This window comes from Excalfactoria chinensis, chromosome 2, assembly GCF_039878825.1.
Source record: "Excalfactoria chinensis isolate bCotChi1 chromosome 2, bCotChi1.hap2, whole genome shotgun sequence".
NCBI lineage: Eukaryota > Metazoa > Chordata > Aves > Galliformes > Phasianidae > Excalfactoria > Excalfactoria chinensis.
The window spans coordinates 40,800,862-40,941,399 of record NC_092826.1 but is presented as its reverse complement, the minus strand read 5'-3'; the positions used below and the strand labels follow the sequence as shown (position 1 = coordinate 40,941,399).

Here is a 140,538-nt window from a genome sequence, read left to right as displayed (position 1 = left end):
AGCTATGTCTCCAGTCAGCTATGAATCAATACCCCTCCGGTCACTGAAGCCCTCTCCGGTTCTCTACTCTGAATATGTTTTTCACACAACAGCCTTCTTCAAATGAGGGCAACACTGCAGCTGCCTAGAGCAGTGAGGTTTAGATGACTGCATAGGCTGATGGTATTATCAGAGATGTTACATTAGCTCAGTCTTTACCTTGTGTTGTCTGTCAGGCCAACCAATTTAAATTAAAAGAACTTCCAGATATTTTGTGCTTTTTTTACTATTATTTTTTATTTATTTATTTATAAGCAGTATAAAAGGCAGAATTCTAACTAATTTCTTAAGGAAGCTCCCAATGCCTAAGGTAATCGTTGCTATCAGTAGGATACGATAACACTTTCCTCGTATTCCTATCCACAAGGGGACAGTGTTTCCATCTGTTACCACTGACTACAGCAATTTAAAAGTTAGCTCCTTGAACAGCTACCATTCGATGAATGAAATTTCATTTGTTTTAAGGCAATTTCATGATTGCAAAAAATTCCCCATCTTTCTAAACTAGATGAAGTTGCTGAATTCATAGAACTAATCCTAAATAAAGTTAGCTTAAGGAAGCTGATTACTTGAAAACAATGAGTGGGTGGCTACAAGAAAATCAGTTCAGAACACGAAATAAAGTTACCATGAATTACACTGAGATACTCTTGGAAAAAGGTGTCCTTGCCTCTCGTTTATCCTTTTGTTTTTCTTTAATCAGCTGCTTGCATTTCTTTGTCTCTCTTTCCAGCAATGTGATGAATAGTAATATTTTAATGGGAGATCTTTTCATTTCAACGCAGAAAAAATGACTAGAATTATTAGAAATTAGTTTTATAAATAGATTATTATGATATTGTCTTTGTTTTCGTTGGGTACTTGTGAATGGTTAGTATTACTTTTCTACAAACATACAATACTTACATGTTTCTCATATGAAACGAACAGTTTAGGAATCTCTTAGTTTACTCTTACAGTAACAGCAGGTTTTCTGGCATTTTTTCTCAGAATGCTTACACAAGTTTTGGGATTCAGCTCCTATTAGACAGAATGTGCACTAATTGCAGAATCACCGAATAGCAGACTGCTTGAAGTTGGAAGGGGCCTTTGGAGAACAGGCCCGAACCCTGCTCAGCAGCATCCCCTACAGCACAGTACTGAGGATTGTGTGCAGGGAGCTTTTGAATATCCCCAGGGAAAAAGAATCTGTAGCCTCTGGGCAACCTGTGCAGTGCTCTATCATGCAGATAGAAATGCAGCCTTATGTTCAGAGGGAGCCTTCTGTGTTCTGATTTGTTCCCATTTCCTCTCATCCTAATGCTAGGAAACACTGAAAAAAGTCTGGAGCCTTCCTCTTGCCACCTGCCATTCGGATCCTTATGGACATTGATCAGAAAGCTCTCTGTTATAAAATAAACCAAACAGTGAAAGAGACCAAAATAACTACAAACCAAGCCTCAGGAAACAGCAGCTTTCAAGTAAAGGACTGATTTTGAAACACGATGAGTACATCACAGATGCCACAGACCACCTTAATGAAATAAATCTTACCAAATATTGAAAAGAGGTTGAATGTAATTCCATTTGAAATTGCTTTGGTGAAATATTAGAATACTGATTAAATTAAAACTGTTAGTAGCATCTTCATCTACGTTTTTCTGAGCTAAAGGGTGTAAGCCAGGAATGGTAATGAGCAGAAAGAGTAAGGCTTAATATGGGTTTTAAATCCTCAGTTATAAGTCACCGCACTTGCCAGAATTATTCACTGAATAGATTCTGTTAAGTGACAAAAGTTAAACTCTTTGGTTTCATTAGTGTGAAGATAAAATTACTTCTGAGTGGACAAAAGTGAGGCAAATCATTCACGTTAGGCAAAACAGGGTTCACTAATCCCTAAATGAATTTCTAGGCCAACCATAAAGTATTTTCGTTATTTAAGAGACAGGATTCAGTGTTAAACTGGAGTGTAATTGGAGTGTAATTTTAAAGATTTTAGCAGAGAACAGTGCATCTCTCTGAACTGGAATAATTCAAGTGTGAGATTGCAGGTGAAAACTCTTTGTTGAAGAAGTGATTTCAATAAGATACGTATTCTTTTCAGTTGTTCATGACCCATTTTGGAGTTGTTCGGGCTTTTAACTTTTGGTACCTCGTGGTTCAAAGTTGTGCTTCTTGCCCAGTGATAAGGAGGTCAGATATTAGCAGAACAAAATAAGATGTTGTAAGCCTTACACTAGGGGTTCTGACTGCTTCAAAAACTTAGAACTGAAACCAAATAATGTTGCACTCAAGTCTGTCTCAGTCATTGCTCTTGGGCCAGCAAAGGTTACTAGCTACAAGTTGCTACCAGCAGCTTCAAGAACACCTCTCTTCAACAAAAGCATTATAGTTTCTGTGATGGAAAAGTTAGTCTTTCTTCTGCACCTCCTCTTGTGTTGTATGATTTTTATTTCTGAATCTGGAGCAGCAGAAGGAATAGCTATCTTAGGGGAGTATCATATCTGCCATCTGCATAAGTAATAAAATCCTGATTATACCTGAAGTTCACACAGAAAAAAATCACAACATTATGGCAGGGGCGCAAATGTTATTTTCTTCATTAGCTTGGACCTACATCATCTCTAATACTGAAGTATCAGAAACAGAAGCTTTTGGGTGGCTCTGGTATCTCAGTGATGGACAGCTGTCAGTCATTCACTGTCAGCCTTGGTTACTGAGCAGCCTAAGAAGTATGAACTTCAAATGCTCACTCTTATTCCAGAGTCAGTTGGACTTCCCTGAACTCTACACTGTGCTTTTAGGGGGCCATTGGCTAGTTAGTTAGCTACGTAAAAAATTTCAAAATCATTATTTAGTGTTTCGTTTCTAAATTAATTTTAGGAATCTAAAAGGTTATCCAGCTGCACATAGGCTAAATGGAAACTGCTGGATCCTCAGAAATTCTGAAATTCATTTTGTTGCCTACATACAGCTTTAGAAAATTACGTATTAGAAGCTGATTCTCTAGAAAATGTATTTACCCTCTGTATATTTTATGGAAATAGCTGTAGCATATTTTCATCAGATAGAAGCATTTGAAGTGTTCTATATATGAGTTACCAATAATTGCCTGTGTGACGGTGCTTCCTTGAGCAGCAGGATCAGTGTCTTGGGGCAGCCAGCTGCCCATAATCAGGATCAGCTCTTCCAGCAGCCACTGCACAGCCCCAGTGAGCGCCTCCAATTACACTCTTGGGATTTTCCATGTCATACCACACAACAAAGTCTTTCAGGTGTACCTCTTGTTTATATTTGAATTTCATTTGCCACTGGGACTATAATCAGAGAAGGTACACAGAAATGCAAAGAGTGCAGTCTAGGGTGCCTTCCTATTCAAGGTACTCTGTAGGAAAAGGAAATTAGTTCTGATATGTCCTTGCCAAAACTAGGTTTTCATCTCCACGTGTTTTCTAAAAAAGAAAATATTTATCCCAATCTTTTGGAGTGTTGAAATTGGACTGAGTGTCTTTAATTTTGCAGTTTCACTCTTTGCTTTTTTTTCTCTTAAATACATACTTTACCCATTTGTGAGATGCAAGTTAGCCACTTCTGCTTCTCTGAGTTTCTAAGGAAGTTGGATTGCCCCTCCCAAGGCCTGCAGTCTCTTCTCTTTATTTAATAATATTTATTGTAATAACAACAGAATTCATTTGGAACAGACCTTAAAAACTAGGCTTGTATTAGTTTTGTGAAAGAAAACATCTTTTCTGATGGCAATACTAAAATGATTATTTGATGCAGAGCTTTTTTTGTGCATTTCCATGATAATCCTCAACTTGAAAATGGTCAATAAAGGAACTTACACAAGAGAAAACTAAAATATAATTATTAAATGAATACTTATAAGACTGTACATTACCACTTTTAAGGCTGTACTCTAGATACTTAAAACCATTGCACTTTACAACTTCCTGAAGGGAGGTTGTGATGAGGAGGGTCTTGGCCTCTTCTTCTGCCAGGCAACAAATAGGATCTGAGGAAATGGCCACAAGTTGTATCAGATGAGATTTAGATTGGACATAAGAAGGAACTTTTTCTCTCAGAAAGTGGTCAGGCACCGGAATAGCTGCCCAGGGAGGTGGTGGAGTTGCCATCCCTGACAGTGGTCAAGAAGCGTCTGGATAGGGAGCTAGGAGATATGGTTTAGTGCTTTTCTGTAGGTATGGTAAAGGGAGGATGGTTGGACTAGATGATCTTGTAGGTCCTTTCCAGCCTTGTGATTCTATGATTCTATAAACTTCAGGTTGCCCCAGTTAGGTTTCATGGACATTTAAAAACAGAAAAGTTATTTAAAGTGTTGTGTGAGTGTTCCATAGCCATGTGAAACTCTAGGATTTGGACAACTACAGCAGAATTGAATTTGAGTTTGTGCTGACGTGTGCATGTATCATGCAAGATCATTTAGGGCTAAAATAGCTCTTTATCTTGGTTCTCACATTGCAAGTTGCATCACATATTTACTTCCTATGTCTTCTTAAGCAAAGATATCTTGATGAAACAGCATCACTACCTCTCTTCCTGTCCTCAGGTTTTCTTTAGCCAAAAGTCTTGTGTCTGACTTCCAGGTAGAAAGTTGTTAATCATGTCATGGAGAGTAGGAGAGGGACATGAAGTAGATGTGTGTATTCTGATTTTTCTTAGCACCTCTAATGTCAGGAGCAATGTCGACTGAAGACGATGATTAATTTCTAATTCAGGGGGATGAGGAATAGAAAATTACAATGTATCTAAGGGCAAAGGACTGAACTCATCCTTTCAGGGGCCTGTAGGCAGTTTCCTGGGAATAATTTATCTACAGTGCTTTCAGAAGATCAAAATGGTTCTATGTGGTTTAGACAAGTCACATAACCAAAGGCTAAGCGGCTATGAGAAACAGCTTTGAAACAAAGCTTTCACATACTGTTAAAAGTATCACTTTTTATCTCATGGGAAAAAAGTAGGGGGAAAATAATGCAGGCAGTCTGCATGTAGACAAGCCTGAGAACACAGCATCCATCTGTGCCACCTGTAGTGGAAACACCTGTATTTCTGTTCAGGTTCACCAAGCGAGCTGCTTTGGCAAGTGAATCTGCGCAGACTCTCATCTAACCCGTCAATGTTACCTAACCTTCAGTTTCTGTCACTTGGATTTTGGCAGGAGTGAAACCAAAGTCACCAGCTTGCTGTATGTAGCACATGTGCACTGCAGTGGCTGGTCTTGCCAGCTGCCATGTTTGGTGGTCCCCTTCCTCAGCAGCATGTGCTCTGCCCAGGTCCCCTCTCAATAGGCAGCTACTGGTGAGATACCCAGCTGAGGTGGGGAAGCCATGGTCAGGATGAGCCAGCTTCTACACCAAGGCTGCATTCAAGAACAAACAGGTCCTTGTCCTTTCAGTGTGATGCTTGAGATGGATGATTATCACGCCAGCCTCAAGGTTACTGTTTTGCAGTGGCAGGCCACAGCTTTGTAGTCAGTTGTGGAGCAATGTTTTTCTAACAGTGATGCCTGTATCTGCTGGAGATGCCTTTTAGTCCTCTGGCCCTCATGTAACAAGCATGTCAACAGGTGGCAACTGCCTCAAGAAGGTCATCTTATCAGGTCTGAGAGCATACAGCTGCCCACAGACTTTACCCAGAGTGCAACGTGAGCATGTTAGAAATGATACTGTAAAGGAGCCATCACATTAGGTCTGCACCACGCTAAGGTGAAATGGACATGTTCCTCTGACTGTCAGAGCAGCCGCACCCATCTTCAGTCCTTGACAGACATGGAGAGGGAAGGAGGAAAGTGGGGATTGAACAGGGTGCATTCAAAGCTGGCATTTTCTGGGCTTCTTTTTCAAAGGCTTGTGTGACTTGAAGTCACCTTCTCAAATTGTTATAGTGGTCTTGATCAGTGCAGGCTGTCTGAATGGCTGTCTGGAGCATGGAGTAGTTTTCATTTTAGTTTGAGGTGACTGTTCTCTGATTTAATATGGGCTGCTGTTTTTACGCCTGTGTTCACTGGTCGGACTGTATTTTCCTATATATCAAAAGCACACATTTGTGGTTAGACCTTTTTAAAGCACCATATAAATCTATTTAAGTGAATAAATAAATAAACACTGCCAAGATGGATTAAAAGTGAAAGATTGTACTGATGGTATTTGAAGTAAAAATGTTTTGGAAGTACCACTATCCAATCATCTGTGAAAATGCCATATAGGCACATGCACACACAGTACTCCCATGCTTTTTTTTCTTCAGATAAATGTCAAGAATGCAGAAGTCTGCTTTCACATAAGCATATGACATGTTCTTCAAATCCACTGTGTGCTTGGCAGGTACCAGAGCATCTTCCATTAATCCTTAAGAAATAAAATAGCAGTTAATTTAGCGTTCTAAAAAGAGCAATGTTAGGTTCTTCCTAGAAAAGGTTTCTGTTGGAATAAGGCTAAATTGGTAGCAGCTAAATCTGTTGAAGACAATATAATTTATGTCGCTATGTATCGTGTTAACGACTCTAAAACAATGTGCGCATTATATTTTTTTCATTTGCAATTTAGGATTCTCAGCATAAGAGATGCAAAGACAAGGATAGCCCGTGTTTTCCATGAGAGATTCGTGAAAACTGAAAAATAAGGTCTTTTAATAGTTCATGATAACTGTTTTTCTTGGTTTAAGCGTAGGTTTTAAAAAATGGTGCTCATTGTTTTGCTTGTAGTTCTTTCACGCATGGACAATCATGCTGATGATGCATTTACTTCAAGTGAATTTTCCAATTGAAAAAGTGCTCTCGAGCAGTTTAAGTACTATGAATCACCAAAAACTCATCTAAGTCCCATAAAAGCACTGGCTGGCAAAAACCAGCCTTGGAAAGAAGACATATTGGGATTGTTCTGCATGATTCAGCTAAACAGAAATGCATTTTGTCATCACAGAGGAATCTGAAGAATTTGGCTGTTCTGTAAAAATGAAATTATAATCTGATAGAAGGATAGAAATTAACTCTTCTGAAACCGACAGGTTATATCCCTCAGTCATTCCTCGCTAGCGTGAAGCAGAGGTCCTAGGTGTGAGGGCTTTTTCCGCCTTTGAGATACAGGATTTGTGTGGAACATATTTAATTCCTCACATCTTTCGTTTTTGTTCTGGTATTGTCTCTGTTCTTTCCTAGTTAGGTTTGGCTATTTAAGATTCTCTTTTTCTCTGTGATCACCGCCCACAGCATTTGGACAACTGGTATTTCTGAGACGGTGCCTTTTTATTGAGAACAAATGCAATCTCTTTACTTCATGTATGATCATATTTCCACTGAAACAACTCTAAGTCACAAGTATTTTCCAGGGAGTCATTATTGATTATAAAGTCATTATTCAGCTCCTAGGTAATTTTTATTTAAAGCTACCTGTAGAAGCAGATAGAACAAATTACTAAGCTTCTCAAAACTGTAAAATATCTATTGATAATTTCTAAATGTTAATCTATTGTCTTAGATTTATTTTTTTTTAAATTTATTTACAAAATGACATAAAGATTCAGGTTAAAAAAAAAAAAAAGTAGATATGCTGAGAATTAAAAAAAAAATAAAAATGGGTGTAGCTTTCTGTATGTCAGATAACAATGTATTGCTTGCAGTGATCAGTGCAAGTGCAGGGGTCTCCTTGTGTTTGGAACTCTGTCATGGTTACAGGCCATAGGACCTGATTCATACGCAGGTTGCTGAGCCCCTGTGGTGCTCCAGTAAGGGCTGAGAAAGTCAGTGTGGTGACTCTTTTCTTCTCGCTGTTCTTTATGCAGCTGTAGGTTTGCTAGTGCCAGTGCCTAGGATAGGGGATTGCCTCCATTTTGCCCTGGTGAAAGACAATAATGTTGCTTACATGCATCCATGTCAAAAATTTTCGTTCTGATTCTGTTCCCCAGACAATTGGGATACCTTGTCAAGTTGTCAAATGGGAGCTAGTGGGACATGCATGATAATGCTGACAAAGTTAAGAGCAAAACTACAGCAGTAGTTAGTGAAGGGTTAGTGAAGGGGATTGAGCTGCCATTACCTAATTTTGAGGACTGTGCATGATCCTTGATGTTCTTCAGGTCATGAAATACAACCCCACAGAAAGGCAACTCTCAGTCATGATATGGTGGTATCGCTGTCGGGACTGGGAGAGGGTTCTCCTGGTGTGGACAGGACCACAAGCAGTCAGAAAGCCTCCGGTAACCACCATCAGCTCCACTCCTGTTGCGGTAGGCAGGGCACACTGCAGGAGCTGTGTGACGCAGTGTTCTGAGGAGTTTGATCCATGGCATGCTGTCAGATGCAGAACAGGAGGTGGGTAGGCAAACAACTGGAGGCAAGGAGCTGGATCTCACCACTGTGTTAAGCCCAGACTCGCAAAAAAGGGCCAAACCCCAGCTGGGTTGGGGCAGACCTCTTCCACAAAAAGATTTTCAAGACAGTATTTGTTTTAGATGGCTTTTTGATGATTGTTCAAGTAGCCAGGAAAGGACTAGAGGAAACTTTGGAACTGAACAATATGGCAATTTGGCTGGGCAGTTCTAGTATCCAGACTCTCAGAATCTCCCAGATTTCTTCAGTTCCAAAGTCTCAAACTCTGGGAGTCTGGTTACCTTTCCTTTGCCTTTCCTTGGGAATCTGGAGCAAGAGCTTCTGAAATATCCATTGGGAGCAGGTGGAAGATACCTGAGAAAATGAATGTGTTCATCCCAGGGCATATTTTTTGGTAACATCATTGATTCACAGGCTGGTTAGCCTTACTTTGGGTATCAACATTCTCATACTGTTCTTTGAAATAAAGTGACTTCATGAAAGTGAAATGTAATTAAGGATCTCACATCCATTGATGAGCTAATTGAACAGTAACTGTAGAACAAGCAGGAAAAAATGTACAGTCTTTATGCTTCTACAGCTTTTCAAGAAACAGTTGATATTTTCCCCTTCTCCTCTTAAAAAAAATAATGTAAAAATAAATCTTTGGGGAAGGTGTGGAGGGGAAGAAAACTATATGAACTCGAACATTTAGTACCCATTGAAGAGACAGGCATAACGGGGATGCATTTGTGTCACAAAGGTATGAAATGATCAATGCTCAGTTCTAACTCAGCTTCATCATCTTGAAGACATGCCTCTCATAAGTAGAAGCTCTGTTTTAAATCAAGAACGTTTGCTTTGATTTACAGTCAAAACAAATCAAAATACCATCCAGGTCTACACACACCCATGCAAAAAAAAAGTGGAAGAGTGATTTGGCACATCAATTGAAATATTGAGCAAACGACTGAGCACTATTTGGAGAGAAGGCAAAATAAACAAATAAATAAATAAATGTTGACAACGATCCATGTGGATTGTTCTGCAAAACAGATTCCTACAGCGGATCGCACAGATTGTGCAACTGCGTGACATGCTCACTTCCCTTTCCAACATAAAGCATATAACCAGGTTTACATTTCTAAAATATTTCCGCTTTCAGTTTACCTGGACGTTTTTAATATTGCCACAGAATATTCTGTCAGTATTAAACTGATGCTTTCAGGGGGAAAACCATTCAACTTTTCATGCCTTTGGTGATTAGGAATTTCAGAGTCGCTACTTAAAGCAGAATGGCCAAGGAGGCTTATGTTGTGCTGCCCAGTTGCGTGTTTCCTCTCTTTGCTGCTCTATACAACTCTGCTCATGCTGTTTTCACAGCTGCTTCATCTGTCATCTTTCACACCCTTCCTGGAGCACCTACCCTGCTTATTTCTCCAACAGTGTTCTGCAAAAGGCTGGATGTTTGCACTGTGCTGAGTGCACGACTTTTCTTAAATTAAATCAAGATCTCTGATGTGCCTCAAAGATGACTTTGAAATGTTGAGTTTGTGGCTCTTTGGGTTGAGAAATGGAAGTACCCCAGACTACTGCTGGTTGTGACTAACCAAAGCAGTGCTGACAAGCTGATGGTGGAGACAGCGTTTGTGGAGACTGAGGCAACTGCACTGCTTATCCACAGTATTTTCTCTGAAATAAGAACAGTTAGCACTAACTATTGGAGGGAGACCTTCAGAGCTCTTGTGGAGCTATTGATCATTCTCATTTCAAAGCAGTTTAAAAGAGTGCTGAGGAGATGTTGACCAAATCTCACCTTCATAATGAGCTGGGGATGAAAACAAGTATGGAAATGTGTGACAGATAAGTTACATGGGATAAGCCTGGAAAATGATAAATATAATACTTATCTTTGGAAAGCGGGGAAAGGAAGAGACTTATAGAACAAATAATCAAACTAGCTGCAAGGACAAATTGGATTTGTCAAGTATAAATTGTATTAAACCAGCCTAATTTCCTTCTATGACAGGATAACAGGACTTGGGGATTAGGGAAGAAGGAATAGAGTCCATAAATCACAGCGCTGGGAAGTCTTTTGTCATGGCTACTTACTGAATCCCCTTGAGTAAATAAGGGAAATATAGTCCAGATAAGGGAGTTCAAAACCATTCTGAAAAACAGCGGGAGTGTTTGATAGTGGTTCCTTACCAAACTGGAGCCTGTTTTGGGGGATAATGACCCAGAGGTCTGTCACAAACCTGGAAATATTTAGTGTTGAATATTTGTGCAGAATAGATTTCAACAACCACATTGCTGATGAAATAAAGAACACTTGTGAAATTTGCAGAAGACCACAAGCTGAGGGAATTCCAGAACTTTGAAAATCAGAATTAGGACCCAGACTATTCTGGTTTCTCAGAGAAGGAGATGAGAACAAAATACTCTTCAGGGTCATAAGGAAAAACTCCACACTTATCAAGGAAAATCTGCACTCCAGAACCCACAAAACTGGGAGACATTGATAAAACACAAAAGCTATGGAGAAGATCTTGAAGTTAAGGATACGGGTTACAGCAAAAAGGTAAACATTGGACCAGACTGCATATAAAAAAGAACTCTTTGTCTGACATACATGTGATGTTTTCTCCCTCTGCTCAGTGCAGATGTGGTGTCAGGTGGAGAACAGTGGCTGGTTTTGAACACTTTGAGCCCATGAAGGTGAAGTGAGCTGGGTCCAGCCTTTTTCTTGTTCCCTGTCTTGACTCTATGGCATGATTAAAGGAACTTGGTTTGTTCTGTCTAAAGAAGAGAGGAACTGAAGCAAGAACATAAACCATCTTTAAAAGCATAACTGCTAAAGAGGGCAGGAAAAAACCTAAAAAGGGGACAAAAATAAACAGTCAACAAGCAGTAAGTAGTTTATGTGCATTAAGGGAGATTATCGTATTAATGTATTAGGAAATGTCTGAAAGCAACAGCTATGAGATAGTATTATAGGTCATTTGTTGTAGGTGTTAGGAAGATACTGACTTCTTCATTGTTGGGGTTAGGATCTGGTTGGAAAAGATTACTCATGAGCCAATGAGTGTATTGATGGCTTTTCCAAATCCCTTCCTGTTTATAATAGCTCTATGTCACCGAGCACAGCAAAACAGCCCAGTCCTGCTCCCCGCTCCTTACTCCTGAAAAGTCAGGGTGGAGAGGGTGAGGTAGCTAGACCCAGAGTGTATTGGGTTAAGGACCCTTCCCAGAAGCATCACCTCTGTCCTCTGTAAGAAGAGGGAGTAACAGAACCTTGGCTCCAATCCACCTCTGTCCTTCTCTTTCCCTTTCCTTTTCCTGAGGCAGTATTAGAAATGTGCTTGTATTTTGCTCACTGTTGAGAAGCCTGTGCCATCCTTACAGAAATGAGAGGTACTGTTCCTAGTAAACCCTCTGTGATTATCTCAGCAGTACAAATTCAGCAATTCTTTGGCTAAAGTCACCTTTGTCTAGGGAATACAGACATCTCAAGAGAGAATTTGAGGATGTATAATGAAGTCCTTGTGATCATCTGTTATAAGCCAACTGGATTGTGAATTGAAGATAATTGGATGCACTGATATAATGAGTTGAAAGCCCATATGACAATTAATAATTCTATCTAAATAAAGTCCTAATTCAATATTTTTGGTAATGTTATAGTAAATGTAATAGAAGAGAATAATATTTTCCTTCTCAGCTTTTCACAGAGTACTTAAGCTAGCCCTGCAAACTCATAGCTATGTGCTCAACCTGACTTCTGCCAGGCTGTTTGCAAGTATGTGAGCTTAGGTGGGTGGACAGGCATGGAGTTACCGTCAGGTTTCAGTTTAGCAAGACAAACACATCCTTGTGTTCTGTAGTGTTCCAACAGTCATATAACTGTATAGTCCCTCTGCACACCCCACTTTGATCAGAGATGCAAATCCTCACACATACAGTAAGCATGCTTGAAGGCTGGTACCACTGAGCAGTCATCCTAGCACCTCTCATCGCTAAATAAAGTGAAGGCTTTTCAACAGAGTTATTTCCTGTCTTCTACAGCCACAAACATGGTTCATGTTTGTAATGCAATCATATGGTACTCCTTGTGCCAGGGTATTGCAGCAAGGGACTGAAAAACTGCTGAAGCCTCATGGTTCTACTGTGTCCCTGGTAGAATCACAAAACAAAAAAGAGTTGAAAGCCTGGACTGATTTTAGGTTTCTGAGGGACTTACGTGGAAATTAAAGATTTTAGGTCTTTACTAATATTTTGGATAATATTTCTAACATCAAAACTCTTTGAGAAAGACTGATTTGTTATGGATCTATAAGAGGAATGAGCTTTACAGCCACATGTTAAAGATGAAGTGGAGATATCATCTATCAATCCATTTCCTTTGAGAAACTACTTGGCCTCCACTGAGTCATTTGCTGCTGTCCTATCACTAATAATTAAATATAAATAACATAGATGATTCTCTCATGCAAAAAGTACCCCAAATGCATGTTAAGGCTTCCCAGTATTCAGTTCCCATCTTCTGTCTTTTTCTGTGCTGTATAAATAAATTCTGCTCCACTAAAATATGAGATTGAACACATATAGGTCATATATACTGATGTTTGTAGATACTGCTAAGCAGTGTTATACAGAGGCAAGGCAGTTCCAGTTTCTCAGTTTATACTAACAAAGGGCCGGGAGGGGGACTGAATTAGGACAGCTGACTTAAACTGCCCAAAGGGATGTTCCGTGCCATATACTATCATGCAAGGAGAGTTTTGAAGGGGGTGGGAGTTCACATGGCTCTCTTCTGCTCAATGGGGACTAGCTGGCATCAGTCAGGGGTTGGTGAGCAATTGCTTACACAACACTTGTTACATAAGCTTATATACATATTTTATATATACATATATATACACAGTTATAACTATTTTCCTTTTCTCTATCCTAGTAAATAGTTTTATCCCATGAGATCATAGAATGGCTTAGGCTGGAGGGGACCTTAAAGATCATCTAGTTCCAACTCCCCTGCCATGGGCAATGTTGCCAGTCGGTAGATCAGGCTGTCCAGGATCCCATCCAACCTGGCCTTGAATGTCTTCAGAGGTGGGGCATCCACAACCTCTCTGGGCAACGTGTTCCAGTGCCTAAGCATCCTCTGAGTCAGGAGTTTCTTCCTAACATCTAACCTAAATCTCCTCTCTTTTAATTTAAAGCCATTCACCCTAGTCCTGTCACTATCAGACCATGTAAAAAAATGATCCCCATCCTGCAGTACCTCCCCTTGGGTACTGGAAGGCTGCAATGATGTCTCCCTGGAGCCTTCTCTTCTCTAAGCTGAACAAGCCCAACTCCCTCAGCTTATCTTAATAGCAGAGGTGCTCCAGCCCTCTGATCATCTCTGTGGCCCTCCCCTGGACCCACTCCAACAACTCCACATCCCTCCTGTACTAGGATCTGCAGGCTTGGATGCAGTACTCCAGATGGAGTTTCACAAGGGCAGAGTAGTGGACAATCTTGTCTCACTCCCTGCTGGTCACCCCTCTTTTGATACAGACCAGGATACTGTTGGACTTCCAGGCTGCAGGCGCACACTGCTGTGTGTTCTCCAGAACCCCAAGTCTTCTCTACCAGGCTGCTCTCAGTGAGTTCTTCTCCCACTGTGTACACATATCTGGGACTACCCTGACTGAAGTGCAACACCTCGTTAAACCTCATTAGATTCTCATGTGCCCACTTTTTGGGCATGTCCAAGGTCCCTCTGGATGGCATTATTCCCTTCTATTGTGTCATCTCACCACTCAACTTGATGTCTTAGCAAACTTGCTGAGGATACACTAAGTCCCACCATCTGTGTTGTTGATAGAGATGTTGAAGAGCACCAGTCCCAATCTGGTCTTGAACACCTCCAGCAACAGAGCATCTTCAGCCTCTCTGGGCAGACTGCTGAAGCACCTCAACAGTTTCTCTGAAAAGATCTTCCCTCTGACATCCAACCTAAACTTTCCCTCCTTGAGCTTAAAACCATTCCCCACTGTCCTATCAATGTCTACCGATACAAAAAGTTGATTCCCCTCCAATTCAGAGATAAGGATATGGTGGGGAACCATGTCAGAGGCCTTGTACAAGCCCAGGTAGATGACAGTGATTGCCTTTTCTTTGTCCACCAGTGTCAGCACTCCATCATAGAGGGCCATCAGAATGGTCAGGCACAACATTCCCTTGTAAAGCCATGCTGACTATCAGGTCACCTGCTCAACCCTCATGTGCCTTAACAATTGATTGTCAGTCAATTGTAGAAGGCCACCAGATCGGTCAGGCATGATCTGCCCTTGGCAAAGCTGTGCTGGCTGTCTTTGAACACCTCTTCATCTTGCATGTGCCTTAACACATCTTCCAGAACGATCTGCTCCACAGTCTTCCTTGGCACAGAGTTGAGGCTCACCAGCCTTTAGTTCTCCATGTCTTCATTTCTCCCTTTCTTGAATGTGGGAATTAGGTTTCTCCTTTTCAGTCCTCAGGGACTTCAGCTGACAGACATGATTTTTCAAATATGACGGAGAGTAGCTTGGCAACCACATCAGCCAGTTCCTTCAGAACCCAGGAACGCTTGCCATCTGGCCCCATTGACACATTCAAACTCATGAGATTGTCTCAAACTTCCACTCAAACTGTTCCAGTCATACAGTGGGAAGGATTTTCCCCTGCTTCAGAGACACAAGATGTGTGATGAAGACCAAGGAAAAACGACCTCATTAAGAATCTCAGCCTTCTCCATGTCTGGGCAGGCCAGGTGTCACTTTTTATTTATCAGAGGGAGTACATTCTCCTTTGCCCGCCTCTCCTGCACAGTGTATCTAAAGAAACCCTTCTTGTTGCTTTTCACATTTCTGGTCAAATTCAGTTCCATCTGCACCTTGATTTCACTGATCCCATCCCTGCACATCCCAACAGTATCTCTATATTCTTCCCAGGCCACCCGTTCCTGCTTCTACTGCTTATGCTTTTCCTTTTTATTGCCCACTCTGGCCAGAAGAAGCGCATCAGGTCCTGCATGAAGCAGACTTTATTTCCACAAAATACAGTCTACGTGTCCCTTTTTTGACCTCTTTTCTAAATTTAGTCAGACTTGAACTTGTGCTAAATGCAGAAGTGGGAAAATTTTCAGTGCTGAGTCAAATTTGTAATGAGGAAAATAACAGAAGCCATAAGAGGAAGAGTCCTCAATATGGTTCCTTTTGTGGTAAGACCCCTTACAGTAAGGACAGGGGGTAAACTGTAAAGAGGACGTGGCACTGCTGTTCTGTGGTGAGACTGTATGGGGACTGCAGCTGGTGCATACAGAACTATTTTATTCTGGAGCTGCTTCCACCCCTGTTATTTGTTCCCTGTGCGCTGTTCTGGGTCACAGCACAAAAGCATCAGTTTGTACAGCAAGCTGGTGTCAGAGGAGCCAAGCATTCCCCAAGATGGTGACGGTGCTCAGAAGGCTGTACCTCTTGGGGCTGCTTTTTTAGAGCGAAAAGTGTCAGTCTGTGCCCACAGCAAGGACTTTGCCTTGCACCAGAGCTGTTGTCTGAGCCCTCCTATTACAGGACGCCAAAGCAATATTGCCCTCCGCTGGTCCTGAAACTAGTTTAGCTGCTAATGTGAAATCATTGCCATTCTCACCAGAGACACTTTGGAAACCAGACTGGAGCTCTTGAGCCGTGCAGGTGCTGCTGTCTCTGCTAGGAGCTCACACTGCCCAGCAGCACCTGCGGCAGGGCCATGGCAAGGGAGTGAGCTGAGACCCAGATATGTGCTGCAGAAACCTGTGCTCTGCAAGAGGCTCTTGGTTAGTGAATTTATTGCTCAGCTTCTGCTCAGAGCAGGACGAAGCCTTGCTCAGTGTGAGCTCCATCATTTTCCAACTAGGTGATCCTTGAGGTCCGTTCCCATCCAAGATATTCTGAATCTATGAACAAAGGCCTCCCTAATTAATGTGGTGTCTCAGGAAAAACCTGCAGATCTCCTTAACATTTCAAGTCACTAAAGCCTGCATCGTTATGTACATCCATGTTTTTATGTATTGTATCTGTGCTGGTAAGGAGGAGGTGGGGTACTTAGGAAACCTCAGGAGCTCACCCCTCTGGCACTGGCTCCAAGGCACTGATCAGGGCCAGCATCAGCCCATCCTTTTGGCTCTGTGCAATTCCTGAGTAATACAAAGCAGAATGTATCCAAATATGAGCATCCAACAGTTTCATACTTAGATCAAGGAAGGTTAAATATTTCCCATGTGGTACCTGAACCTTTCTCTTGCCTGCTGGTGGTGCTGGGGATATGTGCTAGTTAGGCACTCTTGGGGTACTGCAATGCAGCGACAAAATGTCCTGGCATTTAGGTGGTCATAATTAGGCTTTCTGAGAACAGCCCTTGAAGATAAATAATAGAAATTCACACCAATCTTGCTCCTGCGGGTTTGTTTTTTTTCAGCCTATTTGGAGGCAGGCTTAATGTGAGAGTGGGAAATTAGGTGCGTAAATCTCCTTGAGTGCTTTGAGCAATTGCCAATTGCCTTCAGGAGCTCTGGAAGTTGCTACCGTGGCTTCCTTTGCTCAGTCTTTTAACTTGCTGTTCTCAGCATCACTTCTGGGAATGAAACCATTGCTGGCACGCAGTGTGGCTTCCTCAAGAGCCTCTCATCTAAAGACACTCCCATCTTAGCATCATGGAATCACAGAATCATTAAGGTTGGAAAAGGTCATCTAGTCCAATCGCCACCCCATCACCACCATGTCCTCTCACTTCCATCCTAGCATGAATGCTTCTGAGAGTGGAATATCAGTGGGAAGTAAGTTCAGGACGACAGCAGCTGGTTTGAAATGCAAAAGTTTTTAATAGCAATACTCTTACTGGAAATCACCCTGCATAAGAATAACTTCTTTGATTTCCACCATCGTTTTTTTCATTCAATGAAATTTGAAGAGATGCATGAGAGCAGCTTGGGTTCCAGAGAGCTTTCTTGCAGAGTTAAAGACTTGATTTTAGAATAATTTCCAGTAAGTCACCGGAAAAGATTATGGGCTATGAGGTTTTGCAGGGTATTGAGAATTATATCATCCTTTCCAACGTTATCTGCAAATCCTGCGTTGGTGCGATAAATAACCCCATGGTTAACAAAAGACAGGGAGCAACAACTGTCCTTGCAAAGTAGGAGAGATCTGTTTTCCAGACTGTGAGGTGGTGAGAGCTACAGTTGTTGTTCTAATGCTGTTAATGGGCGACAGTATGCTAATTAGTCAGATTAACTAAGCGGGTGAGTCATGCACTAACCCTTCTTGAAAGAAAGTGCCCATTTTGAGATGCTAAATGAGAACATAAATGCAATCAGGCATACAATTCTTGAAAGATAAGAGGAGTGCAGACCTGCTTGTTAATGTAGCCGGTAAAATTAATTCTATTCTGAAGCGGGGTGCACTTTTTCTCACTCAGGGTTCATTTTAATAGAAAGGGTATGAAACCTTCAGATACGTACAGTGCATTTCACTCTGGTCTAAGTATCTTGGATGACCTAGCATTACAAGGTATGTCTGATATTCTTTGCTGGGTTTGCACCTTTGGAGAGAATTCATTTTTGCTTTTGTTTTGTTTTGCTTCATTTTAATTAGAGGCATTCAAATGTTACAAATGAAGACAAAACTACAATATTTTGGGGAGAAAAAAAATACCCCAAACAAACCACAAAATAAAAACCCACCACCCACAAAGCCTTTCATCTATAATTGAAGAAAAAATCTTAGAAATGTTTATTGCAAATGCTCAACAACTTACACTGCATGAGTGCCATCTCCTATGTTTGAAAAGATAGCACTGATGCGTGAAGGGACCACAGATGTGGTGCTGCCATGGGACAAGGTGCCCTACTATGGAGGAGGTTGGTGCTCCTCCATAGAAGTGAGATACAGCCATAACTGGTGGCTACCTGCTATGTGTGTGTTAGCCTACTGTAGTGTCTCTTCATCACTCAGAGAACCAAAGAATCACAGAATGGTGAGCTCAGAAGATGGCCATCAGGCCCAGCCCCTGCTCAGTCAGGGACACTTAGTGCCTAGGTCTGCATCCAGGTTGATCTGAAGATCTCCAAGAAAGAGAACACATAACCCCTGAGTAACCTGTTACAGTGAAGCGGGATGCTGTAAGCTTCCTCTTTGCAGTGCCCTATCCTCACTATTACAGTGAGAAGTGGCCAAAATCTCTATCAACCCCATAGGTAGCTCAGAGCCAGGCTGTGTACCAGCTCCCACTACAGCTACAGGTACAGGGACAAAATTCTTTGTCTTATCTGGAGTCCATTTTGTCCAGATGGCCTGCTCAAGCAACCCCAGACAGAGCACAGTGCTCTGACAAGAACCTGGTTCCATCCTCTCTGCTCCTCCCTTCAGGTATTTAGGGGCATGGATGGTATCCCCTTGAGCCTCCTCATCTCCAGGCTGAGCAGTCCAGCTCTCAGACTCTCTGCACAGAAGAAGTACTCCAGCCCTTTTAGCATCTTAGTGGCTCCCTAGACTGTTTCCAGTGTGACCAGGTCACTCTTGCATTGGAAAGCCCAGCCCTGGACCCAGCATTTTAGCTGTGGCCTCCTCAGATCTGAACAGAGAGACAGGATCTGTGATCACATCTCCAGACGCGCTGTCAGCACTTGGACTCATGCAGCCCAAGACACCGTTTGCCTTAGCTTCCAGTGCTCATTGCTGGCTCAGTTCAACTCAGTGTCCAGTAGGACTCCTAGATCATTTCCAGCTGAGTAGCCCCTGTATGTCACAGTGCCTGGGGTTGTTCCTCCCCAGGTGCAGAAATTTGCCCTTCCCCTCACTGAAGCCTTTGTGGGTTCCTGTCTGAAACTATTTTCAAAGATGAAGCACAGGAAGGGTAAAATTTCATCAAAAATCTCTGGCAAACATCTTCAGAACTCCCTCAGAACTGCAGGCACCGCCACCAAACCCGGCTGATGTATTAGTATCACAAAAACACTCACCCATCTCACTAGTTTTATGTTGTGTCACTCCGTTTTAATAAAAAAATATTTAAAAATAAAATAAGTTTTCTTAATCACGTACATTAACTATATTGTGTATTTTATATGAGGCCTAAGGCAATTCCCCTTCATTCAGTGCGGCCCAGGAAAGCCAGAAGGTTGGATGCTCAACCTTCTGTTAGTGATGCTTTGGTCCTGTATTAAACATGGTGTCCAGACTGAAATCCATGCCAGCTTTCCGAGTGTCTGACATGGAGACAGGAGGCAGCACCTGCATGCAAAAGGCTCCAAGGGAATGATACCTGTGAGATGTATGTGGCCATCAGGACTCTGAGAAGAAAATACAGGCTCCATCATAGCTCCCATGGGTACTGAATTCACCAGCCTGGTTTCATATGTCTCACACTCTGATATCACTGAACTGATAATTTTTCTTAAAGATTTCCTTCACCTCCGGTCTGATTCCAAGGCAGCTCCTGGGCAGTAGGATTGCAGAAATATTTCTCCATCAGTTTTCCTTCCCTGCTAACCCAAAAGATTTCCAGTGCCATTGCAGTGGCTGCTGTTTCCACCCTAAAGGTGGCTGCACTTAGGTGACTGGTGAAGTGATCCCCGTATATATTTGCAATTCTCTGAAGTGCCTCGAGGCTTGCAAAAGGCACTATATAAATCAATTAATAACAATATCAGAGGTCAGTCAGCCAATAAGAATACAATTTAGCTTAATGAGAGATAAATAAGACAGACAGAGTGAGAGGGGAAGGGAACCGCAATGCTCTTTGCTCTGTGCCAGGCTCTGAATATGCCAGTTCCTCGCTTTATCACAGTGATCATCAGAAACACCAAAGATAATTGTGTCATTGCCATTTCTTAGTCCAGTCTAACACCTATTACTGGTTTTGATGTCTTACTCAGCGCTGTACCAGTTTGATTTTAGGAAGAGTGTACATTATTTTCATGAAAACAAATATGAGCATGAGGAAGCATTTTTCCCTTGCGTGCAATTCCTACTAAAGAATTTACATTCTTCTAATTTACTGGTTTACTGCACCACTTAGTGCACTCCTGAGATGTGCAGAATGTCCTCGCCGTTAAGAATGTGCAGATGAAATTTACCCTTTTTGCACTGAATCACTCACTCACTCTTCCCTTGGAAGTCACCATGCTCTTTCCTCCCTCTAAATCTCCTTAAACCATTCTAATGAAAGAAGAGATGGTTCTGCTCAGTCACAAAATGGATCCCAAGCGCTGAGTAGCGATTTATATGGACTTTAGGACTGCTTGGTATATTTGCGATGCCCTTGTTTTAAGCAGGCGGATGGAACGACATAGCAGGCGGCTGGGATGACATAGCTTTACGTTTGATTCTTCCTATTGGATGGGATTACAGATGTAGAAATGAAAATCATCCATTGTAGCCCCAAACAGGAGGCTGGGCTGCTGCCTTCAACAGCAGTATTTGATAGTTCGCCAGAAGATGCAGAAGCCATGGGGAGATATTCCTTAATGGAGGAAAGGAGGGGATGGAGGAGTCCTGTGTGAAAAGAAGCAGAGGTGTTTACTGCTTGCGCCCCACACGAGCTGCAGTGCCTCTTGTTGTGTCTGTGTCCACAAAGACATGGTGGGATGCACTGGGTGATGCTGGAGGTGGCAGCTCCTGCCCAGCCCCTGCATGGGCCCTTCTTGGGGTCCCCCAGGGTCTTGATGGAGCATCCTTGTGAGTGCAGGAACTGAAGAAAGTTCCAAGGCTTGGCTGTACAGAATAAGCCATTAGCAGCAGAGCATGAAACATGTGTCTGAAGCAGAGTAAAGCAGTAGGAAGCACTTCCAGCAAGCGAACTCATAGCTGTACTTGGGTTAAAATTTGACACAGTTTAGTGTAGCACCATTATGTGCAAAAGCTGCTCACCTGGCTGCTCTCCAACACCTCTGCCCGTCACTGCATCTGCACACTGGGTCTGGAAGTCGCCTACATCCTGTGCTTGTAAGGTTCTTGTTCAGACTGGCTGAAGGATGTGAATGGGGTGGAAGAGATGTTCTTAAATCTCTCTGGCAAAAGCCGAGGACAAATGGAGCTGACCGTGCATATCGGCACATCCAAGGTTGCATCCCCAAAAATGCCACTTACATTTTTGTGTCTTTCTTGTGTGCCTCAGAATAATTGCCAGTGCAAATCTGGGGCTGTCTGTTTCACACTTCCTTAATCCACATGCAGCAGCTCGGATCTGGACATGAAAGCATTGCTTCTGCAAGAGGGGTTGTTCTTTGTTCTCTCCTCTATCTCCCCCCAGAAACCCCATTCCTGAAAAGCCTAACAAAAGATGAACTCAGGCTGTGATGTAAACAGCCAGACAGAGAACAGAATGGCCTCTTTTATCAAACTTAACATCCCAAAGCTCTACTGATTTCATTGTCATTATGGTAGTGATTAATTTGACCCATAGTGCTGCCACCCACTGTTAAAGCCTTCGCTGCATCCCTGTTGACAGCTCTCATGACAGAGATTACGGTCTGCCACTGCCTCGTCCACAATTAGTACTTGTCAAAATGAGATTTGCCTATGGTAGCCCACTGCCCATGAGAAACCCATTCAAAATTATAACACACTTTGGAAAATAGAGGACAGGTCACCCTCTAATTGGAACCGATGAGTAGAGGATGAAGACTTTCTCATCTATCGAGTGTTGCTTCAGATCTAAAAAACGATTCTCCAAGTCCTCTCTGTCAGTACCTGCCCTGTGGCCCAGGGAACACTGAGGTGAGCTGCAAACTGCAGGCAGTGAAGGAGGGAAGAGAGTGGGAAGCCACGCAGTGCTGAGCTGCCTGGTGTTTAAGGTTCACAGCCACTGGGGTGTATGAGTCCAAGGCTTCCCCTGTAATATGGGATGGACCAAACATGGAGTCTGATGTGCCATTCGCTACGATCCTTTACTTCTATTTCCCACAGTAAGAGGAATGGGAAGTGCAGGTGCACCCTGAAAGCAGAGACTAGGTAACCACATCTAGTATTGCTAAGGAGTGTGATAACACTCTGTTCACACTCTGAACTATAGTGCCAGCGCATGGCATTTGCCAACATGAAACATGCAATAAGGCAGAAAGTATCTGGTCTTGCTATTGCCAGATCAAGAGGTGGCAATGTTAAGGGAGGAAGAGAGAAGGGGAAACAGGCCTGGGGAAATGAAGTGTTGGCAGGGGCCGTGCTAGGAGCGTTATTTGCACCATGGCAGTATTATCAACCAATCAATCAATCATGGAATGGCCTGGGCTGAAAAGGACCTCAAAGATTATACAGTTTCAACCCCCCCACTGTGGACAGTATTGCCAACCATTAGACCAGGCTGCCCATTATACACTTCACAGGATGAATTTGGGATGGGCACAGACACAGTAAGCACTATTAGAACAAACAACCACACTGGAATCAACTGAGGCTCATCTCTGATCACATACCTCACAGGGCAAAGGGAAGAGCTGGTGTTTTCATGATCAGAAGGACAAATTCACATAGCTACAAGATTTATTCTCACTTGAGACCCATTCTGAAAACAGAAAGAAGGAATGGTAGCTTTGTTCTAGCCAAAACAGAGCACAGCTGGAAAATCTTCTGTCCTTTTCATTTGGGGTACTGACAGTGCTCGGATAGTGGGCATGGTGGGAATGGGCTGATGGTTGGACTATGTGATCTCAGTGGTCTCTTCCAACCTTAATGACTCAGTGATTCTGTAACTTACCTGCAATGAGCTGATGAATCTTTGTGCAGCCTGTAAGTAAAAACCGTTCACTACAGCTTACCATGCTGGACTCTAAACCCTAATCCTGCACAAACAGATGATGGCTTTCACCCTCCAAATGCTGTTAAGAAGAGTATGTTCCATCCTGAGAAGTGCCAGAATATCAGTTCAATCAGTTCCCGACCAGGGCAAGTTGCAGGCAGGCTCATAGGTGAAGGGAAGACCCCACTGCAGAGCTTCAACCTATTGCAGCTCTAGGCTGCAGTTCTGTTGGTCTGACAGAAATTTCCTGATCTTCTCTACACCGGCAGAGAAGGAAGTTGGAAAGGAGTTGGGACAGACAGATTCCTCACCCACTGGAAACTGAAGAAAAAGCAGCTTTGAAGGTTGCGCCATTTCTGCAAGTTTTAGATGACGTGGGCTTGAATTTCTGAATTTTCCAGTTTTCAAGACTGGAATACAGAATGCAAAGAAACAGAGAGTGAGTGCCAGGCAAGAGACTGAGATACAAAGGCAGCTTCAGAAACCCGATTCCTCCAGTGTGTTTTTCTGTAAGGCGTTTAGGAGCGCCACGAGGAACCATTTGTTAGAGAGGAAACCGGAAGGATTTTGGAGGTGCTTTGCAAAGCACAACTTTTGAAAGCACGAATCGCAGTGAATGCCTTTAGAAAACACTGCAGTGATTAAAGAATCTTCCAATTGGAAGAAGAGGTTTTTAGATGGAGCCCTGATACCACTTTAAATGAATCCGACTGATTTTCTACCCGTGTGTGCAGATGCTGAAGGAAAAGAAATATCTGGGAAATGCTGCATTTTTCAATCTCCTTCCCTTGTTTTTAGCTTCTAAATAGATTCCCTCTCTCATCTGTTCACTTGTAAGGACAACTAAATTCAGCTGCAACGTGTCACAAAATCAAATGCTACTTGACCAAGGCTCTGAGCAGAGTGACCACACTCTGTGGGGCAAGAAACTGGGGGAAAATAACTCCAGCTCTGCCTTCCTTTGCCAGCTAAACCCACAGCCGTCATTTGGATGCTAATTGGAGTCATTGTAGAACCGTGTTAGATGCTCATCCAACACTGTGGCAGGTAACACAGTACCTGTGTTCTTCAAGAAAAGGATCAATGACACAAAGGTAGTTTTCTGCTGCAGGGAGAAAACAGACAATTAGAAAATCACTATTTGTATTTAATTTCTGTTTACACTGGTTGACCACATCTCTTGTAAGCACAGATTTCTCTCCAGCTTCAGAAATACGCAAATATAGCAGCACCACAAGTCTCCTCTCGTTTTTTTTTTTACTTTGCAATTCAGGAACGCTTTATTAATCAACGCAAGATGCATTCATTGAACTGGATTAATCCTGCATAAGTAATTCTGAAATTTCCTGCTGAAGTTATTTTTCATTTCTGGGAACAAATCATTTATTTGGATTTTCATATATCAGGATCACAGAGATTTGCCACAGTCAGATTTTAATTTTAGTTACATATGAGCTGACTTATATATTAGGGCACAGAGTTTTGCATGAGAGCATCTTCTAAAATCTGTAATTGGTGTGGAACACTGACATGCACAGAATACATCTGACAAGGTCCAGAGAGCCAGGTTCAGTTTTGCTGATCAACATCTATGCTACAGATTAACTGAATCTTTTATGGCATTACAAACCCACCAGAATTCATTAGTGTACTTTTCCTTCCCGCTCTGACCTCCAGCACTGCTGTCACTCCATCCCTGCTCTGAACACCAGAGACCGAAGCTCTGATGTCTTCCTGCTGCTGCATTAACAACAGAATTGAGAATGCGTATCTTTAAGTGCCCCCGGGCATTACCACCTTGCAGTCACCTCCTTGTGATTTCTGCCTCCTTTGTCTTTATCTGGAAAGCTCCATGTAAATAGGAAGCTGACACCTGGTCTGTTCCTTATCAACAAAGCAACTATGGTACTTTACTGGTGACCGATTACAACCTCAGGAAGTGCACATACAGAGGTTTGGTATGGATTTTTCTCATAAACTGGCTCCCAAATGCAGTTAAGCTTACTTAATCACTGTACAAAAAGCAGGAAGGAGGATAAACATGACAATAAACAATGGCAGCTTTAGGGAGAAGGGTGCACTGCACCTTTGAAGACTGCTATCAGCAGTGCAAAGCTATTTCTAAATCTCTGCCCTCCCTGAGGGTAGGCATACGGGTGGCAGGTCAGCAGCTCTCTGGCCATCTCACACTGCTTGGGTCATGGATGGGGCTCAAGGCCAGGGATGAGGAGATGTCTCCATTCACTGGTTTGTGGGTTATCTAAGCTCAGCTCCACTGAAGTGCTTAGGCAAGAGTGTTGTCCTGAGGGGCAAGATCAGTGCTTGGCAGGAAGGGCAGCAGGGCAAGAGGAGAACAAAGGAGCAGTCTCAGTATTGAACTCCCAGAGAACCTGCTCATCTATGAACCAGCAATAGAAAAGATGTTCCCCTTGGCCCAGTTAGGGCCGGAACCTGAGACACATCTGCTCTGTTTGTGCCTTGCTGCCAGTGGGAGTTCTCCTCCATCGTCACAGAGGCCAACTTCAGCTCGATGCTCATCTCAGCCCACACACCACAGAAATGCAGGGCACTCGCACATTGTAAACCTGAGCACTGCGGCACCCAAATATTCTCCTGACCGAACCTTCTGTTCTATCGAACACAGTCCATTTCATCCAGTAAGAGGATGAGAGGTGATGGCCTTAAGTTGCACCTGGGTTGGATATTAGGAGAAAATTCTCCTCAGAAAGAGTGGTGAGGCAGTGCGACAGGCTGCCCAGGAAGGAGGTGGAGTTACCATCCCTAGAGATGTTCAAGAAACATACAGCTGTGGCACTGAGAGATCTGGTCAGTGGGCATGGTGGGGATGGGCTGACAGCTGGACTAGGGGATCTTAGAGGTCTTTTCCAACCTTAATAAGACTCTGTGATTCTAAATCCTCCATTACACCCTCAGCCTTGCCCCAGCACAGATCTCACTTGCTCCAAAGCAAGGGGTCAGATCTGCTTTGCGTCTGCTCAGCATTCAGGCCAAGCACTGCGCTCGGGGGAAGGTGCTGCTTCACTGCGTTGTCACTGCACGATTTACAAGCACTGAGCAATGGCACTTGGAGACAACGGGGCTGTTAGGTATGGCCACAAAATAAAGGAAGTTTACACATCTACATGATAGAAAAGTTCCAAAGAATTTAATGTAGTTATTATTTATACATACACTTTATAAGTAGGAATATGGCAGACAGTTGAATTAGTACATAAAGTTTTATTTAAAGTTTTCCCCCTACGAGCAAGCTTCATTTACACAGTCTAATACTGTACAAAATTTACATCCTTTTTGTGACTTATTCAGTTAGCACTTTCCTTGGTCATGCCTTCCTGAAAGATAGAAAGATTTACATAGAGTCCTCTTCAATCCTTAAATTATCTTGGTTAAAAAAACAACAAAGAACCACTTAAAAGGACAACAAATATCCTTTAAGATGGTGCATTTCAGTAGAGACAAGTGACAGTGTTTAGTGGCAGACCTTATCCTGATCTTAAACGTCCTTCTAAGTTTCCTCGTTCAGTACCTCGACAGTTTCCTTCTAATATATATTTATATTTATATACTTTCGACAGGAAAAAAACAAAAGTCATGATTGCACCGAATATATTTTACAAGGGATCCCTTGGATCTGAACAATATAAATAAATACAAAACCAACTAAGATTGCACGATATAGTAGAAATGGACTGAGATTTCAGGATATACACTCCACCTTTACGAGTTCCTTAGTGATGCTCAGTGGAAAATTCCCCAGCGACACATTCAGATATGAGCATCTTCGGGTAATTGTTTTGTTTAAACGTGTTTGTGTTTGTTTGTTTTTTTTTCCAGGCGTGCAGCTACTCCATCAATTGGTTTATTGCATCTGGATGCTTATCAGTCTTTACCGCATTACTCCGGTTTTACAACTGCGTAATTCTGCTGCAAGTACAGGAGTTGTACTGCAGTAAAACTGAACTGATGCCAGCAAGGAACAGTCCCACTGTATTCGCTCTCCATTATTTATATTGCTCTCAAGCTTCAGTATGTGGTGTAATTTCTGAATGCATTCGTCCTCTTTCTATTTTGCAAAGCAAATAATGAATTCCTCCTCACGTCTATTGTTTCTGCAGTAGAAACCAACCTCCAGCAGTCGTCTGCTCCTTGCCTAGTGCATTAGCATTACAACCTATCATGAAAGATATGCACAAGCTTGAAAACGCGGGATGTGAGATTGCTTTGCCTCTTATTTGGTGCAGCCAGTTAAAACTAAACAAATTAAAGGCCAGATTCTTATCTGACGCGGGCCAGAAGCACATCAAAGCACGCCGGCTTCAATGGAGCAATATCACTTTATATCAGTGAGGAAGATGGTCTTGAGAGTAATGGATGCAGCATCAGTAAACCACAATGGAAGAATTCTGCATATATTTTGCTGAGGTGCAGATGATTATGTTAAATACCAGACTTCAGATTTCGTCACTGCTTCCGCGATGCCAGGACCGAAAGACATAAGCTTAAAACACGGACGGTCTGATTTGTGCAAGCAACTGAGAGTTCATAAAGCAAGTCTGAAATAAAGCACTCTGAACTTGCTTTGCACTGTGTAAATAATTACACGAGCTGTAAGGCAGTGGAAAGTCCAGCCTCAAGTTACTTTGGATCAGTAATACAAATCTTTCTGACTACATTTGAAGACCAGTCACATGGGAGGATTTCAACTACTCAGCAGTCCCCCTCTGAAATTGTGTGCAATCATTTAATAGTCCAGAGTAATACATTTACAGTTAAATGCAGTCTTCTTGTCTTTGGAAGCAACTAGCACGTACGCTCCTAACAGGTGGGTGAGAAAAAGTAAGGAAGGGTTCTGGTGCTTCATTACTTGGTTATAGAAATAACTTACTGTTTGAACCCGGAATTTAAGGCGTAGGACCGAATTTCTGCTATATTAACGTGAAAGTAAGTCATTCCATGTGATTTCAGTGAAACAACTCTGACTTTACACAGGTGTGTCAAGGAGAATTTGACCCTAATCCCCAAACTGGCTACTGAAAGAAGTGCTCTGTAAAGCATGGGTTTCAGTGTAGTCTTGCTTCCCGCTGCACTTAAACGTGGGGACTTTGAAGGCAGAGTGTATTTGATGAAAAGCCGTGCAAAAACTGAATGACATTTCTTTACCTTTTATAATCTTCTGATCCTCTGTTGCTTGCAGAGCATTTGAAGTAGCTGTAGGTTAGGATTACAGGAGGAGACAATTCTGCAATGCAGAGTGAGCTTTTCACTATCTGAATTCTGAAGCATTCATGAAAACAACATCCTCATGACTTCAACACAGATCACATGCAGGTAGGTACAATGCACAATACTGATCTTGTCTCTTCAGGCTGTGTCTGAACATTTAGCCTTCATACTTTTACAGTTAGATTTGACGTGAGGAATCTTTCTGCAGCAGGAAAAAGTTAAAATCAGTCTGAAATGGCAGTCTGTCAGCATGTAATGTTTGGTGTGTTTTAGCTACTTGCTTCATAAGACACTGGCTTCTATCTGAGATGGGACAACGCTTTCTTTCTGTTCTCTTTTAGTTTGCTCCTAAAGCGTAAGTATGGAATAAAGGGTCAATTACAGTAGATTTGTTTAACAGGAATCCTGTTCTAAGAAAATATTTACGTCACCCGTCATTATTTTCCCAAATGCAATCAGTGTCCGTGTCAGTGCAGCTCCACTATCACTTGTTGTATGGTACACAGGCCGGCAATATGACAGTTGAACAGGCAGGACCTGCGAGTGGCTCAGCTACATCTCCTTCTAGCTCTGTCCAAGTCCCCTTCTCAGGACTATAGCAAATAGTAGAAGATTTGTAGGCTCCCTGTAATGAAACAAAAGGTTGTATTAAAAGTGGCCCGGGTGAACTCCAAGTTACCCTTGAGCATTAAAGATGAAAAGCTACTTCTTTTTTCCAAAGTGACTCGCTGTTTTGGGCCTTAACTTCAGAGCCATTAGGAAGGTTTGGTTTTCCTATTGGCAGAGCATCCGGCTTCTGAAAGCCAGGCTCCTTTACAATGCGCCTTATAGGCAGAGCATTATAATCCCACTAAACACTTCCACCAAACACTTCCTTAATAGTGAATACAATCTGATAATAACTCATTGTAATAGAAAAGCACGAAGGTAAAAAAGCACTACACGTTCTCCACAAGTTGAAAACCAAAATTTGTCTCTGCAGTTACCTTCCCTTCATAGGATTACAGAATGTCTTGGCTGCAAGGGACCTAAAACATCATCTAGTCCCAAACCCCTTCTGCAGGTAGGGCTGCCAACCCCTAGTCAGGAACTAGACCAGGCTATCCAGGCCCCATCCAACCTCGCCTTCAACAACTCCAGGGATGGGGAATCCACAGCTTCTCTAGGCAACCTGTTCTTCACCCCTTTTTTCCTCTATGTCCCGTCTGAGTAATATACACTCTGGGTGCAAGAGCTCAGTGGGAATGAAAGGATCACTGCAGAAAGCAGGTACGCACCATGCTCCAGCTGTATCCTCCTACAAGGTAAATACTGTCATCAAGGACTGCACAGCCAGGACCGCTGCGGCCCTCCAGAATAGGAGTCTGGAGGATATTCCACTGGTCACCTTTAGGGTCATAGCATTCCACAAGCATTACATCGAGGTGGGAGAAACCTAGCATTGAGAAAGAAGAACACGCATTGTGGCATACTATTTTATAATATTTTCTTTTACTGCTAAATTTATTAACTTATAGTTGCATAGTTGCAATTGCATTATTACAACATCACTATTAAATTTTCTTCTAGAAAATGTTACCATATACACCTAAGCCATCATCTATAATGATAATATCCCATTACTTCAGTTCAAATGAATCCGTTAAAAGCTTTTACCATTAGTTCCACGGCCTTCTACAAATCACAAGTACACTCAATAAAAATGAACAAAGCAAATTCAAGCAATATTCCTCCTCATCTATCAGTGCTAATGCATGTTTGAGCATGTAGGAAAAGACTGTCCTGGCAATCTTTCCCAAAGGTCAGCAGATCTAAACTATTAAAAAAACAACAGGTTAAGATTTGTTCAGGAATCAGTGTCTTCCAAGTGAAGGTGGAGCTTATGACAGTTGGTCCCAGAGGGACGTAGCGTTCAGGATGAGTTGCAAGCTGCTTTAAGGTGTACCCTAAGCACATATTTGTGATGTGACAATGTCCTTAAGGCAACAGAAATGTCACCAAAAGAACTGGGGTGGCACTCTTCCATGTCTGAGAAAGAAAATGGCTCCAAGCAACAGCTGCTTTGTAACCACCAAAGGGCAGATACACCTCAAGACTCCCAAGATGTGATGCTCAGTAACAAATAAATGCAGACATAGAATCCAAGTGTCCTGGCTCCTGCTGTAGTATTTAGATATTTCCCTAGCTCAAACCACCTTTTTTTTAATCAGAGCGTTGCAAGAAGATTATGGTCTTCATAACCTGTTAGGATGCTTTACTTGACACTGCTATGTTCTTCATCAAGGCAAAGAAGAAAAGAGAAGTATGATTTTCTGGAAAAGGGAGTTTGGTGCTACTTCGAAATGATGTTTCTTGTAGGAGGGAACGAACAGCTGTAATGAAATGATTTTTCTGTCAATGTTTTCAAGGAGCCATAGAAAGGCCACTGCTACGTGCCAGAATCTGTCACAGAGCTCTGTAATAAACTGCAGCATACACACGACTAGCTGTGCTGCAGCAAACGCTCTGCTGACAGAGGCATACCGATCCAGCTTCACAAAGAAGTGTCTGGCCGTGGAGCTATGAGAGCCCTGCAGTTCTGACCCAATGGAGAACTTACTACATTTCATCTGCACTTCAGCCCCATTCCTCCTCTTTGCTTCACTTTACAGGAGAAGCTATCTTCCCAAACAGCCCTCCTTCCAGAGACTGGCTATTCCAGAAGCCTAGATGTTAAATGCCTTTCACAACAACCAGCGAGCAATTCAAAGGGCAGCAATGCAGGGCAGCAGCTACAGAGGCAAAAATGCAATGCTCGCTTTCCCAGAGGCGAAACTGGGTAGAGAAAGAAGGGAGATGGAAACAATTCAAGCCTGTGCAAATTAAGGCAAGTGTTATACCCATCAGAGGACTGGGATGTGTTACACAGGTTAGTTGAGCAGGACACAAAGTAAACACCGTGGAGCTCTGCCACCTCTACAAGTTTTGCAGATGGTGCCAGATTTTACCCTTTTTTCTTTTTGAAGTTCAGCCCAGAAAGACACATTATAACTGAGTGTGGGGAAAAGAGGCACATCAGCCCAGCTGCAAAGGTTTGTGCCCCAGTAATCTCAACTGGAAACTATGCAGACTTTGTCCCCTGTATCACAGAATCACAGAATCACAGAATTGTAGGGGTTGGAAGGGACCTCTAGAGATCATCGAGTCCAACCCCCCTGCCAAAGCAGGCTCCCTGTACCACATCACACAGGTAGGCGTCCAGGCGGGTCTTGAATATCTCCAGAGAAGGAGACTCCACCACCTCCCTGGGCAGCCTGTTCCAGTGCTCCGTCACCCTCACCGTAAAGAAGTTCTTGCGCACATTCATGCGGAACTTCCTATGCTGAAGTTTCAGCCCATTGCCCCTAGTCCTGTCCCCACGCACTACTGAAAAGAGACCAGCCTCGCCACTATGGCTCCCACACTTCAGGTATTTATAAACCTGGATCAAGTCCCCTCTCAGCCTTCTTTTCTCAAGGCTAAACAGACCCAGTTCCCTAAGTCTCTCCTCATAGGGGAGATGCTCCAGGCCCTTCACCATCTTTGTGGCCCTCCGCTGGACTCTTTCCAAGAGATCCCTGTCTTTTTTGTACTGGGGAGCCCAGAACTGGACACAGTATGCACCATGGACATCCAGATCTTGAAAAGCAGCATGAGTTTTCACAGTCTCATTGGTACTTGTGTGCCAGAGTCGTTCAGGCACGTGGCATGGTATCACTGTCAGTTAACATCACCATTCCTACTATTCCTTTTGCATTACAATGTTCTCTTTTGCTGTCTTGTTTTTTGTGTTTATTTTTTTTCCTAGTTGTTTCCTATCTTTAAGAAAGCAAAAGGAAAAAAGAAAAGCTATTATAATCTGTCAACTATTGTCTGAGAACAATGAACAGGAGCTGTGTTTTTTTGTCTGAGTGGCTGGATTAAACAGAATAAGGGAATCTCTTTAACAGTAATAACTATGGCATGTGAGTACTAAGACAAAAGTACCAGGTGTCCAAGCAGTAGTCAGCTTAACATGAGATCTTTCCAGAAGATGAAAACAAGAGATCTCTAAAAAGAATCATAATTAACAAGCTATGTTAAATGCTAAGAAGGGACCTAAGGGGCTTAGACCTAATATTTAATGGCTGTTGTTGTTTTTTTTTTCCCCATTAAATGAGGAGCTCGTTTTTGCATGTTGCTCTGAATAAAGCTCTCTCTAACTGCACAGTTTGGGAAATGATTTACAGAGGAAAATATTGCTGGTACTTTCGGGTCAAAGAATAATCTGTTTGTTTCATTGAATTCTTGGTAATGACAAATTGTCCATGCCTTTGAGTAATGGAAGCTCCCATTTTTATTATCTAAAGCATTCATTACTCATACATTTAATGTACTGTTATAATTTTAAAATAATTTGCATAACATGTTTTTAAAATTGCTGGCTCAAGTGTCCTGTTAAATTGTGTTGCCCGTATTTTAATGCATTTAACAATGACTGTCTAACAAAAATACTATTTTTAATCAGGAGATGGGTGACAATGAAATGCTTTTCACTATTCGAAATGTGACCTTTCAAATGGTTTCCTCCAATGGCGTACAGTCGGTCATTCATTACAGCCAAAGTGTGGATCGCTCGCTTTGTGTTCATGTCCTGTTTTCGGGCCCAGACGTCCATCACCGGGTCATAGCAGTACAGCCAGGGAACATATTCTCCATTGTGAACACCTCCTGTAAAATAAATGCACCTCTGTTAATTACTCTGAATAAAGACGCTGTTCTGCAGCAGGAATTTAGCTCTGAGTTTTGTTCTTTTTATTTCTTCTTATATATATATATATATGCATGTATGTATGTATCTCAACTTATATATACACATATAAAATATTTATATAGTGGGAATTGTAAAAGATACTGGCCTGAAATATATATCTTGCCATTATGAACAGCTCCTGCATGGGCTGCCAAAGGTTGCGGTAAGGAAGACACATAACGCCACTCATTTGTCTCCAGGTTGTAGCACTCCACGCTGGACAAATAGCCAGTTTCATTTCTTCCACCAATTACATATAAGTTCTTGTCCAGGCGGCAGGCATAGAAACTGGCTCTCCTGGAGGACAGGGCAAAAGAAAACAACACAAAGCCGACAGCCAATGAGTCACACCCATCACTTTTGAAAATCCAGATGCTGTTCCAAATGATACTTTCTGGAGTGCCCAGAAGCTCCACGTGTTTGCAGTCTATCCTAAAGACCTTGTCTGCTTTGCTAATCACATACACCGCCTACACCAAATGAATACCTTACACTATTATTTTTGGTGTCAAAACAATTAAGCACGCGTAAGTCTGACAGAAAATACATTTCTTTCAAAGCTGTTTGTTGCTTTTTCACACCCGTGAAAGATAAAAAGGTGCTCATTAATGTTTGGGGCATTACCTTGTAAGGGATTTAACAACTCAGTAAGACACAGTGAAAAATGAGGTAGATAATGTAACAATAATAAATTATCTTGACATTCACTTTCTTTATGGTCCTTCAAGGGTCATTGTTCCCAATTTACTAAGAGAACCACATCATCAAAATTTTTCCTCAATTATCATTTTTTTTCTTCTTTCTGCAGTACTGCAAATAGAACAACTTTCCTTAAGCTGGGCACAGTGTCACATTTCTACCCTTTAACTCAAAAAAGGCCCAGCTCCATCCAGCTGACTCTGAGAGAAGCTTTAGCCACCTGTTTGGTTTCGCATGCAACTTAGGTATGCAGGGAATTCATTATTGTTTTTGGTTGGGACTATTAGACATATATTAGCTTGTCTTTCTCGTGACTCTAAAGTTATTGGTGTCTGTTCTGAAGTAAAAACAGAAGATGATTTTGAGAGACCCTACTTGGTGTAAGCAACAGTTAAGGGATGCTCCCCTGATTATTCAGCCGTAGGAAGTTTTGCCAGGGTAGAGGCTTCTAGTTTTAAGTTACAATGATATGAAAAAAAGTAGCAAAAAAAGCACAGCACAAAAACTAGATTTGAATCACAGAAGCATTTAGGTTGGGAACAATCTTTAAAACCACCAAATCCAACCATCACCTAAAATTAGCAAGTCCACCACTACACCACACCACTTTGCACTCCATCTACCTATTTCTTGTACACCTCCAGGGTTGGGCTCTCCATCACTTCCTTGGTCAACCTATTCCAATGCCTAACCATGCTTTCCATGCACGAATTCTTCGTGATATGCAATGCAACCACCATGCTTGTAGTGCGACTTGAGGATGTTTCCTTGCTATCACTTGTCACCTGAGAAAAGAGATGGATACTTTCCTTGCTGCAGCCTCATTTCAGATATCTGTGAGAGTAATGAAGTCTCACTTCAGCCTCCCCTTCTGCAGACTAAACAAATCCAGCTCCCCCAGCCCCTCCTTGTAATTCTTGTTTTCTTGTCCCCTCAGCAGCTTTGTTCTTCTCTGAGCACATTCAAGCAACTCCGCACCCTTCTCTTAGAGAGGGGCCCCAAACTGAACACTGAATTTGAGGTGCAAAATTGTTGGTTCCAAACCAAAAATTATTTCCTGGGCTAAACAAGCCATAGAATCATAGAATTGCTTGTGTTGGAAGGGGCCTTAAAGTGCAGCCAGTTCCAGCTCTGACACAGGACACATCCCACCAGCTCAGGCTGCCCCATCCAACCTGACCTTGAGCACCTCCAGAGGTGGAGCACCCACAGCTTCTCCGGGCAGCCTGGGTCAGTGCCTGACCACCCTTACACTGTGCGTGAGCTCAGAGCCTTGCAGGCAGGCAAGGCACTGCTGGGTCTGACACCTCATAAGCCCACCTCTGTAGCCAACATGGCGCTCTCTTGCTCCTTAGCACTACCTCAGGAATACGTATAGAGAAAGGAAAGATGCAAACAGGAGGAAATGAATGCCGTTAAGTGCCTCTAACTACACTGACGAATTAAATAAGACCATTTAATTTATCTGTCAATGGGTAGATAGAAGCTGATGGCATGTATTGCTCTGCATGGTCGGGCAGCAAATTGTGCATCTATGTTTTTAGCCTGATTTTCTATGGAAACAAAGCTTATTTGATTACACTGTACATGTATCCATGTCTGTTTGAATGTTGTCTCCTCACCAAAAACTGCTGGCTGATTTCACTCTAATTTGACGGCGGGTAAAAGCGTTAGAGGAAACCAAGTGCCTATACGCTTCCTGAGAGCATATGACAGGCAAGACAGCCCTCATTCCCCTCTCGGGAGGAGGAAAAGCTGCAGAGGTCACATCCAGTTAGACGTCCTACGCAGGCAAGCATCTCCTCTGGCCCTGCTGTAGTTGGCACAAACCCACAGGGCTTCCAGCATCCATACTTGGGGGTGCTCTCATGCCCATCTCTCTGTCCTTACCCATCTCCTCTGACAAACCCTGCACAAACTGCTCTCTCAGTTCTTGACATGTTTTAGTCAGATCTTCAGTAACAAAACTAATCAAACGTGCAAGAGAATGAATTTTCAAAACCAAACTCTACTGCAATTAGTAAGTATATACTATTAGGCAGGAATAGCAGGTTCTCTTTTTTTTTGTTGGATTATTCCTTTTAGTTCAAGTTTAACAAAGAGGTTGGTATTACTGGTAGGCACTACTGCTTCAACTGAGATTTTGTGAACACTGCACTGTAGGTGTACTCCTGGCTTCATCCACACAGTGTCACTGTAAGGAGCAAAAATGAGAGCATCAGCATCCTTCACTCTTCTGCTTGGGAGGTGAATATTTATTTACCCAGTAGCTCCTGCCACTAATATGTTAAGGTTTTTGGTTTTTAACTTCTCTGTGACAGAGCGCACAAGGGATGTGCTGTTAAGGGAAGGCTTTTTAAATCGCTGTAAAATATGATTCAGATTAGAACATAATGCAGCAGTCTTCACAAGACAACTTCTCTACAAAACAGAGAAGAGACTACCCACTCTTATTAAATAGCTGGAATGGACATTAGGATGTGAATATGGACAATCAGACAATTATTTGGGGATTTTCTTCAGAGCTTGACATTGTCTGGTCTCTGAAATGCTTTTCCTTCCAACCCCTTCCCTCAGTAATGAACCCAGCTAACATTCCTCATAAGTGCACAAAAAGGGAAACATTTCCAACACTTATTTCTAGCTTCTACCAAAAATGAATCCACGCTCTGGAACACAAAATACCAGTCTGAGGTATAAAACTGTGACTGATCACTACAGAATCTGGATCTTACTACAGGGTCACTGTTAGAGTGTTTGATTTGCTTTTAGAAAGCAAAAGCCATTTTAACAAAGGTTAATGCTATTATTAAAGCCAGAGGCTAAAATAAAACATAACATTATTTTCTCTCTCTTTTTTTGTTTCCTTCCAGATTCTTTTATCACTCCGCTCAACTTAATTAGAGAAGGCAGCCTGGTCACATCCACCAGAATGCAGTCTTTTCTATTTAAATAAAATCTTCTAATTGGATTGCAAGAAAAACCAAAAGTTATAAATGTTCTGCACCCCTTGTCCCGCTCTGGGCTGATCTGGCAGGTTGGGACAGTACTGGATGGAGGTGTCCAGTTGCAATTCACTCTACAAGTTCAGAGATCAGTTCTCCATTAAACTTGTTAGTGTAACTGGACTGCTCTCCAAATGGTCTCCCACTCTCGTTGCATGGTTTGGCCAATCAGGATTTCAATAACTGATGAATCACTGGCTGCTTTTCTCAACAACACACAACTGAAAACTCTGCACGCTTTTCAAAGGCAACTATTTTTGAGATATGCTACAAATGAAAAGAAGCCAAACTTGGCTTTAAAGCAAAACACGCTGACGGCTCTGAATCCATACAGAGATTAGATTTTTCTTTATAGCTCAAACAGTAAAATCAATCAGATATGGATTTTAGTATATGAGATAAAAAGTTTACTCATCAAATATTTCATACAGATTTTCAACTTGAGAATATACTGCCTGTGAATGAGACCCACATTTACCTGGCAGTCATTTCAAAGGAGCTATTACAGTCTATCCAGCCAATTATTCTCAGACTAAAATTCCTGAGTGGGTTTTGACTTGATGGACCATAATGACACAGAAGAACCCATTAAACAATCTGTCTTGTCAACGGTGCCTGTACTATAACAGCAGATACAGGGCGTGACCCTGTACTACTAGAGGGAGAAAAGTAGCCTATCGACTTTAATCTGACTAAGGAGCTGGGAAAGAGACTGCATAAAGATCCCTGTAGTCTGTGTGACCTAAAAACTGTCTGGGCCAGGCCCTACCTCCAAAGGCTGCAACAGCTCTGAGAAAGTCTGGCAGAGGGTCTGGAACTGGATGGTCTTTAAGATCCCTCCCAACCCAAACACCTGTGGGATTCTATGACTCTAAGACACTAACACATTGCAGTTTATTGTTGGGCAGCTGCTAAGCAATCATAAAGCTCAACAGACTTTCTGACTCTTACGGAATATGAGACAAACTGCATTCAGCACCTGATGGTGTGAGATATCTTGTACACTGGTTGCATGAAAAGATGGGTGTTCATCTGAAAGATGGATGGTCTTTGGAATAGTTTTTCTTAAAAATGACAGAATTACTTTGGATCTTCTTCCAATGAAACACACATCATTCAGACCAGGTTTGGGGGACATTTTTCCTGTTAGGTTGGGATTTGGGATCCAGAGTTAAGTCTATGCCATCTTTACACGCCCTTGCTCAAGTCCACATGCAGCTCTGCTCTTTGGCACACAGCATGATTAAAATGTATGCTACTCTAATATGCATTGGCTGACAGCAACTTCATTCAAAGACCACCCAGGATTCTGAGTCCTCTGACAAGGTAAGTCATGTTGAGGAGAGCTCTCCATGGCTGGTGTGGTGAGACGGGATGGGGTCAACATATGAAGGTTTCAGCTCTCTGTACGATATCTGTCTATAATTACCGCTTGTTTACTGCAAACACATCATGACACTTCAGTCAGGTAACGTGACAGGACACTACGGAGACTTCAGAAAAACCCTTCAGTCTGCACTCGGGCAACCAGTAATTGCACAAAGTCCACGGTTATTTTGCACGAGTTAGCACTGCAGGGTTTGGCATGTGGAGTTTTGAATCTGGAATGTTTAAAAAAATTAGGAGACAAATGGGAAGCAACTGCACGCTGCAGTTTTATCTCAGATTTTGCAAGGTAGGTGCCCTTACTCCCCACACTAAGCCAAACTTCTGCTGCTCTTAGGATGATAAAACATACATTGTAAAACGTGTAGGTTTTTACCTCTCTTGCATGGGTGGAAGTTGTATCCAGCTGTTAAACCTGGGATCGTATCGGCTAACAAAGTTTGTGCTGTGCTTCCCTGTAAAGACAGATTATTTTGACACTCAGCTGTTCGTTTCATGTATTTAACATCATTATTGTATTATAAATTACACATATTTCACAAGTTGCCAGCTTTTATGAAGGGTTACCCCGTTTACAACAATGTATGATTATACTATGTGTACAGTAATAATTCAACAAATGGGGCACTACAAGGTTTGAATTAGCAATTGTTAGCAGTAAAAGTGGATGGAGATTATTCTTGCTCTCTGTAATAAGATCTTGAAAACATGTATTTAAATTTACTTATAGATGCTGTGGTACTTTCACAGCCACCGTAAATCACAGTACTAAACAAAATTACTGCCCAAAAGAGAATATCCCTATAGTATTTTATGGTTAGAGTGTTTTGTGTCAGGTAAAAAATCACAGGGAGAACATGTGCATTTCTTTCTCTTCACCTCTATGTGGAACATAGCAAAAACACTGTGCAAGTAACTAGAAGTCACATAAGCCATTCAGCATGGGGTACGCAGTGTTTGCCCCAGATGGCTTATTCTATCATGTGCTTTCAGTGTAAGTTAGGAGGAGTTACGCATGTGCATCGAAGGGGGAATACACTCTTACAGTCTTACTCCAGGTGTGATAGCTAAAATGTGAAACATGAACATATGCTGGCTAACTAGCTTATCTTGCTGTCAAACCCAAGAACTGTATGCATGTCTTCACGACACTAAGATTCCATCTTATTTTACATGCAGATTGACATCAGAGCGAGAAAACTGAAGCAAGAGAGTGTACGGCAATTTCTTGTAACACCTGAGACTTCAACAGATGAGGACCTTTGAAAAAGAAACCTCTGTTTGTGTAAGTGTGACTAAAAAATTGAATTAGAGGCTTCAAAGGACAGCAGAACAACCCAACTGCATATGTCACAGTTCTATAAATGGTCACTGGGCATTCTACAAGGTGAATATTTTTGCATCTGAAAAGCCTCTGTAGGACTGGTTCGCTTTACTTGCTGCATTCTACACTTAGTTCAGCATGTGTAAATAGACCATCAAGAGACTGTTGAGAAGAAAAATTATACAGCTAGAATCTGTATTCATAATCATTTAAGATCATGTTCTACAAGATTACAGAGAAAGAAAGCATTGACCACTCTATTTGGAAGCAAACTCATTTTCTTGCCATGTATAATCATGTTCCAAATCCAGTACGGCGCCTACTGAAGACCAAACTTGCTGCATGCTGAGCTCAAACTCATCTCAGAGCATAGGGTGAGAGTCTTACATACTAAAGGAAAACTGGCATTTTTTTCCACTGGGTTTAGAGATGGTAGACTTATCTGAATTCCTTTAGTCTACAATGACAATTTAGAAGAACAGATAGCGAGAGTTATAAATTCAATCAACAATAAAATAGCAGGACCTGACCAGCCAGGTCTCACTGTTTAGGACATGCATTTGTCTATTTCTACTGCAAAAGCGGGATTACCAAACAAGGTAAGTATCGATCACAAGTTTCAATTCCTGTGAGGAGGTTTCTGCTCTACTTACTGCATCTTCCTGAGTTACTTGGGACTTCAGAAGATATTGGTTAAATGGCAGCTTTTTCACTCGTGTCTTACAAAGTTCTGATCTGGGGACCTTGGCCTCTTAACATAGTGCATCATACACATATTAGGTACAAATACCATGTACGTATCAGATCGTGCAGCACGGTGTAGAATGAGATTTTATTGTGAATAGAGTGGGATACGGGATACAAATATGGTCACTTCATAGGAAAGGAGATGAAATCAAACTGGAAGGGGCACAAAGAAGAACCACAAGGATGACAAAAAGAACAAGATGTTTATCTTATGGCAGGAGATAAACTCCAGCAGAACTTGGCTTGTTGTACCCAGCAAAACAAAAGCTGAAAGGGAAGAGGAATGCTGCCTGTAATACATCAGAGGAACAAATCTCCAGGAGGGGAAAAGCTATTAAGCTAAAGGCCAACTCTGGCATGAGAACAAGGTGATTTAGACAGTCAAAGAATACATTTTACTGGAAATTAGAATAAGGCTCCTAGTCATTGAGAGCAATTGGATTCTCTAACAGCTTTCCAACAGGAGTAGAGCGGGCTAAAAATCCAACTGCTTTTCAAATGGAGCTTAGAAAATTTACAAAATGGGACTGTACGATGCCTTTGATGGCAGGAGAAGGATTTGATAACCTCTTTAAGCTGCCTGGTATAAATGGGTTCATTCCAATTTAATTTTGGAATTCAGTTTCAAAGACAACTGTATCTATTATTTTGTCTTGCTCATCAGTCAGTAGGGTTGCACATGCCATGAAGCGCTTGTCAGAAGGCAGAAACTGAGAAGTAAACAGAAATTGGGAGTTGTAAATTGGGATAATGAGAGAAAAGGAGGCAGATGCTGCTCTGCTCTCTACAGCAAGGTTTCTGCACTCATGCCAAAAGGTGAAGGGCTCTGAAGGTTACAAATGTTTGTCCTAAATCCATGCCAGCGCTCTGCAATCTGCTTTCATCAACATTTACTCATGCAAGGATCCTTTGTGACCGGAAAGGTGATGCCATAGAAAGATGTAAAAAATGAGAAGAAATATCACCACGCTCCCTAGGTTGTCAGGAAGTCAGAGGAGCAGCACAGGATGTGCAGGGTCACTCCTTGGGGTACACCCTGCTTCCCAAGAATTGGCACAGTGCATAAAAAAACACATAAGGCTCCTTCCATTGCCACTATTCACTGAAACAACACTTCACACATTTCCATTTGTATCGGAATCATTGAAATGCACTGTCAGGAAAGCTCACGTTAGGTTGTTAGGTTCATTTGAAGCCCCTTCTTTACTATGAGGATAGCAGGCAAAGGTCTTTACACAGAAGTGAGCGTGTGTGAGCAGTTGCCACGTAGCTACAAACTTTGAGCAAATCAGTTTCAAGAAAGAACTAGTCCAGAAATACCTCTGAATATAGTTTATGATTTCAGGTCTACTTTTTGAGACCAATAGGATCCACTTTGCTTGGGGTAAGTTCGTAAAGAGATTGGTATCAATACTGCTCCCACCTCCTTCACATGTAACTTCTCTACGGACAAATCACAGCTCTCTGATACCCACAGATCAAGGAAGCTATTGGATGTCTGCAGCATGCGTCTTCAGATCAGGAAGTGATCTAGGCAGCCTTAGTATCAGAGCACTATCCATGTCACAAACCATGTGCTCAAGTCCTGTCTCAGTCGCAGGGCATGCATCCCTTCTTACAACTCTCTATTAGGTTGTGACTCAGTTTCCACATCTTTAAATGGCATATAATTATTTGTCTCTTCTTTCATCCTCCACATGACATGGCTATTTGATTATAAACTGCCTGGAACAAGGTCTGCCTTTTGTTATCTGCTTACCACCAAGCACAACGGGGGCCCTCAGTTGTTGACTGTGGCTGATACTCCTAATAATAATTACCATTAATTATGACCCGGTACTTCCTGCATAATATAGCATAGTATAAAGGAGATTCAAACCGCAGAACTGAAGGGCTCTTCTCCCAAGACATTTAGTGATATTTTTAACTACACCGGAAATATGTTTCTAGAGTGCACTGGATTGTTTGTCTCAGGTTTTAGGAAGCGAACAGATGTAACAATTTTCTATAATTTGGTTTAGTGCAGATGCTGAAATGGGGCATTCACAATAAAATATATGCAGTATATGTAATTTCAGCTGGATCCTCTGGTGTTTTAAAGTAAAAATGTGTACCTGCAAGCTGTTTTATGGTTTCTCAGTCATAATTATCTCTGTTACACAGGCTGCTACAACTACAACTCTTTCTTCGTGTGCAAGCTTTTTAACAATGTCTTGACTATTTTGTGAATTTTGCAAGGCATGGCACTCTCCTTTTGCTTTGCTCAGAAGCCTGTTAAATTGTTTAATTTCTCTTTGCAGTAAATTTATGAAGTAATCAAATCAAAGAAGGTAGCAGCAGATAATCTATATGAGAAGCTCTCGCACAAGACTAAAAAAGGGACCAGTTTAAGAATCTCGGTCTAGATAATTAACACATTAACAACTTTAGCTGCGAGTATCTGGTTTGACAATAGAAAGGAAGCATTCATCTACTGCAATTGCATTATTATATTATGACTGGAAGGAGACTGGAAATGAAGGTTAAAATTCTTAACAGCTGCTGCCTGGTGCATGCACTTGAAAGAGTCTGTTCTGCTGCCTGTGGCATTTCTCGAGGGAGGTGGGAGCTGATGAATGACAGAGATGCTAATGATGAAGTACCAGATATTTATTACATCAATAGCTGAAAGTAGCCTTTGGTAGCTCAACAATTTGGCTACAGGTCCTCAAAATCACTTGCTAATGACCACATCAGCTGACCCGACAGACACAGGAAGGCAGATACTGCCTGTCTTTTAATACTGTGTACATACCGTTAGGGTTCCATTGGTCTTCTCCTCCGAGTACAAACAAGAAGTTTTCCACTTCCACGACACAATGATGCGCACTGTTGTATGGCATAACTGCAAGCAAAGAGCGAGTTCTTTGTCAGCTCAGGGCATGGATTCCATAAAAACTTCCAAAGGTACAAAATACAACACCGTGATGGGAGTTGTACAAAGTAAATAGAAGGCACGCACCCCGAGCACATATGTCTGACGAATTAACAGCAGAAACAGATGCTTATTAGTAATTTCACATTACTGGATCTTGCGGATAATTGAAGAATAAAACAGGAATGCTGGCCCCTTGGTGTTCTCCCCCACACCCACATATATGCTGCTTTAAAATGAATCTGCTAAAATGAGTGAAGTTGTCTGATGTTTTCCTGGAATAAGCAGATGCTGGGGATCCTGGTACGCTAAGAAACATTATAAAAACCTCAGCCCAGCTTTGTTCTGTTGGCAATGTTTCCACAAGAAGAGTCAGTGTGTTCAGTAGCTTTCTATTACACAGCAATGAACAAGCTGCATTTCCATACAGTTTTAAGTTTTTAAATTAAGGTCCTGCTGATTTAATGCCTTTTCCAAATGTATACGCTTAATTTCCTGTACAATGTCATTAGCAGCACAATCACACATTTTCTATTCATCTAATCAGGAAGCCCTTTGTTAACAAAGATCAAAACTGTGGCATTAGGTTTGCGGTATCCTTTCTTTTTGGAGGCGTTGGAATTACTGTAGACCAAGCACAGTCACAATATTCTATTTTTTTTTTTTCAATTTACATTTTCCACCATAAGCATTAAAACACAAAAATAAGGGCTTACCTATACATAATACGCATACATTACTGTGCTGCGGCATACAGCACTACTGATATTATTTGGTAAATGAAAACTTAGGCAGCATTAGCTATCATAACACATATAGTAGTTTTGGCCCAGTGACACCAGTAGGAAAAATGATGTCCTTGTTCAGCTCATCATATGGGTACCTTAAATCTAGGTGAGGACAAATGGGGAGGTGATGTGCATGTACAGGCAGGGAACTTATTGCTTGACACGGATCAACAGAGCACTTAGGAAACCAGTGCAGTGGGAAATCAATATGACTCAGGGCCAGCTCTTACTTTGTGCTCTTTTGCCAATGCCAAAAAAAAAAAAAAAAAAAAAAAAGGCAGCCTATCTCACACTTGGATTATTTTGGGTGATATATCTCTCATTTCATTTGTTTTATTGTCTTTTATTTTCCTCAGAATGCGGCCGTGCAGTACAGCGTATGCAAATAAAAATAATAAGAAATGCGTGCAGCTCTGTTATTTGGGATGCGTTTTCTTAGGGATCAAGTGGGCTCATTTCAGCTTCTTCCTGAAGTTTTCACCAAGGCAAGGACAAATAGGTAAGGTTTGGTTTTAGTAAAGGTCAAATCCCATTTTCATAGCCTGCGCTCTTAGAAGTCATGTAAGTGAAACAATTCTTAAATTGGGCAGCTAAGTACAGTGGAAGATCACTAATTGTTGTTATTTGTTTTTAGCAAACTTAACACAACTGGAATGTAATCCTGTACTTGGCAATGCCAAAGAATTTATACTGCCTATAGATTGCCACAGCGGGATGAAAGAATGACAGAGATGTTTATTTTCTTAGTCCCCATACCACGCTTCTCCCATTTCATTAATCTCAAACATCTTCCCATCTTAAAATCTCTCAAACCCTCTGAACTTCCCTGGATTTTGTGGAAACTTACTTATGCTACAGAATGAATCCGACTTCCCCCAAGAAGTCAGCTGTCTCCCTTTGACGCCTTTGGGATCACTCCTCTCAAAAAGATGTTCCTGAAGACCAGTCTGCAGGGTCTTGAGTTCCTACCTAGCCCAATGTGCTACAGCATTCTCAAATCAGGCCCAAGACAGAGGTTGAGTCAGGCTCTTCCTTCAGGCAATTTGAAGAGACGTACTATCTATCTAAGACTTGTGTGCAGACACATGCATATTTTTCATGTGTTGTATTCCCACTTTTTGAAAATACTTTATCCTCCATATTGACACAAACAGGGCCAGAAGAGGAAGAAATTATATTTTAAGTCTTTCTGCTGTTTCCATGCACACAAACTACGCAATAAGACTCCCACACTTATGATGATAATTATGACGATAATCCCAGCTCCCACTTTACTCAATGGCAATGTTCCCACTGTTGGGAGACTGGGCCCAAATGACCTGAGCAAACATCTGCAGCTCACAGGAAATCCCCAGGGAAGCTTTCCCAGGACAGGAGGGTGGTATTTGGGCAATGCTGTCAGCACCTGAGGGAGTTTTTGCACTGAAATGGGGAAATCATCAACGTCACAGCCTTTCTCCTTGATCATTTTCAGGGTCCCTCACAGTCATGAATTACACAGAGAGATCAAAACTAGGGCAATGAACAAGACCGCTATAAAAGGAAAGCACCTGAAAACTTCTGTCATAAGCTATAACTCCTTATGAACACACATCCGTACAGGAGCTAACTTTCATATATACAGTCAAAATTACATGCTAGGGAGCTTGCCAATTCAGTTTCTGTTAGCGACAGCCTTCACAAACTCCCTGAGCTTTCCAGGATGTAACAGGAAGAATTTGGTCCATCACACACACTGCCCAGATTGCTGCTTCCATTCTTGCTACATGAGCCTTTGTCTGATGCTTTGCTTTAGTTGTGTGAAAATCACATCCTCTCCTTTTTCCACTTACAGCCAGTGGAACACCACCTGCCTGCCCCGCAAAAAGGGTATTTGAAGAGAAGTTTGTACGCCGTGCTCAAACACAGCCCAGTGTGAGTTTTTAGCGTGTCAGTCAGTGAGTTAGAGGGAAAGGGTAAGGAGAAGCTAATCAGGATGAAATGAGATTAAAGGCTGTCTAATTTTACAGCAACTGTGATCCATCAGCCACTGTGAAAGTGACAGTGGAAATGAATGATGGAGACAGACAGGTGGGGCTGTACATTTCACTGATTTATCCTCAAATGCACTGGGCCTTATTTTATTGAGTGAACATGACCGCATTTATCATGACTGTCATCTAAACCCACTTCCCTCCATTTAAAAAGGTCACTTTACTAGGAGGGAGTAGGATAGAGGCACTTTCAAAACAGATTTAAAATTTAATAACACATGTTTATAATCCTGTGCAAGAATTCTCAACTTTATTAAAGTAAGATTTAAAAAGGAGAAGACTATTAAACAGGCAAAAAGATGGAAAAAAAAGCCATGGTCACCTAGAAACATGCTCAGCTACCAAGGTGATAGGTGACAGGGAATGACTTGAGACAGACAGATGTGGATTAGAAGTAGCAAGCAGAACCCACATATCCTAAGCCCTCTCCCCTCACACACTTTCCAAAACTCTGTTACTTTTGTGCACCCTCAGACCAAGAGAAGAAACAAGTCCAAGCAGCCCTAGATAAGACAGTGCCCCCACCAGCCCTTTTCTCATGCAATTTAGACCTCCCCTAAAGTGGGAAGATTTTTTTCATGTACATATATGCAACAGGAAGCACTTTCCAGGTTGAAACTAAACCACTGATCTACGCTTGAGAATGATCTGGAAGGCAGAAGAGACAAAGACAACACTCATGAATCAAAACCCTCTCAACCATAACGGCTGTGGTCAGCCAGATGCCATCATGCTCCAAAGGCACCTCCAACTTTTGAATGCTGAGAACTTGAATGATATCTCTCACTTAGCCCACAGAAAATGACATGTACTGTTTGCCTTATCCAGTTTTATTTCATTTCTGCCAAGAATTGTACCTAGGTCGCTCCAAAAGTAATGCCTCCCATTTATTTCCATGGAAACGACAACATACTCAAGGAGTACAGTAACAGTATCTGACAGAGCAAATACGCAACTCCAAAAATACTATTTTTCAACTTTGTCACAATTATGAGCTAGGCATTTTTGCCAGCAATTAACAGCTCAGACAAATCTGCACCAGTGGACGTGACCCACTGTTTTACAGCTGCTGTGACAGTGTTGTTGCTAGGAAATTGCAGCCCGTGCCATTCATATTTCATTGGTCCAAACAGATGGAAGTCAGAAGATGCCAAGTCTGGACTACACACTGGGTGTGGTGGGACAGTCCAGCCAGGACCAGCAGTATGCTTCATGATCTTCAAAGCAGTATGGGGCCTGGCATTACTGCATTCAAGAGAAAGGCTGCCTTCTTCTCTGGATGGACTTTGGAAGTTCGAGCCTTCAGCTCAGCCAGCATCACAGGGCAATCATCAGAGCTGACGGTTGGTCTGGGCTCCAAGAAATCCAGAAGAGTCACCCCTTTCCTATCCCCAAAGACAGTGCACATTACCCACTGAGGGCTGTGTCTTGAATGGTGAATTCATGTCACCACTTCATGGGCTGCTGTTTTTGACTTCAGCTCACAGTGATGACATGATATCTCTTAATCAGTAATGATGTGATCCAGGAAACTACCAATTTCAGCCTTGGATTGGTTCAAGAGGACCTGAAGAATTTGCATATGGTGTCCTATCAATTGCCTTATGAGCAGTCACAGGACCCCCCTGGCACAAACTATGCAACATTCCAACATTGACACAATTGTTTCCAATGCACTGAAGCTGATATTCAGCTTCATACACAGTTCCTTAACTGCTATCTGCTGATTCACATGCAAAAGCTGACTGAGACACTCTTCATTTTGTGACATGCACAGCTATTTGGAACGAGGCTTGTCTTTGTCACTGCTGTTGCCACGGCTGAAATGCACCTCCCACCCTTCACTGTGCTCATGTCCACTTGTTGGTCTCCATAAATGTTCAATAAGCACCGATGAATGTCAAAGGGTGCCATTTTTTCCACGTGGAGGAATTCAATAACACAGCCTTCCTTCACAAGCACTTCCATGTCTGATGCTGTTATGTCAGACTGCCCCTCTGCTACCATCTGTCACATGGCAACAAAATGTAATGGAACACTGGTGGGAAGGCTCAATATCTATTGCCATACCACCAACCTCTAGTGTTATGGGTCAACACAGTAAAAGAGGAGGCATTACTTTCAGAGCAGCCCTCGTACATTTAGGAAACGATATCTGGTTGCTCTTGACACATTATCCAAGGGCGACCAATTCCTCACTTTGATACTAACCAGCAGAGAAAAACACAGAATAGGAATGGCATGTCTAAAGACAGAGATGAACATTGGTTCCAGGTGATCTGGAAGTTGTGATACAGCCCACAACTACGCCCCTGCTCTGCTAAAAGCTCTCAGAAACTGCACTTGATTCTTCTATTCAAGGACTTAAATAAAAAAGTCTGTAGATTTTTCACAACCCTGAAACGTTCAGCTGCTTGGGATATAGGAGGTACTGTGATGAAAGCCAAGAAATCTCTTCCTAAGATGCTGCATAGCTTGAGCACAGCCCCTTCAAGACGCAGCACACACCGAAAAGTCATGGTTATCATCTCTAATGAACTGTGCAGATGATGCAAGAGAAGAGAGTGCTTCCAGGACCAGGATATCATTACCAGAAAATATAAGGAGGCAATAATGACCTTCCACAATATTAGCTGCCTAACTTGTTGGATGCATAATATTCAACAAATGCTGCTTGAAAACTGAGTCTTTCCACATCTCTCCAGAGGGCAGAGTAACGTGAGAAGATGTTTCACTCCCATACAGAAGGCACCTGCAAACTCACTGTAGGAGAATGTGATTTGCTCATGGCAGAAACATAACATTTTGTTTCCGATCCACTCCCAAAAATGTTAGCCAGAGGACAGTTGGTTCAATTACTTGCTGTAAGGAGAGCAAGTAATACTGATTGCCTTTTCTTTGGTTCATAAATCATTTGCATGAAGACTATATATTTCTACTGCATGTTACTTGTTATTACTCACCAAGAGGTTATATAAATAAATGCTAGAATTCCTCTGTGAATTGTTCACTTCAACTGTTAGTTATTAAATAACTGTGGGGAAAGACTGACCACAATAACTATGAAATCTTAGCCTCGGTGAACAGACTTTTGAAGGCATCAGGTTCCTACCCACTGGTATTTTCTGCTCAAAAGATAATGAAAAAAATGTTAAAAGAGGAGAACAATGAAGAGTAAATGGCAAATACCTCTGTTAATGTATCTGCAAACTACACTTTGCCATCTCAAATTCAAGCAAATAGTTGCGTAACATGTCCCAGTAACATGCCAGTACCAGTCTGGAGCCTGAGCTTAACTCAGTGTAGGGAGCTTGGGACAATCCAACAGCAGTCATCAAGAGCAGAAATCCTAAGATGTGAGACTAAGGCACTGTGCCTCAGTCACCTCCTAGGGCAACCACCTAGAATAGCTATGGTCCAGCTGTACCACAGAGAGCTCCACAAGCTCTGATAGACATTTCCCAACCTCTTCATATCCATGCTAGTTCTGCATTAACTCCATTCAAACCATTACAAGTACAATGGGCAGAGGCCAGCAGAGTTCATCCAGGACACAGCCTCTACTTAACTGAGATTGTAAGGGAGCAAAGGTAAAATGAAAACCTAAGTTTAAAATCTACCTTCAATTCAAAGTATTCATGTAAGTACTAAAGAAAAAGTGATCTGAGCAGATGGAGGTACCTGAAACAATTCACAACGTAGCGGAAGATATTTCATACTAAGGAAGATATTTCATGTTCTGAATGTATTCCATATTAATGAAAATATTTTTCATTTAAATGCTGGGAGTTATTAATTTGATACATTCTTTGAAATAATGAGACAGGCTTCAGCAAGGTTCATACTTTGTTTTGATAGACATTTTTTTTCTTATGTGAGCATCTACAATAAGACATTTCAACACGTGTTGAAGCACCAGACTAGGCAAATGTTGCATCAGGAACAGCTGGCATGCACAGCTCCCCTCAAAACAAATTGTTTTAAAGTTACTGAGATGCAAGTTCTAAGTACAGCCCCGTCTACTTCCATGATTAAAATTCACCCTATGGCAGCAAACTTAAAACTTAACTAGCTTTTCAGAAGCAGACATATTTGACTATTTGCAAGAGCAAGTTTTACCCATATATTTTGAAAGCTGCAAGCACATACTTGTATTTCATCTGAGTAATAAAAATAAGGCTGCCCACTTGGATCAACAGTGTCTTGATCAAGTAGGAAAATCCTGCATTTGCACATTAGCACCAGTACCAAAGTCCTGGCACAATCCTCACTGTGCATAGAAAACCACTCTGCAGTGCTTCCCCATTCCCTTCCCTAATGGAAATAACTCCTCTCAGCTGAACTGCTGATGCAGTGCCTGAGAAGCCCGTGTAAATGAATACACCCAACTTCTTGTCATGAAGCAGAACAGTGGGATCTAATATATGATCCTATGGGAACATTACAAATTACAGTTTTAGGAGCCATGAACAGCTCCTCTTGCTTTGTTATCCACTAGCCATCTGCCAACCCACTGCCCAAGCCCACCCAGACCCTCTCTAGGACTCTCCTGGCCTGGTGTCAGACAGCTTATCATGCAACACTTTTTGTTCACCGTAGTGAGTTATGCAACGTTACCTCAGTGATAGCTGTTTCCCAACAGAATATGCTGTATACCTACTTGGGCCTGGATTTATGGTCTCTAATGTAGAGCCCGACATATATTACCGGGGAATGACATCTCGTCACATCATAATAGTCTCATGATGAAACATTCATATGTGACACTTCACACAACAAAATCTCCACATGGAAGAAATGATGAATAGTCCCTGATGGGATAAAACCACGGCAGAGTTGCCAGAAAGCTCCAGAAAGAAACACTATTTTGCCTCACTGGAGACTTTTAGATCCTCTAAGATAGCTGCTCAAGGACATACATCCCCTCTTCCACTAGTGCCATGGGAAGGAAGGCCTTCACCAGGAGCAGTGGCCCATTTGTGAGTTGTTTTCTAACTGACCCCAAGACATGCACATTTGCTTAGTTCCCTCTGCAGCTATTAGTCCAGAATAACCACAAATATTCCATTCAGGAATCCTTGCCAACAGTCACAGTAATGCTCCGAGTTCATCTTTAATGGACTAGCTACTCAGATAATTGGGTCTGAGGGCCACAGTTGGACTTACTGGCACTGACCAGCTTGAAGTCTCCACCAATACAGCTGCCCATGGGCCAAGGAGCCCAATTTCAGCTTGGGTCTGGGCAACCAGTTCTGGTCTGAGTAATACAGTAGGTGTGCTTGCTTCCAGCCCCACCTCCAGCCCTGACTGATCTCAGACCTATGCTGCAGGTAGTCATTGTGTTGGATGGATGCTATGTAGGTACACAGTAGCTTGTCTCAAGTCCTATGGCCTTGTCTCCTGGATGGAATTTGTTATGGCCTGTCCTCTTGAAGCCAGCAGCCCTCACTGAACTCTGACACATACCTGCAGGCAAAAACGTTTCTGTCTGAGCAAGGACTGCAGTCCAGACTTTCCCCTTTCTACAAATCCCTACAAATAGCATGAAACAAACAGCACTTAAGAGTTGCCCTGGAAGAAATAAATGCTCTCATCATCATCAAAATCAGGATGCCAGGATGTCAAGTGTTTCAGTGTTGACATGAAAAAGTGTCAGACAGATAAATATAATTCATAATATTCATCTTGCTTGGGGTGTGGACAAAAGAGCCTACTGTAAAATGTACTAAACATAGAAGGACACAATGGAATAAATGCACACAAACTGCAGAGTGTTTCCTCCACAAGAAATGAGGTTTAAAATGTTTTCTTAGAGCTCTCCCCACAGATGGAGTCTCAAGGAAGGCAAATGGCAGACCCATGAGTAATTCAGAGAAGCAAAATTATGTAAAATCAGCGGAGACCACTTATTTTGTACATCTGTACAGAGACAAATCAAATAAGTATATTAAAAAAACATATCCAGCAATAAATCTGGACTAAATTAATATTAAATTTATTTTTCTTTCTATAGTAACTGTAATTCTTTACATTTTCAGAAAACACACAAAAAACAACAACAAAAAACCTAATAAAAATGTGTTTTAATGCCTAAATCACAAAGATAGGGAAAATTCACTACGTGTGAGCATTCATACCAGATACTTTGTTCTGTCAGCTCAAAAAAAACAATTTGAATTTAGAAGTTTTTCAAACAGGAAACAGAAACAAAACAATGTATCTTAAAATTAAATACCAAGCTAAATATCCCAGTGCAAGTAGTTGCTATTCAAATCAAGTGGTGTCAAAATTCATGGAGTGAACCATGTTCACACAGAACCATCAATAATTCACAAATCACATGCATGCATGGTCATGGACTGTTGATGAATAGGATGAAAGGTCAGGTTAATTTAAATACTGTCTATGTTGTTCAGGATTAGACACGTACATTGTAGTAAATTAAAAATAATTGTTATGATTAATCATAAATACCTAAAAAATAATAATACATAGCTAGGTATCTTCAATGGCTTGCAATCTTTGTTGAAGATGCTTATTTGCAAACTATTGTTCATGACTTTTACTTAGTCTGGTGAAGTAAAGTGAGGATGAGACAAAAATAAAACCAGGACATTGTGCTGGCAACCATGGCTTGGACAAGGTTCTATTGGAGCCTGGATGAAATTCAAGAAGAGAATGAAATTGAAAAGAACAGACTGGGATAAGTCAGGTCATGTCATAGGTGATATGGCAAAAGAGACCAGGACTGGAGGAAGAGCTGGTACATCTACAAATACAGTAGCAGATATTGACTCACAGCCCAGAATCCTGGACTTCTGACACCCCTCTGTTGTCAGCAGATCTTGGTGAAAGCTTGTGTTGTTTGTTATGGACTATCAGTATGAGAGACAGCAGCACAGATTTCCTCCAGTACCTCTATATTCATGCTGATAAAGCCTAACCCTGATACTTTCCAGTTACCCATCTTGTTGAGGGCTCAGTCACAAATACCAGAGACCTGTAGATAATGAAGCATAACAAGAGGCCATGAGGGAAGGACTGATGTATCAGCAACAGGGCAAGCTTGCATTAACCACAGCAACAGCACACATGGTACGAAACCATTAGATTGGACACCATTCAATGCTGTGGTCATGTCCCCCTCACAGATCAGGCAATCCAGGGCCCTCTTCATGCCAGCACAGTTTCTCCTTGACACTCCTCAGTGAGCCCTTTCAAGGCAGTAATTTGGTAGAAAAACTAACACAGAAAACAAGAGATGATAGTTTCATTTTGATTTAATGCCCGAAGCGAGCTCACCTGAGAGTTGAACAAGTTTCAGCACTGAAACGAAGGAGACAGGATCATAGGATGGAACTTGAAAAAACAGCAACAGCTTAATGCATCATATAACCATAGCCCCTGTGCAGGGGATAGGACTGCCCTGTGAATGAACCACACAATGCTGAAAGAGACTTCAGATTACAATAGGCTGCTTCAACTCTGAAAAGGCAGGATTTTGTCCCTGCCTGTGCTACACTCTTACTGCGGTGCTAGGCAAGTCCCTAAAGCTAACATTGTCCACAACTACCTGCTTCACCTATTCTGAGAACAGCCACTGTGTGTGTCTGACCTCTGTGTCAGACACGCCAGAGTGGTCTGTTTGTGCTCTTGTAACTAAAGCAGACTGGAAAGGCATTCAGGAAAACAAGGCCTGAAGTGGTCTTGAAATGGGCCCCTCAAAGTAAAGGATACCCCTGACTTGGATTTCATTGCACCTCTGTTCCTTAACTGCAAAATTCTAACAGTGACTGACTATGCTCTTCACAAAGAGGACGAGGCAAAATACACTAACAGCCAATGAAGCAGTCAGATTCTGTCATTGTAAACACTGGGAAGGAAACCTTGGGGAAAAAAATCCATCTTCAGAAAAAGATTTTAGTCATGTATGATAGACTGGATCTACTTGCTGAGCAACAGAGAAAGAATACTGGGAGCAGAAATTCAGCACAGTCCCTTCTGTGCACTGACACATGACAAAGAATAGCACGTGTTATCAGTAGAGATTGTATCTTAATGCTTAAGCAAACAGAGGCCAAATTAAGGTTGCAGAAGCAGCTTAATTTTCACATTTCCCGATTCAGAGGGCTTGATGTCACCAGCTTTCTAATGTTCTTTTCAAGTGACCTGTGCTCAGTGCAACTCATTTGTGTGTGATACACTCTTGGTTTGATAGACAGCTGAGTGGTTCTGTACCCGGCAGCTGCTCCAGCATTTCTGGATCACCCATCTCAGAGCTGCAGAGTCCAAAGCACATTGAGTTCATGGCAAGAGTTGCAGGAGTCCTCCTCCTCCTCCTATCGCATTTCTTCCTTGCCCATCTCCTTCCAGCCAGTAGTTGTATGCTAAGCCACTAGATGGTGTGCGCTGTTCTCGCCTTCCCCCTCCCCTTGGAAAAGCATTTCCATCATATTTTGGCTTTACGTTTCACAACCAACCAAAAACAAAGGGGTGAAATACAGCACACACAAAAAAGAAAGAAACAGCCAGCTTCCTCCCAGGCAGTTAGCTTCTGTTTGTTCCTCGCATTCAATGTGAAAAGGAGGAAATCACACGCAGTACAGACAAAAGAACAAGAAACAATAAATGCTTTGCACATTGATCCTGTTGGATGCTGAACCCCTCCGTCTCCACTAGGTATGATGGGCGCTGGGAGTGCTCAGGCTCTGACTCAGCTCCCCAAACCCACACTGCATGAGAATCACTCAGCGATTTCTCCTGCAGTTCACACACATCTGCTTTTCTCTTCCACACACCAGTCCCAGTGAAATACAGCAGGCACAGTTCCCTTCCCTGCCAATACATTGCAAAGCTCCCACCCTCTCTCTTCATTATTGGAAGCAACATGCTTGCTTTTGAGAAAGAGTGCTTTCCCACTATAAGAGTAGGGAAGGGGAAAGAGGCTTTGAGGAAACTGTGAGACAAAAAAAAATAACCTACAGAACCTCTCTAAGATAGTTCTTTCTCCTATTCCAGAGGAGACTACAGGCTGTCTTCAAGGCTAATCCCAACCTGGATTGCTTCAAAGTAAACCATAATTACAGCTATCGTCTCACCTCTTTAAAGAGGTGATATGCAGAAGTATAGGGCATCATCCACCCCAGTAACACTAATTATCAAACCTGAAAGTCAAATACAACTGAGCACTCCTTCCCAGCATCCAGCTTTCTTCCAGCCTCCCATGAAATGCAGGTATTCAAAAATCACTCCTATAGCACTCTGTCCCAGACCTGCTCCTGCGAGCTCCTCTTCCTTTTCTAAGTGGTCAAGAGAAGGAGAGCAAAAAAACCTGGATCATTTTGAAGCTGGTCTTTTCTTTTTCATCTTCCTTCCATTCAGGAATGGAAGGCCACTCGTACCAGAGGGCAGCTACACCACAGACTGGGGTAAGCACACCTCCAATTCCTTCTTGCATGCATCTTTATGGGACATTAACGCAGATTGATTCTGTTCAATGTGTCCACAGTCTCCATAAAAATTACTAAAGATAGAATATAATCCCTTATACAGTACAGTTGCTCATGTGCACTCATACAGACACTGATGGTCCACATCAGGTTAAAATAAATAAGTTTTTACAAAAATGATACAAACAATTTTGATTCCCAGATCTGCTGGGCAGCAGCTACTGCTTGTAGCTGCTAAAAATTATAAAAGCCACTGGCTCAAACTATCTTAAAACATTGGTTAGAAATGTTCAGAAGAGCACCTTTTACCTCACATTTGTAACCACTGAGGAACACGAGCACTAGCGTGTGCTGTGGCTCAACTAGTGGCTGCTGACTTTAAGAAAAATAGGTGAATTGGATCCCCTGCAATCCTTTGATTATAACAAATTACAAAGGTTTTAGACTCAAAAACAACAACAACAAAAATCCACTGACAACAAACAAGCAGTAATAGCAAATACCTACAAAATGAGCTGGTGAAATCAGCCTATTTCTCATGCCAGCATACTTCGTTTGCACGCTGTATGACTGAAATTTTGCACTGACTATAGGATCCCAAGAAACAGCGGTGTTCTTGTTAGAGAAACACCTCCACTATCCAAAACGTTCTTAAAGCTGAACTTCAGACTTTGGGAGCCTGCTAAGACATTAGCGTACAATCAGCTACATGAAGGCTTTCAAATCAGTCCTTCTTCTATTGCAGCACATAGGGTTCATATGCACAACTTCAATGAACGTACTTCACATTACTTGTGAACATGTATTCATTCATGGTACAAGTTGCTGATAACCCAAAATGTTTCTAAGAACTGCAGTCCATACCACTAACTGCAGGACACTACAGACACTTGACGCTCCTTCAATTTACTTCCAATTTACTTTTAATTTTCAACCGTGAGATCCAACCCTCCCATTTCAAAAACAATCAGCCAAATCACAAAGCTTTGCCTTAATACATAAATGTGCAAGATCAGAGATAAAAGTGTTGGCAATGCCGCTAATTTTACTCAGCAGGAAGTTCCCTGAAAGAATCAGAATCAGGCACTCGGGCTTTCTTTAGGCTCATGACAAAGGGCAGCATTATTGCTGTTCTGAGTGGGAACACTCCCAGGGTAGAACTGTGAGTACTGAAATTGCTGCAGTACAGTTCAGTGATACCTGAAGAAATTCCATGACTTAGCTCAAACTAGTGCACTCTCAGGTTTTCCTTTTGTTTCAGATGGCCCAGTGGGTCCAAGGCCTGAGTTTAATTAATAGGTACTGTATCCACAAGCTATGAAGGCACATAGGAACAATCAACACAGTCAAATTAAATCCTCATCTCCAGATTTTTAGCATCTGTGGGCTGCTCCTAATCATTTTAAAGTATGTTTCATCCACAGCTTTCATGAAGCAACATAAATTTGGCGCATGCAATTCACTTTTCTTATTTCTAAAAGCTCAGGCTATCCTGAGCTTGTGCTTTTTTCCAGGTAATTTTACATCATTCTCTGCTACCTACCTAAAACAGCTCCAGCTGGGGACTCAGAAGGCTGCTTTGGTGTCTGCCTTCCTTGGGCAGCAGAAAACCAATGAAAGCCAATGACTAGCTCATCACACCTGCACTCCTAACAGAGATTCCTTGTACCCAGGAACCGTGCACTCATGAATCTTGCAGTAATTTGGCGTTACATTACAGCTATGTATCCATAAGTAAGAAGAGACCTTCCAGTCCCTTGCTAAACCAGAGGAAAGATCGCAACCCACAAGAATCCACAGGCAGCTCCAGCACCCGAAAGAACATCCTGTCTGCTGGAGCCTTCTCCCATGTGCCAGAGAGGAACTCGGGGCTCTGGGGACCAAACTTCATGGTCTGCAAAATTAATTAGCGTCTTCAGAAGCAGAGGCAAATAACTGTGATGTTCTATGGGTAAATGGCCAGCTCTGAAGATTTTATTTATTTATTGTGAAAATCATTAGATGCCGGTAGATCAATAGGAGCTTTCTGCATAAAAACATTTTCTTCTGAAACAGCGAGCTTAGCATTAAGTAACAGAATAGTTTGTTTGAATAAAGACGTATCTTCACATCTGTAGGACGCTGCCATTTTCATGCCCGTGTAAAGCTAGAGGACTTTAAGGAACTGCTTATTTTCTATGAGGACAACAATTTTTTTTTTACCCAATATGAAAATTTTCCAGGGAAAGCTCTCAAGTGGTTGAGACTGCTTCAGGAGTGCACTCGAGGTATTTTTCCTGGGGGCAAACCCTTTCCATGACAGCCATCCTCTGCTAGGAGAAGCCAGCCTGTTAAAATGAAGCAGCTGAGGTCAGATCGTTGCTCTAGGAGAAGGGTTTTACTGCTGCTGTAAATCTTTGCAGTTAAGAAAAATCTGAGTGTTTAAATGATCCTTTCTTTCTAGTTGTGCTGGAGAGTACCCATGAGCTGATAAGAGAATAGTGGCTCCAACTTTGCTGGGGGAAACTGAACCTGGTACAGAAAGCCCCTGAAATGTGTTAAGAAGACCTAGGATGGAGACCCAAACACTGCACTGGACACCATGTGTCACCCAGCTCTGTACCGCCTGCCATGGCTCCCAACATGACTTCACTTTCCTGGAGATAGCACACAGATAATCTCCGTCCTATGATAACGCACAGTCATATAAAGATGTTTACAGTCAGTACTTTATAAAGTACTTAAGCATGTATTTAAACACACTGCTGAACATCAGTGTGATTAATACTTTGCTGAATTAGAGATATGATACGCATACATTTTTCTGCTGTTGTAATTTTTCATTATATAGCCTTATAAGCTGGCCATAAAGATTTCCTTTCAGTTTTGCATCCAGCAAATGAGAAAATTTGGGAGTCAAATTCTCCGTTAGTTAAGGCTGCGCAATGCCTTACACATGCATGAGGGCAGAAAACCACTCCATGACCTTTAATTGGAATTTTCTGTTACTCTTTAACGATCCATCTAGGAAAAAAAGAAGTCTAGCTCTTTCTCATCTGGTAACTGACATTCTTTTCATGTCATTGCAATCAGAAAAGCATCTTCTACATAAGGTGCACATGCTAGTTAAACAGCTGTAATTCCTGACTACCAGGAGTCAAGATCAGACCCACACATTCTGTTCTTCCCTTCTCAGAGGGGAGAGATAGGAAGAGTAGAAATGCACCTATTACACTATTTATCATGATTGTTCTATTAAAATCTATTTTAACAACTTCTATTAATGTCATTTCCTGAGCCTCCCCATCTGAAAGCGTTGCACTCGTAGGTCTGACTGTCCTTACCTGTTTAGCCCATCTCAGAGTTGAATGTTTTTAAAGCTAAAATTGTATGCAGTGAAAACAGTACTTAATTGTTACAAAATTAAGGAATTTCAGATTCAGTCATTGAGAGCTACAGGCTCACATCAGATACTGTAAGCCATGGGTGTTTGCTGAACCCTTAGAGCATCTGGGTAGGCTCACTTGGTAGCATTCAAGAGACAAAGGGGAAGCCAATTCCCTCTCACTGTCCCTCCCAGCAATCCCCAGGAGCTGGAGCAGGGCTGCCCCAGTCCTAGTCCCCACACGGATGCTGTCTGCTGCTAGGCACCTGAAACCAGCTGCCCTCTCAGTGCTGAAAACACAGCTCCTGCTATGCACTGCACTACAGACCAAACCAGCCCCTGTTGGACTTTTTCTGCTCACCCCAGACCAACATCACCTAATTAGGCTGTGCACCCACCCACACAATTAATTCATTTTCCCTAAAAGGTTAAGGCCGAGCCAGGATTTGTACCTTTCCTATGACTCAGTCTGGCTTGCAGCAATGGAATTTCCACCATTTCCCATGGGGGATTATTCCACAACCTAATAGATCTCAATGTCAGAAAGTTTTTTCCTGATACTCAGCCATAATTCATATCCATGAATTATGAGCTACTGTCGACATCACACCCATTGAGGCATTCCTAGAGCCTGCTTCATTTAAAATTATATGCTCTAGTTATGCAGGGTTTCTGTGTACTAGGGCAAAATGCTTTTTCTGCAGGTTAATTCATTACTATTCAATTTGTTAACACTTTTTTTTCCCCCCTCAGTATGAACAGTCATTTTGCAGTTGCATACCCTATAGTAGCACAATCTCCATTTGGGAGTAGAATCACAATATATAAATGTGATAAAGCAACATACCAAAAACCATCCCCATAAAGACCTATTAGGCTGTTCCTGCAGATCCTTACTCCAGCATTCAGTTAAATGAAAACAGTAGCTCATACAACACCTGGTATGAGACAAAGCTAAGAAAAAAACAAATCAAGTCCATAGTAAATTTTATTTCTGTCCTTAACAGAGGGAGGGTGTAGTGGTAGGGAAGGGAGGAAGGATAGGGAAGGAAAGGAAGAAAGGAACAAAGGAAGCTGTGAGAAACACTAACAGCAGTAGGAAACTGAGAAAAATAAGGTAGGTTTCCTAAATTTGTATTTCAGATAATTACAAACAGAACTTCTTGGAAGGAAACTGCTTTGTTTTAAGAAGATTTGAAAGGAGAATATATATATATAATATGAGTTATCAATTTCTCAATAAGTCAGAGGATTTCTATGAGAATTATGATTACATTTTGCCCGGCTAGTGTTGCTTTGCAACCCTGTTTGCATCCCATTTGTACATAAATAAAATGTCACAATAGATACTAGAAAAGAGACTGCTTTCTGAAGTAAGCAACTAGGAAGACACCAGATTTGATTTTCATCTCCATACATGCCTGGTTCCCACTACTGCTACGTAAACTGCAGTGCAACCAGATGAGAATGGACACATACATTTTACCTGAAATCATCTAACAAGCAGAAAGCCATGTTTACAGTACACACTAAATTCACCCCACACCACACAATTCAGCATGGAAGCTATCTATTCCAAAGGGCTCAGTTTTTAGAGACACTGGCCAAATAGCTTTAAGGGACCTACAAAATGCTGGTAAGAAAGTTTTTGGTGATACTCCCTTTCACTGGAAATTATGTGACTTTACTGAAATCTACATCCATCCAAATGAGGCATTTGCTTTAAACAGAACCTAAGCCAACATAGCTTTCAGTTGCTACTCTGCTTGGAGAACAGTTTGTATATTTACAGCAGAAACAAGATCCTCATGAGTCAAGAAAACCTGAAATGCTGAATATCCTTTAAGGCTACATTAAGTCTATGCACTTAGGCTATGTTGTTCACTTGGGTTTACTGGGAAAGGCATGGCAACTTCTTTGTAGCCATGCTGCTACTGATCCACAATTGGCTTTGCTGAAACGGTGGACAAAGCTATAAAACATCCATTGGGACATATATGAAGGACTCAAAGACATTATACTCTGACTTGGGCAAAGTAGGGTAATGCAGAAACTTGAATTTCAGTTGCCTTTATCTTTTTCTCACAATTTAGATAATGTTTTATTTTGCCATGGAAAAAAAAAAAAATCTGCAAAAGCTGCTGCAAAATCAAACTGTCATTCTCAAATGATCTGTAAAGATGAGTAACTGAAGTTGAAATAGGAGGTAGAAATAAGTAAGATCTACAACAGAGGAAGAAGGTTTTGAGTCAAAGGTTTAGATTTACTTGCTAGGATACAGCAGGGACTGGCATCTCCAGAAATCAGCAGCTTTCTTTGTAAGATGTGGAATGACACACCTGATATTTCATCTGTCTTACACCTGCCAGCTTCTAACCTGAAGCCAGCCCATGCCTCACCTCTTGGCACCTCACTGTCTTGGCCTCTGCCTAAGGACATTTTGGAATAAGGCTATACCCACAAACAGTCCTGGCTGAGCACAAATATGTAGCAGAACATTTAGGTAAGACTTTTGGACTTCACCTGAAAGTAACTGCTTGTGGAGCTTCTGAGGATGATGATGAAAAGATTCAGGCAGGACTGTAAATGCAAAAGAAAAATCAACATCCTGGAAGTTATCTCTGCACATGCAAAAGAAAATGAAAAAAAATCATACAGCCACGGTTCCATAAAGGTAGATGGCGTTCAGACATCTGACAAATGGCAGAAGGCAGCCAAGAAAAGCTGAAAGACTGTTGAAGGCTTCAGCAAACAGACCAGCACAAACAGACTGCATCTGGACTTAAAGCCTAGAAACATTAGTATGACTGGCCATTTAAAAGACACCATGTAGAAAGATATAAAGGAATGGAGAATATAGGAAGAGAAAGGTGTCCCCTACCTATGATACACCATGCTTATGAATAAAGTGGGGAATACACAGAATAATCTGCTCTATAAATAAGTTGAAATTGTTATATGTCTTCTACATATACCTACCACAATCACTGATTTTGCCTAGCAGGTAATATTAAGACTTCTGCCTTAGTAATGCACTAATGCTTGCTCAAGCTTTCAATGCAGTTGTGAAACCATCCTCGATACAGCACTAGAGCAGAAACTGCAGCATCCCAGACTGCTGGATAAATGAAGTAAGAGAGAAGAAATTTATCAGGGCTGCCAAGAGTTGTTCATCAAGACACATTTTTGATTAACGTAAGTATGTATTATTCTCACAGGTGACAAAAAAGAAATTATAACTGGCACATGTCAAGAGATTTAACTTGTCCATCTGACTCTACTCACTTTTTGCGAGCACCACTTCTTTCATTCAGTCTATCAGTTGTTTAGGGGTAAACTGAAGGAGGAAACCTTTTCTTCTAACATACTAACATTCTTTTAGAAAGTATAAGTTCTACACTGAATGCGTCTACTTAAAAGAAGTAAAAATATCCAACAGCACAGTATCTGCTAGGCATACAGTAGTACTTAAACTAATATTAATGCCTTTGAAAATTTCTCTTAAGAACCTGTGATGTAAGCATATAGATCATACTACATGTTTTTGTACATTCCTCTGAGACAGAAAATACGGAGGAGTTTTTAAGGGAAAACTGGATAAGGCACTAATACACACAAAGTACCAACAAACTGCAGTGCTGAAGTCATTACAGAAAACAGTGGAGCATGGGTTTCTTGTTAACTTACCCAGGAAAGAAAGCATGCTGTCCTGTACAATAAAGGTTGACACAGTAAAGTATCACAGAACTGCCAGCAGAAATAGAAAAGAAAGAAATACCCCTGTCCTGGCAGTAAAAAAATGCAGGCTGGGACAAAGAGTGACCCAGGTTCTCTGATGCTAACAACTACATGAAGCAAACCCTTTTTGCTTCTTCTTACATGAATTCTCTGTTGGTAAAAATGAATAAATAATGCCTGTGCACTTATGAAAGGCTTTGTAGAACCACCAGTACATTTAAGTGCAGGCTGACACTCAGAATGCTGTTACTGAAGTTGGAGGACTGCTGCCTGGGAGACAGCACTGTCACAGACTGCAATGAAGGAAAATCCACAAGTCAGAACGACTGAAATAAAAATATGTTGTATGCTAACCAAGCTACCTGAAGTAGAAGTTGCCTCGTGTGAAAAGAAACACAGCTAATCTGGGGAAGGAAGATACACTCACAAAGGCGCACAGAAAGGTTACTGGCTGCTTGTTGTACCCATCAGACAAAGGCAGACAAGTAACTGACAACTCCCTGATATTGCATTATTGCTGCTGGCATGAAGGAGAGAGATGGAGAACGAAATCAAAGTGCCTGATTCATTGTTCTCCCACACTGACCAAACACAGTGGACTGAAGTAGACCTTGTAAAGAGCAGGAAGTTCACAGAAATTTGAGAGAGTTAAAATCAGGTTAAGGCTATCTAGGTGACTAGAAAGGAGGTGCCGGTTATCCTGGTAAAACTCTCCACTCCGGTGACCTTTTATGCATTTCCTTGTCCTCCCCACCCAAGTATATCACCTGTGTTACACTTTTCATTGGCCAATGTCATTGGCTTTTACATTGGTTTCAAATCCAAACCAAGTTCAATACCTAAGCAAAAATGCACTACTGCCTGTACGTGTATTTGGGGTCATTTTAATGCTTCTTGATTCCTCTTCATGATTTAGACAGACAACGTGGTTATCTAGGGAGGGTAAGGCATGTTACAGTTAGCATCTTCTTAAGAAAAGAAGTACTGATGTGAAGGAAAGCTGCAGCTTACTACAGATGGGAAGTGCCCTCTAAGTGTTCAGTAATGTTTCCTAATATTTTACCCCTTCGTGCTTTGGACAGACAAAAAGCCCAGCACTGAGAGCATACCTCAAAATGTGTAAGACACCTTTTATCTCCTACTTATCACTTCTAATCAGACAGATGTATACACTGCTATGAAAAAAAAAATAATACAAAAAACCCCACCAAAAATAAAACAAGGACTGCATCGTTTTTATTTATTTCTTTCATTCTCTGTTCAGGTAGCAAGAAATTTAATTCCAGTTGGATCAGTCTCTTGTGATATTTTTTTCTTTCATTTACTATCTTTTTAAATGCTCAGAGGCATTATGACTGAAAAGCATGTATTTTTTGTCCTGGTTTATACTCATCATCTTTACCATTACAACAAGACAAAAGCATTAAAGTAAAATTAATCATGTCAAAAGATTTTAGCAAAAAACAAGTGAGACCATGCATAAAGCATCGCTTTGTCTAGTGTGAAGTCACGCTCTGATTAAAAACATATAATGAAAGTGAAAGTAATACATCATTGCCTTAGCAGTAGGGTTTTTGGGAGAGCTATGCAATTCTGAACACACACAAAAAAAATCTTTATAGGCTTCGGATTTTGAAACTTGCATTGATTACAGAATAATTCTAACAAATAAAATGTTATTTCACATCTTTAAAGTTTAATTAATCTTAAACGTTGAGGATAAAACGAACAACCAAAGGAGTCCCATGATTCCTGGCAGAGATGTAGCTCAAAATTAAAACAGAAGTAGTGGCATCGGATTCGGGCCAATGAGGCATAAGGCTGTGATATGGGGACCCCAATTGTCCCACACCCAGTATGTAGTTACAAGGACAGTAAAACCTCATAGAACAATGAAAACTCCTTCAGAGAGCACAACTTTCACTGTTGGTAAGGATTATCAAACACCCATCAGCTTCAGTTTGTGTCACTGCCAGTAGCAGCCAGATGCTATTACGTGACATAGGCAGCACTCGGTTAAAAAATGAACTGGGGTTATGTATGTGTAAGCAAGGCTGAAAAGAAATCACACAGTAAAGATCTGCTCGCTGTACTTGGCCATACAGTCTATAAAATCCTCTACTTTGCTCAGGCATGACTGTGCAGTAAGAAATGTTTCAAACTATACAGAAACGTGCACCTTATTGAATCTCAGGTTAGGCCCGTGACCCCATCAAATAAAATTAGGTGGCAAAAAATGTTTGTTTAATGCCACGTGCTTTCTCTTTTTTCTGGCTCTATCCTTTGTTGCCAACATAGAAAAAATAACTCTATGAGAAATACAAGACAGGAAATATACACAGTAATACTAGACTGTGAAAAATCTACCGATCCCTTGAGCCATAGCATTCTTGCCTATAGATGATGACATTAAAAAATTGGAAATGGGTGCACGCTTCCCCTCCTCTTCTGGATCTATGAACAAGGCAAGTTGTTTTCCTGATTCCTTTAGAATTACTCCCATTAGTACTGATGCGTTTGGTGCTTTGGGTAGCCAGGCAGAGAGAGGTGGGCAGTATCCCCTGCCAATAGATCTATTCTCTTAGTGGAAACAAAATGAGATTGCTACTCTGCTGAGCTGTCATACTCAATAGCTTGTGCTGTTCCACCTGTAACCGTCTTCACGGCTCCAAATACAGAGCTATGGCTTGCATGGAGACAGCAGTTCCTGATGGCTGGCGTTTTGCGTTCCCTGTGCATCGCACAAGGCAGGACACAGAGCCCTAAGTAAAGGAATAGGTCCAACAGCCACTCCAAAGAGAAAAGAAAGGAATAAACACAAGAGGCAAGCATTTGTCTGCACCTGAATTCACAGATCCCACTGAGTAATTTCTGGGGCTTTTCTCAGTGCAGGGTGAGAGGAGACCACATCCCCTCTTCAGTGGCTGCACCCAGGATCAAGTTTGGTAGATGGTATCCCTACCTCCCAATGTCACCAACATGGACCACAGAAAATGAGTAATGTAGATGGAAATGTTTGCTACTACAGGAGGAAGTGATACTGCGAGAGAAGCACCCTGAAGCACCAGGTAGAAGGACTGACATTGTTTTCATCAAAAAGGCACATGAGCAGCACATGGGTTTTTCTCTGTCCCTGTTCTCCAGGAGCAAGCTCCTCACTTATCCTAACAAGTAGGGGGTAATCTGCAACCTCAGGACCAACAATGCTTTTGAACAAGAGAAAAAAAAGAAACAGAAATAACCTCCCCTTCCTTCATTGCTGATTGTAAGCCAGAATAGAATAAACAGATCAATTATTTTCCAAAACTGTCGATTGGGATAGAGCTAACAGCAAAAGGATAAAAAGTGGACATAAATATACTTCCTAAATTGCAAAAAGCATGCCAAAACTAAGATAGAACAATGTCCTTAAATTCCCACATACCAGCTAAACGTCACGGTGTTTATTCAACACCATGAGTGCACTGTACTATCACCATGTATTACTGTGACCAGTTTGAAGTCTTTCCTAGAACAGCTCAACCCATTCTTAAAGCCACTGAGTCCATGTGTTCATATGCTATACCAGAGTCACTCAGTGTTTTACAGGTGGACAAGGCAAAAGCTCTATTCAAACCTGTTCCCACTTTCCACTCTCTTTAATGTTAAGGTGGAAAATAATGCATGGGCATAAAACATCTGCATACTTGAAACATGTGCCTCAATTTTTCATAAAGAATTATTGTTAATATTTGGCAAGTAGTTGTATTTTCTAGAGAATCATGCTTGCTATTGTTAAGTCTTATTCAGTGAGAAAAGACAAGTGTTCCCTTCAGCATACACAAGCCCAGGCCAACAGGATGGAAAGAGAATTTTTGTTTACTATCTGTTAAAGTAAACCAGAAAAGCCTACATTATTTTGATAAAACTACATAAAATAGTTCACAAACACCTTTTATACCACCATAACTATCTGTGTTATTCAAATACTGCTGTGAAGTCAAGTCAATATTTTTAACCAAAACACTTAAGTATCATGCCTTCAGGTGCATTTTCCTACAGCTTTGAAGATAGCATCACACTGTAAGTAACCAAGAACTGAATAAATTTCATTCTTACAAAACCTTAAATATCCACAGGTAACTTAGATTCAGAATAAAGTTATTTCATGCAGTGAAGGGTTCAGATCTTGAATCGAGGGTTGCATTTCTCTTGTGTATCGGGGTGAACCACTGGACTAGACACAACAAATTCAAAGATACCGAATGTGTTGGTCCTATATAATATCACTGATTTTTCACTGACCATTTTTAGAATTTTCTTACAGTAGTTGCAAAGTGAAATAATACAAAAGATGGCAATAATACAAGAAGGATAGTGACAGATAGCTAAAAGGTTGTCTATAGGAAAAACTTACCAATATGGATGCCTTCAGTCTGGCTGGAAAATGCTGAGGTTGACTATCCAATCTCCACAAAGGAGCAATCACAAAGAGATGCTGCCTTAGTGCTGGTCAGCCCTTAAATGAAGTCTAGGAGAGGTGGAGTCAAGCTCCACCCCTTCTGGGAGCACAGCTGAATTACCCTCACCTGACACTTGCCTCAGCTGATTAATCAGAGGTTCAGGCTGTGATTACCAGTTTCCCATACAGTAGTGTACAGAGCTAAGTACCCTATTCCATGCTTCTAAAAATGTGAGGCATAGCATATTCTCCTCTAGCATGGATGCTGGAGACTTGCTCAATATACAGTTCATATTTCCTTTTATAATTTCCGTTCTTAAACAATAGCTTCAATTATTAATCCAGGGCATCTAATTCTAAGCAAGTCTTTATGCTGCAGCATTTTGAGAATGGCTCCTAAACTGTTCGTAGGATAAGGCAATTTGCAGAGGCATTATTTCAATGCATCACAGCAGTCTTTTTAATTCCATTTCATCCTAATCTGTGCATATAATTTAAACATGGATACATCCCATTAAAAGATGAAGAACAGAATTCTTTAGAACGTTATTTTATTTCAAAAAAGGATGTACATTAAGAAATCCAGGTTTTACCAGTTGTCCAGTTTTAGAAGTATGGCTTTGATTTATGGATCAAAATTGCTCATTTATTATTTTATCTATACTGCTTTGGGCAATTTTGACAGTTAAAATTTAGTTTTATTGACCAATGCAGCCAGTTTAGCCACAAGGGGACTAATGCACACACAGCCTGCTGCACTCAAGAAGCTATGATTTGATTCCATGACCAAGTTAGACTGGGAATCGCAACCAACATAACAATAAGTTCCAAAGTCCTCAATGCTCCAGGCAAAATACATGCTCTAAAACACAATCAACCTTTAAAAGAAGGTGGGAAGGAATTCTGTGATAGAAGCCACCATGCACTGTTTACTGCAGCTCACATATTCCACCAGTGCTTCTGTCAGCAGTGGATGCAGAACAGTACAAAGGAAACCTTTCTTTAATGACTGTGGACAAGAAATAAAGCTGGAAGAAGGAAGTAAAAATGCATTAGAGAACTGAAGGTGTGCTCTACTACTATGGCTCACGAGGGAACCGAGTGAGAAAGCTGACTAAACACTGTCTTATTTTTTTCCTAAGCTAGATTTTGTTCACATCTACATAAATATGCATCCATTCATGTCAGAGGATGGAAGACTTACAAGTTTACTTAAAAAACTTACTGGAATGATTTTAAGCCATTGTTAATTTAGGCCTATCCTATTATAAAATTAGCATCTTCTGCAATCTCAATTTATTGCTCCATTGTGAAGCCCTTTGTGATACATAAACAAATCTCTGAAGAGAATCAAATCAATAAAGTGTCTAATTTGATTAACCATGTTTTTAAATTCATCAAGAGAACTGTACAAAAATAAACCACTTACTTGTGAGTATTTTCCACGTCTTCTTTTCATCATCATAATACTGAACCAAATTGCTGGGTAGCCGGTCAGGTCCGGGAGGCAATCCTCCAACCAATAACAGCATTTTCTTGTTGGAACGAATTCTGCACCCAAAACAAGAGGGGTGAGGAACAACTGCATTACTGAAGAGTATTTTTAGTGGCAACAAAAATCATAACCATCAAAAGAATGTTCACTGCTTGCAGTTTTCCATTTCATTTTTTTGTGTTTCCTTCCCCAATCATGTCTCAACAATTTTTTGAACCAAGCAGAAAAATGATCAGAAAAGCTACATATCTCTCTACTCATGGAATAATAAGCTTCCTTTATGCAATTTGTTAGAGGTTCATTCTAGAACGACCTTTTTCTTATATTATCCCTTTAAATCATCACTCTTTACAGCTGAATACACATGAAATGCTCTGGAGTTGTACTAAGGTTAAGCATTAAAGTTGCATGTCAAAAATCGTATTAGTCAAAATCATTATTATAAGCCATTCTACACTCAAAGAACCTTGAAAAAATTAAGGTTATGCAGAGAGTTTGTGAGCCAACTCTTTAATCACACACTGAACTTCAGATATATAGTTTAGCACAATTAGTAGCACTGGGCTAACGGTTATGGGTTAAACACTACTTACAAGCACTTTTGTTTGTTTAATTTAGCCCAGGCTCTTGCTTTCCCTCTCCCCCAGCTCTCCCCCCTTCTCCTTGCTCTCCCCCTGTGCACCACTGGCTATAGCAACACCAATTGGTAAAAATGAGACTGTGATGTTGTTGTGAGCCTCCCCAGAGTGGAGCCCTGCCAATGCTTGCCACTGATCCAGCGGCATGAACCTGCTCAACTGTGCAAAGTCACTCTAATTCCCTCCCTCTGTTTTTCTACCTTCTCCCCCAGGGGGCAACCACTGAAAGGAGTGACTACCCACCCATCAACTGCTGGCAATTCGCTGCTATTAACCGTGACCGTGATTCCCAATCTGCCTGGCAGTTCTTAAGAACAGGACTGCAATGTCTCATATGCAGTAAAAGCGGTTATCTGCACCCTGGCCTCCAACACTCTACCTGATGAATGTACGCTTTCTTCACAACATTAAGGGATTTAGCACAATTGGAAGCAAAAAGGGGAGGGAAGGCCCAGACCCCTGGATGAGTCTTGGTGCTTTAATAGTCACTTCACATACAATTGAACTTTCATCGGTAATACTAAGCTAGAGAGTGATAACAATGAAACAAGGTCTATGCTTAAACTCTTCCTGTTAAGGAGGAAGGTGAAGTAGCCTGGAATATCTGCACCAACCTGGACAAATGTGCAGGAGGACCAAGTGTTTGATGAAAAGCACCCTTACAGAACACCGTTTTTCCAGTCCGAGAAATATCACTGCAGCTATCAATATGTTGGTCTATAGTAAACTCTCCTGACAAAGTAAGGTGGGGTATGCTGCTGACCAAAGGCCATCACCACAAACTTGCAAGTGGTGCCCAGGTGTTCCAAGCCCTACAGAGCACTCCAAGGTAGGATGCTTTGCCACAAAGACATGCAAGTGGCTCCCCTCCAGTTATGGCCTAAAACAAATGGTGGGGACAGCTTAACCCCCATTGGTGCCAAGACTGCAACCTCTGCCCAGGAGACTGTGCAAAATGACTTGAGCTGTGCTTTAGACGTGCACAGCCACCTAAAATAATTGAATCACAGCATCACTCAAGTTGGAAAATAACACTGAGATCAATTAGTCCTACCATCATCTCCACCATGCACCTAGCCACATTTCTCAATGTCACATCCACGCGGTTTTTGAGCACCTTCAGGGACAATGACTCCACCACCTCCCTGGGCAGACGGTACCATTGCCTTGCCACTCTTTCTGAGAACAAACTGTTCCTAATATCCAACCTGAACCTCCCCTTGTGCAACGTAAGGCCATTCTCCCTCATCTTACCTCTGCTACCTGAGAGAAGAGACCAGCTTCTACCCCACCACAACCTCCTTTCAGGGAGTTGTAGAGATATTTCCCCTAAGCCTTCTCTTCTCCAGACTGAACAATCCCAGTTCCCTCTTCCGCTTGGTTCTCCTAAGACTTTTACTTCAGACCCTCCAGCTTCACTGCCCCGAACTTCATTCAGGAAGGAAACACAAAGATAAATACCTGATTCGGATGATACTTACAAATGAAACCCTTCAAATGTCTATAAAGAGTGTAGATTCATCTATCACAGGGATGGCCAGGGAATTCTCTGACAGATGACCTTATTTGTTTTTCAAACAACTGAGGGCTCATGGAAGGTCTTGAATTGCCAGCAGGGAAACAGTTGCCCTCCCGGTGTGGGCAGGCATTGCACCATGTGGGCAGTGACACCACAGCTGCCCCAAACTGCACTGTGCTCCCAGCTCCAGACAGCTCTCACAGACTATAGGCTTACTGAGCAGCCAGCCTTTGACCTTGGCACTAAACCTGCTGTTTACTGTCAGATGATGCCTGTTACCTGCCCGCTAGACTATGTCTATCAGGAGCCATCTCATGATTGCTGTCAGCACAGACTCAACTCAGTGAGACCAAGCTCTGGGGAAAGCTTTCATAAACATTTGCCAGTGTCTTGAAACATTCAATCTCCCAGTAAAGTTTTTAATGAGAGAACATTTGATAAAAAACTATGCAATGCTGAAGTGCGATGAACTATTTTTGGTACGAGTTAGGGATGACTACACTTGTAACAAGTGGCGGAGCAAACCGGAGCCATAAGTCAGTTATGCATGGTCATACCTAACAATAGAGAATAAATTGTTTATTCCAACCCCCTTGTGTTGTATGTTATATCACAATCAACTCCCCGTGTATTGTAAAATTCAGAATGCCCTTGCAAGGTTTACTTGATAAAGGAGTTTATTTTGATTTTCATCTTTCATCTGTGAAACTCCCTTCTAACTCCAAAGCACTGTGAAAAACCAATGAATGGCCAAGGCTCAATAGTTAAGGTGAAGAATGAAATGTCAGATGTAACTCTGAGTTTCCAGACTTTGGCAGCTGCAACTATCCTTAACATTACTTTTCCAGCTAGACAATAAGAATTTGCTATATCCTGAGAAGAAGTGGCACTGCTACGTGGGAATTTCTAAAAGCATTTAATTTTCTTACATACTTAACATGGGAAGCAGCATGAACAGAAACCTTTCATTAAAGTTTAATATGTATTTAATAAACAGCATAGTCTCCACCAAAAGCAAAGGGAATTCTCACTTGACTACCAAGAGATGGGTTATCTCACTGAAAAACATACAATATCTAACTAATTTATCTTGATAGCTCTTCTAGTGTAAAGATAATACAGTGACTGAAGATACAAATGTTTTTAAAGAGATGATGCTTTCTCAGAGCCAATTCTGTTTACTTGAAACCAATTCTGCTCTTTAAGTTTTGGTGCGAATCCCAATATTTAGAGTTTGAAAAACAATGTTCTCAGCTCTATTATATTACATCAGATCTTGACATCACACTGAGCAGCTTTGTTGAAACTTTCTCATACATCTCATCACATATACCAAAATACGAAATATCTGTCAATATGTCACTGCAAATGTGCAGGAGCCTTTTCTAAGTATTAATAGTGCAATTCAGTGAAACACTAAGATGAATGAAGAATTAAAGAAATATATGTTAAGACAAAGATTCTCCTCATCTTGCATTATTACATATTTGCTACTTGGATAACTCAGTAATATCATGAGTAACACCTGGTATTCTATCTGAAATATAGTTTTTATTTTACAGGGTAATATACTTCTCAGTCACATTCTGTGGTTCACAGTGTCCCTAGCAAGGCAATTATGAGCATCCTGTGTTCAATTAACAGTAGCAGGTCTTGGTCATGAAAGCTAAAATAATGTTTACCATGAACCAGAAGCCAACGTCACACAAAAAGCTGAGATAAAATTATCGATATCTTATCCCAAAAGCACTTCTTATACTCACGATGTAGAACTCTAATTCTCATTGACGTATAATCGTGTGCTGTTACTATCCTGCGAACATTTTGCAGTTTCTGTTCTGCAAAGATTTTAAGCAATTCACTTTAATTAAGGTTTTGGATACCCTATGCAGTCTGAAACTTATTTTGTATACTTACAAGACTGAAAACCAAAGCATATTTTAAAGTCAGCATGTGTAGTTTCATTTAAGCACACAAACCTTAGAACTCTGAATTTGAGAAGTTATAAATGGTTTCACTGTCAGAACTGCTGAATACCTATCATATACCTAAATGCTACTGACCTCCAAGGCTGCAGGAGATGTGCATCAGCTCTAAAATCCAGAGTGCTTATTCTACAGTCTAAACTAACTGAGAATACACTGGGCAAAAGAATGAATCCAGAAGGACACAGCATCCTATGAAGAATCAGTAGAAAAGACAGTGACAGATCACAATAACCCTTATAGCCACAACCATCCAAAGCTCCTTTGCAACCATGATAGCCTCATGTTAATGGAAAACACATTAATGATACATTGTTGTTGTTTTTTATGAATTTATTCATCAATCTTTCACTGCTATGTTTTCCCCATCTCAACACTTAATAGAAGTTCATTCTACAAAGATCAACAGGCTTGCTCCACATTTCTTCAGTTTTTAAACAATGCAGTAAAGCTTCACTTTCTGCATTGGTGAATGCAAAGAGAACAGAATGCAAGAGAATGAAACAAAGAAAGTTAGGTGGTTGGATTTGATGATCTCCGAGGTCTTTTCCAACCTGAATAATTCTGTGATTCTATGACAATCCTGTGTTTCTTCAGGAATTCTGAGTAGTGTTACATCAGAAAGAAAACTGCACCTTGGACATAAAGGTGACAATGGCAATCCATGAAAAACAAAACAAAACAGAAAGGCTGTTCCAACTCCACTTTCCAATTAACTCAAGGCTACAATAACATCAAAACCCCGGACCATTCATTGTCTTTTATTAGAAAGAATTAGAAAGAACTTCTTTACAGAAAGGGTGGTTAGGTACTGGAATGGGCTCCCCAAGAAGGTGGTTGAATCGCCATCCCTGGATGTGTTTAAGAGCCGCTTGGATGTGGTACTCAGGGATATGATTTAGCAGAGGTTTGTTGTTGTGGTATTGTTTGTGGTTGTTTTTTAAGAGATAGGCTACTGGTTAGGCTGCGGTTGGACTTGATGATCTTCAAGGTCTTTTCCAACCTGAGTAATTCTATGATTCTATGATTCTTTTAGTCACTGTCACTCCAACTTGAGTATGGAAGGAGTCAGGTGGCTCTTCAGAACAGGAAACTTGTGGCACATGTGGGATGCCTCACTCTTGCTTGCGTTCTGACCTGACAAGCAGCAGAGACAAACTAAACCACAGACAATTTCTCACTGAACTGAGGCTCAAACACAATAGGAAAAGACCAGCTCACATTTAGCAAAAGCATGCAAATGGATGGTAAATTTTAAGTATGTCCACAGATTAGAGAAAATAGAGGCTGATATACTGTGATACCACCAAAGCAACAAGTAGTAAGAATCCCAGAAAAAGCATACACAGATAAATATTCTGCATCAGTTAGCAATTCAGATGCAGACTTTCCTGTTAACACTAAAGACTTAATCAAACTTTCAGAAACCAGGATGGTTCTCTGCAACAGTTTTCTTCCAAAGAGGCCTCAGAAGTAATTTTGCATCCCACAGAAATATAAGGGAGAATCCAGTCACTGACTGCAAATGTGAACTGATGATGCGGACATGCATCTACCCATGGCTAAAGAATCTGTTTTACCATCACAGAACATATTATGAGATCTTTAGCAAGTCCCTTTCCCAATTCTGGATAGGCATTTCAGTGCAACAACAACTTACAAAAACTGCTTATTTTGATACAGTCTGGCTTCTACAGCTGACTGCAAAGATAGTCATGATTAGTAACACATGTTTAATAGTGGGAAAATATGATTAACCAGGAATTTAACTATGAACTCAATGAAAGCCATAATATACTAATGCGAGCTTTACTTTGGGCAGAAAAATGTTGTGAGGCCTTGGTAGCACATCAATATGAAGACTGCAGGTGACAGGTATTCAGAATCTCTTCCCAACCCCACAAGTACTGCCAAGGGAAGGACTGAAACTCTCCCCATCATCATATCAAGTCCCACAGGCAGCAGCTCTGCCACAACTCTAAACTGCCAGGAATATCCATCTTGTGGGCAATGTAAAAGCCTGAAAGAATAATTCAGATTAGTCAGAATCCGAAGCACACTGAGGATTCCCTCAGTCTCTCTGCAAATGGTGATCAAGAAATGGTTTAGTTCTTAGTTTCAGAAGATGTTCACAAGCACACTGAAAATATGACTTTCCTTGCTCTTCTGTTTACACGTATTACCCACCCATAAGAACATGGAAAAACTTCCTAGTGAAATCATAAACCTAAAAATCAGTCTGACCATCCACTATTGTCACAAAGATTCTCCTCTTCATCTCCTTGCTCACTTTATAAGCCTACGTAACAAAAAAACCCACAGTACCCATTTTCACTACAGCAGATATCACAGTGACATTCACTAACTATCTTGAGTGATGCCCAAAATAGAGCTTCTCCCTTGCTTTTTTTCCATGCTGTAAAGTCAAGGCACAGTCCTGCTGACCAGTGACAGGCTGAATTTTAGGAGCACAGTTACATGGTTGGGATGATTTGCTGCAGACATGGAGAGATCCGTCATTTTTTTCTCTCTGAATCGACTCTTCTTTTTTTTTTTCCTCAATGTATTTTATTGAAAAATTAATGGCACTAGAAAGGAGACTCACTGGTTGCTTCAACAGCAACTTTCCATTTCTGTCTCCATCTAAAAAGCAAATGCCCACAAGTAGGTGAACGTTTTGTCTGACAGGCCACAATTAACTGCTGCATATTGATCTGACAAGCTGGAGTCTTCTTTGAATGCCTTTATACCTACAGTTGCTAAATAAGCTTCTTTTCTATAACTTAAAATATGTTGGGAGCTCTGAATACCCAATCTTTTTTTTATGAACCCAATCCCATTGCTGCTACTCATTCAGAATAAGTAAACCTCAAAGAGCTAGGGAATATTTTCAGCTGAAGGATACTTAAAATGACTGTCTTTTCCTCTGGGGACAAAACCCTCTGAGTGGATGTCCTAGAAGTGGACTACTATCCTAGAAGAGTGGCACCTATCATCAGCTTTTGTTTGGGAGGAACACACAGGAAAGTGCTTTCATCTTTGTCTCCCTGTAATCCAGCCTACTCTTTGTGTTGAGAAGAGACTGGTACCACTTCCTCAGAAAGTTTCTCAGCAGCTTTTCTATGTGGAGTTTTGTTAGGGCTGCTGTACCCCTACACAACACCAGTGTACCTCATAGCTTGATACAGGCTTTAATAATAATAAATGTGCTGTCTGTGTGATGAGCTTATCTCCCTGAACATTTCCTTCATCAAAGGCAGCACCCCTTGTGCACCAGTTCTGTTGCAACCAAGTATCTTTCTGTGGAAGCTTGTTACAAAACTGCAGGTCTTGTTACAAAACTGCCTTGTGTACTTCCTAAAACACTGATACCCATACAAATGCATCATCTGAACACAACTTTACATTTACTGAGACCTGAATGCTGAAGATAACTTTACTAGGAACACAGCGAATACCTGGAGCATTGTAAGGGATCTATCTGAATCACAGCAATGTTAATAGCAAATCTCATACTCACAGTCGAAATATCTCCTGTCATAAACCCTATTAGCAAAACTCTGCAAACAACCATTTTACCATATTGCTGGCAGTGCTAAAGAATCTTACACTCTTTTGGTCCTGAATACTTAAAAAAAAAAAAAAAAGAAAAAAAAAAAAAGTCAAATCTAAATGCTGCTGAAATTTGTTTTTCTCATCTCTTCCTTTTCTTTGTTTTAAATAGAAGCAGTAAAATGAAATGTTTACAGAATGCTTCAGGGTGGTCAAGTCTGCCTTTTTCTCTCAGAAAATTTCAATCAGCTCTTCTTACTGACACACACACTGTGAAAAGTCAGAAGTCTTTCTTTTCTGATTCTATATCAGACATCTATGACTACAGGAGGTCTCTGCACCAGAGGCTGTATTCTCTCCAGCTGAGCTTCCTTTTCGTTAGAAGCTGCTGAGAAACAGAACCTGCTGCTGCCTCACATAAGCCGTGACTGGTTACCTTTTCCACTTTATTTTTATGAAAGGAGGCAGCAGTCAGGGAAAGATCAGAGGAATCTACTGCAGCATCAACCTCTGTTTGCTTCCAGCTTCTGTGCAAACCGTCCGTTTCCACTGAACTTGGCAGCTGATAACATTTGCTCAAAGTTCATTGTCTGCCTTCCAAGAATATGGCAAGAACAGTCGACTATTAATGGTACCAGGCATGACAGTCCTTAAAGAAAATTTCAGGAAGCCAACAAGAATGAAAAGCAATGCCAGAAAGTATCTAATAATGGATTTTCTCTTCCCACACAGGCTAATTTCTTTAGTAGCTAGATAGGTCGGTAGGTAGTTTGATAAATCTGTAATATCAGGCAGGATAGTAACAAAACCAACAACAGAAAGAGATGCTTACAGAGCAGTGAAGGCCAGCCTCAAATTTGTAATCAGGATTCCAGTTAACTCGGATGTTTGATCTTTTCAGGCCATTTTTTGCAAAAGAATAATAACAAACTTTGCAAAAGAATAGTAACAAACTGTCCTAGTTATTAAACTGCTTTGGTTATTTTAAGTGAGTAATTTGAAAAGATAAAACGGTGTCTTTACAGATTATGAGGACTTTGTCCCATCATCTGTTTATCAGAACTCAAAGAAGTTGTTGGTTTGTTTTTTTTTTTTTGGCAAAACCACTTCCTTCTTTAAATTTTGTGCTGCTTGCTCCCCTCATTCCCCCCCCCCCCCCCCCCCCCCCCAACTCACTGTACATTCTCTTTGAGTGCAAACTCAAATGATTTTAAGTATTTCTCTTTGACTAGTCACAAACTCAGAACCTCCATATTCTTCCACTAAGGAGAACCTATGCCTTCAAGGACTAAATGCAGACAGAGTCTGCATGACCTTCTCCTCTCCATCTCCTCTCTCCACATGAGGAGGATGTGTGTCAGGAAAAGAGAGGGTACGCAGACAGCTGAGAGACAGGTGTGTGTTGTTCACCTTGATCCTACAGCACTCAATTAGCAAAAGGTACACCTAAATCATACTAAGTGGACACTGTTTGCTAGGCAATGTCCTTATTTAGGAGTCCCTGCACCATTTGTGGCTCATGTTCCCGCTTACACAACAGCCCTGGTCTCTGTTGGCAAAGCTTGGTCAACATCAGTGCAGGATCTCATGAGGGACAACTTCAGGTCCTTCAGGGACCCACAGGATTTGGAAATGAGCTGCACAGATTGCTACAGATGGTGGAAAGGGGCACCTTTTGTTAAATACAGGAAGCTCCCATCTTCACTGGCACTTTGTCCTCAGTTTGAGTGGCTTAATAAGACAGTTTTCTTTTACACTTTCTTTAAATTAACATAGTTTTCCCTCTAAAACAAAAGGGCTAGGAAGAATTCCCTTGGCTTTTCCAGTGAAATATTTCCCCTCTTGGATAAAAGGTTTAGACAGGCAGATACAGCTACACGCTTCTACCTACAAAGACAAGGAGAAGGGTACAAACAACACCACATCAGGTTTTCTATTTTCTACCACTCTTGTCTTCAGTATGCTACTGGAAAAACTGTACCAAACGCAGCCTGTGCCTGCATGTCCACTCTCCTCAAGAAACAAAAGCAGACGGCACAGCTCAGGAGGAGGCAGATGGATCTGGAGGGAGTCCTGCCTGGTAGTGGTGTGAGGGCAATGAGGAGCAGGAGATACTGAGTGCCCCCAGAGGCTATAAATCAGGAGGGGCTGGCAGATCCCAACGATTGCTCAGCTAGGTGCCTCTGACCAGAACACCGGTGTACATGGCGCTTGGCACCCCCTCGTACAGTCTTCAGAAAGAGTGTCTTCACAACAGACACTATTAAATATTCTACTACTAATGCATTGGTTTTTTTTCCTAACAAGTACTGTAGCTGGGCCAAGAAACTGGCTCTCCCCAGTGCTCCCAAAGCCACTGGGGATGTTATGGTCAGGGCATACACAACTTTAAGAAGGCTCCAAGGGATGGTCCTGACTCCCAGCAGTGGTTTTATAACAACAGTGCTGCCTCTGACCGTACCTGGGCTCCAGTTCTCCCTCCTCTTGGATATTCAACCATCTCTCTGCTTACACTTCAGCACCAGGCTGCCTACAAAGGCAAATGAATGCACATAAGGCAAGTAAGGCAAGTAGGTGAGACTAACTAGGATTAAACTGACTACAGTTCTGTGGTTCGCTTCCCTGCAGCCTCTATCTAATGTGTCAGTCTCTGTTCTGCAGCTCAGCTGAGAGAGTCCTGGCACAGGAACAATTTACTGATATTAATTCAGGCACATAAGATCCGATCCAAAGCCCAACGAAATAAACCTGAGCCTCACGTTCACTCTGTTTGCTCTGTAGTACAAACCTTAATAATCCAAGTCCATTATAAAATGGATTTTTTTTTTATCCAGATGCTAATTTGGAGTCTGAAATATTTCTCCTTCGCAATAAATGAGTACAAATGTTAGTTAAAAATTCAAATACTGGTGTGAGAATCACAAAGGCAGAGTCAGGTGGCGAGTTACCAGCACACATGACAATGTATTTCAGTGGGAAAAATAAATAGCACTTTTCTTTTTTAAACAACCACTGCACGCCTCCAGCGAGACCCTATAAAAATCTTAGAAGGAAAAGAAGTTGAACTGAAGTAAAAAAGAATGCGTAGACAAATAGTGCATTCAAGAAAGAAATTATTTAATTGCCAAGAGACAATCAGTTTCTTCATATTTTTAATCTCCTCTGCAGAATGTAATACAGACTGGATACGTATGTCTTCCACATAAATGCCAGCATCTCATGCTGCTCTTCACTTTGCCCCCCTTCATCGACAGTAACCACCTTCCTACTGAGTGAAAACTGGTCATCCTGTCTTAATCCCCCGCCACTTTAATTTCCTGACATTTTCACTAATACTACAAAATACAGAACAGTCTGCATCACACCCTCTCTCTGCTGAAACTAAAGAAAGAGAAAACCCTATTATCAGCTTCAGTTGGACGAGAATTTGCACTTCTAATCTCTCGAAGGTCTAGTAACTCAGGGAACAAAAGTATAGGAAAACAGCTGGGTCTGTGCATTCTGGAACTTCACTGAACCCAGAAAACAGACAGTATAGTCAAGCTTAGCCTTCTTATCTCTTCGTCTTTTTATTTTCCTCCTTTTAATTTCACTCTCTAATACCGTATTTCCTGCCTAGGACTTTTCCCATCTCAGGTCAGTTGGTTTATCCTCACCCTTTTTTCCCCCTCCAGGTTTTCCAGAAACTGAAATGCTCAACTGTTATTGACAACAGATGCTGTTTCTGCCAAGAATTAGTTTTTTTTCCCCATTTTGTTTCAGTCACTCTCTTCTCTTTATTTGCCTTCCATCCCCACCCCCATTTGCCTGTTTTCCTGTTTGGTATTCTATTCTTTCTCTCTTCTCCCTTCAAAACTGTACTTCTCTCCCCTTTTCCCTCTCTCTAGGCACTTTCTTGCTTCCATGGCTTAGGTCCCATTTCTCCCTCAGGGTATCTTCATTCCTTTCTTTTCCTGCATTTTCTCTCTCTCCCAGCTCTACTTTCCTCAGTCTTCTCTGCCTCCAGTTACCTGATACAGCCACACAGACCTCTCACTGCTGCTCTGCCTGCAAATCCGGAAAGGAGCTGACCAGCCCAAATTCCTATTGATTTCAACAAGGCTTGTGTGTGTTCTGTGACTGATAAACAACTCCCAGGCCATACTGTGCTGCCTCTCCCCACCCTCTGTACCTTATCATGCCTGAAACAGAAATCATTGTAAATAGTTAAAGGCGAGCAAAACCACTGCATTATCACAATGTTCTATAAGAAAGCAACAATATTTATGTGAAAGATCTCATGATAAGCCTTGTCATCTAAATATTCTTCATTTCTCCATCTTCTGTCTGCAGCTATGTTATGCATCAGCACAAACAAAATCAAAGGTAAAAACTTGGCACTTGACAGCAGAGAGATGTTTTTGACCATTAGCACTGTTGCAAGTAAATACCGAAGCAGTAATTTTCACTCACTCATCTCCAAAAGTGAAATTCTTTTCAGCAACACAGTAATGCTCTAACCCCAAACCTTTTAGTAATTGAAAACATATACCAGAATTTATATATAATACGTTGCATTACATAATAAACCACAGACGTTTTAATCCGTGGTAATACTCCAGTGTAGTCCCGAGAGTCAAATAAATAACCAGAAGATGAACATTCTTCCACCTAAACGCATTTTCTTCTCGGACCTCCAGAAAACAGAGCACAACACAGTTACGGTACTTTTCAGGCACAACCAACATCATTTAGGCCTAATGTTCGGGGTCATCCTAACAGGCCCAATCTATTCTGCATGGAATGCCTTCAAGCGATGTCAAAGCTGACTGTGTCTTGGGAAGCTGTGGTAGCAGCTCATCCACTGAGGTCTATGTTAGGTTAAAGGCATGGAAGCCAGACAAGCAAGTAGAACTTGTGTAGAGTGAGGTGCTTGATTAAATGTGAACTGAAATATCCACCTCCTATGACAACGGCCTAAACTCGAGAGTGTTCAGAAGTTGGGAATGTTATTTCTCAACTTTTTAGGCAGCAATCATTTAGCTGCCGTGCTTCGAAAAACAATTTTACAAGAATGCACGGGGGCATTTCAGCACTAAACTTCAATCAGGAATCCTCAGGAAAAGAAAAAAGGAAGTGGTCTCCCTGTGGGTAAATACCATTTCCTCTTTATGGCAGAACCCTGCCCATGTGGCACAGAAGACAAACCAGGACCTCCCAGCCCAGGCATCACCAGCACTGCAGGATCTACACCAGTAACACCACATCTACCAGTAGCTCTGCTCAGAGTGCACACGCTGGATCATGATCCAAAACCGCTTGACAGCAGCAAAACCTTGCGTGCGCCCCATTACGCTTACTTTGCTTAAGAAACATAAGTAGTCTAAATTCCAAAATGGTAGCGTGTGTATTTGTACATGCACATTCTACAACACAGCACGTTACAAAAAAAAATACTGTTTCTAAAAAGGCAGAAAAGTTACTGGCAAACCATGATTCTGAGTGTGATTTTCCTAATTCTTTCCAAGGGCTGTAAGCAGGTGACTGCGGCTCTGCGCTGCTGCGCTTCTCACTAGCACATGGTATATCACACAGTATATGTTATACTGCACAAGAGGAACAATTAATCTCTTCCTGAAGACATGTGAGCCTTTTGTGAAAGACCTTTCATTAAACTTTAAATTCGAAATTACCAAGGTCACCATTGCTCACAGAAAAGGTAATCTAGGCTAAAAATTATTACACAGAGAAGGACTTTATCTATTTGCACATATACTTAACTGCTCAGTTACTTTTAAGATCTCCTCCTGCAAATTAGTAACTTGAGAGGCTTTTTGAGGATTTTCTTCCTTGAAAGAAAAATTTTGCTGCACGTCAACCTGTCAGAATTGCAGCTTTGAAGACGCTGTGGGTAAAACAAAGCACAAGTTTGGATATTTCTATAGTCCTGGGAACGTTTTTTGTTTCCTCATTCATGTTTGAGAAGGCACGTCTACATCTAGGCACCCTGATGAAATCTAAGCACGAGGAAGATTCAAATAACGGGCCTTAATGACCTTTATAAATTTCCAAGATGATCACCCAAGACCCAAACTGAAATGTACCTGTTGTATTCCCTATCACACAGAGTATTTCAGCATCCAACATTCTAAGTTCTGATGCCTGTCTATAAAGAAATCTCGATGTTTTTACTCCAATTTCAACAACGCCAAAGAACTCAATCAACAGAAGGCTGTAACAGCGCTTTCTTTAAACACATCTTGGTTGGGGAGGTGACGGTGTGCTACCCCATTACAGTTAAGGGGCTCTTAAATTCTACCACTGGCACATCTAGGCAGACCTCTTACTGAAATAACGGTGGTGTTTAGACCCCCCATAAACCATTAAGTGAGCGCAACTCTGAATCTAATCTAGGTCTAAAGTAGGATCCCTTAGTGCATGCTCCTGCTTACGTGACAAGCCAGCCTCCAGCACCAGGAGTATCAGATGCTTGCAGCATCCATGACACTTGTAAGCATTCAGTGGTCAGAACACCACTACATATCCTTCAAATGATATGGACCAGTGAAGCTGGAAGGTATCTCCACTGAACCAAGCAGCTGGTATCGCAGCAATCCACCAGGACACGAGCCCCAGCATGCCCCAGGCGGCGCACAGCGGCTAACTCACCACTCCGTGCTGGGTTTGCATTCTGAAAGTCAGCGGCTCTGAATACTGAAATGCAGAAGGGACACAGCAGCTGGAACAGCAGCCTCTCAGAAACACTCTGCCCTGCGAAACGCTGGTGTTTGCTTTTTCTTGTAGGGGTTTAAGAGTGAGATTAATCAGACAGCAAGGTGATGAGCACGACAAAACACTAACAGAGCAGCTAGCTGGGTAATGAGAGAAGGCAGAGCGTTCCTGAACTTAAATCACAAGGGTACCTCTCACTCATAGATAAAAAGAAGAAGCCTCTGCACTTTTTCTGAAGTATTTAGCAACGTATTATTTCTCCTTGCTACTGTCAAGTCATCAACAACATCCACCTCTTAGCTAGAAGGCTGCATAACACAATCAGAGTGGGCTCTGATTCCTGCACTACTGTGTCACCGTACCTGGGGGATGGCATTACCATCTTCCTGGTTCTGAATGTGATCAGGTCTGAACACACTGCAAAAGGAAAAACAAAACGGCCCTTCTTTGCGGGCGCATTTGCTCTTCATTAAACTGTGTGCTGTGCTTCCAGTTCCCAAAACCGGCCTCACATTGTCAACCTTTGGCACCGTGATTCATTGCATTACCCAAAGAAAATAACCGACATGTCACAACTACAGAGGGGGTGAAGTCACGAGTTTGCAGATGCAGCTTGGACACCACCTGAGCATCACCAGTATCAAGGTGACAACACTTAATCACAGAAGTAATTCACCGGGTTGAGGACTGGGTGTTGTTACACTCCCGAAGACTCACCTCCTTGCTAAAATACCGGGGACACAATCCAACGTGCGGCCCAGAGCGGGTCATTTCAGCAGGCGGCCACCGCGTGACCCCACGCTCACTCTCCGGCCCCACGGCGCCAGCACGACAGCGGGGCAGCACCACGAGCGTGAGCGCTGTCCCAGCGGGGAGGGGTCGCGCCACGGCCCGCGCACGGCGGGCAGCCCCGTCCCGCCGGGAGCCCCGCAGTCGGGAGGCCTCTCCCGGCCCGGCCCCGCCTCGCGCCCCGCGGGGACCCCCTCGGGCCCGGCCCCCCTCACCTGCTAGCCAGGCTCTGCCGGCAGTGCTGCCTGAAGGGCATCAGGTGGTAGTTCATGGCGTCCAGCAGCAGCTTTTGGCAGACGGGGTCGGTGCGCATGAAATCCACCGACTGCACCCTTTCCACCAGCTCCGGCGCCGGGATGAGGGCGAAGCGGAGGCGCTTCATCAGGTCCGGGGCGTACTGCATGCGGGTCTCTCGGTCGTGCTCCAGCCAGAGCACGGACATCTGAAAGAGGGCCAGCTCCGACTCGACGGGGGGGGGCAGCGAGTCGAGCAGGGCGCGCATCTCCTCGAAGTTGAGCAGCAGCACGTCTTCCACCAGATACTTGTTGGCCAGCTTCTTGGTCTCCTCCAGGCCGTGCAACGCGGCGATCTTGCACACCTGCTTGTAGTTCTGCACCGAGATCTGGTCGTTGAGGAACTGCACGCACAGCTTGGTGACCTGCGGGATGTGCAGGATCTTGCTGACCGACAGCACCTCCTCCACCGTGTCCAGCGAGAGGGTGACGTTGGCCGTGTAGAGGTACTCCAGCACCAGGCGCAGCCCGATGGACGAGCAGCCCTGCAGCACCAGGTTGTTGATGGCCCGCGGGCTGGCCAGCAGCTTATCCTCGGGGGAGGAGGACGGCGTGCCCGGCTCCTCCTGCGGCGGCGGCGGCGGCTCCTTCGGGGGGGCCCCCCCGAGCCCGTCCTGTGCGCCGGGCCCCAACCCCAGGGCGTGGGGGTGGCCGCCGCCGCTGGAGAAGAGGGATCGGAAGTACTGGGAGCAGGAGGCCAGCACAGCCTTGTGGCAGTGGAACTGCTGGCCCTGGGCCGTCAGGGTGACGTCGCAGAAGAGCTGCTTCCTCCACAGCAGGTTGAGGCCGTGCAGCAGGTTGTCGCTGTGGCTGGGGTCGAAGGTGGAGGTCCTGTCCCCGGATCTGGACATGGCGAGCGGCCTCGGGCGCACCTGCCTTTAAACCCTCCTCCGACCTGGGCAGAGGGTGGGGAGGAGAAGGGTGGGGAAGGGGTCGGGGCGGGGGGAACACAACAACAAACAGCTTTAGAGGCCTGCGGGACGCGGCAACTTGGGAGGGCTGGGGGGGGTGTCGGGCTGGGTGCTGCCCCAGTGCTCCATACACTCGCACACAGCACCCCTTTCTCCTCCCTCCTCCCCTCCACGCCGGGCTGCTCTCCAGGGGAGGAGCGAGGAAGCGTAACGTTTTCAAAGCTGAACAGCCCCCCTCCTCCGCCAAAAGAAAAAAAGAAAAGGCAACAAAACCCCACCACCACCACAAGCCCAAACGCAGCACACACACAGCATAGACCTTCCCTCGACTCCCCGCTGTGCCCGGAGTAACTACCAAGTGGCCGGAACTCCGCCGGGAAGGCGGGCAGCCTCGACCGCCCACCCCCCCACCTCGCCCCGGCAACTCCGCAGCGCCCGGAGCCGCTCCATCCCCGGGCCGAGCCCCCGCTCCGCCCCGGCCGGGAGCTGCGGTGCTCCGCGCCCCGTGGAAAGAGGAGGAGGAGAAGACGGCAGCCCCGGGCCCGGCGCGAGGCCTCCCACCCGTCCTGCCCGCCGGCCAGCCGCCGTAACTCCGGTAACTACGGGAAGTTCAAGTTGGCGGAAGCAACGGGGGGGACCCTGCCCGGCGGCCCCGCTCCCCGCAGCCCCGAGCCGTCACCGCACCTGCGGGGACTGCGCAGCCACCGACCCACGCCGGCCGCATCCCGCTCTTCCTCTTCCTCCTCCTCCTCCTCAGCGGGATCCCTCCGAACCCCGCTCCTGCCATTGCAGCGCGCTCGCTCGCTCCCCGCCAGCGCCGGGCTGCCCGTACCCGCCGCCCCCCCCCAGCCCCATCGATCGGCGCAGCCGGGGCTCCCCCCGGCTCTGCCCCTGGCCGGCACCGCGCAGCCCCGCCGCCGGCTCCGGAAAGCTCCCGCAGCCTCTCCCTTTAAGCGGACCCGGTCAGTCCCCCCTCCCCAGCGCACACACATAGACATACATGCACACACGCACATACATACACACACACATAGACACACACACACACACACTCCTCCTCTTTCTCCCTCCCCTTCTTTCTTCCTCGTTTTGCCCATTTCTTGCAACCGGAGTTTATTCTGCCAACGCGTTTGTTACACAACTGCCCCCCCCGCGCACACTTCCAGCACACACGCACACACACACACCGGCAACAAACACATCGGGAGACGGGAGAGAATGCGCCGAGACGGGGGAGGCACAAGGCCAGAAACTTACCTGCTCCACGACCGGTTGCCAAAGTAAAGGTTCACTTAAGCTCCCCCCCCAAAAAAAATCAATTGTCCTTCCTTTTTAAAGGTTTGCTCGCTCCTTCAAGAAAAATAATAATAATAATAATAAAAAAAAAAATAGAAAAAAAAAAAAAAAAGAGGGTGAGAAAAGAAAGAAAGAAAGAAAAAAAAAAAAGAAAAACCTTCTGGTTCCCAACTCGGAGCAGTCACTCTTTACAATTTATTTTGTCGTACATCATTTGATCACCATGAATTAGCAACAGCAAGAAAATGTACGAGAGAGAGAGAAGGGGAGAGAGAGAAAGAGAGAGAGAGAGAGCGCAGAGCTTTCTGCAAGAGAAGAAGAAGAAAAAATGTACGTGTGACAAATTATGCTACCAAGAAACAACACATCATTATCCTTGGGCCTGGGGCTCAGTGAGTCGTAACGAGAGTAATAGGAAATCCACGGTTGGGGAGAGAAACGGTCGTGCATGGCCAGTGGAGAGAGACCATACAGGGGGATGGATGCTGGAGAGACTCGCAAAATTATGGCTCAAGGCTATTGTAAAAATTGTCGAGCGTAAATGACTGCGATTTCAAACATCTTTGGAAGAAAGAAGGGGAAAAAGCGAGCCCCCCCCCCCCCCCTTCTCGCTGCCTCCCTCCCTCCCGCTCTCCCTCTCTCTTCTCTCTCTCTATAAAGAACCGTCAAGTTTTAGTGCGCATTGCTAATTAGTCAATTTCTCTCTGCCTTCACAGGCTGGCGACTTTGCTGCTGAGCTGAAACTGCTAATTTCTGTGACCAGCTTTTTTCTTAGCTGTGATCTGGATGAATGAGTAGCTGTCTCACAGAGATGACAAAAATAAACTCTAATCCCCCCAAAAATTTCCACTACATCTTTCTCATGCATAGATTTATGATCTTCAAGCGCCCTGTGCAATATGCAAACTTTTTGTGTGTGTGTGTGTGTGTGTGTGTGTGCTGCTGGGGGGGCAGGCTGTTGTATTCAGGTTGCATAGGGTTTGGTTTATGTCTCTGCTCTCCCCTCCACCCCGGATGTGATGGAAATAATGCCTGATTTCAGCACCCGATACATTGCCCCCTCCACCCCCCAGTATTTATATTATTGCTCTGACGAGGTGTGTTCTCCTTTCTAGCAACCGGGGTGAGGCTGAAGGGGCGGAGGGGAGAGAGAGAAAGTGAGGCTCCTACATGGTGTTAGTGGCAAAACGTTCCCTTTCCATTTGTTCCCCTGCACTGTTCAAGATTTATGATCTTGTTTGAAGGCATATTTTCTCTATTGTTTTGTCTGGTTAGACAACCGTCTCTGAACTTCACTGTCAGCTCTTCAACAGATAAGGGTTCAGAAGTCACTTTTTTGTTGTTTTTTATTGGAAGATTAGCATATTGTCAGATTTGTCTTTCAGTTTCGAGACTTTGCAATGCAGAACCCTGAATCAAATGGCAGGAAAGCAGCTGCTATATCGCGAATGTAACCTTTCAACTTTCTGCCAGATCTGATACCCCGAAACATGCGCAGCCCATGCTGCTGGGGCTTTGTTTTGGCTTTGGTTTTTGCTCCTTTGTTGCTGGAACAAGGAGAGGGAGTCATCATGGTAGGCACCTGGAGGCTTTTTCTTTCCACAAAGGGACATTTTGGCTGAGGGCACGTTCTCCACACTTTATCTCATGATGTATTGCACCCTCACATAGATAGGTGTGTTCCTCTGTTGTCAAACCTGCAACTGTCAAATAAATAAGTAAAAAGAGAAACAAAAAAGAGGAAAAAATGAAAGGTGGGATGTATGCCCTTGAAAGAATTGCACGTGAAGGGAGGCTGGAATGAGCTCTTAGGGGAAGTTTCACTTGATGTGAAATCCATAAGACCTATCCTGTTTCCCAGATAATACTAACGCTTTTGTCGCTGAGATACACTCCAGGAGTGGGACTTGAAATGCCAGCTCTCATGGTCCTCCTCTTTGGCTTGGCTGAGGATGCCAGTGCATTGGCAGAGCTGGAGTCAGATTGTGCAGGAATGGAACTGAAAGGCATCATGACAGGTTTCGTTTTTATTTACTTTCTGGTGACCTTAAAAAAGAAGTTCTGCCACACTTTCCCATTTTGCTTCACCAGACAGCTCCCAGCCTCCTCCTTTGTCTGTCAGTCCTTTCTGTAAGACATTTCCAAGAGAAATTAGATAGATGCTGTTTTAGGGCATAGTATTCTTCCTAAAAGAATGACGCCATTTTAATGCTTCTGCTAAAACAATTTCTTTTGTTGTTTTGTTCCTGCTGTTCCTCCCCTTAATTCCTAGTGGCCCAGATTTGGCCCCACACAGGTGAGTGAATTAGAAAATGCTCTATTCCAAACATAGCTAGTATTTTTAGTGATCACAGAATCATTGAGGTTGGAAAAGAGCTCTAAGATCCCCCAATCCAACCATGCCCACTAACCGTGTCCCTCAGTGTCACATCCACACGTTTCTTGAACACCTCTCGGTGACTCTGTTGCCTCCCTGGGCAGCCTCTGCCACTGCCTCACCACTCTTTCTGGGAATACTTTTTTCCTAATATTTAACCTGAACACCCCCTCGCACAGCTTGAGGCCGTTACCTCTTGTCACTGTTACCTGGACCTGACCCCATCCATGCTAGGTGTCTCCCAGCTGTAATAGAAGTGAAGGGCAATTCTTAAATCGTGCTTCTGCTGCTAAACTATGCAGCTGTGATGTCTGTAGATAACCCTCGGAGCATTTCGTATCAGCTTTCACTAAGTGATAAGTTTCATATTGCCCACTCTCACACCACTGAAAGCTGCCAGATAAGTCTGTGCCAACATGTGGCAAGTATCTGAGAACAGCATGTAAGTGTGTCTTTCTCAGCGAAAAGGCTTGATTAATTTTTATTTGACTTTGGTATACTAACTGAAGTTAGAATAAAGTTCACTGCTACTTATGGATGTGATTTGTGGTCACTTCCCAATTACCAATTTTTAACTTTCTGCCCCGAAGCTTTCTGAATTAAATTGCATTGAACAAACATTTTCAAAACTCCTGAGTAGGTTGTTTTCTAAATGGACTTGAGCTCTTCTGAAGGAAGAGTTCAAAGCTCCTAGCTCACTTGGGTGCTTTTCAAAGTTCTACACATTATGGCTGCAAAGTAGGAGATTAAAGTTCACCTCTTACAGGCAGCAGCTGTCAGCAGAAAATACTGTGTTTTCTTTCTTCTGTGATTACTCCAAACCCACACCATGTAAAATTATCCATTTCTTCTATCAAGCAAAACTACATATACTTACCACATGGTTTAAGCAAGACTTTGTGTCTCTACCTTATAGCTTAAGAGTACTACAGACTTGAGAGAAACTAAGAATGAAGTGCATCTCCTCTGAGGCAATGAACACATTCTACGTCCTGAGCCCTCCTTATTGTAACCATGGGGTCCTGTTCTTAAGCAGGATTCCCACAGACTGGAGGGCAGCACCCCTTGTTTTCATATCTGAAATTCAGCTGTGAGCAGTGCTTTCATTTGATTTCCCTTCACTCACTGCCTCCCTTCCATGCATATACTTAAGTTTGCTGAAGTCTCATTGCAGAGGCTTGTGTCAGAGCGGGCAGCCCCACAGAGGTAACTGAATCATACTGTGTTTCTTGAGGAAGAGGTCCTCATGCAGAAGAGGCTTACATCAAGAGAATGTAAGGCGTTGTCTTTAAAATCCAAGAGAATTCACTCAGTGAATAAGCATGCAACACTTTTCAGTAAGAGTAATTATATAGGAAAAAAGAGAAGCTTTGAACCCCTCGATAATATCTGTGCTTTAAGTATGAAATGTATCTCTGTACAACTGAGGTGGTCTGGGAGAGTTTTTTGTGTATTTTTCGGTTGTAATATGCATTGACATTGATAGTCCAGCACAGCTCCAAAATTAACAAGTTATCTGCATAGGATCTTAATCCCTAAGAATGAAAATAAGAGCCAGTTCTGAACACTTGCCCTTTGTCATTGAGACTGCTGCATGAAACAGATCTTTGGCTGGCTTCACTCTTTAGGGCACGGAGATTGCTTTTGTATGCAGTTTCTGGCCTCCTGGACTCTCTCATCTGCTTGCATTTCTACCACTATGACACTGCAAATGGAAAAAAACATGACCAGTTGACAGTGCTTGCTGGAACCACCCAGATGTGGATGGGATCTTTCCCCACAGGAAAATAAACTTCTTTTGGGAACTTTAAAGAGAGGACAACACTGGAGATAAACTGGGTCGCCTTTGCTGAGAAATGTGCCATACATGCTGTTGGGAGAGCTCTGAGCATGCAGTCCCAACTGTAGTGCAAGTACTTTAAAAGTAGACAAGCCACAGCAATACTGGGTGTTATCAGTAACATCGCTCCTCCTGCCAAAAATTGTTGTACAATCCACTGTGGAGTTTCTGATGAGGTAGTTTATAAGGTTGCTCTTCTGAAGGTAGGCCTGACATCACAGCAGAACTTCCTATTTACAGACAAATGCTTAATCCATTGCCAGGTAGCATATTTAGGAATAGGGCAGGAGGGGAAGCTTGGAGCGATGCTATAGCTCTCAAATCCATATGTTTGGATTCTCACACTGACACAGAGGTTGTACCTATGCTCACTTACACATCTTAGGGTTTGGGCCAACTCTGATGGGTACCTTGTTTCTCCCTGAGTGGTCTTTTCCCTGAAAACAAAGGATCTGGGAGATCCAGAAGCTATCCTGGATCTGGTAATATACATGTAACAACGTTGACCCAGGTGCATCCTTTAGTATCTTTGTGCTTCAGTTAATAAATGCTAAAAATGGATTTTCATTAGTGCAGTCCAAGGCTCCCCCAGCTTGTGGTCTGTCTGCCCTACTGAGCTCATCTGCCCAGCTCCACCCTCAGCTGGGGTTGTAGAGCATTTCCCATTCTACCCACTATGCCAGTGGCTGCTGCAGCTGTGTGGCTCTGAAGACTGGCACAGATGTCCCCAGAGGTGTCACTGGCATTCTGATCACCTGTATTGTGCTCTGCTTAATCAGTGCTTGCCCAGTGCTTTGAGATTCCTCCAGGGATGCTGACCATTTTTATTTATGCATGCAACCATGTCCTAAAGTACTGTTCACATGTCTGAATGTATGCAAAGAATTTTGTCAGTAGCAGTGTCACAACAGGAGCAGGTATTCAGGATTTTGCCCTGCTTGTCCAAAGTTCTGATGAAGAAGAATTGGGATTGATAAACAGGAGTGATCATAAGAACACTGAAAGACAAAACCATTCTTTCTTCCCTTGCCCCCAAACAGGCAACAGAATAAATCATGTAAAAAAATACTAAAAAAGAATAATAATCATAATAATAAAAAGCCATTCAATACAATGTTGTGCAATCGAAAAGACATGAATAAAGTTTGTAGCAAACCGGTAGCTTCTGAAAAATCAGACTATAAGGTATTGCCTCTGAAAGAGTTATTAAAATAACTTTGGGGAGGCAGAACTCACAACTGTTAAAAGAAGCAGCTAAGCTTGGGGAAATTGCAATCTAAAAGCAAGGTGGATTAAGCAAATCCTTCTATACAGAACCATGCTACAAGTAGGAACCCTCTAACCATCGCTCGGAAGAGCTTACGCTCTGGGACTTGATATTCAGGCACATAATATGAGCATTAGTGATTGTGTCTGCACCATGGTTCAAATTAAAGAATATTTTCTTGTGCTTAAGTCCATTTCTGTTCAGGAAAGCATTTAGGCATTTGTCAAAGCATATACTTAAGTGCTCTCTTGAAAGGGGATGCTTATTTCCCAGCCTGGTGCATGCAGGACTCACTGCAAACATGGAAGAGGATGTACTGGTTGCCACTGGTACTATGACTTCTCCAAATTCATGGCTAGGCTTTGTAAGGAGGTGGGTTGCTTATTCTTCCCAGATGATGATTTTGTGGGGTAGCATTTTTGGGAAACAGTGGGAAAAGACAAGCTTCAGAGTCAAAGAAGTTGGCTGGATTGCAGTGCCTAGATTTAGAGCTTGTTTTGTACTGATCTAATTCATAATCCGTAGGTTTGACGTGGCTCTCACAAGCCCCAGAGGAGCACTAACCATTTTTAAGGGAGAGAAGAGTTGCAAAGAATTTTTAATTCTCTTTCAAGAAAGTCTGCTGACAAAGAATTTTGTTCACCACCACTACTAAGTGCTCTGTGGATGGAAATTTTTCCTACAGCGCTTCCTTTCCAATGCCCAAGACTGAATCCTCCTAGGAAGTGCCACATACGAAGGTGGTGAAGAAGTAACGATTTAAAATAAAATGCAGCTTAGACTTTGACTACCAAGATATTTCTTCACTGGCATGATTTTAGGAGCAAGTTAAACAAAAGCATAAAAAAAAAAGCAAAGGAAACGTGAGTTAAGGTTTACAGTCTCCCCTTGCTATACCCCGCAGAGCTCTGCCTAAATGGAATGGTCTTACGCTTCAGCGTAAGAAAGATCTCTCCATGGAGATGGTGTATCATCACTTTCTCAGTAACCAGAGCTATTCACCATTGTGGAACAGTCAATACTGCTTTCTCCCAGTATTCCTCTCCTCTACTCCAAAATGTGTTTTTAGGGTCAGAAACTGCTTACTCAAGTAAGTTAGTTTGCTAAGACAAAAAGCAAAGCAGAACCTGGAGACAAGGCTACATGAGATTAAAACCAGGTAATCTTTAACTTCATATGGCCAGTGAAGGTCAAATGTTCTTCCCCTAGCTGGAGTTGACCCTCACTAGTTAGGCACTGTGGTTTGGGTGAACTCCAGCAGCAGCTCAGGCCTACCCCAACCAGCTACCAGGTACACAGGGATCTCTTTCTTCTCTCCACTGTGAAACAGCAACCCAAGGCAGTTGCAGATCTGTTTTCTCATCACGCAAGATATAACTTTTGTAGCAGATACTCTACCTGTTGAGAAAATGAGAGCGTGAAAATAATCCCTTTTCTTTGCTGGAGGGTTTCTCTGCCTCTCAGAACAGTGGGCAGTTGTGCCTGGCTTCCTGGTTCTCATCTGGCCCAGGCAGTAGAAACCCAAAAGAAGTCATCACGGAATGGCTGGCACAGCCCCGCATGTCACCAGCCAGCTGCTTCAGTCCAGCATCTATCTCACATAATAGAAACATCCCTCCATTTGGCTTGAGTGACATTGCCTTGGAATACAAGCAGATCATCTGCGGTCTGCTTTGGCGCAAAGGAAATACCAGCCGCTCACAGCTGGAAGTTGTTCCCCCTCACCTTTTCAGATATTTCCATGATGACAAGTGGAGAATGTGATGAAGTCGATATGAACTCTGTTTCTGTTCTACTAGAGAATTAAGAGGAAGCTTTAGTCTTTCCCGTTATCAACAATCAAACTAATTCATGAGCTGTGAGTAAGAGGTAAAAATGTAGGTACTAGGGTAGATATCATTAATTCTGAAAAATGAAAGTGAAATAAAGTGCTGCTTGATGTCAGAGCCCAGTCACTAGAACTTCATCTCATTTTTTTTCTTTGGCTCAAGTTGCCTGGGTGATTTTCAGGTACCTATTGCTCATAAGATAACATCTCCCTGTCTGCCCAGCGCTTCCTATCCATTTACACCAAGGTATAAATAAACATCCTGAATATCCTCGGGCTGAGAAGTGATCCTGAAGAGAAATGAAAAAGGGATTCCATTTTAACTTCATTTATGTAGCACTCATCAGCAGAAAAAGGTTCGTTGCTGATGTAAGGGGTTGGTCCTCGTGGACTCAGCGCTCACTCACACAAGCCTTGAATCTGGCCAGAAGTCATTTACTGATGATAAAATGGGGAGATAGGCAAAATGAAGAACATCCCACTGCTAAAAAATTTCATTTTCTTTTTAAAATTAGACGTATTTTAGTTACAAAAGGCTGTGAAAGGGTCCAAAATAATAAAACTTTAGGATTTCTATTCTCCTTATCTCAAGAACAGAAGTGATGATTTAAAACGAATACGATCAGAAGGAAATTTATATATTGCACCTTGACTTTGGTTTCAGACCTGAACAGTTTTTAACTGCAAAGCGACAGGCCCTTTAAAACGGGATTAACAGTGGAAATTCTGGCTTTTTTCAGCTTCCATGGTGATACTATAACATCTGGACTCCTTCACAGCCCTTGGTCCACCATCAGGAACAGCCAGTGACAGACACTGGGACTAAAGCGACAGCAGTGACCCGAGTTATTTTGGAAGTTACAGCCCAACATATAAGATTTCATGCAGTGGCTCTGATGACAAAAAATGAATTTACCACATGGAATCTCACAACATATTGTGCGGTAACTCAGAAAATAACTTGGGTTACCGTAGCACATATATATATAATACACATTAACGGTGTTTATAGACACTGATCTATTAAGTCATTTCCCTACACTACCTTCAAACCTTCTGTATGAAGCTGAAAAACCATCATTAAAGCTATGGTTTGCCAGACAATTACTTTGTCAAATCTCAAGAAATTGCATAATAAATTGTATACATGCATCAAACATGAACAGCAGAGGGGTATAACAAGCAGAGAATTTCCAGTCCACTTGTTCGTTCATCTGAACAGTAGCTTTTGTTTTGAAGAGTAATCCTATATTCTTTTCAAGGCATAAAATGTGCATATACATTTATCTATCAAACTAAGTAGAAATAATTGAAACACTTAATATGCACAGTAATAAAGAAACGCACGAACAACTTCATTATTAATGTCTATTGATTATTTATGTTTTCAAATAGGCAAATGTAGCTACTAATATTTTATCGTGTTAATCTATATGTGCTTTTTGGCTTTACCTGTTTATTGGCAAATTTACTGTCCACATTATGGGTATTTTTATTGCTGTACACTCATTTGCTATGCGCATAACTGAGGTCAGTTTACAAACTGACAGTGTTTACTCGGTTTGATTACTATGTAACACTGCTGAGACTATTCCCCCTTTGGAAAATTAACTGTACAAGGAAGCCCAGTAAATCTTTACTTAAAAATTCCAAACTTTAGATTGATTTCAGCAGTGGGTCTGTATTGATCTAAAAAGCTTTGCGTTCCTAACTAAAAACTAATCTTTATTTCACCCTTTAGTGACTGCAGCCATAAATATGTTCACTCGCGCTGGAGTTTAGTGGATTAATGGTTATTGGAGATTGTGGCTTCCAACTGAGGTTGGTAAACCTTAACCTTTGGAGGACAACACGGAGGCATTTACCCCTTGTCATCTATAACTGCCAGGTCCATTTCTGACAGTTACCTGAGTGTTAAAGAGGAGACAGAGCAGGGGATGGGAAATAAAGCACCAGAGGCTCACTTTAGCTATTAATCACTTATTAGTCTGACTTCTGTATCTGGACCTGACACTTTTTCTGATGCAAAGTCATTGAAATGAGACGATTTGTTTCATGCGTGGTACAAGGACTCTAAAACTTCCAAGCATGACAACTAGTCTTGCCTCAAAATTAAAAGGTTGAAGCACAATGCTTCCTGTTCCTTTATTTTACAGTGTTGTGGGAGATGCTTAATGTGACTCAGGACAGGGGATTTTTGAAGGCAGCAGTCATGAAGCATTACGTTACATTCCAGTACAATGACTTATTACCCAAAATATAATTATACCAATTGTTATAAAATCCGTAATTGCATTAATGTTTTAAAGTAAGGTTTATTCTGGAATGTCACGTTCTGAAATAGATGTCAATTAGCACTTAAGTTATGAACAATCCATCCCTGCAAAACTTTAATTCACTCAACTCAGCTAAAGTTACTCCAGAAAGTAATGTGAGGGTAGAAATTATTCCCACGTGTAAGGGCTGAAAGATCTGCCCTAACTTTTCATTAAAGAGAATAATGATTATTGAGAACATAAAAAAATTATTTCATTAGCCATACAGAGAAGGTTTCCCTGGAACACAGAATATACAAAATGGTAGATGTCAAGTGATTATGTTAACAGACACATTTCAATATCCATTGTTCCAGAAAATATACCGAGCTTAAAGGAGAGATTTCTTCTGCAAGAAATATTGACTTGAGCCTGCCTAAATTCAGGGGAGAAATTTATTTTTCACAAGCAGGTACCATCTTGTGGCAGTCACTCCTGCATTTATTCCCATGTGAGATCATAAGGGGTAATCGTGTCACAAAGGCACCACCAGCACAGGGCACCTGGATTCTGGAAATCGATCTGATTTCAAAACCTTTCTTTCCATTTCTAACAATTCTTTTATTTTTTGAAAATCAAATTCCTGGAAAGGGAGATTGCTTTTGAAATAACATAGAATCACAGTTGCTGGCAGATGTTGCAAATGTTTCTAGGCAATTTATGCCCCTTGAGACGTTTCTCCAACATCAAGGTAATCAGGGCTAGTGGGATATGGCCTGGGAACAATTTGAACAATGGGTTTCCCATCCTGGACTGAAAAACACAGTCCTGGGAGACGTGCAGATTACTTGCTGTGCCCTGACATTCATTCCTAACAAATTTTGCATCTGTTTTCTTTGTTAAACTAAAAACATTGATTTAAGCATTTAACCAAAGGTAACAAGTTGCAGGAGTACAGAACATCTGTTAGGTAGAATGTTGCCCTTATTTTGCATTGTCATTTGCCTTACTTTTTTTTTTCTCACTCTTTACTTCTCTCTGACTCATCCTCTAGTTTCAGTCTGCAGCAGATTTCACCCAAGAAGGTCGATGAAGTACAGCTGCACTGCAGGTGGGACCCTGCTATTGGGTGTCCTCAACAAAGAGAGAAACTGGACTTGTGGGAATCTTCCACCAGCTTGGGCCAATAGTAACAACCATGGAGGCTTTGTAAAGATAACCTCAGTTTTATCTTGGAGTCATAGAATCATTAAGGTTGGAAAAGATCACTAAGTTCACCAAGTCCAACCATCAGCCCATCCCCACCATGTCCACTAACCATGTATCTCACTGCCACTTCTCCATATTTCCTAACACCTCTGGAGGCAGTGACTCCACCACCTCCCTGGGCAACCTATTTGAATGCCTTACAAATCTGAGAAGAATTTTTTCCTAATATCCTACCTGAACCTTCTCTGGTACAACTTAAAGCCATCACATCTATTGCCACTATCACTAGATACCCAGTAGAAGGGGTTGACCTCCACCAATAATACCAAAACAGCAGCGTTCTTAAATAGATGTTTCCAGAAATCTTTGATGATCTGGACCAAAGTCTGTTTCCCCTTTTTCTGTAAATCAAGCCTTAGAAATGTGATCAAAGTGAAGAGAGCAGAAAGAGTACAAAGTGCTGCTGCTGCTGCAGGAGGGAGGACAAAAATCTGTCTCTCTCTCTCCCTGCTGAGCATACCAAAAGATATGTACAGGACGATGGCAGTTGAGAGCTGCCTGAGATCTGTAGCTTGTTAGCCGTCCCTAAAAACTTTGTGCCAAGTAATTAAGGTTGTGACAATTGCATGTGTCTTTTGATAGTGGTTGGAGTGGAGACAAGAAGGAAAAGTTTCTACCTGTGACAAAACTCTAAGGCTGATTTCTCTAGTTAACACTTCCAGCCCATTCTGAGTACACATTGTTGATGTTGCAGGAAGGAGAATGAAAGTGGTCATTTTCATCCACCATGAAGAAAGAAAAGCATTCACTGTCCAGCACACAGCAGAAGGTCTTTATGGCATTTAGGAGATACCTTCATCTGTCTGTGTGGAGCTGTCAACCTGAGGAACAGAAGGAAAAATGAGTCTGCCTCTAACTGCCTGCCCTGATAGTAGAGCAGAGCTGGTACTTATCTGAACCACTGCTGGAGAGTCAGTGTCCACTGGAGAACTCAGTGCCACAGGAATCAATGGGGCAATGGGGACAAGAGATCACCCAGCTCTCTTATATTCAATCAGTTTGGAAAAAAACAAACAAACAAAAAAAAAAAAAAAACAAAACTAAACAACAAAACCCTCTGAACCCTCTGGGCAAGGAAATCATTTATAAATGCTACCAGGCTAGTAGGATGAGGAACAGTAATGGGTCAGTGAGATAATGGTTCAACACAGGGGAACTCAGAGATGATGAGGGGAGATATGGAACTGATCAGTTCCATTTTTCTGCTGTTCCTTGGGTTGGCAGTCCCACACAGGCAGATGAAGGCATCTCCCAAATGCCACAAACACCTTCTGTATTTTGCATGGTAGTAAATGTGGCACTGGGATGTTTTTTTGATGAAGACGTTCCCAGAGAACACCATAGACATCACTTGGTGAAGGGGAAAATAGTTTTGGGAATTCTTCTTAAACCTGTGGGAGCTCATTACCCCCTGCCACCTGGCTGAGATCAGAGTAGGTCCTAAGATTGCATCCTCCGGGAATGCCGAGCTGTACAGAATATTATAGAAAAAAAATACAAAGAAATTAAAAATGACCACATCACTTAACACAGCAGTAAATATGTCATAGGGACTTTTTATCACATGGATTTGATGCACATGGGACAGTAAGAAAATAGGTTTGATCAACAGGAATAGCTGCTTTAAAGCTAATATGATCTACTGAGTCACAAATCCTCTTTTTTGTAATGCTTAAATACGGATTTACATGATGGACCATAACAACTCCAAATGCACCATTTATGTTTAGCATGTAAATAATGATGAGTTTTCAAATTAGAATGCAGATCAAAATAGCATGCTAGCTATTCAAATGGCTTCTTGGTTCAGAAATTCGCTTTTTTAATAGGTCAAAAATAAGAACTGTTGACTGTGAGCTGACAGTATGGAGAACCATGTGACTGGTGTGTGCATGTGAGTGGTCCTGCTGAACTCTGTAGGTTCACTCAGCTGCATAAAGTTACTTATGGCTCTACGTAGGTGCAGGAAAGATGTCCAAGTACGCTTCCCAGTTCTCTATTCTTTTCTTGTCAACTTCCAAGAACTCTGCTAGGTGATGATAAGATCTTATTGGCATACACTATTTGCTGCTAGGGAGATTTTGTGTCCAAGGCATGTACGATGTGATCGTTACTTTGCTGGTTGTGCTACCTTTTTACTCTGTACCATGCAGTATTTCAAAAAAATTGCAAGAAGCCTCAACAGTATCCTATTTCACTTCATGTACTTTCAGAAATGCTGTGTTTCCCTCTCTCAGCTTGCTTTTGCATGCTTCAGCCCCATAATTGCCCTCTGGCTTGTATGTACATGCACAAATGTGGGAATCTATGGGAATCAGGTCAGCTTCTGCATTTGACATTTAAATCTTAAATAGTGAAACAATACATTATTCTCTGGATTGTCCAGTGCTGCTAAAATACAAAATGTCACCCTTGGTATTGGGATATCAGCCAGGGTATCAGAACTTCTGCAGTTCTCCAGGGCTTAAAACCAGTCTTGTGCAAAAGGCCAGTTCAAAGGTTTCACAAGTTAAGTCACTCTGTGCCCCTTTGGCCCCAAATATTGGTCCAGATGCCATTGTTTGTAGCTGAAAACAGGCTTTGGGCTGCCTCTGAGAAGAAAGGTGAACTCTGGGTATTTAACAGGGGAAAATAAAAAGTCTGAAGGTTATTTTTCCTGTTCTGTACCCATCTCCCCTTTACAGACAGAGTCCATCCCCTTCTACTTCCTCTGAGTTAATTATAACTTGCATTGAGTAGTGTCATGGAGAGAGACATAAAAAGCAGCAACACTAATAGTACTCAGGGGGAATTTAGCAGCTCTACAGCAGAACAAAAATCTCCCAGCAAAGAGTTGTGGCAATAAATGAGCCAGTTTGATACCAGTCAAAGTCCACATGCAGATAGATTTATTTGCTCTATATTGGCCATGCTTTTGCAGCTCCATGAGATACGGATATTTCTGCAGGAAGATTTCCACTTTTAGACAGAGTGGTAGCATGTTCCTACAACATAAAGCATTCACTGGCCACTACACCAGTGCTGTGACACTGGCATTCAGATGAGCTTTTGAAAATCCCTATGAGGGATTTGGGCATTGCTTGAAAGGAAATATTTGGACTTACATTTTAGTAGAACTTAGGAGGGTGAGCAGGGGCTCTCACTGCCACTGCTTCTGCTTGAGATGAGCTGGAACCCACTGGAGACACCAGTGTGAGTGCTGCGGTGTGAGGGCTTCACTTGCTTTACCAGCTGTGCAAGTGAGCTGGGAGCATTGGCAGAGAACAGCATGGAGATGGTGCAAGGAGCAAGGCAAAGCATGTCTCTGGTGCCAGTATTTAGCTGTTTGCACCTCTCCAGTTTGTTTATTCCAATTTAGGTGTCAGGCAAATTCTCAAGGCCAGAAATGCCTTGCCCTATTCATCTGCTAGAGGGGGCCACATGAAGCTGCTCATAGCTGGAATCCCAACCAGCACTTCTAGTTTCTTCCCCTTCATTACTACTGACTTATCCAAAGTACTGTGTCACTCTGGTTGGAATTCAGCTGCAGCCCTTGCTTCTTCTTCTCCCTCTTTGGTGACCTCTCTGTCTCTTCTCAGAGAGTAGTTGTCAGCCTTCTCCTAAACTATCTTAGCATCCTTCTGCTCCTCTCATATATTCCATCTTGTAGGAGGAAAATAGATATTTTACAGTGCAAGGACTGTAAAGTAGGAAATAATACAAGAATGGTGGCGTAATAAATAGATATCCAAAAGGTTATCTATAGGAAAAACTCACCAATATGGATGCCTTCAGTCTGGCTGGAAAATGCTGAGGCTGGTCAACCAAACTCCACAAAGGAGCAATCTCCAAAAGGGTCAGCCCTTAAATGAAGTCTAGGAGAGGTGGAGTCAGGCTCCACCCCTTCCGGGAGCACAGCTGAATTACCTTCACCTGTACTCCCATGGCTGACCTGACACTCACCTCAGCTGGTTAATCAGAGGTTCAGGCTGTGATTACCAATTTCCTATACAGAGGACCAACTCAATGGCAGGACTATGAATCCATAGCTTCCATTTGTTTCTCAGGTTGCCTGTTTGTGAGATATACTATTTGTGCAGTGCAGTTGAAGAAGGGGTGATCTATCTCAAAAATCTATAAACCATTCCTGGATTAAGAAAAATATGACAGAGAGCTTTGCAAGCCATGGATCTGTGGGGATCTTCACATATATGTATTTCTCTTCTGTGCAAAGAGATAAAGACTTTATCTTGCTATTTATAGGGCTGGTTCCTACAACAGCAATGACTTCTGAATGTCTTCTAGAAATTCTAGACACTCCATACACTTTTTTCCAGATGGCAATGACAGATTCTTAGTGCAAAGTGTTGAAAACAATGATGCTAAGGAGAAAATGTGAGAACAAATGTCCTAAATGCTGATTGAACCCCAAAGTGCATAAGAATTACTGTGACTTCCCATTTGTGTCTTTCAAGTTAAACCAATTTTGTCGTATACGTTTTGTTCTTTTTCAAAGGTTTATGAAAAATAAACATACTTCCTGTGAAACTGCATTGAACAAGCATCACTCAGAGAACTCCCTTCCCCCACCACCTTCCTGCACCACTGCTAAGACTTAATGATTTACATTGTTCAAAGAGTCACTCAAGCAGGCAAAGTGGAATTCCACCTGAACAGAAACATAGGGTACTTCCTATCTCAGCACTCCTAGTACATGAAGAGCTGTATGGGAAATGCTAAGGTGACTATAGGTTTTATGAGTAAAAATCTATCTTATCTTCTATGTGTGACTGTGTGAAAAACACGATGGAGAGTGTCATGAAGATGGGCAATGAAATGAAAGTAAGCACACCAAGACATTACCCAACCTCAATGGCACATGCTACATTGTCTCCATTATCAGACAAAAAACCTCACAAGAGACAGAGATCAAAGGGTTAGCTTTTCAGTGATCTTGTCATGCGTCTTCTTAAATGATAATGTAAAGGTTTTAAAAAACATTTACCGTAATTTCTGCTAAGTGTCACAGCCTAGTGAACCATTAAAAGTGAAGCAGCTCACTGAACCGCGCTGGAGTGAACAGATGGAATTCCACCCTCCCTCTGCTTGAGAGCCTCCACGAACAATGCAAAGTCTTCTTGCAAATCTCCTCCTCTGAGCTCATTACCCAGGGCAAATATGTGGCAAGTTTTCCCATCACAAAGGCTGGGGCTGTCTCCTCCTCCCAGACAGACTGTGCAGTAGGATTTGCGAAAAAAAATTTACTCTGGTTTCTACACTCCTGCAATCCTTTCTTTGTTCCTCACTTACTACGGGTGCTTGGACAAAAGGAAGGACACCCTGATCTGAGCTTCCCAGGGTTTTATGGATCACCAACAGTCTCATTTTCTACAAATTTCACTTTATAAAACAAGAAGCGTACAGTTTCTCTACAAACAGATGTTTTTGCCTCCATTACTCTGAACTTTCCAGAGCATCTCTACTTAAGTGACAAGTAATTCTACACAGCTATGTGTGATCTTGTACACTCTACACTAAATTTTTATGAGCTCGTGGAAAATTGGGCCACTATTTCAGGGCTGAAATTTCTATGGAGTTTTGTGATTTTTGCAAGCACAATATGAACCATCCTCCCCAGGCCAGCTTGCAGTACAGGCTACTAGGGTGTCTGTGAGCTCCAGAGGGCCATGCGAACCAGTGATGCAGCAGGCATGGAAAAGGCAGACTGTGGGGACAGCTGGGGGATGCTTAATGCTTGGTAGGTGCCAAAGTGCCTGCGGGGAGAGGATTCATACAATAAACTTCAGTTCCACTCAGGACCATCCTCTACTTCCAGTCTCACTGGTGAGTGAAAGGTGGCATGCGAAGGATTGGTCCTGATTACGTTTTGACCCCAGCCTATAATTGCAAGGCCTGCATCTGCAATTTGAATCACTTCTTAAGCTTAATTTGAACTGTGTTCATTTCTACGACATATAACTGGAAAAAAATCAACTGCCAATCGTTTTTATCTCCGAAGCCAAAATAACAATTTCAGACATTCTATGGGTTAACTGCCTACTTTCTCTGACCTATTCCATGCTTACTCCTGCATAAAACTGTTGAATATAAAATTGATCCTACTTCCCTCAGTATCATGACAGCATGGCCCAGAAACCAGCCACGATCCTCCTCAGTCTGTTTTTGCCTTTGGCCCTCACTGTGGAAATCTGAGTGTATGGCTTACTGTGAGATTCAGCTGCTGGCAGTTCTTCAGACCATGAAAACCAGAAATCAGCTGTCTTCAAGACTCATCTGCATGTAGTTTCATCATTTTAGGGAGAGATTCACCCATGTCATATCTGATGTGTTTCCCAAAAAACACTTTCTCTGTTTTCAATGGTCTTGTGTTCAGAAGGTACGTGGTGAAAATGAAGTACAACATCTGTAGCTGAAGGAAAAAAGTCACTTAAATCAGTCCTTTTCCAGGTTCTGAAACTGTAAATCTTCAGAGAAGCACAGGAAGATTTACTATTTAATCTTCAGCTTATGCATGTTGAAAAATTAGAAGAGCTTTCCTAGAGGTGTTAGGCAAAAGACTTTGAAAATTGGGATATGATCTTGGAATCTCCATCGTGTGAGGTTGAAAGTAATTCCAGCCTTTCTGGAGGCTAGGGAAGGTTGGAAGCTGGCTCTGTTGGTGTTATTGTGGCATATCTGGCTGGTGTTCTGATCTGAGAAGCATGGAGCTGTGGGCAGGGAAGGAGGAAGGCTCTGTCACCTACTTCCCTGGGGAAAACAGCAGTCTTCATCACAGGCTCTGCGCAGCAGCAGGAGATGCTGCCAGATGAACAACATGTCCCTACGGGAGGATGAACTGCTGCTCAGCCAGGTGTGGCCAGCCCCGTCTGTGCTGGCCAGGCTTGCTGCTGACTGCAGCATGCTCACCAAGGACATCCTGCTTCTCCCCAAGATGAGGCAAAGTAACTTTTTCAGCATATTTTCCTTCCCCATCACACTGCCTCTTGCTTTCTCAAGCTCCTGCTGCCTGTTCAACTCTCTGAAGAGTCTCTTACTTGGCAATGTCTGGTTTCCTTCCCAGGGTAAGATTCTTCCAGGTGATTTTGCCCAGAAGTGGTAGCTGAAAACATAGGTAAACCACAAGATACTCTGGTAGCTTGCTGGGAGAAGCAAGTCCTCCACAGATCCTCTCACTTGGAGGCTGTGGCTATCCCAGGGGAGGCAGAAAACTCAGCGATGTGTGTAGGAGGTTCCTCTCTGGGAAGTAAAAGGGATGTGATTGAAGCACCTCTCTGATCACTTGACTGTGCCACTGGGTTCTTTTGTATGGATCAGTAAGCACAGTTTCACTTTCATCTCCCAGGTTGTCATGGCAGGTGATAATAACCATCACATTGCCAGTATAGACCCCACACTGTTACAAGGCCATTTCGAAGTGGTTTTCAACATCACAAGAGCGGGACCAGATTCTCACTGTGCAGGAACTGTTATGCAGGTCTCCATCAGCCATCAACTCCATCAGTGACCCACTCCTTGAAGAGATCCACCTTGTATTGTTCCTCTGCCAGAGCTGTGGGAATTGTAGTCTGAGCACTGGTCTTTTGATGTGTGGAAATAGATACGAGCAAGTGCTCCGTGTTTCATTATCATCTTTCTTTTTTGTTGTTGTTATTCTTTTTTATCATTTACATTGCATGCATACACTTGAGCAACTTGGCTTCAGTCTTGATTGAAATATTTAATGGATATTATTCATTGTTGGTATTCTCTCAATGTTGCTCTCATTCATTTTCAAACTGCCGAACCTTCCCATTTTTCAAGGATGCCTGGCCTTTTAAATAAGGAAAGCATTTGATACCTTTATTACATTTTTTGAGGCCACATTAGCTTGTTTTTGCTATCATTTTTACTTTGATTCTAATAAACTGAACAGAAATAGCAGTCTCTCCATTTCTTAAATACTGCATGCTTTTCCATTATTGTCCACAAACAGTTGATTCCAATCAACTTTCTTCAACTCATTCCATCCTCAAAATTACTGTACTTTCATAACCATTCACAAATATTTTCAGAAGTGCTTCCAATTTGATGATGTTATAACCTGGCCCTAAGGGTTTATTATCTTCTATGTTATTCATTTCACCTAGTTTCATTTCCTTGGACTAAGTCCAAAATAGCCCCTGGTCTTGTTGATTGCTCCTCAAACCGAAAAAACAGTTTGGTATCACACTTAGAAACGCGCATCCATCCTTAATGACTCCACTACTGCTATGCCCATCAATGTCAGTATAATTGAAATTCCACTGTAGTCACTGCATCTGCCTTTTCACCGCTTACCCCTTGTCTATGTAAGCATTTCTCGATCTATTTCTTTGTTTTAAGCACTTTCCAGTTTTCTTCTTGGACTGTTTCATACCTTTAAGAGGTCCTTATTCATGCTTCACGTTTGTCAGATATTTGACAAGCTGAATGGAAAAGAAATAGCATGTATAAGGAGCGTGCTACCTATTTTTGGATTTCCCCTCAAAGCGGGAGAGGGGCATGTCTTAGAACATTTGCTAGCTATGCCAAGAATGATTACTCAGGTGCAAAAGAAAGTGGAGAAAGTAAATAGAGGGAAAACATTCTCCTCAATATTTAAGTCATATATATATATGCTTTTCTACACGTAGTATTTTTCTTGGGAGGTTCTGGCAGTAAAATAAAGCAGAACATTTAGGATGCTTCAAATAATACATCCCTCCTCCTGGTGAGCAAACCATGAGGGGGCTTCCTGACCCTAGCAATGTTGCACTGCCAGCAGAGAGAAACTGCTCTTCCGTTGCTTAGGCATACACTGAGCCTTTGAGAGCCTAATTTGGCTTTTTATATAAGCAGATCTTCCTCAAACAGGATTTCGAGTTAGCAATGAGCCCTTTACACTGTAATTCTGGGGAAGGCAGAACCTTTTCTCTCATTCATTAAAAGAGTAAATTTTATTCTTAAGTGGCATGCGGAGACCTCATATTACTGGGGTGGGTAGAATAGCTTCCTTCAAAAATTGCAGAATCTCATTGATGATATTGGTAAATTGTGTGAGATTTTAAAGGGCAGCTGGTGCTGATAAGAGTCACTTTTGAAACCCTTACAGACCCTGATGTCCCCTGTGCACTAATCTCAGAACCAGGGTAGAACCAGGGGGCCCACAGATTGCTTTGATAAAAGCCAGGCCTCCCTGGTGGGGAAACACTCAAGATAAACACCAGATGATATTTAAAGGTTGAGAAACACTGCCATAAGAAGCTGCCCATGAAAAGAAAAGATCTGGCATATCTCTAAGACACACAGCACTGAAACCACGGCTATGGACATATCCACTCTTCCAAATGCAGTCCTCACTCTGCAAGGCAGTGAGTCCTTTGAACCTTCCCCTCACTCCAAAATGAAGTCTGGCAGTGCCTTGTAGGACTGAGTTGATGAAGGTAACCTTGTTTCCTTTGTCTGGGCACCGCAACTTAACTCGGACATTGCATTTGGAAGATCTTTCCAGGAAGCAGATGATGCCAGGGAGCTTTCTCACTGTCAGCACCTTTTGAAGTATTTTGTGAAAGAATTACAATGCCCATCTATTTTCCACATTCCTACCAGCTTAACACTGTACCTAACCACACATTTAGGAATTGCCCATTCTGCGGTGCATGTCTCGTGTTTATTTCTGTGTCTGTCAGAGACCCAGGGTTAAAACTATTGGAGGTCCAGATGACATCTGGCTTCTCAGCTCCTCCAGAATATTGGCTGCAGTGTTTATCAGTGCATTATTCATCAAAACTGATGATGCAAAGTACAACATGCTGTCTGCAGCTCAGTGTAAGAGTGGAAAGAAGTTGGCAGAAATGCCTGGTGTTCTGTGAGCAGCATGTAATCAATAGTCTGGGTGCTTGTTCACTTTATGTTGATGACTATTCCCTCTGGTACGTCTTTTTATATTTTTGGGTTCTCTGTATTACCAGCTGTGTGATTTTTTCTCTCTCTTTTCTTGATACCAGCCTTGATAGAACAGAAGGGAAAGCCTTTTGTGCAGTAGGTGTCAAATCAAATAAACTATTTGCACAAAGCTTGCAAATGAGAGTCAGAGAAAAAATATATATATATATATATATTTAGTTGAGAATTTCCACGAGAGTCTGAAATTCGTTCCTTTTCCCTCTTTCCGTGTTTTATTTATTAATTTGTTTTAAAGAAAAGGAGAGAGATGAAATACAGCGGAGGTAAAAACTGCTTTACTGTCATTAAGATTTTGAGCTAAATTCTGCTCTCCTGGTAATGTAAATGAAGAAGGACTCCAGAGACTCCAGCAAAGTTACTCCCACTTACACCAGTGTAACAGAGCAGAATGCGAATGCTTATCTTTAATGCAAGAACTTGCAAAACAATAATCAGATTCTCAGCTGGGGTAAGTTGGCAAGTTTCCATTAAAGTCAATGGACCTAGGCTGAGTTACACCAGCTGACGATCTGCCCCAGTATCTGCCATACTACACACAGGCTCATGCACACAGAGGAAGTCACTGCTTATTTATTTTCAGTGTTGAACCTGCACATGAATTTGATGCTACAAGAAGTGAAGAACAGCGGTGGGTAATTCTTATTAAAAAAACATATTGCAGATAAGAACTGCCTTGTTTTTCTTACAGGTCTTCCCCTTAGCATGTATGTATTGATCGACAAAGTCTTACTACTCCTGTCCTGTAAATGCAAAAATTATAAAGAATGATGGAAATGAAAAAAGCGTGCTTCAAAGCAAAATAGCAACCCTTGGAGTTTGTAGCATGGCTTTCTTAGAAAAACTGTGAGAATTTTGCTTTTTAAAGGGGTTCATGAATGTACTGGCTGTAGCTAAAGCTTTGGCTCAGCACACGCTGTGGCAGAGGCGGCTGCTGCTCATTAGTTATCTGCCATTCTTCTGAAGCCGCTGAAGTCTGAATCGTGTGTGGAATGGATACGACCACTGCCATGTCTGAATGGAGGGCCACTCCCAGGGTGCCATTCAGCTAATATGCTATATTTTTGATACCTGACCACAACCACTAGAAAATACTGTGTTGATATGGCTGTGTAGATAAGAGGAGCTCATTTCAGAAAACATGTGCATCTTTCCTACTTCTTCAACAGAGATTTTTGTTATGCATTTAAGATAGAAAGATGCTGTAGGGTATCTAAAAAGGTAGAAGAGTGATGAATTTAAGGCTTGAGGACACCTAACAGTAATATTTCTGGACTAGAATTTGAAGATGCATTCGTAAAGCTAAAGTGGTTGGTACCATCTACAGCTGTTCTGCCTCAACGTTGGCTTTCCCTGCCTAAGGTAGAGAAGACACATAATAGCTTCGGACCTATTGCCATGGCTAAGAAACCTTCCAAGGGTCACAAATACAGGCACTAAGGACTCACACAGAGGAGATGTGAGGAGTCTCATAGGGTTTTATACCTACTCTGTCTTGGGCACTTGGAGACAAATTTTTCAGTGGCTGTAAAATACCCATTTTTTTGGACAAAATTAAATAAAGTGATTAGAGAAGAAACATCTCTCTGCTAAGAAGGAAGGGAAGGGTAGAGATCTTGTACTTTTTAAGGGTTCTGAATGTTAGGTCAAAAGACAAACTGTCCTTGAGGATATGCAAGTCTGAGGGAACGTGGGTTATGCTGGAGTTGGTATCTCTGCCTTGGCTCTATTCCACATGCTTTCTGCAATATGTGGAGTATGTCCTGAAAGCATAATCTTTCCTAGAGGAGAGTTCTGATTAGCTCGTCAGACTGACCTGCTCATCTTATTTGTCTCAGTTCAGTAGGCATGCTGCTAAGCTCAGGCTTTTTGGATCACTCTGAGTCATGGGGTGCTCTGGCACAGCAGATCTTCTAGGCTGGGAGTTAAAGGAGTGACAATGCTAGAGGCAAGTGATTTTTGAGAACCATGGATGAGAGGAGGAAATAAAGAGTGAAAGTGGGTCACTACTGCTGTATACTGATGTTCGGATCTGATTTTGATCACAGCCTGTTGCCAAATTGTACCACATTTAGCCTTGTCCCTCAGGGGGCTGTGGTATAAGAAGATCTTACTGTAGGCAACACAAAAGGAACAACATTATTGTGGTTAGTCATAAAACATACAGCAGGACAGAATTTTATTGTAGTGACTGTTTTGCCTGGATGCAGACAGTAGAGTTGGCCTGGAACAATAAAAGAATTTGCTTACTGTCATAGAACAGGTCAAGAGTTGGGCTGGGTCACTGGTCATGATCATGTGATATGGTGTACCATCCTCTAATTATTAAGCTGTTTGTCACTGCTGCTATACTTCCCAAGCTTACAGAAGCCCAGCTCATGTTAAACAAAATTGGACCACAAGGAGCCCATCCTGACTCTTACAGCCTTTTATAAATGTCCTATTTTTTTACAGTACACTCCATAGCATTCTCTGATGTTCAGTGAATCCCTAGATCTGTGCGATGTGATGCTCCTTCTTGCCAGGACACATGCATGATAGAGACTGTAAAAATAGAGACATCAGAGATATAATAATTTTCCTCCAATTTGGTAATAGAGTGATGCAGGGATGCTTACATATTCAAAGGACTTTTTATTTCAAAGAAAAATGAAAAGTCCCAAATGGGAGTCTGGGATTTCGTTTCTTGCAGAGGGTAAATTTTTTGAAAGCCATTGTTTGTCTAAGTGCTTTGCAGGTGTTTCACCTGCTGGACTGTGGAAAAATAGGGAAATGAGTAACTTTAGGAGGCTCTGGGTTCACACACTCAGAAACTAAAGCAGGAAAACTGGTAAAGACCACAGGGGTATATTTCATGGTAGGATGCTAACTCATGGAATTAATATATTCCCATGGAAACATGCTCTGGCAGAGGGTTTTGGTCAGATCCTTTTCAGTATAATTTCTTCTGGGGTTCTTGAGAGACAAATAAGACTTTTACAATTGCCAGCTGACTGGCACATCATACATCAGTGTTAAGCAGCCCCTCCAGCCCAGTGTGGAGAGCCAAGATCTGTTCTTTCCTTTTTGTGCATGGCTTACGTAGCCCACCAAGACAACACCCAACACCTGGCTTCCTCTCCCATCCAGGATAAGTTGGAGCTTCCTGAGCATCACAGTACAACAAGGATTCCCAAGTCATCTTGTGTGTTTGTTCAAGTCATCCAAGTGTGGACCGGGCCCCCAGCTTGGCTGCTCATCCAAGGGCAGTAGGAAAGACTGGCACAGGGGCCACCTATACCTCCTAGCAGCTGCATCAGCCTGTCTGCCAGGAGCAAAAGACACTGCCTGCTTCAGGTTTAGAAGGCTTTTCTTTGCAACAGTACAACTCAGGTTCAGAAGAATGGCTGAAACATTTGTCTTCATACCTCTGACATCCTACCTAAATCTCTGTACCTCCCAAAAGGGTCTCTTTGCGCCACATTCAAGAAAGAATTTTCTCTACATCACAGGTTCTTATATTTAAGTTGGGTTAGAAATACCAGCAGAGACGGAAGTACAGACTCCTTCACAAACCTGTTCACACACGTGTACATATGTACATAGAAGCACACGTCTCCCAGCTCAATAATATCTTGAGAGATTAATAGGGTAACAGTTATCATCTCAGCAGAAGGAAAGCTGGATGACAGTATAAAAAGAGGAGATTTTTCTTCATACAGTTTCTATTTGAGATGAAATATGTGATAAATTCAGGCTAGAGACTAGAGGAGGTAGGAAATATTTTGCTTTTTGGGACTTCTCCTTCCACTGAACTTCCTCACAAAGTCAGCCACCTCACAGCGACTGAGGGGCACACAGTGCCTGCGCAGGGCATGCACCCTGAAGCTTGAGACCAGAGAGCAGCCTCAAGGTGGAAAGCTTTCTTCCCAGTATCCTAAGGTTTGAACTCCAACAGCCTTTCCATGAGATCTTCGCTTCAGCATTTGCATTTTACAACACCTGGTCAACCTCCAAACCATGGTCTGAAGAAGAAGAGAATCAGAAGGTGTCATTTGGGTCTTTTTACACTTTATTGTATGCAACATCAAGTTATGGTCTATAGTTCAAGGCAGCCTCTATGTGGTAAAGTGCAATTGCCTTACCACTAATAACAGGCAATGACTAAGATCCTGGTGGGTGAGCTTAGCATGTTTCCAAACTGTGGTTATCACATGTTCTCGAAAAGAAAAGTAAAAGGAAGAGAAGAGAAGAGAAGAGAAGAGAAGAGAAGAGAAGAGAAGAGAGGAGAGGAGAGGAGAGGAGAGGAGAGGAGAGGAAGAGGAGAGGAGAGGAGAGGGAGAGGAGAGGAGAGGAGAGGAGAGGAGAGGAGAGGAGAGGAGAGGAGAGGAGAGGAGAGGAGAGGAGAGGAGAGGAGAGGAGAGGAGAGGAGAGGAGAGGAGAGGAGAGGAGAGGAGAGGAGAGGAGAGGAAAGGAAAGGAAAAGGAAAGGAAAAGGAAAGGAAAAGGAAAGGAAAAGGAAAAGGAAAAGGAAAGGAAAAGGAAAAGGAAAGGAAAAGAAAGAAAAGAAAAGAAAAGAAAAGAAAGAAAAGAAAAGAAAAGAAAAGAAAAGAAAAGAAAAGAAAAGAAAAGAAAAGAAAAGAAAAGAAAAGAAAGAAAAGAAAAGAAAAGAAAAGAAAAGAAAAGAAAGAAAGAAAGAAGAAGGAAAGGAAAGAAAGAGGAAAGGAAAGGAAGGAAAGGAAAGGAAAGGAAAGGAAAAGGAAAGGAAAGGAAAGGAAAAGGAAAGGAAAAGGAAAGGAAAGAAAAGAAAAGAAAGAAAAGAAAAGAAAAGAAAAGAAAGAAAAGAAAAGAAAAGAAAAGAAAAGAAAAGAAAAGAAAAGTTGTCATTTTAAATATTACAGCCAAATTTTCTGTTAGAATACTGATGGAAAAGTGATTCATCCATATTGTGGTGCCTGCAGTCTTGGACCAAATGTTACAGTGGTATGAGTAGAGACTCCTGCTAACTTCAAAGTGGAAATGTAACTCAGTGAATTGAACATACATGGAATAAGGCCTTCATAATTTGGCCATTTGGATATCCTTTACTGAAAATAATCTGTTTAATTAAAACTCCCTATAAGAGAACAAATATCATTATATGACTGTTAATGTCAGTAAGACTTACTATCAATAATAACATGAGCATTCCAGATCCTAAGCAGGTGATATATTAAAAATAGCTGTAGAGAAATGAGGGTGTACACAGAATTTTCCTACAGAACCAAGATTTTTGAGAGGAAAAGTGAATTGAGATGACTCAGATTTGGAAATACCAGAGCATCTATTAATAAAAAAAAAAAAAAAAAAAAAAAAAAAAGCAACCAAAATTAATACAACAAAGAGGTCAGTTCAAGACAAATGATGATCTAATTACTACTTCAGAAAATACTGCTCTATTTCTCCCCAGAGAGGAGGACATACATAGATTCCACAGTTACCTGTGACATTTTCAAGAATTTTGCCTATGATTAAAAAGCCTTGTAAAAATATTTCTTTTGTGAAGGAGAACAATAAGAACAATTCACGGAACATGATGAAATCAACCAAACAGAAAGCCCAAAGTCATTTCAAAAGCTTCCACCTTCAGTTGCACAGACCTGGGATGAATCAGCACTCAAAAGGAAGAACCCTCAGATCTTCCCTTCCCTTCCCTTCCCTTCCCTTCCCTTCCCTTCCCTTCCCTTCCCTTCCCTTCCCTTCCCTTCCCTTCCCTTCCCTTCCCTTCCCTTCCCTTCCCTTCCCTTCCCTTCCCTTCCCTTCCCTTCCCTTCCCTTCCCTTCCCTTCCCTTCCCTTCCCTTCCCTGCCCTTCCCTGCCCTTCCCTGCCCTTTCCTGCCCTTCCCTTCCCACTAAACCACTTAAAAAAAAATTGTCTGCTTGTCAGTTATCCAAGCAGTTCTGAATGCCTTAATCTCATTTTGTGACCAGGGTGTGTAATGCAAATCTCATCCCATTTCATTGGTAAATGACATTCAGGTGCATCGTGTTATTATATATTGTGCTTTATCAAAATCTCCCCAGTTTTTTGTTTTGTTTTGTTTTGTTTTTGCTGCTTTTAAACACAAAAATATGTAATAGAAAACAGATATGAAGGTTTATTTTATAGATTCACTGGAAAGATAGGTGGGATTGATTTTATCAGAGACTGGAGAAAGATGAAGGGATTTTTAATTCAGTTCAGAACATTAAGTGTTGCCAGTATAATATTTCACATGCACATGTTTGACACATGCGCTCAGGTAATTTCACCTGCATATCCATAGACACAGCTCCGCATGGGCACAGATGGAGTCTGGTAGAGTCACGGTGGAAAATTTCTCCCTAAAATATTGACTACTTTCCTGGTTGTTAAATCATTATTAAAATAGGTTGAGAACATGTTTGCAGTCTCTTCTAGTGCTACTAGTGTCGCAAATGACATCACTTTTTAACAAGATGGATGTTTGCAATGCCGGACTCAGAAATGCCAAGTGGAATTAGCAACATAAAAAGAAATGCATTTCATTGTTTATTCATGGTGACAAGTGCTTCTCACACTGTACTTTCCTGCTGCTGGCCCTGCAGCGTGGCCTCACTTTTCTTTCAACTTGCAGACAGAGGGCAGCTCCACGGAGGGCAGCAGAAGAAAGCCTGGCAGGGCTCAGGGCAGTGGAGCATGCCTGTGATTGAGCCCAGTCCTCCCATCACTGTGGTCCAGCAAGTCGCATTCTTCTGAATGCCCCTTGTGCTATGGCCATGGGATCTCAATAAGAATATTTGCAAAGTATTTTTGGGTTAAATGAAGAATGTTGTGCTGAGAAGGTGTTGGGCAAGAACCATAAAGCCTTTTAAAAGTATTAGTGTGGTCCAGATGCACACAGTCAGAAGCCTCTCCTGTGTTGTAAGAAAGGAAGCAGCAAAAAGATGCAAGGCATGTGTGATTCCAGATACTTGATCTCGAGAAAACATGTGGAGAGGGACAGAGGCTGTGATTCTGACTCTGTGATTCTGTGAGGCAGACTTTGAGCCTTGCTCAAAACTACCTTACAAAGTGTCCCTCTAAAAAACTGGTGAAAAATGTAAGGTAACACATCTAGTGGGTGGCAACCAAGCCTGGAGCAGGGGGTTGGAACTGGTTGGTCTTTAAGGTCCTTTCCAACCCAAACCATTCCATGGTTCTGTGATTCTGTGAGATATAATGTGCTGTTATTTCTTACAGAGCACTTTGAAACTCTGGGGAATATATGGAATTGAACAGTCCCCTCCTCCAGGAATTATTCTGCACACAGAATGGCCCTTTGGTATCTAATGGTCCCGTGGTCCTTCAGTAACCTGTAAGGCCAGTCCTCCTTAGCCAACACTGGCCTTAAAACACCTTCCAATGTTCTTGCAGCAGGAAAAGCATTTGTAGGACATGGCAACCAACTGTTAGCCAGCAGCGTGCACCCCAGATTCCTGCACTGCCCTTGAAATGCACATTTTATAGGCCCACCATGCAGGGATCTTTTCTTCTTCATTTGAACCATAGCTTTTACTGTCCGGGGAAGCAGCTGCAGATCTGCTTAGTGTTCTGTGGGTTCTGTGGTTTATCTAAAATCTAACAGAAAGAATTAAAAAAAAAGAAAAAAAAAAAAAAAAAAAAAAAAAGCAGTGCAAATATTAAATGATGTGAAAAGGAGCAGAAGCCAAAGGAATATGAGCAAGGTGCAGATAAAAAAGATAAAAGGGGCATTTTCTCATGGATGAGGATGAAGAGGTGAGAGATGATGCCTTGGAGCACGTATTGTTGCTCTTTATGTGTTGCAGTGGGAAATCAAATTTACAAGAACAGTAGGAAGGGTAAAAACAGTGAAACCCCAAGCAACACTAGTATATGCAACTGAGCCACAGCACCCAAGAGACTGGAATCTGGGTCACAGCCTTGTCTTACCTTACAGCATCATGAAATGGCCTCTGAGGTGCATAACAGTGGCCAAAATGCAAGGAGAGAGAAGTCTGAATGCTCAAAAACCTCAGGAACAGGACTATGGTTTCTCTCTATGTAAAGGACATTTGAAATCTAAAGCAAAGTCCAGAAAGAGGAAAAGTGGTGGGCAGGAAACATCCAGACCCCTTCAGTGCCTGGTATAACACATTCATTTTCAACTGTTTTTCTCCCGTGACGTCATAGAGTACACAGACTGCTGGCTGGATTGGTTGCACATTTTTGATATATGGAATCATAGAATGTAACAAACCCATGATATTGAGTTATTGTCCTACCCTAACCCAGCTGGAAGCACTGCTCATGCCACAGCTGGCAGGCAATGCTGGGGTCTGCTGCTCCTTTCCTGCCTGCCAGCCACTTGGTTCAACCCCACATCACCATTCAGAGAATGAGAGGGGCATAGGTGACGTTAGGCAGACCCCTTCAGTACCATATTGCCCCTTATCTGACCTCTGTTCCCTTTAAGGCAATTTGTTTTCCAATATACTCATTCTGCTTTTCTTACCAACTTTTTTGACAGCCCTCCTGTTACTATTTTTCTCTTTTTTTTCACTACTTGTTTTTGACTTTTCTTTCTGTCTTGCACCGTTTATGAAGCTTTATGTCTTATCCTACCTGTCTGTGTGAAGCAAATGTCTGCATTTTGCCAGTGCATGGGCTGAGACACAGCGTATACCTAAACAACCTCTAATGGTTGTGTTTAATTCAGCAGGCATTTCAGTTAAAAGACATAGGGCAGTTGTGTCTGTATTGCACTGGTGGACAGGGCACATACAAGGAGTGCGATACTGCATGACATTCAAAGCGGCTAGGTGCCTGAACCTGCTCTAAAATTCCATAGGAACAGAAGTTGCTCAGCACATCTGGAAGAAGAAAGAAGGTGATGCTGTAATGAAGTCTCTGAACAAGCCAGAATAATAACTGAATTTCTAAGCAGTTTTTTCCTGATTAATGCTTCTCTCCCTTACCAGTGCAGTGAACACCACAGCTTCCTGGGCACAGCTAGCACTCCTCATTGCTCCAGACAGAGCCTGTAAAAAAGGAACAAAGCCTACAAGCACATACATGTGTTGCTAAATAAGCTCATTGCTGGACTATTCCTACAATACAGCCTTATAGCTAATTTAGTTAGCAACAATACAACATCAGCTTTACAGAAGGCTTCCTGCCTCCTGAAGTTCTCCTCCTCTGTGCAAGGCGTCCCCTGCTCCCATTGCTGCCTGACCTCGGGGTGACACACTTCACAAGCTGCTCCTGCTGCAGTGCGGGAGCAGCTCGGTGATTTTCCAGTAGAGTTTCCAGCTGAAGCTACTGCCAGAGCTCCATCTCCATCCCCTGCAAAGGGCAAGAGACAACAGAGAATTCTTCACACTCCCTGGGCTGATACCCTGTGCATCCCCACTGCAGAAACATGTGGTGTCCTTTCTCTGCTCCCCCAGACGCATGCAAGGACCAGTTCTACTCCTTCCCCTTCTTGGATACTCCTAAAATCTTGTTCTTTCTTTAATATGCTGTTTCTACTGTTGCAGTAACAAAAAGTTACCTACACTTTCACACAACATTCTGCCATCTCCCTTTCCCACCCGCCTCTTTATCTTAACATCATGTAGGACACCATTGGCCCCGCCACAAACTGCTTTTCCTCCTGCAGGCACACCATCAGCTGTCCTCATTTAGACACCTTCACTGGTTCTCTTTCAACTGAATCTCCAAATCCCATTTTCCCATAGTCCTTTTTGCTGTATTCTCCCCAAAGGACATACTGATGTTTTTCTACCACTCGTGTCTTTGTGCCATCTCACCACCCACCCACCTGCTCACACATCTCTGGCAATCCACTCCTTGCTCTTACAGACACTCTTACTCTTTCATGGACTTTTTGGCCATCACTGTGATATAACATACATCACAGGTTTAATATTCAACAGAAGTTGATGCTATGGCAGAAGGGGGATATTATCTTTTCTTCCACTGCCTGCTCTTTGAGATGAATTGTGTCTTGCTGTACGTAGAATCATGAATCACAGAATGGTTTGGTTGGAAGGGACCTCAAAGCCCACCCAGTCCCACCCCTTGACATGGGCAGGGCTTCCACCCACCAGCTCAGCTGCCCAGGGTCCCATCCAACCTGCCCTCAAGCATCTCCAGGAATTGGGTACCAACAGATTCTCTAGGCCTCACTGCCCTCTGAATAAAGACTTTTTTTCCTATTATGGCCTTGGGTTACCCTGTGTACTGCTAATGAACAGCTGGGGAACTACTTCATTAGATGCATTCTGAGTTTCCAGAGGAAACTGCCCAGTTGTGTCTTACACATTTAGAAGCTGTGGGTGCCCCATCTCTGGAGGCACTCAAGGCCAGACTGGACGGGGTCCTGAGCAGCCTGGTTTGGTGGGTGGCAGCCCTGTCTATGGCAGAGGGTTGGAACTGGGTGGGCTTTGAGGTCCATTCCAACCCAAGCCATTCTGTGATTATATTATTAAGATCTGGGGTCACATGTAATGCTGTAGTTGAGCCTGTAAGATAGCTATGATGTTAATTCAAACTTCTGTTGAGGAATTCTGGACAAATTGCAATTGCTGTCACCAGACAAATACGAAGAACTGCCTCATACAACTCTCAAACAAATCATGTCTTTTTCAGATTCTGCTGCCTGTTTGTCCTTACAGAAAAACCAAGCAATTGTGTTCTGTTCTGGCAGTGGGGCTGGAAAAGGTTAATTTTGCACTGCCCATGTTAGGTAGACTTCCGAGCAATCTCTGCTCACATTTCATGGCTAGGATTTGTCATAGTCAAAATAAGATCATATTCATTGTTTTAAGAGCCCTGAAGAAGTGTCACTCATGTCTCTGTGCTTAGGACTGTATTAGTTTCTATGCTACAAATCTTGTTTCCACAGATTAAGAACATCCACAGAAAGTTCAGTATGCATGACTGAAGCTATTTAAAAACTATGTCTTACAGGAAATGTGAGGACAGTCTAGAAAAATGCAAAGCGACACATGAGAGAGAATAATGACAGTCAAAAAAAATAAAATAAAATAAAGAAATCTCCTAGAAAAGGGAAAGGTCCTTCGTAGGCTGAGATAGCCACCCTATAACCTATTGCCAAAAGCAAGTTGGATCTTTTTAATCCCTGTTCCCTTTTGCATCACTGCACCCAGAGATATGGATTTGGGGTGGGGACTGGGGTGGGGTGAGCAGGTGGAGCAAGTAAAATGCAGCTTTCTAAAGCTAATTCCCTAGTTCTGTACCTGTATTTCCAAGCACGAATGTCATCTGGAAGTGAAAAAGTGAAATAGCTCCAGGCTGTGTTACGACTCTCCGGATACTCTCTGTGACTTCTACTGTACAAAATAAGGAGAGACCAGGGCCACTGCTACTCATATGAGCTGTTGGGGAGAGAGACTGTAAACTGAGGGCAAACCTTGCCTTAATAATTTTAATGGCTAGCATTTAAAGCACAATATAAATTTAAGGCAAACAATATGAGCTAAACCAATACAATATAATCTGTGATTTGTAAGTGTTGTTGCTAGTTACTCTTTTTGTGCAACTACTGTAAAATGACAGCCAGCCCAGGCTAAGATAATGCCAAGAGATGGGTTTGTGTTCTGAGCTCTGCTATGCCTGAGCTAATCTTCTGGGTAGGAAAAACATAAATACTACAAGTATCCAAGAATAAGTAACGGTTTGTAAGTTTTCGGCAAGGAGATAATGAGACAAGTTCACCAGTTGGCTCTGTCTTGCTGATCCAGACACGGCAATGACTCCTGGCAGACACAAGGATAAGATACAAGCAGCAAGTCACAGCTTTTAAGGGACCGGGTCAAAAACACAGGGTTCAAAAGGGCTAAGTCTGGTTTTCAGGTCTCCACCTGCCCCAGAGTAATGCAGGCTACCCTGACCTACAAAGAGGGTTCAGGTGGAACCTTCCTGCAAAGGAAGACATCAGCCATGAGGCTGGGAAGGGCTCATTCTGGGAAGACATAAGGTCTTCTTTTTCTCTGACAAACATTAGGGCCTCCGGGAGAATTCTTGATTTCCTTTGCTTTTAAGATCTGAACCTGAGGCTTGTAATCCTCACATAGGTACCCACAAACTCTGAAAACAAACTGCTGAATGTTCTGATTAGCATGTCCCTAAAGGGAAATACACCACATCTGACACTTTCAGCCCCAAGGGAAAAAATGCTGTCTTATAGATCTTTCGGCCAGTCCCACAGCATCCTAAAATTGCATCCTCTGCTCTGTGAGAAGGGTAGATTAATCAGTGCTGTGAACATACAGGTCGATGGGGGAGCTAATAGTCAGGCTAGGAGGCAGCGGCATATGTAACACAGCATAAGCACAGAGATACTCTGGCAGTAACCTCAGTGGTGTGCACATCCTTGGCAAGGGATGGAGGAGTAGTTATGCACCTGCACAGCTCCCCCACTTCAATTTTGGCTCTCTGTTCTGAACCAGTGCTTCCCTGTCATCCTTGCCTGATGCATGGGATTCTCTAGCCCATGGGTTCTGGTCCAGATGTCTCACCTGCGCACTCTGTGCAGCCTTGCCTGGACCATATGGCCCATAAGCACACTGTGTGCAGCTTTACCTGGTGCAGATGTCCTACCTGCACACCAAAGCACTCTCACCAGGGAGAGCTGAACTTTCTTGTTCACCATCCCGTGAGCTCAGCTGGGGTAAGGGAAGGGGTAACACTCTGCTCAGATGTTATATCTGTCTTGTGGAAGCAGCATGATTTCTTCAAACGGTTTGGCATTCAAAGAGGCTGGCAGCCAGGTGGGGTGTTGAAAGGCTGCGCCAGAGGACAAGGAAGAAGATGGAAGTTCTTTCCTCTGTTTTATGAGGTCAAGCTTGACCCACAGTCACAGACACTAATTGTTATTTGTGGATGATGGGCATTTGTAACACTGCTCAGTGGGCTCAGGTCAGCCCTGGCAGGCAGAAACTGACAGTGGGACAATTCTGTCACCAAAAAAATACCCTCAGGAATGGTGGGGTCTGCCAGGGTGCTGGGTGCAGGCTGAGCCCTGCTGCTATGTGCAGGGTGCTGCATGTGGCAGACCTGCAGCAGTGAGGCTGTGGGTGGGGAGGATGGTGCACTGCAGCAATGAAGCGCTTGGCTGCTCTGGCTGCTGGGGCACATCTCCTTGGCAGGTGAATGGGAAAACATGGACCGGTCTTTAAGATAGCTACACTTGGTAAGGTCAGATTGGATGGCAAGAGCAGCTTCCTGCTATGAGTCACACCGGCCTACTGATGATAATTTCACGGGTTAAAAAATGTCACCCAAGGCAGTCTTGTAATTTGGATAGAAAGAATGCATGTAGGTTAATTTTTATTCTCGGTATTTCCTAGGACTCGGTAACTAGCAGGACACAATAAGCTAGCATGGGATGTCAGCCTTTGAATTCACATGGCTGTGTCCTTACACGGTAAATATTTTTTTTATCACTACTGACACCTCAATATATAGCAAAGGACACCCTGAAATGGTCATTACTATTTCAAATGAATGAGTGTCAATACACAGCATTGTCAAAAGGAATTATGCACAAAGCGGGGTGCCTGAAAGCTGAACTTCCCCACAGCTGTGGGATTTTCTGCAGCTGAGAAGCTGGTAGCAGTAGGAAATACCTCCATGCGGTGTTTTACATGGGCATGTTTGAATTACACATACAACAGGAGCCTTCCATTGTTCACCTCGCCAGTGTGAGTATATAATTTTCCCGCTGTCTTTTTCCCCCTTTTGTTCTTTTCAGCTATTTTGTGATTAACACCGTCTGGGGAAGAATTTCAGTATTTTCTGTGGTTTAGCAGGATGTGAGTGAGGTGGTGCTGCTGCATGAATCTTTTAAAAGCAGCCTAAGAAATATTTAAGACCTTAGTCTAGGAGGAACAGCTCTCCCAGGCATAATTTTTGGTGCTGGTTGCAGCAGGGAGCGTATGCTGTGAGGAAAGTATTATTTTTCTAAATGGAAGGTGTCAGATGGTCACGCAATGTGACTGCATGTTCGAGATCACTGCCTCCCATCTGCAATTTGTGACGTGTGAAAGATTCTGCCCAAATGTGCTCACCAACTGGAAACCCTCGGCACTTTTTTTTCTTATCAGGAGAGACCAAGATAACCAATGGTTTTACAGATCAGGGATCCTATCAAATTAATATCATTCTAGGATAAAATCTGCTTTAAATACAACCACTAAACTCCAGCAAAGTTAACTAGTACATACAAGTTCATTCAACTGATTAAAAATCCCTACTAGTAAAACAAGAAAATAGACATGGAATTTTTTAAGGATAGGTATTCTGCTCCTGTCTTTTACCCAAAGGCTTCCTATAAGACATGACAGTGTTTTCCGGCACTAATTAATGCCACCTAATTATAACACTTACTAGGCTCATGCCAGCATTTATATACTGGGGATGGTTTCTCCTTGTCCAGCTTATCACTGGATCAAACAAACTGCTTGCTTTTTGCATCTCTCCATCAGTGAAATGGATGCCACTGTGGCTGCGGCAGAGGCTTGGCAAAGGTTATTGCCTTAAAGGGCCCTGGGTGGGCATGGCTTGCATGCACCCCTTCCTTCTGTCTGACAGGTAAAGCACATCGGAGGTGATACCTTACCCTCCAGACCACAGGGAATCACTGCAGCAAGAACAGTCTGTTATCAAGCATTCTGGTTCAGACAGGAGAGAAAGTGGTGCCAAGGGTGCAGTCAGGCAGCCCAGCCTCTGGGCATCCCAGTTGGGCACATCACTCTCAACTTTGCCTCAGAACTGTGTGTGTTACAAACCTCTACCATCCTTACCTGCCCCAGGGCTGTGGTGGGGTTCCCCTGGTGCTTGTAAATCCCCAAGTGCCCCACACAGGAGCACTTGGTGGGTTCAGGGGGTGAATGCAAGTCTCACCCAGCCACCCAAGCATCCTGTTTGCAGTCTGAGCCGACAGCCACCAGATGAGCATTCCTCTCCTGTGAGTTTCCAGCTTTAATAGTCAATAAGCTCATTACATTTAATTTCCCTTCTTGGTTCATACAGATGGTAGGCATCCCTACCAGTACCCCAAAAAGGGCAGATATGCTCCTGACTCAGCATCAAGTTCTTGTTCAAGGAGGTGCTGCTGGCCCCGGCTTTGTGAATGGCGCAGCATAGATGTGGCTGCAGCCACCTGCATGTGGCAGAGCAGGCTGTGACCTTGCCCTGCACACAGATTGTGGAGCAGGACAATGAGGTGCTCACAGGAACTGATTAAAACCCTTCCAGGAGGCTAGGAGCTTGCTCATATGTCAAGGACTTAGTCATGGTTATTACCAACTGTTATTGGTACTGGGGTTAATTAGGTTACAGGTATCTAAACTATCTCTCATTACCACATTGACAGACTTCAGAGACCTGTTCTAATAAAAATGCCAATGAGTACAATACAGGTGAGAAGCCCTTTGTCTTCTGCAAGGATATAGCAGAGATAGAGTCAAAACCCAGTCTGCATCGCCTCTGCTGAGCCACCCAGCAAACGTGGAAGAGAGGGAAGATTTTGTCTTCCATATAGACTTCTTCACTGGGAGAAATGCCAAATGCCAGCTACAGCTGTACACAGGGATTGGGGTGGAAGGTATCCTGGGTCAGGCAGCCTCTCCTTGTGTGAAGCTGTGCCAGATAAACCCACAGAGCTCTGCATGGCCTCACTTGCTCCAGCTGAGCACTAATGCAGTGGCCTTTATCCAGTTGGTCAGAATGACCTCCCAGTTGGCCAGGAACACTCCTGAGCAGCCTATACCCATGTGTGTTTCTGAACACTGTCCTTTATGTTAAAGAGTCTTTCTCCACCCATGTTTATCTCTCTTTTATTTTTTTTCCATGGTGGATGAAGGAAGGCTTTGGTTTTCACACAGATGAACACCTTCTGGTATCCTATACCACAAGATCTTCACTCCCCTGACCAGCCACTCAATCCTGTTCTGGACCTGTCTGGTTTTTGCTCCTTTTTTTGGGATTCGGTCACCTCACTGTTTCAGATGATTTCAGAAGACCTTTGCTTTGCACAGCTGTGTGAGTGTTTCTCTCTCTGTGCCACAGCTAATTGTTCTGGTACATTCCAAGCTGCATGGCTCCAGCAGTTTATTTATTCATAATCCCCCTCTGGTGTACCAGCATGCACAATCTTTCTCTTACCAAGTCATATCTAATCAATAAGCTTCCAGTTTACTATCAAAGATACAAACAGCAAGACTTTTCTAACCAAGAGAGGTGAAAAGATTGCTAAGGGCACTTAAAAATGAATCTAAAATAGAGCCAGTTTTCTAAGCTATTCAGGCATGCAGGAAGATTAAAGCCTTACAGACTTTCAGTGCACACCTTCCTGCACTTAGCTTGAAGCTTGCCTCATCCAAGCTCGCTTCTTGTCAGCCCATGAACACCAGAGCCCTGCACTGTTTGCTGTTAGGAGCATTTGCAATGCTACTGCTCCAAGAGGAGGTCTCTGTCTGCCACGCTTAGCTCTCCCTTATTAAATCAAGTTTTCCATTCTACTTCTTCTTTGCTCTGATCTCGTCGGAAGTGATGGCAGCTTTCTACCCACCTTTATCCATATCTTCCACATAATTACTTTATCTTCCCCCTCATCTTCCCACTGTTGCAGACAGCCCACAGCCAGTGCTGGTGGTATCTGCCTAGCAGCCATGGGGTAGCCACGTCTCTTAGAGATGCTGATCTGAGAACACTGCCAAGTGAGGGAGCAGGGCAAGCCATGCAAAGCTGGGGTGAGATCCCAGGATGCTCATTCAACTGGCAATCAAGGAAGGTAATGTAAGTACCATGTTGAGTTTCTAAGACCAAAGCAACAGAAGTTTTGATTTGTTTTGGCTGCAACCTTTTGATAAGGTGCCACTGCTTTTGTATTGTTTGATGGGGCAGTTTAGCAGGGAAGAGTGAGAACTCTGAGAAACTATCCTTTTGAAAGCACCTTTTGATAGGGAAACCAATGAAGTTGTTTGAATCCTAATGGGACTTTTTTTACCTTTTCTATGGTTTCTCATAAAAGATTGTAGAAATGTGATTTGACTCTCACTTCCATTGTAACCTTAAGGAAATTTATTTGCCATCTGCATGTGTGTGAGCAACTATTCCTAGGCTCAGTATGTCTGTGTTTTCAGCTTTAAAGTAGTGGGTGTCATCTGAGGGTCCAGATCAGCCTGACTGCTGGGAGATCTTCTGCTATGCATTCCCAGAAGAAGAGGAAAGGTGTAAGGCATATTTCCATTTTCACCTTTGTTTCGGGTTAGGACTATGAGAAAAATTCTTTTATTTTCTCCCCGATGAAGTAGAAAAACTTGTTTCCAATTTACTAGCAACAATTACAATCAACCCCAAATGTCTTTCTTTGCACCTCCTTAATTTCCTTTTATATTTCTTTTCCATTTTTTTTTTGTTGTAATCTTGCATTTATGAAACAAAATTTTTAAAGAGAAATAATAAAAAAAAAAATTGCTTCAATTTCAACCCCTTCTAAAATGAAAAGACTGAGCTGCTCCTTGACAGTCATCTTTCCAGAAAACATTGAACTGATTTAAAAATCACTTCATTTTAAAAAAGCATCACACTTTGCTCTGACTCTAGAAACATTTATTAACATTCTAATGAGAACAGCATGAGATGGGGTCAAATATTAAATTCAGTGAACACAGTTTTTGTTGGGGCAGTCCAAACTGCCCACAAATTTTGGTAAACGTGTAAGAATATTGTTTAAAATGTGAGAAATTTCCATACAGATATTTTTAATGAAATAGTTTAGATTAGAAATGACATATTTTTCTCTTTGTTATTTCCCTAAGTAGAAACAGTCTTGTAGAAACTGATTAATATAGTAGACAAAAAGCCAATTAAGAGGTTAACAAAAACATGAGGGGAAGTTTGTCATTTGTTTAGCCTGTGAAAAGGAGAGGGCTTGCTGAAAATGACAAATACACATTGAATATATTTTGTCACTGTTTCATGGTAGGCAAGTTGAAAGAAGAAAGGTATTTGTACTTGTATTTTTGGAGTTAGAGCCCAGTGAGAAGTTTTCCAGTGAACAGAGATCATTCTATAGGATTTTATTTTTAAGTCTGGAACAGAACAGCAATAGTTTTAAAAGCCCTAATGAAAAATCCCAAGAAATGGCTCAAAGATAAGAGTCTGTCGATGGCTCTACCTCAAAACATGGTGAACTGAACTGAAAAGTGACCAGAACATCCCCAAATGTTATATGTAGAAGACAGGAAGCTTGGTGGAGAGGGTTTTGAAAGAAGATTTTGTATTGTTCAGAGAGTCACCCAAGCATGGCGGGGCTGGAATTCCATCTGTTCAGCTCTGCTCAATGAACTGGGTCACTTTCAATGGTTCACTAAGTCCTGACTATCTAAAAAGTACAGTTATTATGTTTTTAAAATCTTGAGCTGCACAGCAAGATCACTTTACTGTTTCTCACCCTTGAGTTTAGCACTTTGGAAAGAGGGTTAAATGTAATTCACATCCTAAGAATGAGCCACTTGTCTTATATAACATTTGGGCTTTTATAAAAGACTTGTGGGCAAGTCTGCCTATTAATGAACAGTCTTGTGTCAAAACAATCCCTTGTAGGATTTGTTTCCTGAAGAACTAATATCAAACATTGGGAAAAGACTGATCTTCACTGTTTATTTCTCATGGAGGTCTCTCTTCATTCTGGAAACTGATCTTTGGCTTCAGTTAAAGAAAGCAGACATTTGGATGCCCTTTTTGCACAAGCATTTCTGGTTATTGTGAGAGCAGCTGAAGGGTCATAGAAGAGATGTGGAAATACAATTTCTTTGGAGGCCTGAAGAACGATTTGCTAGAGGGGATTTGTGAGAGGTGTGAGAAAACATCGCTGCATGGTTCCTGGATATTCAAGCTCTCGTGGGAGGAAATCTCAAAACAGTGAACTCAGAGCACCTCTGAGAATCAAGGCTTGTGCACTGTGCCCAAGCTGTGCTTGTGAAAAAAAGAAGGAAATATATTTGCCTTGCCTAAATGTGGATCTTCCTCCTTGAGCACTAGGGCTTATGAAGGTGATCTCCACTAGATAATAAAGAGTTTACTTCTTGTTTGCATGTACATCACAGTATATCTGGGGCAAATCTATGCTAGTTTTTTTAAACTCTTTAACTTCTTTCTCCTCCATACAAAGGGGTTAACAGTATTTAGCTACCTTCAAAGGTGATTTGTGTTGTTATAAAGAATATAATATCACCAAAACCAGAAGAATTAAAGCATAAGAATAGCTCACCGCCAAAACTATATGGACCTCTAAACAGAATCAACTGAAATCAGCACTTTGGAATTTAATGTGAAGAACACATTATGGAGCCTGCAATTAAAGGCTTTTTTTCCCCCTAGATGGTCACATAAATAAATGAACCATTCAAAGCGAATCAGTTCACTGAGGAGCAGGAAAGTGCACAGCATCAGCTTTCTGATCACCTCCTGACACGAGTACTATAACTTCCACCCCCTGACCTCCTCCATACCCAAATCCCACCTCTCTAGGCCATTTGGGTCACTATTAGATGAGTACTCAGGATGAAACTCCTTGTGGAGATATTTAAAATGCTAAACACTAAATGCACCTATTGAGTCACTGCTGATGCTGTATATTTAAACTTTTTTCTTCCCACCTGGCAGATGAAACTGAGGTTCAGTTTGTGTGCAGAGCAATAGTATAAAATAATGGTACCTCTCACCACAACATGGACAAGCTGGTGGAGAAGATGATGTCTCACAGCTTTGGCAGTAATACAGGAATAGCAGATCTGTTTGATCTGAGAGAACCTTAAAGAAACAGCAGAGAGATGGTTCAATATTTTGGTTTGTGTTCTCCTACATAGAAAAAATCTCAGCCACTTTAATTGTGAAGGAAAGAATCCAGACTACATACTCTCTGGCTTCTCCCTTTGCTAGGGTGATTTCTGGTTTTGTTTTTAAAAGAAAATAAAAAATAATTTCCTTGAAATATATAAAGAACAAATGCCAGGCTATATGTGTGTATATATCTATATCTGTGTATATATATACATCAAAGAGATTGTAAGCATTATTGGCAGATTTTCACATGCTTCTCTTACAAAGATTTGTTTCCATTTCATTATGTTGTCCACCTAAAATTCGCGCATGCACTTCTGCAGTGTCTAACCCACTTCTGGCCCATGTTACCAGGAGCAGAAAGAAGAGAGTTAGTTATACAGTTTTCAGTATACCTGAAAATCAGACCCTTAGACACGTCTCAAAGAAGTGACCACTACATCTCATTGATTTTATTCCATTTTCCTACTTGTGCCTCAACTATCCCCGTATCACTGCCCTACCATTTCAGCCTTTTTCCTGACTCTATAGTTCTCCTGTGGTTGCTGGTGAGGAGATGAGCTCAGGATATTGCATCAGCACATCAACCTGCTGTTCAGTCTTTCATTTTATGACTACAGTAAGGACGCAAGTCTCAGGTCTGCTTAGTGAGCAAGGTGTTATGAATTTTTCTAACCCAAAACTTGATGCCTTACAGACTGCCCTTTCCAACTCCTGTTCAGGGATACAGAAATTATTTTGCTTATTGAAGAGCTGTAGACCATTTCTTTTTGCTTGTACAGTCAACTTGTTCCATGAAGGGGGAAACAGGAGATAAAACTGCTCTGCCCCTTCTATTTTGCTTAGATGTGAGGATCTTCCCAAATTCCATACCTAAGTGAACTCCAAGATTCAGGCAACTAAAAAAGAGGAGGGAGAGATTTTCTTCAGAGCTGCAATGGCTAACATACAGACATTATTTAAACCATAGGTTATGGAAAGACACAAACAAACAATTTCATATCTATATTTATATGCATATATATGTAAATATGATGAGCAACAATAGGTCAGTTTCTGCAAGGTACTAAGTGCTATTAGGTCTTCTGGCTTTCACAGCAGGTGACAACATTATACATTTATCAGAAGGTACTGCTAGAGCTGTGAGATCATGTCCCATACTCACACTTTTATAGTGCTGGCCCCTTCAGATGATTGAACACTCATGGGGGTTGTCTACCTAGACTCACTGTTATCCCCATTTTTGCTTCATAGAAACAGATACACTGAAACACGAGGAATAAAATAGCCACACTAACAACAGGCTCCCGTCTGAGTTTATGGATAGGCACTGAAGGTAGAGTTCACATGGATGATGTTTGACCTTGATCCTGAAGACATCTGGAATGGGGAGAAGGGGTAATGAAATCCAGCCCAAGTTTTTTCACTTTAGAGATTTTAATGAATTACAGTGGGAATGGGATGTACCACACCTGGGAGGGCAGATACTTCATGCTGCAATCAGGTGCCAGGGGCTGAAGAACTCGCGGAGAGAAATGGTTTTGGATACACGATGTGATTTACTCTCACTTAACTTGAATCTGCATTGTCTTCCACTTTGTTACTGCTTAGATCTTTGTGCACTGAGACCAAAGCACAAGCTGTGCAGTCCCCCTTGGTTTGGGAATGCCCTGAATCCATAAGCTGTAAAGCTGTAGAGAAAATTCTGTGAATCAATAGCAACAGAACCTTACAATTTTAAATCCCAGTCATCTCACAAAATCACATATTTAGCTTTTTTATTTCATATAGTGATTATTATGAAATAGACTGGATTTCGTGTCTGGCATGCTGCTTTTTGTTGTTGATTTTTTTTAAAGGAACAACCAGGTGAGCTAAAGAATAGAAGTAAAAGCACTCTATCACTTATGCCAGTACTTGCTTCAAGGTAACTGACAGCTCTGAAAGAGGTGATAACAATTGCTGATTACCAAAGATATAGCAGATAAGGAAGAAGATGAAGTAACAATTCACACCTCTGGTCTAACAAATCCTGGAGGAAAACAGCGTATCCAGTTTGAGGTAGGGGGGAAAACAGCTGTGTTAGGGAAGCAGACTTCAGTCTGATTGATGTGAGCAGGAAATCTCTGACTGGCAGAAATAAAAGGGTCTTGGGTTTTCTTTAAAGTGTGTATGATGATTTCATAAGTTCCAGAAAAAAAATATAAAACCTTCACAACTATATTTAACACTGGAAAAGTTATGCAGCAGTTCATCTAACAGAAAAGAGAAGACTATGTCTGAAATAAACTCTGACAGTCATTCAGGACTGTAAATTAGCTGTGTTTGTTATGATGTGAAAACAGAACACAGCCTGAACTCTCAATACATACATCTGGTGTTTTAGAAAAGGTCTATTTTAAGCAACCTTAAATATCTGTGTCACATAATGCAAGCAGAAGAAATATGAACGATAACTGTAAACTGTATGAGAAAAAGTTATATTCCTAAATTCACATAAGTCCAGAAGAATGACTGTATGAGCAAAGAAAGCATGAAAATAGAAATAGTTATAAATACCAAAGGAAAGAGGTATTTAAATGAATGGGATGCCAAAAGCAATAAACGTTAAAAGCAAGGAAATACAGAAAACTGAATTATGAAGCCAGTGGACATGAAGAGGAAATGTACAGTAGGAGAGTTAAGGGATAATATTTTTTAAAAAGTTATTTTTAGGCTTTCAAAAGGGGTCTGGCTGAATGGTGCTTTTAAGGGAAAAAAAATTGATAAAAAAAGTAGAATAAAAATATATGATATAAAATCCTGGAAGCACTCAAGAAATGATTTAGCAGAGGGTTGTTAGAGTTTGGGTAGTCTGGTTTGGTTGTTGTTGGATTTGATGATCTTGGAGGTCTTTTCCAACCTGAACAATTCTATGATTTTAATTCACTCTGTTCCACAAGCAGAAGAAATGTGCCTAGATCTTCAAATGGAATTAAACTGCTGATGAAACATTTCCCACAACTCCCCAACAGCATATAGGTAGCCATTGCTAAAGTTACATATTTAAGATCATCATGTCAAATACATGTTCTACTTAGAGCTACCCAAGGACCTGTTAGATTGCTGACATCACCTTTCAGTATATTTTAAGCAGTCCAGATGTTGCAGAGTAGAAACAGAAAGGCCAGTATTAAAAAAAAAAATAAGAGTAAATGTGATGATCCAATTTGCTCTCATTATACCAAAGTCTTGAAATAGGATCATGGGTAGAGGATCTATTTAATAGAGAATATAACATTATTAGCAACATTTAACATCGTTTTTACAGAAAATACATCTTGCAATACTAACTTTCCAGCTTTTTAATGAAATTATTGGTTTGGTTGATAATAACAGTGATGTAGTACTCTGTTTTTTGTTAAGTGTTTGGTATGGTACTTCAAAGCACTTTAGTTAATATAATAGAACAACACAAAACCAATGTGGCACAAGTTAAACACATTAAAACTGTTTAAATGATATGCCTCAAAATGTAATTATAAATACCAATTGCCACTGACTGTGTTTGTTGCTGATAGAGTTCTGCAGGGATTGGTTCTTGGCCGTATATCATTTAACATTATCAGTGACATGGAAGAAAACATAAAATAATTATGATAAAGTTTGCAGATGACATAACATGACATTTGGGGCCATGTTAAATAATGAGCTGGAGAGATCTCTGCAACAGAAGGGTCTGATTATGAGGACAATGGCACAAACAGTTCTAGCATGTGCAGTGTTTGGGTGAAAACTATTTGAAAAGGAGGAGACATCTCCTTTATAAAAAAGGCACTTAAAAAGATGGTCAGCAGAGCATGAGCTCCAGTGTGACCCGACATCTGCTGTGGTCTCTGACTGTATGAACAGAAGGCTGTGCAGTAAAAGAAAAGGTTTGGTTTTGTCAGTGTTGTCAGAGTCTCATGCCCTGCTTTTGTGCCCATGGCTCAGACAGGTTGATACCAAGCTGCATGCGCACCACAAAAGACTGTCAAAAATAATTATGTTGGAAAATACAGCTTTATTAAAACAAACAAACAACCTATGGAGGTCTATTTACTTACCTTGCCAGAGTATGGGAAAAGAATTTTGTGGAGGATGGAAAACTGATGCTAGATGGGTCCTCCATCCTCTGGTCAGGAATACATGAAGAATCAAATAACGGGGCTGAAGCTAGAGCCTTAATATTTACAAAGTCGAACTGTGAACGAATAGCTTTTCAGTAATCATCAGTTAGGTCAATCTGACCCGAATAAAAGCATTCCTACCTTCTTGATGTTGAATGCTGTTATTGCTACTGTTTAGCACAACAGATTCATTGCAAAGCTATGTCCAGAAATAAAGGTAGAAGAGACACTGTTCAGGAGAGGAAGGCTTAACAAGTCCCACTAATATGCCCATTATTTCTATTTCCTAGGCAGGCTACTGTAGATCTTACTCTGCCTGGGAGCTGGATAAAAACAGCTAGTTAATGCACTAAAGGTCACATTTTCAGAAGTGCTCTACAAATGCATTACAACCAACTATTAATAATTCTCTCTCTTTTTTTTAAGGGGTCTGGTCATGTCCAAGGGAATGCCAGCTACATTTTTCTTAATGTATGAGCACAAGTTACACATAACAACCTAACAACACAATGCTGCCTCTTTAATGCTAATCTATTCCTTGCAATCTACTAGATACATGTAGAATCATTGGTGTGTATCAAGAGAGCAAAATCAGATTCTGAAAATATCTGAAAGGATGCACTAGAGTGTACATAATAATGTATTTTAATCTGCCAGGCCTTAAAATTAATCATGAATTCCCACAGAGATTTTAATAATTTTGAGATGATGTTGTTTTTTTTTTTTCATATAGTGATATTCTTGGACAGAGTTCTTGAAATACTACAAGGAAATGGATGGGGGGAGGGAAAAATGGGGGCCATTTTTCAATTACCAGGTTAGCTAAGATACAGATATGAGAGCTACTGTTTAATTGGTTGTTTTATTCTTTTTCTTCCACCTAATAGATAATCAGTAAAGTACCTCAAACACAAACTTTTATCACGTCATAAAGTTGGCATACAGCATAAAGTTTATCTCTCTGGGTGCATACTTAAGGGAACAACTCTCATCAGCAAATGCATGCACTAAAATGCTTTCAACTTCCTGGCAAATTTTGCGAGCCCACATCTGGGTAATGCGGTTACAGAGGCTCCATGCTCCAGGACTTCCCCCCCCCCCCCCCCCCCCCGAGGCACAAGATCACACCTTTATGTCCTGATATTGTGGTTTTTCCTTAACGTTTTTGTCTCTTTATTGAAAATGCTATGTCATGGTTCTTCATGTCTTCAGGTCACCCAGGGCCATAATCTTGGTCTGAATTCCTGCAGATCCTGATCCATCCTGATAATGGATCTACTTTTCCTGGTCACAACAGAAGTATCAGAGAACCCTCAGAACCAAGTGATTTTATGTTTTGTTAAGTACTTTGACATGTGATCATGCATATAGTATGATAAACAGAGTACAGATTGCAGAAGGCCTGTGATTTCCAGGGCCAAAAGGAAGGATTAATTCCAAAACACACTACTGAACCTGCCCAACTAAAGTATTTTCAATACATGTATAATTCAACCAAGAGTTAAAGTTACCCCTGTTACTGTTCCTCGGGAGGCTTTATGTCAGAAAGGGCTGAGCAAGATGAACAAAATACAGTCAGCTTTTAAAAAGCAAAAACAAACCAAAAAACAACAAACCCCAACAAACAAACTTGTAATTTTTTAAACTAAGCGTATTGCTTACACTCCAACATTTGCATGAATTTTGCACAGCTGTTTGCACTAATATGCATTAAAATTGGTAATTGGTATGACTCAACCCTCTTCCACCATTTTGAATATATAGCCTTGCTTTTATCTCTCTCTTCCCTGCAGACACACCTGTTTTGATGCTGTTTGCTTGCTTTGTTCCTTTCAATTTTTTGATACAAACAAATATTTCAGGGATCTAATATTTGGCATATTCCTGGGTCTTGCATTAGCAGCTTCTGGACTGCACATTTTGTTTCCCAGTTTAAACGATTAGGAGAAGAAAGGCAAAAAGAATAGTGATGTTTATGAGAAGAGGGTGGAAGGGGTTGAAGAAAGCTGGAAATAGCTGAAGTGTGTCTGACACAGCAGTTTCTCTTCTGTATCACTATTTTATTTTTATGAGGCTGCAGCAAATTGATAGCTTCTGATACCATAGTCAATAAAACGTTGTGTAAATTCCAACGATGGCCTGGAAAAAGATTGAATTAGAAGGGAGGTATTGGGTCACATCTATATTTCAAGTCATTTCTGTGCTGCGTTATCCCAGCACCTGGGGGAAGCAGTTTCTTCACAACTAACCACCCAATTAGTACCTGCTGAGCATCTGATGCTTGATTTTCTTCTAACTGCCCCCCTCTTCCTATGCAAACCAATTTCCTAACAGTTTCCATTTCATCCCATAGGAGAACTCTTAGAAAGTTTGCAGAAGCCTCAAAAAGGTGTTGTAGACAGAAAATTATTCTGTCATTTCCTGACCTTGGACAAGAGTTTTTATAAATACAATGTGTCTGTTTAGCCACAATTACCAACACAACTGTATTACTCCTTGTATGAGGAAAAGGTTTTCTGCAATGTCCACATGATCACAAGATAAATCAGAAAAGACTTCAACATGTTTCTAATCCAGACTTCTCCAACCAAGTCAAATTGTGAGATTTTTCTGGTCTGCAAATCTGCAAAAATGGCAGCTGCACAGTCTCTATGGTCAGCTTGTGTCATTCTCTCGCTCAGTGCCCAAGGAAATTTTTGTCCTTATTCCCAGAATGAAGATGCTTGGTTTTGATGTAGGCCTGTTGTCTTTTGCCTTCTGAACTTGTCATAAATAACCCATATGTGTTGTTTTTTTTTATAACTTTCCCATAGGTAATGGAGGGCCGGTGGTGTCCCTTGAAGCCGTCTCATCCACAGGCCAAGCAGAGTGTGGTCCCAGAGTATCTTTTCACAGGACATCTACTCCAACCTTCACTATTCTGTTGGCTTTGGCTGAACTTGCTCCAGTTTGATGATCTCTCTCCTGTTTTCTGGGTGACTGTTGCAGGGAATAGGCAGACTAGAGCTGATGCTTTCACCAGCATATGAAACAGTTGACATATTTAAGGATGATGAGCACTTGTGTAACACACTAATTTGCTGCACATTTGGACAGCTGTTGTTTTACTGGAATATTGGTGGGAAGATTCAACCTCAAGTGCCATACCACCTCTGATATCATGAACCAACATAATAAAATAGGAAGCATTAATTTCAGAGCATTCCTCATATATACATTCCATATATGTGTGTATAATGGTGCAGCGTACAGCTAAGTCACACTCTAGTTATTCATATAACTCCAACACCAACATTGCCCTCTGATCTCCGTCTGAATATTTCCAGTACACGTTCAGTGTGGATTGGCTAGAAGTCTGGCTTTGATTGACAAACCACAAGTAACTATCTCAAAAAGGTGAAAAGTGAGGAAGAGGATAAATATTAGAGGCACTAAATACAAAGTGAATGTATAGTTGGATGTATAGTTTGGGGTGAGATTATTTGAATGTCTATGGACTACAATGAAAACTGCATGCAGAGATTCATACAGAGGGTGCACAAAACACAAATACATTTTGCATTTTATACAGCACCTTTTATGGAGAAGGCCTTTGGAGCACTTACAAACAGAAAGAAATAGAAACAAATATGACTCCACTGGCCATTGAAATGCAGCCTACTGCTCACGTAAGTGTTCAGCAGTGAACAGTAGAAGACAAGTTTATAGCAAAACATAAAGAACAGTGTTGCACCTACCAGAAACTTCAAGGGGAATTTAGCTAAGCAAAATGAAATTCCTCAACTCAGCACCTGGAAAGTACATCCTACTTATATGTTTTTCTTCCTGTAAAAACGTCTAATTTCTGTCTCTTCAGACTCAGCCCTTTAGACCATGAAGACTCACCATGAGCAGTAGAAATCAGAGTAGATAACAGGCATGGAGCAAGTGGCATTCTGTAGAAATTTCTCTGAATAGCATATGAGATTTACTAGAGAATTACTTAGAAGAGCTAATCTATTGAACCAAACAGCATTTGTACTGCACGTTTCTGGTATAATACAAAGTGATGTAAACCCCTTGTAGAAAAGGGCATTGCTGCATCAGATTTTTCTGTGAGTAATGTTAGGAAACCCATACATAATTACCTCATCCTGGCTATAATACTACTTTATCCTTGTTTGTTTTTAACTCCAAGTGAAGTAGGTGCGTTAATACCTCCACACTCCTGCTACAACCCAGAAGTCATTAATACTGCTCCTAATACCTCCTCCATGTGCACTTCTGAGAGCACTGATAACTTCATATGCATTACAGGAGTCATGTAGGCAGTATGAGGGGCAGAATCAGAATCATTATGGTTGGAAAAAGCCATTATGATTACCTAAACCAACCATCTACCCATTGCTACCATGTCCACAAGCCGTGTCACTCAGTGTGACATCCACTATTTTCTTGAGCACCTCCATGGACTTTGACTTCACCACCTCTCTGGGCAGCCTGCACCAGTGCCTCACTATTCTTTGCAATGTGATATTTACTGAATTGCTAAGATTTTGTCCTCTTTAACCAAAATATCCAAGTGGAATGGGCAACCCTGAGCAACTTGCTAGAAAACTTTCACATTCATTAGTGATCTCAGGTATTTAAAGCTGCAGACTGCATGCTCCTGAACCTCATAGGGATACCTGTTGCTGTGACCAAGAAGAAAAAAAAAAGCATGAGAATCAGAAAGAGTGTCTGTGAGAGAAGATGTAAAGTTGACAGAAATCTCCAAGAGAGCCTTCTCCAAAGTAACCTATGAATAGATGTCACATCAGACAGTATTTTGTACTGCTGCTTTGTAATGTAATACACTACATATTGCTTGAGTCAAAATACAGAGCTCAACTTCTCTGTTATTAGTCCTTTTGCATTCACACCTTCACACTCATAGTTTTTTTCTAAGTTGTTGTTTTGTTTTTTGTTTGTTTGTTTTTTTCCTATCAGGATGCCAGTTTCCTTTCTCCACTGAATCCCTCTCCTCTTGTAGGCTCCCCTTTCCTCAAGCTCTCCCTTTCTCGGGGGCAATGATAGTGAGGCACAGGCTGTAGAAAGCTGAGAGCCTATTGCTGAGGGGGTCATTACAGCTTTATCTCTTTTGCAGTCAGATTCAGATTCCGCCTGTAGAGACAATAAGGTGCAAAGCACCAGACAGACATGTAACGAAGTCCTGACCATGGGAAACCAGCAATGATTTCAAAGGCCAGCTTTAGTACCATTCCCCTGCCTTAGCCAAAGGGAATATTAAGGAGACATATGACTGTTGGAGCTTGGGGCTTCAAGTCTCCTGTGAGTCTTAGTGCAGCCAATTTGGTGGGAATGCAGAGCCCTGCAGAGCAGCTGATGAGCTGCGAGACTTCCAGTACCAGCCAAGGCTGCCCTGACAAGACACGCTCTGTGCTGCTCATGGCTGCATGCATTTGCCCATGAGCTGCAGCCCCCACAGGGCTTCCAGCCATGTGTGCCTTACTGCTCACAGGGAGTGGATCACAGAAGTGCCAGCAGACTCCATTCCCACTGACAACTTGTGGCTTGTCATGTCACAAGAGTGACATGAACTCTTCCCCAGGCCAAGGAAGCTTTTAGCCTTCTAAAGGTGAAGGACCCATGCTAAGCCCAGTGACAAACCCGAGATGTCGCAGCACCGCAGAAACAAGTGAGACTTAATGAGAATGAAGTCATACATGGCAGAATGAGAGCATCACACAAATTAAACATGATAGTGATATTTCACATGAACATATCAACTTGGCATCACAATATTTGCCCCTCCGCCAGAAAAAGGAAAGCCCCAGGCTCTCAAAGGGGCAGTAGCAGGGGAGAGATGCAGGTAAGCAGTGATTTGCTCTTTGTTTCCCTCATCCTCACCTTTATCCTGCAGTGAGTTAATAAGGGGAGCAGATGATCAGCAGGTAATAGGATGGTTTCCAGGCTAATTGTCAGGAAAACAAAGAGCTCTGCCCAAGCTTCACTACACCAGGTTCAGCATGTCCTGCTGCCACCGACAATGCTACCAGAAAAGGAGGGCAGCAGCCAGTCCTGATAATGTCTTAGCTTCAGAGATACCCTTCATCCCATTCACTGCACAGGAATGCAGCACTTTTGCCTGATGGGAATGTCCTGGATGCACAAGGAGAGGTGCAGCGTGCATTGGGGGCATAAAATGCTGCCCTATCCCAGGCACTGAGAGAGAGCCCTAGGCTGTTAATGCACTCTCTGAAGCTCATTGTGAGCACAGCCATGGATGTTCCCTCTTGCATGGTGGCTGGTAGCTGAGGTTGGGGTGCGTAGAGCAGCACTCTGCCCTTCACAGAACCATAGAATTGCTTAGGTTGGAAAAGACATTAAAGGTCATCAAGTCCAACCACAGCCTAACCATAGTACCCTAATTCTAACAACCCTCCACTAAATCATGCCCTTGAGCACCACATCCAAATGATTTTGCAGCTCTCTCTCCTTAACGTGGAGAAAGCAATGCTGACCAGATGAACTGCCCTCTCAAATGCTTGACTGGGCTTCTTACCACCTACGTAGCATTGTCCTTCTTTATGGATACAGTTTCAGCGTGTTTTTGAAACAGGAGCAGCAAAAAAGTAGCAGACACATGAATGCTTGCATTCTCATGTTAGAAGGGTTCTACAACTTATCTAAGCTTGTAAGCATTTCAATATCAGCTAAAAATTAAGTGGACAAATTTTACCAGCATTAAAAATTTAGGATTCTCTGGAAATTCAAAATCTACTATCAGGTTTTAACAAAACAAATGAATGGACTATTTGGACTGTATATTTAATATTGACTTGTATTCTTTATTCAAATCAACTTCAAGTGTTTGCATTTTTTCTTTTTTTCTCAAAAACTTTCCTAAGTAGCCTGAATATTTTCTAATTAATACCCATGGAACTGGGTAACGCTACTCCCATTTGAAAAATACTCCCTGAAGTCAACCACTACAAGTAATTTGAGGTCATCTCTTAAGTTATTTGTGTCTTAGAGAAGTCAATCCTTTAACAGCATATTTATTTACCAATTGCGTAACCTTGCAATCATTGTGGAGGGATGCTGAGAATCACTGGTTGATGGTCTTAATAATTATTGTAAGGGTGCAAATACTTGGTAAATTATACTTACAAATACCACCCTGGAAATGGCAGTTCAGCCTGTCGAAGTACACCTTGACTCTGACAGCACCCAAATCCTTTATCTGCGTAACCAACATTTGCTGATTTTTGAAGTTATTGAATGTCATTAATTCCTAGTTTGATGGACTACATAAAATCTGGTATAACAGAAGTCCAGGGCTGAAATGAGACTATTTTTATACAGCACCACAATTACTGCCATTATCTCAGTTCTCCAAACCTGTAAGCATGCGCTCAGCTATAAATCCACTACCATCATTGCCTCTAATAAGACCATTTGTGTGCCTAAAAATCAATCATGTATACACATGCAAAATGGAATCACAGTAACAGAAAACAATTGCAATGATTAATTACCCAATTGAAAGTTGATCACAAAAACTGTTTGACAACTCTACAAACCCACTGGAATCTGTGTTAACAACAAATGATCAAAACTTAAGTTTAAAGAATATAGCCTAATTGGTAGAATAGGAAGTGATAAATTCAATAGACATTAGCAAAGACTACATTCAGATACTAGGAAAACCATCCTGTAAACAAGAGCAGTGAGTATTGTCACAGTTTATTCAAGAAAGTTCTGGAGTTACCACCAATGAGGACATTTAAGAGGAGGTCAGATATATTTTCCATTTTTATTTTATTTTTTTTTCTAGTTTCACTCCTCTGACTTCTGACAGAGGAACAGAAAAGGTGATCTCCACAGCTCTTTCACCTGGCATGCTGGTGAATTATTAGTGTGGTGGCCTTTCTTCCAGAGCACATTAATTAACCTTGGATCCATTTAGGAGCAGACCCCCAAACCACACAGGTTAGATGTGAAGCAAGCAAAGCACACAACTGCGTTGTCATAAACTTAGTTTTAAAGCACAAAAGACAATGTCCTTCACTTCATCTCTTGTTTAATTCTTCTGGTTGTTTTCGGCTTCCAGCTCTGAACAGCTTTTTATGCCCTAATCACTCTACATAGTAATGTCTCCTTATTGATATCTGGCTACCAGTTCAAGAATAAGGTTCCTAAACTAGTGATCATAGAGAAGACCTCTAACCCTGTCTGGTCCAGTAGTCAGCCCACTATCACTATGACCAACATGGTGTGCAAGCAGACCAAATTAGAGACATTTACCTTAAATTATGCCAAGGTAAGTTTAGGTTGGATATCAGGAAAAACTTCTTTACTTAAATGGTTGTTAAGCACTGGAATAGGTTCCCCAAGGAGGCGGTTGAGTCACCATCCCTGGACATGCTTAAAAACCATTTGGATGTGGTGCTCAGGGACATGATTTAGTGAAGGGTTGTTAAAGTTAGAGTAGTATGGGTAGGTTGCAGATGGACTTTGATTATTTTGAAGGCATTTTCCAACCTGAGCAACTCTATGACTCTATGTCCAGGGGGGTAGGAAGAAAAATCAATTACATGGGATACACCCAGGTTTGAATTTATACAGACATGATTTGGATCTCGAGTGACTGTAAGTCAAAAGTTGGATCTTTATTTTCCTCTTCAAATTTCTCCAGGCTTCCTTTATTTTGGTCTACACCATCATCATTCTGTTTATCACTAAGGCCTATGTTCTGCTCTGACTTTGCTCTTCATAGACCTTCCAGCATTGCAAACCTCCACCTATGTAATTTGTCAGAATTTTTATCTCCCTAACCAAACTGCAGTGTCCCCCATGCTCTTGACACTGATGAGATGATGACAAGGTTCAGGGAGTAGTCAACAACTCCCAGCTGCTACACCAAAGAAAGCACATTCTTACTTTCTCTGTTGCTGTTCTTCAAGCTTGGGAAGAAGCTTTGATCAGCATCAGGAAGATCACTTTATTTTCTTTAACTATTTTCCTGTGGCTGTCAACAACTGCAGAGTTCTGTCTTGCTTCTTACTTCTACCTGCCTCCCAGTGACTCTCCTGCCACATATGTCCTCTTCATTATAACACTATAATGTGATAGAAAGCACAGTGATAATTGCCAGTTGGCAGAGTCCTAGGTTGCACCAGAATGGGAACAAGTCCAAATGCAGTAGCAACAAATCTGGAAACAAAAGAAGTAAATTTGCTTACCTTTAGAAGACATCCAGTAGGTGGAAATCTCCAGCAAGATACCCTTGCCTCCACTGCCAACCTATAAATGAAGTCTGGGAAGGGCCAAATCCTGGCTCCAGCTCTTCCAGTCTCAGGCACAATGAATGCACCTGAGTTCTTCTGGGTGGACCCTGCCTTCCCACCAAGTGCTCGATCACCGGGTCAAACTGTGACTTAGCATTAGTGTTATGTTCAGTTTGTAGGCTTTCTGGGCTGTGA

General features: G+C 42.1%; 1 protein-coding gene across 2 annotated transcripts; it reads right to left on the bottom strand.

Moving 5' to 3' along the window:
• Nucleotides 1–28,105: 28,105 nt before the first annotated feature.
• KLHL14 (kelch like family member 14) lies at nucleotides 28,106–85,798 on the bottom strand. Of its 2 annotated transcripts, XM_072329236.1 has the most exons (9): nucleotides 85,663–85,798; nucleotides 83,990–84,962; nucleotides 68,515–68,636; nucleotides 43,153–43,242; nucleotides 38,664–38,742; nucleotides 33,304–33,494; nucleotides 32,957–33,115; nucleotides 29,665–29,822; nucleotides 28,106–29,012 (listed from the first exon to the last, which is right to left on the bottom strand). In XM_072329236.1, exons 2-9 carry the CDS (start codon nucleotides 84,916–84,918, stop codon nucleotides 28,872–28,874), a joined length of 1,869 nt encoding a protein of 622 aa, XP_072185337.1. In that variant the 5' UTR covers nucleotides 84,919–84,962; nucleotides 85,663–85,798; the 3' UTR covers nucleotides 28,106–28,871. The 2 variants fall into 2 exon arrangements, with proteins under 2 accessions (XP_072185337.1, XP_072185338.1); XM_072329237.1 differs by lacking the exon at nucleotides 85,663–85,798 and having other exon boundaries at nucleotides 83,990–85,269.
• Nucleotides 85,799–140,538: the final 54,740 nt, after the last annotated feature.

Coding starts and splice junctions, on each gene's coding strand:
- KLHL14 (XM_072329236.1), bottom strand. CDS start 84,918: ATGTCCAGATCCGGGGACAGGACCTCCACCTTCGACCCCAGCCACAGC. Junction 33,495..38,663: donor CTTCCACCCATGCAAGAGAG/GTAAAAACCTAC, acceptor CCTGTCCTCCAG/GAGAGCCAGTTTCTATGCCT. Junction 33,116..33,303: donor TGGCAAGATATATATTTCAG/GCCAGTATCTTT, acceptor TTTATTTTACAG/GAGGTGTTCACAATGGAGAA.